We start from the raw sequence: 144,179 nt of genomic DNA, 5'->3' as shown, positions 1-144,179 counted from the left end.
AACGACAGCGCAGATTGTAACATTGAACTCCATTTGAAACGTTTGATCTCAAACAACGCCCCTAGCCTAAAATAGGTTGCTTGCACTAAATCGGTGATTGGTAGGTTTCAGATACCTTTGAAGACAAAGTTCATTGATTCCACGAGATTTATTATCATGTGGCCCCATCGCTGACCATTGGCGTATGCCCTAGTGCACTTCTCCAATGAAATATTATCAATCCACCTTACTCCATATGCGTTTGACAATCTGATGTCTTCGCAGTAGTGTTTGAAGGAAGGTTTTGTTAATGCATACCCTGCATTGACAACCTTCTTCCGCAGCGTTTTGTCTTTGATCTCCCACATGAAATTTTGAGCAATATGTCTAATGCAGTAGTCATGCGTCGAAGGAGGATCCTGCTAGCCATTATCAAACATAAGTTAGGTTGAGGAGCTATGTGCAATCAGAGGTTTTTTAGGAAAAAACTTCCTCCCCTAGCAGTCTCCCCTTCAACTAATGCAAAGACGATTGGAAAAATATTGATGTTGTTATCTTGTGTCACTTCCATGAGTAGTGTTCCATTATATTTCACGTACAACCATGTACCATCAATTTGTATAATAGGTTTACAGAAAGAAAAACCTTTTATGCATGGTTCATACGCCTAGAAGAGTCGGTGGAATATGCCATTACCACTAACATCAGTCCCGTCTGGGGTATATGTCGGTAACGTTTTCAAATTGACAATAGTTCCTGGAGCATAATGCTTAAGTGCCACCAAGTATTTTGGAAGTTCTTTGTATGACTCCTCCCAATTACCGAACACTTTTTCAACTGCCTTAGTCCTAACTATCCATGTCTTCCTGTATGATGGAATACAATTGTATTGTGTAACGATATACGAGATTATTGTACTCGCCTTTAACGACGGATTATCGCTAATGATAGACAAAATTTCATCGCATATTAATTGAGAGTTGAGTTTGTGATGGTCCTGCATCGGATTCGTGATTAAGCAAGTGTGAACTGGACCCAAAGAACCTATCTTCCAAGAATCACTTCTCTTCCGGTAAGTAGCCACATGCATTGACGCCTCCACGAAGTGGACTATGCATGAGACAATGCAACTCAAAGTGGCGAAATGGACATGCATGCGTCATTCCTAGGGGCGAAATGAACATGCATGTGTCAATACCGATGACGCCTATGTTCAACAATTTCATTGCATGCGCCAATGCAAATGACACTTTAATTAATTATTTTTGAAAAAGTGGTTATATTGATAACTATTTTAAAATAATAATTATTTTAATATTATTTTTAAAAAACTTGATTATTTTTTAAAAAATCACATAGTACTTTATTTTTATCGAAAATAGGTTTTAAGGATATTGAAATTGTAGAAGGTGCTGAATATAAAACTACTGGAGTAGTATCACTTAAGATAATATAAATGAACATTTAAAAGTTTTTAGTATATGGTTATTATAATTGTGTGAAAGATACATTTAAATATAAAGCTCAGGTGAGAATAAGTCACATATTAATGCGACCGCATTCCAAGCAGGGCAGGTAGGTTGGACCCTTTTTTTTCTTTCTAAAATGCCATACATTAATGATACTATTAATTTTTCAAAAGCTATAGTACTAAAATATTGTTGGAAGTAGTATTTTTTAATTGAGTATTGATTGCTGGGATTTAATATTCCAAAGAAATAATGATTTTTTAATGTATGGAGTACTTTTAAGATCTAGCAGAAGAATCAGTTAGATAGTGTAGGTCATACAGAATAAATTATTGCAATCTAGAATCTACATACAGCTATAATAAAAATATATATAGTATTTATCTAAAAATATTCTGATTTATTGATAAAAGTGCTTTGTATAATGTCAATAGAGGCACATGGTTTGGTCAAACATGATATTAGTTTATCATATGAGAAGCCAAAGTAGTTTTCTTTCACCAACATGTGAGATTTAAATAATAAACAACTTTGATTCCTTAAACATGTGATTAATGACTTGTTACATGGTTTATATGTACCAAATTTTTACCAGCAGTATTTTTAAAATATATAAAATCCTTCCAAATTTTACCAATAAAGAAGTATTTTTAAAATATGATATATTTCTTCCATTTTTTTATATTTGAATTTTATTTTTTAAATTTATTGAATAAATGATATATTTATATTAATTATTTAATTAATTTAAAAAATAAAAATTATTTATAAAAGAGAATGAATAGAATAGATCTTTAAAATCTTCACTACACTGGAAAACAAAGAAAAAGAAATGATTGCATGGATTGTTTGTGGATATATGCAAATGTCAATAATATAGATAAATTTAGTTTGGAGAAAATTTTCTTTAATTTTTTAAAACTATGTTGAAGATGAATACACAGTTGGACTCACTATGGCAAAAATGACTTTTAACAGCGCATCTTAGACAGCGCTTTTAAAAGAAAGCGCTGTCTAAGGTTAAAATTAAAATAAAGCGCTGAAAATGTTCCAAGAAAATAATGAAAGCGCTGTCTAAGGGGGGGGTCTTAGACAGCGCTTTTAAAAAGCGCTGTCTAAGACCCCCCCTTAGACAGCGCTTTTAGAAAGCGCTTTTAAATATAGACAGCGCTTTTGATAAAGCGCTGTCTAAAGTCTTTAAATTTTAAAAAAAAAATAAAACCAAAAGCGCTGTCTAAGGGGGGGTTTAGAAAGCGCTTTTGGAAAGCGCTGTCTAAGGCATACCTTAGAAAGCGCTTTCCACAAAAGCGCTGTCTAAGCTCTAATTAAAATAAAATTTCAGGATTGTATTTTCGTTCTCAGTACGTATTTTTGTTTTCCCTCTTCTTCACTCACCTCTCAGACACCCAAAACACATTTTTTCAGCGCAACGTTCGAAAACCCTATTCACCTCCGCCGTCACCCAAACAAGCGACCGCCGCCGTTTCCGCCACCGTTTCCGCCACCGCACTCCTCATCTCAACAATCTCAACAATCTCAACAATCTCAACCCTATTTTGTGTGTACTGTATTCCATTGTTTTACACTGTTCCTGTTTTACCTGCAATATTCCATTGTTTACTGTATGTTTTAATATCATTATATATTGTTCAGGCCAACGCCAAGGCAAAGTTTGACGAAACTGTTGAAGCACATATAAAACCGGGCATCGATTCCAAGCGAACAGAACTGGTATGTTTCAAGATACTTCTTTTTATTTTTTATTGTTTTTCTTGTGTTTGTGTGTTTTTTCTGAGCATATAAAATGCATGTACTCAGGTGGCATATAAGATGTTTTTCTTTGTCTGTACTATATATATTTATATACTCACCAATGCCTACTACAACACGTATGATTACTCTTTACAGGAAAAAATGACTCAAAAACACATGAATTTGTAAGAATATGTTACTGTTTGCTCAGAATTGTTGCATCATACTAGTAACTCTTGCACCCTTTCAAAACTTAGGGGATTTGTACCTATGTTCATGCATTATTAGAAGAGTTTGAGAGAGTAATAATAGCACCAAAAAATTCAACTAAAACAGACAAATTAATAGTTATAGTCTTAGGTTTTTGCTTGTAAATCATGATTTGTCGGTAATACACTCCAAAATATAATGGTTGTTTGTTGTTGCTCATGTGGGGGCAGGGACTAACTAGGGATTGTTCTGGGTAGAAGTAGTACTACATGTGTCAAATATTAAATGATTTATTTATAAAGATTGAAAATATATGGAAATTTAGTTAAGAGTAAAGAAGATCAGTTAGTATTTTATTTTATAATAAAATATTTTTATAAGTAAGTTGCTTATTATTGAATGGACCTTGATTGACTGCAGTTAACAAAACAAAATATAACAGTCAAAAATAATAATTATTCAATTTAGATATAATGTTTTAAATAAAATCTCTACTTTTGAATTATGTATTAAGTATTAAAGTTGGTATATTGGCGTATCGGATACGTTATTGAAGTTTATATTAACATTGGTTATGTATAGGTTTTTGAAGTTTAAAATGAATTAAAGCTTATAATTGTTAGGATATTCAAAGATACTACCTTAGCTTATAATTGTATGGATTAATTGTTTACTTTAATAAGTAGGAAAACCATGGATAAAACATGGATCTGTGCCGATCGAATGACCAAAGAGTACGAGAGTGGGGTTTTGGAATTCGTTAAGTATGTTGTTCAACACGCTGAAAACCCCAGACGAATGCATTGTCCTTGCTTGCGTTGTTGTTATATTGGTAAGGTTGACGCACATGGATTGAAATCGCATTTGCTGAGGCATGGAATTGATCAAAGTTATCGGTGCTGGATATTTCATGGTGAGAAAATTAACGAGAATGTTGAATCGAGTGGAAAAAGTAATACGAGCTATGCTTCATACGACAAAGACACGGAAAGATACGATTGTGATCGAGTTGAAGAGATTGTAGAAGCACTGGAAGAAGATCTTCATGATTGTCCTGAAATGTTTGAGAGGATGGTAAGCGATGCAGAGAAACCGTTGTACAACGGTTGCACTAAATTCTCAAGACTTTCTGCGGTATTAAAGTTGTACAACTTAAAGGCGGGCAATGGATGGTCGGATAAAAGTTTCACAGAGTTGTTGGCCCTTATGAGAGAAATGCTACCGGATGATAATGTTCTTCCTAATCGAACCTATGAGGCAAAAAAAATGTTGTGCTCTATTGGCATGAGCTATGATAAGATACATGCTTGTCCTAACGATTGCATTTTGTTTCGTAACGAATATGCAATGTTAACTGAGTGCCCTAAATGCGGTTTGTCTCGATATAAGAAAAGATTATCTCCCGCAAAAGTCTTATGGTATTTTCCGATAATTCCGAGATTTAGGCGCATGTTTCGTAGTGAAACCGATGCAAGACATCTTACTTGGCATGCAGATGAAAGAATTATTGATGGAATGTATCGGCATCCGGATGATTCACCACAGTGGTCGAAGATTGATAATGATTATCCTGAGTTTGGATCAGAAGCAAGAAACCTTCGATTGGCATTATCTACTGATGGAATGAACCCACATGGTCTTCAAAGTATCTCACATACCACATGGCCTGTGATTCTTATGATTTATAACCTACCTCTGTGGCTATGTATGAAGCGTAAGTACATGATGTTATCTATGTTAATCTCTGGGCCTAAACAACCAGGGAATGACATAGACGTATACTTGACACCTCTGATCGAAGATTTAAAGATTTTGTGGGAGAACGGTGTGGAGGTTTATGATGGATATAGGAAAGAAAGTTTCAATTTGAGGGCGATGTTGTTTGGCACAATTAATGATTTTCCAGCATACGGGAATCTATCTGGGTATAGCATTAAAGGTCAACGTGTGTGTCCTGTTTGTGAAGACGGAACCGATACGATTCGATTGGAACTTTGCCAGAAGAATGTGTTTCTCGGTCATCGTAGATTCTTACATTCTAAACATCACTACCGTGGGTGGAGAAAAGCATTCAATGGAGACACCGAACATCGTAGAGCTCCACCCGCATTGTCAGGTGAACAAGTTTTTGAAAAGGTGAAAGATGTGCGTACTGAGTTTGGCAAGCCTTTTGCACATAAGATTGTGAAAGGTGGGTGGAAGAAAAGGTCGATATTTTTTGAATTGCCATATTGGAAGTCTTTGTACGTGAGACATTTTCTCGATGTTATGCATATTGAAAAAAACGTATTTGAAAGTGTTATCGGTACATTACTCAATATAAAAGGCAAGTCTAAGGATGGCCTTAAAGCAAGGGAGGACATGTTAAAAATGGGAATGAGAACTGAATTAGCACCCGTGAAGAAAGGAAGACGAACATATCTACCACCTGCTGCTTTTACTTTATCTAGAAAGGAGAAAAAAATTTGTGTAAGTCTCTGAGTGAAGTTAAGGTTCCAGAAGGATACTCATCTGATATCAGAAGACTTGTTTCTATGAAAGACCTCAAGTTGAAGAATTTGAAGACACATGATTGCCATGTTATAATGGAACATTTTCTACCGATAGGTACACGTTCTATTTTTCCAGAAAAAGTAAGAAGTGCCATAACTAAATTGTGTTTTTTCTTTAGGTCAATTTGTAGTAAGGTGATCGATCCCGAGATCTTACCAACACTACAAAAAGAGATTGTAATTACCTTGTGTGAGCTTGAAATGTATTTTCCTCCGTCTTTTTTTGACATAATGGTTCATTTAGTTGTTCATCTTGTGAAAGAGACACAGTTGTGTGGACCAGCTTATATGAGATGGATGTACCCTGCTGAACGGTATATGAAAATATTAAAAGGGTACGTGAAATCCCGAAGTCGACCAGAGGGTTGTATTGTTGAACGATACATTGTTGAAGAAGCTGTTGAGTTTTGTACTGAATATTTGTCTAACGTTCAATCGATTGGACTCCCCAGAGCTCAGATTTTCGACAAAATGGAAGGTAAAAAATTAATTGGGAATAAAATTGTGACAATATCAAGGGATGAACGGGATCAAGTTCATTTGTATGTTCTGCACAATAATAATGAGGTTGAGCCATATGTTGAAATGCACAAGGATGTACTCCGAAGGTTAAATCCGAACAGAAATGAAAATTGGATAGTTATAGAGCACAATCAAAGTTTCATACAATGGTTGAAGGATCATATTTATTTGAAGCGCTCTTCAGATCCTTCTTCGGTAACAGAAAGGTTGAGATGTTTGGCATATGGTCCAAGTTTGCATGTGTTTTCTCATAGCGCGTATTCAATTAATGGATACACATTTTATACCAAAGAACAAGATGATAAGAGTACTATGCAAAATAGTGGTGTCACCGTGCTAGCTGAAGCAATGCATATATCAAGTATGAAGGACTTAAACCCCAAATATGCAAATTTGTCATATTTTGGAGTTATTGAGCACATTTGGGTGTTTGATTACGAGAAGTTTCAGATTCCCATCTTTGGTTGCAAGTGGGTGAATAGTAGTGGCATACGAATGGATAAGTCTGGATTTTTGCAAGTTGATCTTACTAGGGTGGGGTACAAAGATGAACCTTTTATTCTAGCATCTCAAGCTAAACAAGTGTTCTATGTGAATGACCCGAAGAGTACAAAATGGGCTATAGTGCTTTTCTCTAACAAAGTGACTGATGATAGCGGTGTCGATCAATGTGATATTGATGTTGAGAATGAGTCATGCATTAGACGGAATGAGTTGAATAGAAATGATGAAGTTGAGGATCTTATACCGGATGAGTCATATATAAGAAACGATCATAATGAGGGAATTTGGATCAATTCATCCGTACGCATTGCTAAGAAACAAGTGATTAATATTCCAACAAAGAAAAGAAAGAGATGTTAGTGACTTAGGTAAATTATCCATGGTTTCTTTATTTATTTTTTTCATTTGTTTTGATTATAAGTTATATGTGATAATGCATGATTTCATTATATTTTTGTTTTCAATTGCTTTGATTATAAGTTATATCTGATAATGCATGATTTCTTTATTTTTTTGTTTTCAATTGTTTTGATTATAAGTTATATTTGATATTTGATGGTTTCCTTGGTTTATTACAGGTTAGACATGGCTGATGACCAACATGAGGAAGTTAGTAAAGTATCCGCGGAAGAAGAAATTCGAAGAGGCATCACGGTAATGCGAAGGGTGGTCCAAGGAAGATCTCGAGGCATCATACTAGATGTCTCTTGGAACAACCAGGGACAACTTATAGAACCTAATGGGCATACCTTAACTAGTTTCATCGGTGCACTAGTAAGGAATGAAATTCCCATTACATGTGATGATTGGAGAAATAAAGAGTTGAAAGACTCCAAAGAAAAAATTGGAGTGAGATAAAGGTACAATCATTTGGCCCTTAATTATACGGTATCAATTATGTTTTTTCAATTACCGATACTAACTATCAATCTGTATGTTTTTCTTAGCGATGTTTTAACATCGAAGAAGAAAGAAGAGGGTTTTGTATGAAATTGGCCGGAAAGCTTCTTAGAGGGTTTCGGACATTTTTATCATCCAAGTTCCTTAAGGATGCGGATGGTAATTTTGTGGATGCGGAGCTTCCTAGAAAATATGAAAGTTTGATATCGGTTGAAGAATGGGAAGCTTTCAAATCCAAAAGACAAGACCCGACTTTTCAAAGAATAAGTGCTACAAATCGGGAAAGAGCATCAAGTCCCGCATATCCGTACCGAAAAGGACGTGTCGGATATGGACGCTTAGAACAATCCATGGTAAGTATTTATAAATTGCGAAAACAAATTTGTTCATCATATATTAGTTTTATCTGATCAAATTGTATGACTTAATGTGTAGCTGCAGAAGGAGGAAAGTTCAGAAACATCTCTTCCTGCACATGTTTTGTGGAAGGAAGCCCGTGTGGGCAAATCTGGAGTTCCTCAAGAAGAAGTTTTAAACGTATACCAGAAATGTGTAAGTATAACATTTTTTCATTAATTGAATAACATTTTTATACACAAATATTTGACAAGTATACGGTATTCATCTGATTTTTCAGGAGGAGCTATCTCAGTCTCTATCTCCCGATGATACTAAGACCATACTTAGTCGGGCATTAGATGTCCCTGAGTATTCTGGTCGGGTGAGGGGTAAGGGATTTGGAGTCACTCCGACCTCCCTCAGTGTTAAAAAAGGAAAGGCTCCTAGTAATCGGGAGCTTCATGCAAGATTGGAAGCCATGCAAGCTGAGCTTGATGCATTGAGGAGAGAAAGAGAGGCTAGCGCCTCAACGGTATACAGAGATGCTTCGGACAAAAATAGTATCAACTGTACCTTTCAGCCGAACATTCCAGAGGTAATTACATATAATTGTCTTAAAATGAACTATTTGCTTAAATTATGTATTTGACATATATACACATTAACGATTTCTTGTTATTATTGGTTTTAGGGCATTTCCCATTGTCAGCTGTATTTGGCGTCACCATACTATCGGATGGTTGGCAAGGGAAAAGTGCATAACGTTAGCGGAGTATTACTCCACACTAGAGAGCTCCCTGCTGGATGTTTGAAGGTATCAGTTGATATTGCAGTTGAGCCGAATGCAGCATTACCATATCCTAGCGATGATTCGGATGCAACAACGGTGCACGAAGCAGTAGGTTCGTTTGTTGCATGGCCGACAAACCTCATATGCGTAGGATATGAGGTATGCTTAAAACTTATGTTAACTTTAATGTGTATATTCAAAGTTTAAAATTTATGCTTAAAATTTTACTTACATATTTTCCTTGGTTATGTTAAATAGACTCCCACAAAATCCAAATCAAAAGAAAATGAGGTTAGCAATGCCTCCGCACAACAAAAAAAAGAGGTTAGCAACGCCTCCGCACGGGTAAAAAGTTCTGGTGCTAAGAAGACCGTAGCTAGGAAAAAACCTACCACCAAGTATAGGTCGTGCCTCAGGACATTTCTAGAGATGACCGATATACCGGCCGGAGGTGTTCGGACTATACATATGGAGGAAGGGATTTTCGGCTTTGATCACGACCAAATGATTGGTAATGAAGACTTCATGCAAGTTTTTGGTCATGAAGAAATCGGCGTCAACGTTGTCAATACATATATTAGGTAAATCCGGTCTACTTTGTTTTATTAATTAAACAACTTATGTTAATGATGTTTACTTTATGTTAATCCGGTTTACTTTATGTTTCAAAAGAGATGTTAATGATGTTTTTATATTAGGTTTTTGTATGACAAATTGATGCGCCCCAATGATTTGGACGAGTCATTCGGATTCTTAGCACCCGCGAGCGTCAACTTAGGTTTAATCTTAAGTAGACCGCATACCGTGACGGAGTATGTTCTTCGGATCCTCACGGACAATAAAGATGCGGAGAAGTTGTTTTTTATACCGTTTAATACCGGGTTAGCATTTCATTCTAAATTCATCTATTATAATTATTTTCCAAGTTACCATCTAACATTTGCCTAATCATTACAGTGGACATTGATTGTTGCTCGCAATCAATCCTATCCGAGAAATTGTGTATTATCTTGACTCGTTAGGAAATGATTGGACAACATACCCGGATATGAAGGACCTAATTGACACGTAAGTGAGAATGTTCAAAATTTTTCTTAGTTTATGTTAATTGTTCTAATTGCTTCATTTTTATTTTATTAGCGTCCTACAAGCTTTTCGGGCCCAACGAGATATCCAAACCTCAAGGAGGAGCGCCAACCGCATTACATGGATTAAAGTGGCGGTATATTTTTAATTACCACATTTTTTATTATATTAGTGATGACACTTGATAAAACTTAGGATTTATAATCCATATTTTTTTTTCATGTAGTGTCCTCAACAACGTAATCAAATAGATTGCGGGTATTTCGTGTTGAGGTTTATGCGGGATACTCTTGCTTTGGGCCGATTAGTGATTCCCACCGATGTATGTATTTCTAACTTATTAGTTATTTTTATATTTACACATATCTCATATAATTAAATAGTTGGAATTAATTCAAAATATGTTATATTATTATGTAGTACTTTTAAGATTTCAAAAAGCGCTGGAATTAATCAAATAGACAGCGCTTTTAAGATTTCAAAAAGCGCTGTCTAAACCTTTAGCAGCGGAGGTTTAGACAGCGCTTTAAAGCGCTGTCTAAGGCCAAAAAAAGCGCTGTCTAAGTTCTTGTTTGGCATAGTGACTTGAAGATTGTAAGAATAACCTTTACGGGAGAATCATATGGTTGAAAGGTACCACTTCTCTTACTGTTTATACTTCCTAATCATTTATATTATCATCCATTATCTTGATTAGTTAAATTGGGAATTCTTTTTTTAAATATCCAGAATTTTTAAAAAAAATTCAAAATTAACCATTTTTTCAAAAATATTACACAAATGGGCAAAATTTGCCCTAAATGTGTACATAGGCGCCACCCTAGTTGGCGCCTACCCTTAATGGATAGGGCAAGTCGCCACTAGGAGTGGCGCCTACACCCATTCCCAAAAATTTTTTTTTTTTTTTAACATGTTTTATTATTATTTTTTTTAATTTTTTTTTTTTTAAATATTAGATATTTGATCAATATTTTTTTTTTATAAATTATATTAATTTATATTAACACTTATATATAAATAAAATTATTACAAGATATATATATATTAATTTATATATATAATATATATATATATATATATATATATATATATATTATATATATATATATTAATTTAATTTATAAACAATTAATATTATACACATGTAAATTAATATATATAAATATTTATTTACAAGATATAAATAAAATAAAATTTATATTAACACATATATATAAATAAAATGAATATTATACACATGTAAATTTATATTAACACATATATATAAATAAAAAATTTTACAAGATATATATATATATATATATATATATATATATATATATATATATATATATATATATATATATATATATATATATATATATATTAATTTAATTTATAAGTAATTAATATTATTTGTAAATTTTTGGAAAAAAAATTAATTTATATACGTGTAAATAAATATTTATACACATGTAAATTTATATATATATATATATATATATATATATATATATATATATATATATATATATATATATATATATATATATATATATATATATATATATATATATATATATATATATATATATATATATATATATATATATATATATATATATATATATATATATATATATATATATATATATAGATATGATAGACAATATTTTTAAAGATAAAGATAAAGATATAAAGATAATAAACAGAAAATATTTTTATTTAAATAATAGACAAGACAAATATTACAAAGATATGATTAATCACATATGATGCGGTCCCTCGTACGATCCGCACGGGGGAGGTCTAGTTACTCGCCTAGACGGTTCACGTGGTGGTGGTGCTTCCCTATTACCACCCCTTGCCCTAACGCGTCCCCTTGCCGTTTGCCGTTGTGGTTGGGTCGAAGTCCCTTCAGTGCTGTAGGAAAGACGGGTCCCCTCTGCGCCCTCAAAGCTTTGTCTCGGTGGGACAAACTGACTACTGCTGGGTGCGCCCTCGAATTGTGGTCTTTGGTAGTTTAGGGTTGAATCGGGTTGGCCAAAGTGCAGTGTTTGTTGTGGTGTGTAGTAGTCCTGTTGGTAGTCCTCTTGTATACCCGTGTCGGGGCTAGGTGGAGGACTGAAAGAGCTCGGGACATTGTCGTGATGAAAGTGTTGGGATTGGTGGAAGTGGGGGGATTGATATTGTGGTAGGTGTTGGGACTGTTGATGGTGGTGGGAATGTTGAGTTTGTTGTTGGTAGTCTTCATGGTATTGGGGTTGAGTTTGTGATATGTATTGTTGATTTGGTTGGGGGGTGGACATGTGTTGTGGTGGTTGTTGTTGGTAATATGGTGGTGGTGGTTGTTGTTGGTAATAAGGTGGTGGTGGTTGTTGTTGGTAAAATGGTGGTGGTGGTTGTTGTTGGTAATAAGGTGGTGGTTGTTGTTGTTGGGAATACTGTGGTGGTTGTTGTTGTTGGGAATACTGTGGTGGTTGTTGTTGTTGGAAATATGGCTGTTGCATCCGGGGATCGTCCAAATAGAACGGGTCAGACACAATCATTTCTGGATTTGTATTTGCTCTATACCAATCCACATATTCCCTTGTCGGCTTCATTTCGTTGGGCGCCACCGGAAATTGTAGAACATAGTGGGCACGGTCTTTCCACATTTTACGAAACTCCTTAGCAAATTCCTTCCAATTTTGGGCATACCACTGGTGGCTGACTTTTTTTAGATGCCAAGGTTCCATAGACATTGGGGGGCCTGGGATTTCTTGATGCATTCCGAATTGAAGCTTGACACGGTCACTTTGGTGCATCTCCACAGTGGTGAACCGCATTATGGCCGTTTTTGCTGTCCAAACAGCTGCATCTTCGGGGTTGGGTTGATGTTCCAATCCCAAATATGGCCTCCAAATAAACTGCAAAGAAAAAAGTAAATATGTTATTTATCGAGAATGCATGATATTAATAAATCAGTTAGAAGCTGAGTGATTTAGTGGTAATACATCTTGTGCTCGGAGACGATCCAAGAGTTGACGATAAAATATAATTTTATTTTTGGGGGTAAGACTGTAATCCAGTCCAGTTGTAATGAACCTAAACAAAAAAAGATAAATAATATTAGTTACAAATATGTATAGAATAAATATACAAAATGAAATAACATCATAAATTTACCTAGTTGCGTAGGGGAAGGAGTAGACATTAGGATTTTCTGGGGCTAGCCTCGGCAATCTCCACCACCCCCATGTTTGGAGCAAGAAAGCACACCCAGAAAATGTACAGTGCTCATTTTGTGCATTTTTACACAAAGAGCTATATAGGAATGCTAATACTGCAGAACCCCAACTATATGTGCTTATTCTATCAATGTCCCCGAGCAAACTCAAGTACATAAAGTTTATGCTATTTCCCGTCCCTTCGGGAAATAGCAAGTTCCCAAACAATAGCATAATGTAAACCCGGGTTTTTATGACTTTTTCTTGTTCGGAGGATTCCTCAGTCAAAGTTATGGAGTCGTGGTACAATTGTAGGCTAGATAATTTAATACCCTGACCCCTTGCTTTGGCAGACCCCTCACCCTCGACCAGATCTACCCCCAACATTTGAACACATATTTGGTTAGGCTGTTGAACATTTCCGGTGACAGGCTTACCATCTATTCTAAGACCCAAAAGCATGTACACGTCCTCTAATGTGACGGTACATTCACCAGTTGGTAGGTGAAAAGTGTGTGTCTCAGGTCTCCAACGTTCACACAGAGCCAAAATGAATTTGACATCAATTGTGGCATTTACGACATGCATAACATGACCGAAACCCGCACGTTGTATGTAAGGTACGCACCATGGGTCTGGATAAGGCATTGGGTGTGAACGTTGACGAAATTTCTTGGGATCCTTTAAAAACAAACAATATAAACAATCATTAGATTGGACTTTTAAAAAACTAATTACAAACATATGAAAGAGGCAATGTTCAAGAAAAACTTACGAATGAGGCAATGTTTTCCCTAGTGCCTCTGTGTTCTTGGCCCATGGTAAGAAGAGACATGACTGCAATGTAGAACGAAGTGGGGTGGATGAGAAGTTTCGCCGGAGTTCTCTGAATAAAAGTGTGGGAATCTTGCAGAATAGGTGCAGGCTAGGTGGTAGTGTTGGCATGCATTGGTGCAGACTAGGTGGGAGTTGTCTTGTCTTGGGGAAGACTTGGTGGAATCTGATGATGCAAAGGTGGGACACGTGGAAGGCATGCGTGGGAATCTTGCAGAATAGGTGTAGGCTAGGTGGTAGTGTTGGCATGCATTGGTGCAGACTAGGTGGGAGTTGTCTTGTCTTGGGGAAGACTTGGTGGAATCTGATGATGCAAAGGTGGGACAAGTGGAAGGCATGCGTGGGAATCTTGCAGAATAGGTGCAGGCTAGGTGGTAGTGTTGGTATGCATTGGTGCAGACTAGGTGGGAGTTGTCTTGTCTTGGGGAAGACTTGGTGGAATCTGATGATGCAAAACTTGGACACGTGGAAGGCATGCGTGGGAATCTTGCAGAATAGGTGCAGGCTAGGTGGTAGTGTTGGCATGCATTGGTGCAGACTAGGTGGGAGTTGTCTTGTCTTGGGGAAGACTTGGTGGAATCTGATGATGCAAAACTTGGACACGTGGAAGGCATGCGTGGGAATATTGTTTAAAATAAATAATCAGGTTGTTTAAAATAAATAATTAAGCTTAAATAAAATTGAATAAATGAGGTTGTTTAAAATAATCAGGCATGCGTGGGAATATTATTTAAAATAATTAATCAGGTTGTTTAAACACATAATGGAAAAAAGAGGTAGTTTAGTATTGGAAGTGTGATATTCAGTATTGGAAGTTCAAGAAGTTTAAGTTTTTGGTGCAAGCAAAGCTAAAGCTGAGACTAAGTTCAGACTATGTGGAGAATACATTTGATGGATAGGCAGTAGACGTGTCAAAATTATTACATGCATGCAGTTCCACCTTGCCTGCAAGATTCTTGCATGCTTTACACGTGTCCAAGTTTTGCATGCGTTGCTCTTGGGGAAGGCTTGGTTTCTTGCATGCTTTACACGTGTCCAAGTTTTGCATGCGTTGCTCTTGGGGAAGGCTTGGTTGAAGACATGCATGCAAAGATGTGTCGGAATCTTGCAGTATAAATATGCACACACATTTTCACAAAGGTATTCACAATATCTTCACAGCAATCTTCACAAAACCTTCACAATATCATCACAAAACCTTCACAAAACCATCACAATATCATCACAAAACCCTCACAAAACCCTCACAAAACCTTCACAAAACCTTCACAAAACCTTCACAAAACCTTCACAATATCTTCACAAAACATGGCATCTTCATCACAATACAAAATCAAAGCTCACGTCAATGGTGAGACTTATGAATGTGATATGTCTGGCTTCCTATTTAGAAACACCGAATGCACTCGTTTTTGTCTAAATAGAGGAGCTGACTTCTCTTACCTGAAAAGGAAGATTGAGTCCAAACTAAGACAACCCGTGTCCCAAATTTTTTATCAACAACCTTTTTTTTCAGAAAACAACTCTGTCAAGTTTTATAAGTCATTGATTCAAAATGACATGGAGACACAATACATGCTTCGTAACCATGAGTACTCTGGTTACGAATACATAGTGTTGTACATTGTGTTGGAACAACCTCAACCAACTCAGAATATTCAATCACAGGTTATTGATCCTGTGATTGATGACGAACAAGATGTTGAGCACCACGTTGAAGACGATGTGGTTGATGATGCTGAAGACGTGGTTGATGACTTGGTGAACCGTCATTCTGAAGACGAAGACCAAGCTCAAATACCTATAGCGCAACGCTACTCACCGCCTGCGCACTTCACAACACTTAACTTGGGCGAGGATGAGCCCTCATCAGATATGTTCTACAACCCATATATGAGGTCTGATGAGGACTTAAAGAAGGGTGACCAATTTCGGACCAAGGAAGAGTGTCTGTTAGCAATAAAGAACTGGCACTTGAAAAATTGTGTTGACTACGATGTTATCAAATCAAATCCGGAAAGATACGTTATTGTATGCAAAAATCCGGAGTGTGGGTATAGGTTGATGGCATCGTACAAGAAGAAACATAATGCGTGGGTGATAGGGTCCATATCTCAAGCTCACATTTGCGTCAACACCAACATGGCACAGGATCATCGCAAACTTAGCCATGATATGATCTGCCATTCCATATTACCTCTAGTTGAGGCTGACCCGTCACTGAAGGTCAAAACAATTATCTCCCATTGTGTGGCTGTTTTCAAATATACACCGTCATACAGAAAGGCTTGGTTAGCGAAAACCAAGGCAATTGAACTGGTATACGGTAACTGGGAGGAATCATACAAACAACTACCACGCTACCTGGCTGCACTACGATTGTACTCACCTGGGACGGTTACTATAATGGAGACCTTGCCTGCACAATCCCCTGACGGAACTCGTCTAGAAGGTAATGGAATTTTCCATAGACTTTTCTGGGCATTCCGTCCCTGCATCATCGGGTTCACATTCTGCAAACCACTTGTTCAAGTCGATGGAACTTGGCTGTATGGGAAATACAAAGGATCGTTACTGATGGCGGTCGCACAAGATGGCAATTCTAATATTTTCCCAATAGCCTTTGCATTGGTAGAAGGAGAAACGGCTGCTGCTTGGAGTTTCTTCCTTAAGAATCTCCGAACGCACGTGACTCCACAAGCTGGCATCTGTGTGATTTCTGACAGGCACGCTTCAATAGACAGTGCATACAATAATCCAGCAAATGGTTGGCATGACCCCCCGTCTACCCATGTTTACTGCATCAGGCATATTGCTCAAAATTTTATGCGGGAGTTCAAGGATAACTTCTTGAAGCAACATTTGATAAACGCGGGGTATGCATTAAACCAACCTGGATTCCAATACTACCGCCGAGAAATAGTGTTGGCAAATTCTGATGCAGGGAGGTGGATCGATAATATCGACAGAGCGAAGTGGACTAGATCATACGACGATGGGGTGAGGTGGGGCCACATGACAACAAATCTTGTGGAATCAATGAACGGCGTGTTTAAGGGCATACGTAACCTCCCGGTAACCGCATTGGTGAGTGCGACCTATTTTCGGATGGCAACGTTGTTCGTAACAAGAGGCAGGCGCTGGAATGAAGTGTTGCAGACGAGTCAAGTATATAGTGATGCCTGCATGAAGTTTATGAGGCAGGAATCTGCCAAAGCCAGCAGCCATCGGGTTACGGAATTCGACCGCCATGGCCACACTTTTAGTGTCAAGGAAACAATTGACCACAACCAAGGGCTGCCCAGACAAGAGTATAGGGTCCTAATACCAGACTGTTGGTGCGACTGTGGTCAATTTCAGGCCTATCGTATGCCTTGTTCCCATGTCATTGCAGCGTGTTCACACAGCCACTTCGATGCATTATCGCTAGTGTCTCCAATCTACAAAGTTGCAACATTGCTCAATGTGTACGACAATCCCTTTCCGGTGGTAGCATTGGAGGCGTATTGGCCAGAGTATGACGGGGAAATTGTTTGGCACAACGAATCGATGCGGCGGAATAAAAGTGGTCGCCCAAATAGCAGGCGCATTAGAACTGAAATGGACGTCGCAGAGAAAATGCAGAGGAAGTGTAGCATATGTAGACAACTAGGGCATAATAAGAACAAATGTCCATATCGTGGATCTAGTTCCACAACTTAGTTTTCATTTTCATAAATCTGTGTACCAATGCTGTTTATCATTAAAGTTTACTTTTTATTCCAAATAGAAGATGACACTTGAACAACAAACACAAACATCTAACATTACAACACCAATTACCTGAGAAACAAAAACAAACACTAGAACAAAAACAAGTACTAAAACAAGAACAAGTACTAGAACAATAACAAATACAACAACAACATGACAGACAACCATTAAAATCTAAGAAATTACAACAGTTAACACTATATCGTCTGATCCATGCATCATTTGGATGCAATCAATGTCGCTTTAAACTTCAACCCACCAATGTATTGTTTCTCCAGTTTCAAATGAGAACCTTGTTCTAAGCCTCTGAATCCTTCTTATGACTTCACCAAGTTGGTAATCTCCCTCTAACCAAGACATCAAGGACCTTTTTAGTTGGTCCAACGAACGGATGTTCCAAAACTTCATCTCCATTGGGGGTTTCAAAGGCGAAAAAATAACATGCCCATCCCTTTTTAAGATTACTTGTTCAGGATCCGGGCGCCTTGATGATGTTCGCTGCCATGACGACGGTCTTGGAGATGCCATGAACTCAACTTGATAGAGAAAGTGATAAGAAATAGTGGTGAAGCAAATGCAAGGAAATAACACTTTATTTATAGGAAAAGATTTGGGTTGTACACCAATCTACTTAACCCTAATTAGTGTCGCACTTGATTAATTAGGGTTTCAATTAGGTCATAACTACCAAACTCTGATTATAACCGATCAATAAACCCTAATTATAATTGATAGATTAACCTTAACATGATTAACCCTAATTCTCCCAAAAATTTATAAATAATATTATTTACTTATAAATTAAATTAATATATATAAATTAATATATATATATATATATATATATATATATATATATATATATATCTTGTAAATAAATATTTATATATTAATTTACATGTGTATAATATTAATTGTTTATAAATTAAATTAATATATATATATATATATAAATTAATATATATATAAATTAATATTTATATAAATTAATATATATATATCTTGTAATAATTTTATTTATATATAAGTGTTAATATAAATTAATATAATTTATAAAAAAAAAATATTTATCAAATATCTAATATTTAAAAAAAAAAAATTAATAAAACATGTTAAAAAAAAAAAAAATTGGGAATGGGTGTAGGCGCCACTCCTAGTGGCGACTTGCCCTACCCATTAAGGGTAGGCGCCAACTAGGGTGGCGCCTATGTACACATTTAGGGCAAATTTTGCCCATTTGTATAATATTTTTGAAAAAATGGTTAATTTTGAAAAAATGATTAATTTTGAAAAAATTTTAAAAATTCTGGATATTTAAAAAAAAAATTCTTAAATTGGACCTACATTAAACATTCCTCTCATTCAAGTCAAATCTTAATCTCCCTATCATTTTTAAATAGATTTTTTTTTCTTTTATCTCTAATACTACTATTATTTCCCTCCATTCAAAAAATATTCTCTTATTTTTGTCCCTCTTCTACTCTTGGTTTGATTAATCAAATATAAATTCATATAAATTATATGATACTCAATTGATATTAAATATTATAGATAAATTATTTAATTGAGTTTTATGTATTATTAAACCGTGATGAATTGATTAAATCACTCATTTAAGTTTAATGAAAGGTCTTTATTTATATCTGTTGAATTATTTAATTGATGCTTCATTAAATCGATTAGTATATTTTAGGAATCTTAGAAAAAAGAGGATAGTTATCCGTTCATACTTACTCTTTTTTAAAATAAAAATACGATGTTGTCATTTTTAATTATTCAATAAAATGATGTTATAATTTAATTTAAATTCTTCACCTCGTACATTCCTTTTTTTATTTTATTTTAGGTTTAGACACACATATTAAAAAATAATAAATTTAGATTTATTTGTTTTACAAGAGTACAAAGATAAAGTTTTATTTAATTTTATCTTTCGTTCCTAAAACAAATCTAATTTTGAAATAAAAGCAATATTTGATCAATTGCATTAAATCAAAGTATGCACTTAGTGACCTATGTGACCATAGTTTTGTTTCATTTATAGCGTTTACTTAATATGTCTAAATATAATAGTAATAAAATATGTCATTTATTATATACAAAAAAAAATTATTTAATGAGAGAGAAAGAAAATAGTTCCGGCAAAACATGAGATATTGCCACGAGAAAGTTATATCGTTAAAAGAAGACGTTGGCACGTGATTTTCACATTGTTAAATATTTAAAATTTTAAATAAAAAAATCAGATTTTTACGTGGTAGTGGTTTTTGCATCTATCCCTATATACATATTAATGACGTGATTTCTTTGTGGTAAAATTATGCCTTGATTTTAACGTCGCTAAACAGTTAAAATTAAAAAGAAAATGAAGGTCAGGTTTTCATGTAGTGGTGGTGGTTTATGCACTTACTCCTATGTAGATATTAATGACGTGATTTTCATGTGGCAAAGTTGTGGTATGATTTTCATGTCGTTAAACATTTAAAATTCAAAAAAATACAAAAATCAGGTTTTCACATGGAGGATTTTAAAATTTGAGAAAAAGACTTTATAACGTGAAAAACACATCGCTAAACTTCTTTGAAAAAAGAAAATAAAAGAACACGGTTACTTGCTCTTTGTCAAAATTCAATTTCCACCATCTTTTTTCTCTTCCACTCTTCTCTCTTCGTCACCTTCCACCAACTTCTTTCTCTTTCTCTCTCACACATTTTTTCAAAGAAAAAGACAACAAAAACATTTCAAATCAGCAACTAAAATCAACGGTTTCAAATGGTGGTGGTGGTTTCAAATCGAACAACAACAACAACAAAAATATTTTAAATCGGAAACCCAAATTAACGGTTTCGAATGGTGATCATGTTTTCAAATCGAACTGCAACAACTTCAAAAATGTTTCAAATGACAATTCAAATCAACAATTTCAAAGGCTGGTGATGGTTTCAATTCGAACAGCAACAACAACAAAAACATTTCAAATCGACAACCTAAAGTTATAGCATTTTGAAACAACAACAATAACAACAAAAACTTGAAGGAACGTGGTGGTGGCGGTTTCTGCACATATTCTTATAAACATATTGGTGACGTGATTTTCGCATGACAAAGTCGTGACGTATTTTTCACGTGACAACTAGTTGCCTCATGCGCTCCTCCAACGTGTTTGTTCATGTCACTAATTTAGGGTTTGTGGCGTAAAAATCATGTGACTAATGAGTATTTTTTTATAAAGAGAGATGTTTGTTATAAATTCATGAAAATTAAATGTCCATGTCTGTATGTTCCAAAATGATAAAAAAAAAGTGGAATAGAGTAAATGCTAATAAACGTAAGGGAAATAGTCTCACATTCAAAGCCTTTATAAAGAGTAAAGAACATTAACTCAACAAAAGGACAAAAGAGGATATAAAGTGCCACATGGATAAATGTGGTGGTCTCAAGCATTATGCAACTTGTCTCATCCATACACCTCTCGCCGGTGTCACTACCGATGATACCGGCTCCGGCTCTGGGTTCTAGAGTGTGGGTCTAGAGGCCCTAGTGGCGACTTATAGGCGACATTATTGCTCTCATTTTGGTCAATGCATATGTTTGAATTTTTAAATTTGAAGATAAGTAACATTTCGTGAAATGTTGATGAGGAATGAAGATAGGCAATGATTGGAAACAATGCAACTTTGAGTTAAAAGGTGTTGTTTCATCAATGATCACAACCTTGTGAAACAACACATGCATGGCCTATAAATACATCATTTCAAATTCAGAAAGTTATTACAACAAAACTGAATATCCTCTTGCATGAATTCCAAACACTCTTCGTTACAAATCGAGTTTTCGTTGGTCTTGCGCAAATTTGATATAAGCTTAAATTATCCTAGGTATTCCTGCTTCCAAGTCTAAGACATAAAGAGAGTGCTTGAAATAATTTTAAGGAAAGTGACTCCATTCATGATTCAGTATTGGATCCATTCAACTTTAACGATATTTCTAACAATCTTAAAAGTAATACTATAATGGCTTCCGACGCTACAGTTACAAGCATCAAAGTTATGAACCAAGACCTCGTAAAGTTGGATCGCTTTGATGGAACCAATTTCACCAGATGGCAAAATAGGATGACATTCCTACTTACCGCTCTGAAGGTTCACTATGTCTTAGATCCTGACTTAACACCAATTCCTGAACCAACCGAGGATGACTTTGATGAACTCAAGAAGGAGCGTAAGAAACGTAAGGAGGACGAATTGCTATGCCATGGACATATTCTGAATACGCTGTTAAATTGTCTCTACGGTCTATATATGGATACTCAGTCAGCAACAAAATTTTTGAAGACGCTCGAGTTTAAATTCAAGGCTGAAGAGAAAGGTGCAAAGAAGTTTTTAATTTCTAAATACTTTAATTTTAAATTTATAGATTTCAATTCCATTCTTCCCCAGGTGCACGAATTAAAGGTTCTTGTGAATAAAATAAAAGTCGTGAAAATAGACATTCCTGAAACCTTTCAAGTTGTTGCAATCATTACAAATTTCCAACTTCGTGGAAAGGTTATAGAAAGAAATTGTTGCACAGTTCTAAGGATTTCTCTCTAGAAATACATTTGAATCGAAGAGGAATCGAAGGAAAAAGAGAAATCAAAATATGTTGGTCTTTCCAAAGCCAATGTTGTGACCAACAAAGGAAAAAGGAAACATGATGGCATGAAGAGTCATTTTGGACCTAAAAAGGAACATAAAAAGTTCAAACATTCTGGCGATCCTAAAGGTTTGAAAAGCGTTTGTTTTGTGTGTGGAAAACCCGAACGTTATGCTCGAGATTGCAGGAAAAATAAGTCAAAAATGAGATGAATGTTGTTCATGTAAATGACGACATAGTCCCTATGGTAAGAGAAATTATGGCAATCAAAGGCAAAATGCAAGGATGGTGGTATGGCACATGTGTTAGAGTGCATGTCTCTTATGACATGGCTGCTTTTAAAACCTATTTTGAGGCCAATGATGGACATGAAGTACAAATAGGAAATGAAGTACGGTCTAAAGTTGTTGGAACCGGATCCGTCGAACTAAACTTCACTTCTGGAAAGAAAGTCACTATTGTTAATGTGCTTCATGTCCCCAATATGAATAGGAATCTTGTTAGTGGGGTTTTATTGGGTAAACCGGGAATTATAACTTTATATGAATCGGGCAAACTTATATTGACCTGTAATGGTATATTTATAGGAAAAGGATATTACGTTGAGGGAACGATCAAACTATGTACTACCGACAATATTATTAATGAAATTTCTAATTATACTTACATGCTTGAGTTTGTTTCTTTATGGCATAATCGATTAGCACATACCGATATTAGTTCTATGAAGAGACTAATTAAATCTGGTTTGATCTGATGTAATATAAATGATTTCGAATAATGTGAATTATGCGTTAAATCAAAGATGATTAAGAAAATTTTCAAAAGGGTAGAAAGACATATAAATCTCCTTGATATTGTACATTCAGATTTGTGCGAATTTAATGGCATGTTAACCTAACCCGTGGGGAAAACAAATATTTCATTATATTCATCGATAATTCTTCTAGGTTCACATATGTATACCTTTTAAGACTTTCAATGCCTTTAAAATTTACAAAGCACAAGTAGAAAATAAATTAAATAGAATAATTAAAGTCTTTAGGAGTGATAGGGGTGGTGAATATTTTTCTACAGAATTTGATACATTTTGTGAAGAACATGACATTATACATGAATGCTCTGCACCTCGCACACCATAAAAAAAATGGTATAGCCGAGAGAAAGAGTCAAACATATCAAGAGATGATGAATGTCATGTTATTACATTCCAAATTTCCATTTAATTTGTGGGGTGAAGCCTTACTAACCGTTTGCCACATAATTAACAGAATTCCTTTGAAGAAAACCGGTATTTCCCCATGTGAGTTATGGAAAGGCAGAGCACCAAATATCGGTTGCTTCAGAGTGTGGGGGTGTGTAGCCTACTATAAAAATATGGATCTTAAGAGAACCAAATTAGGTCCTCGAGGTATAAAATGTGCCTTAATAGGTTATGCACCAAATAGTAAAACATATAGACTTTTAAACTTAGAGTCTAATGTAATCGTTGAATCCTGGGATGAAGAATTCTTTGAAAACCTTATTACTAACGATAAAGAATCTGAGTATCCCGCAAACAAAGAATCTCGTGATGAAGATTATTCTCGGAGTATCGAGCTACAATCCGAAAGTACCTCTCGGATCATTGAAACACAACTCGAGCCTAAGATAAGCAAAAGAGTCCGGAAAACAAAGGATCTAGGACCAAACGAAATTGATTCTCAACTTATTTCTTTTTATCTAGTTAAAGAAAACTGTGAGAATTATGTACAAAATATTACTATTATTATTATTCAAGTAGAACATTATTCTAAAACTTACAAGGAAGCAGTGGCTTCGAGAGACTCTTCCTTTTGGAAAGATGTTGTCCAAGATGAAATGGATTCAATCACGTCAAATCACACTTAGGAACTTGTTGACTTACCAAAGGGATCAAGGCCCATTGGATGCAAGTGGGTGTTTAAAAATAAGTATCATAGTGATGGTACATTAAACACATATAAGGCAAGATTAGTAGCAAAAGGATTTAGACAAAAACATGGTGTTGCTTACTTTGACACATATACACCGGTGGCAAGAACACCAACAATTAGAATATTGTTTGCCTTAGCCTCTTTGAATGAACTTACAATTCATCAAATGGATGTTAAAACAACATTCTTAAATGGAGATATCGATGAGGAAATCTACATGGAACAACCAGAAGGCTACGTGCTTCCTGGAAATGAACAAAAGGTGTGTAAACTTGTCAAATCCCTATATAGACTAAAACAAACACCAAAACAATGGCATCAAAAATTTAATTTTGTCATACTTTCAAATGGATTTACTCTCAACTTATGTGACAAGTGTTTATACACAAAGGTACAAAAAATATTGTAATATTCCTTTATCTATATGTTGATGACATGTTGATAATTAGCAACAACATGGATGGAATTTAGAGACAAAAAGGTTTTTAACTTCCACATTCAAGATGAAAGATATTAGATTAGTTGACATAATTTTAGAGATCAAGGTAAGGAGAAATAGTGGGGGTTACGAACTTAGTCAAACACATTATATTGAAAAAATTATTGATAAGTTCAAACACCTAAATTTTAAGGAAGTAACCACTCATTTTGATCATGTTGTCAAACTTCAAAAGAACAATGGAATAGTATTGACTCAATTGGGATATGCAAGTGCAATAGGGTGTCTTATGTACTTAGTGCAATGTACCAGACCAGACATATCATTTGTAGTTAGTAAAATGAGTAGATTCACTAGTAATCCAAATAAAGAACATTGGAAGGAAATCACAAGGATTTTTGGCTATCTACAAAAGACCAAAAATCTTGGCCTTCACTATGGCAGGTTTCCCGACATACTATAAGGATATACTGATGCAAGTTGGATATCCAATATTGGAGATCATAAATCCACAATTGAGTGGATATTTACACTAGCTGGAGGAGCAATTTCTTGGAAGAGCAAGAAACAAACATGCATTACTCTTTCAACCATGGAATTAGAATTCGAGGCTCTTGTTTCCGCCAGTCAAGAAGCGGAATGGTTGAGGGACCTTCTATTAGAAGTTCCATTGGCAAAAGATAATATTTCAAAGGTGTTGATAAATTATGATAGCCAAGCCACTTTAGCTAGAGCGTTCATGGAAGTGTATAAAGGAAAGTATAGACACATATGACTTAGACATTCCTTTGTGAGAAAATTGATTAAAGATGGAATCATTTTACTCACCTATATACGAACGAGCTATAATTTGGCTGATCCATTTACTAAGTCACTGGCCAGAGACTTAGTAAAAATAACCTCGAGTGGCTTTGGGGTTGAAACTCTTTGAGTAAGAGTTCCGACAGCGACGATAATCCAATCTTACGTTAACAAAACATTAACCTCGAATTTCAATGGGTAACAACAAGTCGTTGATTTGGATGTTTATCGAACATTTCGTGATAATGTTGATTTTTAAAATGAGGGTTGAGTTTTTATTTAAACACTTAATGAAGTTCAATACCAAAGATATGTGTCTCATGGAAAAGGATACAATATAAACTTTACCTATGTGAATTTTGAGATGGTGTTGTCTCAAAGTGAGAGTTGGAGTTTCTCTCATGAAAATTCATGAAACGGGAAAGCATATGGCCATAAATAAGTGATAGGAAAGAAATGTAGGTGAAGAACCCTTAAAGAATGTGTGTAAAGTAAGGCTGGTTTATTCACATAGATTAATGGTTTAAAAGCATTGCTACCTAACATTCTGAGTACACTTTGAGTTGTCTTTACTAAGGTTAAGTTTTAAATCAAAAGATACCTAATTGTACTAACATTAATTTTTAAATCGAAAAATACCTAATTGTACTAACATTCTTTGTCATTATTGGAACAAGTGAGGGATTGTTATAAATTCATGAATATTAAATGTTCATGTGTGTATGTTCCAAAATGATAAAAAAAATGGAATGGAGTAAATGTTAATAAATGCAAGGGAAATAGTCTCATTTTGGATGTTTTACTCACATTCAAAGCCTTTATAAAGAGTTAAGAACATTAACTCAACAGAAGGACAAAAGAGGATAAAGTGTCATATGGACAAAAGTGATGGTCTCAAGCATTATGCAACTTGTCTCATTCATATGCCTCTGGCCGGTGTCGCCACCGGCGACACCGGCTCCGACTCCAACTCCGGCTTCGGGACCGGGTCTGAGGACATGGGCGTAGAGGCGCTAGTGGAGGCTAGTGGCGCCTTCGACCGGTCTCATATTGCTCTCGTTTTGATCGATGCATACGTTTGAATTTTTGAATTCGAAGAGAAGCAACACTTCGTGAAATGTTGTTGCGGAATGAAGATATGCAATCTTCAAAAACAATCCAACTTTTAGTTAAAAGATGTTGTTTCATCAAGGGTCGCAACCTTATGAAACAACACATGCATGACCTATAAATATATCACTCCAAATTCAGAAAATCATCATAACAAAATCGAATATCCTCTTGCATGAATTCCAAACACTCGTCGCTATAAATCGAGTTTTCGTTGGTCTTGCACAAATTCGATATAAGACTGAATAATTTTAGATATTTCTGCTTTCAATTCTAAGATATAAAGAGAGTGCTAAAATACTTTTAAGAAAAATGACTTCATTCACGATTTAGTATTGAATCCATTCAACTTTATCGATATTTCTAACAATGTTATGTTAAAAAATATTATAGCCCAACTAAGAATTAAAGTATTATTTTCAATATAAAACTTTTATTTGTTATTCTTAACTAATACTCGTATTGTTCTTAGGTTAACATGGTCCAATAAAAATCTATGCACCGCTTGGAATGGGATGGTCAACAACATTTTATTTTTATCGAAAATAGGTTCGAGGATATTGAAATTGTAGAAGGTGGTGAATATAAAACTACTGGAGTATCCTTTGAGATAATATAAATGTACATTAAAAGCTTATTTATAGTATATGAGTATTATTATTATAAAGGTCAGGTAGGAATAAGTCAATTATTAATGGGACCATATTCCAAGCAGGGCAAGTGGGTTGGACCCATTTCTTGGTTTAGAAAATGTCACACATTAATTATAACTAGTAGTATTGAAGAAATAATTATATTTTAATGTAAGAATCACTTATAAGATCTAACAGAAGAATCACTTCGATAGTGTAGCCCATACAGAATAAATTATTCCAATCTACATGCACCTGGGGTTTTCATTAATATGTGAGGTTCAAATAGTAAACAACAACCTTGATTCCTTAAACATGTGATTAGAGATTTATTTTCTCATTTATAGTATGTTCTAGATCTTTAAAGTCTTCACATTTAAAGACTTTTCTAATCCTCAAATTGAGTTGGAGTAATCAATTTTTTTTTTCAAATTGGGGAATTTAACCTATCTTTCATTTTAGGTAGTGGAGATGTTAGCTAATATTCGAATTTGTTTTTTTATATGTATGTTTCGTCAAGTGAGGAAAATACATTAACTTCATGTATATATGCATATTTAGTATAAAATATTATAAAATAAAATAGACTATTCTACTTGTTTGAAAATCACTCTGCATTTTTTAATAAAACTTCTGCATATTTATTTGAAATATGAAAAAGTTACATCTATACGTTTTAAACTATGTTTTTATCACATATTTATACTAAATATGCATAAATGATTGTGAAAAAATTGCAAACAAAATTAAAATTGAAAGGATATAATTATAAATTCAACCAAAATATGGGAGTGAGAGATATAAAGGTGAGGGTAAATTGCGTCCATATTTATTATCCCACAAAAATTGAAAATATACTACCAAGTTATAGGCCCAATATAAATCAAGGCTTTTGTTGTAGCCCACTATGCTAATTTTGTTCCTACAATTTAAACTTGCATTTTTTTATGCTATTTGCACATATTGCACATATTGCACATCTTAAAATGTCATTCATATATTTGGAGAAGCATCTTCAAACACATTCAAAATCATATTAGACTTCTTTTTTCTGAGATTCACCTCATTTTGAACAAAATATGGTCCGAAGATGCATCTCCGTATATTAATTAGGTGTATTCGGATATGCATCTTTGAAATACCCCATGTACTCATTTATGGTGTTTTTATTCAGTAAGTTGATTTAATTAACGCCTCAGTGACTTCCGGAGATGTATATCTGGAAATGTCATGCGAGAAATTGGATAAAACACTTCTTTGCATGATTTTCTTCTTCGTGCTGGAAAAAGCCTCAATTTTTCAAAACCCATAGCAAATTTCTCTCATTCACAATCAACTTTTCAACACCAAAACATGATTCTTGTATTTCATCACATCAAAGAGAGGAAAATAATCTGAAATTGCAGGTAAAGTTCATTCATGTCATCCCTCATTCCTTGCATTAATCTAATTTTTGAGCTAAAAAATATTGAATTCGGATATGCATCTCCAAATAAAGTTTGATGTGGTCTCGATATGTATATCTGAATTGTTCTGATAGGTTGAGTTTTGAAATTTTTTTATGTTATTGGTATTATTAGATATGGTGCACCCGAATATGTTTCCCAAATTTATTGCGAGTGTGAGTGTGGATGTTAAGCCGGTTGAAATGAAGCATGATGTTAAATTGGATGAAGTGAATGTTGATGATAAACCAGGTGCTCGATAGGTCGTTGTTTAGGTAGATGTTCATGCATAATTTATGAATAAACAAGAGTTTATTGTTCGTGAACATATGCTACAATGGGTCTGCATGGAGGCTGAGAAATTAAGGTTTGGAGTTGTAATTGTAAAGTCTGACAATGGTTTGGATAGAAGATAGGAATTTGTAACAATGAGATGTGAAAGAAGTGACACGTATCGACCACGGATTAGGAAGTTGAAATGATATGACACGGGATCGAGAAAATGTGAGTGTCCGTTTAAATTGCATGGATACCATATGACGATTGAAACATGGAAAATTAATGTGATTTCTGGTATACATAATCATGCGATGACTGACAAGCTAGTCGGTCATCCCATTGTATGTCGCCTTGTTCCGGGGGAGAGCGAACTTGTTTCGAACATGACATTAAACATGATGGCGCCGAAAAACATACTCGTATATTGTAAACGAAAAACCCTCTAAATGTTTCAAATATCAAGAAGATATACAATGTGTGTGCTTGAAACAACAAGGCGATAAGAGGACAAAGATATGAGATGCAACCATCGTTGAAACTGTTGGAAGATGACGACTATGTTTCTAGGTGCAGAGTTTGTGAGGGCAAAGTCGCCGTCCAAGATATATTTTAGAGTTATCCCGATTCCATCAAGTTGTACAACACTTTTTCCACTGTGCTCATAATTGATTTAACATACAAAACAAACAAGTATAGACTTCCACTCCTATAAATTTTTTGTTCTACTTCTACGAAGATGACTTTTTCAGTCAATTTATCATTTTTGGAATATGAAAAAGAGGACAATGTTACACGGACTTGGAAATGTGAAAGACTATGTTAAAAGACCAAGAAAACATGTAAGTAATAATCACTGACCGCAACATTGCATTGATGAATTTGGTTGCAATGGTGTTTCCTATATCGTTCGCATTACTTTGTAAGTATACATAACGAAAAATGTGAGAAGTCGATTAAAACCTGCGGTAGGAATCAAACAAGTCAAACTTGAAGATGGAAAAATGGTCAAACCTGGTGTGGTGGTGGAAAATATAATGGATGCATGGAATGGTGTAATAAATTCTTCCACGAAAGAATTATATGTCAAATTTGTAATACATTTCAAGAGTGTGTGTTCGAGATATCCATATTTGTTGAAATATGTTGAAGGAACTATTTTGGATCAGGTTAAAAATAAGATTGTTTGTGCCTAGACCGATCAGGTTCGACACTTTGGGAATACAACAACTAACATAGTTGAATTTGCACATGCTAGACTGAAGATTTGATTGGGAAACAGTAAAGGTTATTTTTGTCAAGATTGGTATAACGTGAACTAAATCCTCCAAAACTAACATAATGACATGCATATGTCTTTTGGTCGGTGCATTACTATGTTAGAACACCAATTCAAAGACAACATCATTTATTCACAGTTGGTTAGCAACGTATCTCAGACGACATTGAATTTTATTTTTCACGAAGCCAGGCGAGCAAATAAGAAGGTTCAGATAGCTTAAAGTATGGTTGTACACTTAGGAATATGTACAGCCTTCCATGTGCTGCTTGTTTAATTTCAATGAATATGAAGCTTGAAAAACCGATACGTATGGATGAAGTTTGCACTCACTGGAAAAGGCTTTGCTTTTATGATGATGGTGTGATGAAGGATGATAAATCAAACATATTTATCATGATCGAGTGGGAAGTGGTCCAAGAGATATTCATGAAAGCTGATGACATCATGAAATTGCACATCAAAGAGAAATTGAGGAAGATTCCCTATCCATAAACAATGAATTTTAAACCACTGTTGGAACCAGTTAAAACAAAGGGTGACCGTAAAAAGGTCAAACCGACACAAAGTGACAACTCCATGCGACAGTCTCCTTCATATTATGAACATGTTGACTCATATTTTTCGGATTCTCTGACTCCAAAATCCCAAAAAAGTGTTTTCAAGGGTGTTCACGTTAGCAAACCATCTTATCCACCGCCATTACCAAAAATCAAACACATTCAAGTGATGCCGCTTTTTATGCACAAATACATTGAGCGGATTATAAATGTTTAAGGTGACGACAATTATGGTTTTTGAGTTGTTTCGGGTTTGCTCGATAAAGGAGAGAACGACTACCAGTTTGTTTGTTGTCATCTTATACAAGAGATTATGACGCATAAGGAATCATACACAAAGTTATACGGGAACAAACAAAAATTATGATGCAATTCTCAATGTGCTTCCCAAAAATGGAACGTCTTATAGCAAGTGCTTATGATAGGGTGTGTATTAATTTAACACGATAAGGTTTCTGAAAAATAACATTTCCACTTCAGAGTAAGCCACTGTTGGTGTAAGCCCTAGAGGCCAATACTTTTGGTACTTGTATCGAATTATTTAAAGGCATTTTCTTTATTATGGTTGATTAATAAAGTCCCTAGAATAGATAGTCCGTTTAATGTATTAAGTGTGACTTAATCATGAGAACACATTAAACATAAAGGCATTATTCTTAAAGTATCCGTAGTCGAGCTTTAATATGAAGTGGGATAACATTAAAGCATTAAGACTATTATGTTTGTAGACTGATGATCACATCTCATGGATCATGGATAAGGAGTTATCAAGTCTTAAACATAGGTATGAATATTAGGAGTAATATTTATACCGGATTGACCCGCTATGAGAATACGATATAGAAAGTTATACAAAGTGTCATAAGTTATTCTCATGGTGATATATACCACTCTTCGACCTGAAACCACTATGGATCCTAGATGTAGAGTCGAGTGCTTTGTTGCTGATCCAAATTTTGTCCGTAACTGGATAACCATAAAGACAGTTGATGGGTACTCCACAAAGCATGCTGAGGGACATGAGTGTCCTAGATGGAATTTGCCCATCCTGCGTAACAGAATAAATGTCTATGGGCCCAATATTGAACTGGACAAGGATGACACGGACTATACCTTGTGTTCAATATAGACATAAGGGTAAAGGGGTAATTATACACATAATTATTATCACATGAGGTTTTGTCAGATCACATGACATTTTCGTGACTTGGGTAGCAGTGATGTGTTGCTAGATACCGCTCACTGTTTATTATGTTAAATGCGTGATTTAATATAATTGCCAACGCCGCGAAAACCTATAGGGTCACACACAAAGGACGGATTGATGAGAGATAGAGTAACTAAGGAACACCGTAAGGTACGGTGCACTTAAGTGGGAGACGAAATATGGTAAGGTACCAAATACTTAAGTGATTTTGGGCATATTATAAGATATGGGCCAAAATACACTTAAGTGGGCTTTTTAGCTTGAAGCCCACACAAGTGGTTCTATAAATAGAACCCCTTGGGTAGAAGCATTGTCACTCCAATCCACTCAGACAGAATTCAAGTAGAGACTTGGAATTTTGTTTCCCTCTTTCTCTCACTCAAAGCCTTCATTCATAACAGCTAGCACTGCGATTGAAGGAATTTGTTCGTGTGGACTGAGTAGAGACGTTGTCATCGTTCAACGTTCGTGATCGCCCCGTGGATTTGTATCCAAGGTTTTGGTCGTTTCAAGAGATCTGCACCAAAGGTTTGAATCGCCACAAGAGGTAACGATTCTATCACTGATCATGCCCATTCGTAAGGATCACTAAATGGAGAAATTTTTAAATTCCGTTGCGCCTTGGATGGCAATTTAAAAATTTCTCCATTTAGTGATCCTTACGAATGGGCATGATCAGTGATAGAATCGTTACCTCTTGTGGCGATTCAAACCTTTGGTGCAGATCTCTGATAATGATCAAAACCTTTGATACAGATCCACGGGGCGATCACGAATGTTGAACGATGACAACGTCTCTACTCAATCCACACGAACGGATTCCTTCAATCACAGTGCTAGCTGTTATGAATGAAGGCTTTGAGTGAGAGAGATATACGAAATTCCAACTCTTCAGTTGTGTTTTCTGTCTCAGTGAGTTACAATGCTTCTACCCAAGGGGTTCTATTTATAGAACCACTTGTGTGGGCTTCAAGCCAAAAAGCCCACTTAAGTGCATTTTGGCCCATATCTCATAAAATGCCAAAATCACTTAAGTATTTGGTACCTTACCATATTTCGTATTCTACTTAAGTACACTGTACCTTACGATGTTCCTTAATTATTCTATCTCTCATCAATCTGTCCTTTGTGTGTGACCCTATAGGTTTTCGCGGCGTTGGCAATTATATTAAATCACGCATTTAACATAATAAACAGTGAGCGGTATCTAGCAACACATCACTGCTACCCAAGTCACGAAAATGTCATGTGATCTGACAAAACCTCCTGTGATAATAATTATGTATATAATTACCCCTTTGCCCTTATGTCTATATTGAACACAAGGTATAGACCGTGTCACCCTTGTCCAGTTCAATATTTGGCATATAGACATTTATCCTGTTACGTAGGATTGGCAAATTCCATCTAGGACACTCATGTCCCTCAGCATGCTTCGTGGAGTACCCATCAACTGTCTTTATGGTTATCCAGTTACGGACAACGTTGGATTAGCAATAAAGCACTCGACTCTACATCTAGGATCCATAGTGGTTTCAGGTCGAAGAGTGGTATACACTATTATCACCATGAGAATAACTTATGACACTTTGCATAAATTTCTATATAGTATTCTCATAGCGGGTCAATCCGGTATAAATATTACTCCTAATATTCATACCTATGTTTAAGACTTGATAACTCTTTATCCATGATCCATGAGATGTGATCATCAGTCTACAAACATAATAGTCTTAATGCTTTAATGTTATCCCACTTCACACTAAAGCTCGACTACGGATACTTTAAGAATAGTGTCCTTATGTTTAATGTGTCTTCATGATTAAGTCACACTTAATACATTAAACGGACTCTCTATTCCAGGGACTTTATTAATCAACCATAATAAAGAAAATGCCTTTAAATAATTCGATACAAGTACCAAAAGTATTGGCCTCTAGGGCTTACACCAACATGGGGTTGCAAAGTTTATGTGAAACGACAAATTTCAACTAAGCTTGAGCCCAAATCTGACAAATGCTTATTTGTGGGGTCTCCTAAAGAAACAAGAGGATATTATTTCTACAATCCTTCTGAGGGCAAAGTGTTTGTCGCTCGAACTTGAGTTTTCCTAGAAAGGGATTTTATTTCCAAAGGAATCAGTGGGAGGAAAGTAGAACTTGAAAAAATTCAAGAATCACAAAGTATCGATACACCTATGGAGGAATTAGAGCAGGAAACACAAGTAGTTGTGTAAGAGCAACCTACTAAAGTAGAACAAGACCAACGTAGGTCAGGCAGGATACGTCACCTACCTAAGATATATGGATATCTGATTAAGGTGATGTATTACTCATGGATCAAGATGAGCCTATGACCTACTCATGGAATCTTCGTTATGATGAAACAGTAAAACTGTATGGTTTCATCAAGAACGAAAATGAGCCTTATGTCTACAAGAAGGTTAGTGGGAGCATGATCGTATTCCTGGTATTATATGTAGATGACATATTACTCATTGGAATCGATATCCCTACCCTGCAACAAGTAAAGTCTTGGTTGGGGAAATGCTTTTCTATGAAGGACCTAGGTGAAGCAGCCTATTGTCGCACCTCGAAAAATGGGGATACGACTTCAAAGCAAAGCGTAATCGCACGCTCGCAATGATGGACTGAACAGAGTCGCCACCGAACTTTATTTATTCCTAAAAAGGAAAGGGGAAATATCGATAAAACCCAAGATAAAAGAAAGGATAAGATATGGTCGTCGCAACCAAATCAGGGTTCGGGAGTCGATTACGTAAGGGGAAGGTATTAGCACCCCTCACGTCCGTTGTACTCAACGGGAACCATTAGGTCAGTTGTGTGTGTTAATGTTAGTTTGAAATGTTAGGCTTTTCAGTTTATTAGGTGGGAAAAGAAAGAATATAAGAGAGAAGAATATTTTTGGATTTTTGACGAAGGACTAAACCTAAGTTTTTTATTAGTGGGAGATGGTTAAATACTAAGAAGACCCGGATTTTGATCCTGAATCCCTATGACATGATGTGATATGATATGATATGATATGATATGAAATGCATGATATGATATGATATGCGTGATTCTTTTTTTAATTTTTATCTGCTAGGGATATGGTGGACCCTTAACAGGAGATGCCACTAGACAGACCAATCTGTGGGGAATGCTGGTGGTCCACAGGGAAACAGACAAATGGTAAAAAACAAATTTGCTGGGGAAAACAAAACTTGCTGGAGAGTCAGACACACCGGGGAGTACTCAAAGTTAAATTTGATAAACGGTACTTGGAATACAAGGGATTTCGGTAGTAAGTTCACATATGACTTACTATATCCGAATAAAGGAAAAAATGCTACAACAGGTTCATATATGACTTGACAATATCGGCATAAAGCACAACAACAGGTTCATATATGACCTGACAATGCTGGGGAATATCAAGAAGTTCTGACAGCAAGTTCAGATATGACCTAACAAACTCAGCAAAATACAAAAAGAGTGTATCAAACAGGTTCATATATGACCTGGTAATACTGGAATGAAAGCTCATCAGCAGGTTCATATATGACTTGACAACACTGAAACAATCATAGAGAAAGACTCTTCAGAACAGGTTCATATATGACCTGACACTGGAATAAGGTTCAACAATAGGTTCATATATGACCTGAATAGTATTGAACAAACAAAGGGAAAAAACTCTTCAGAACAGGTTCATATATGACTTGACACCGGAATAAATCTCAACAACAGGTTCATATATGACCTGAATAGTATTGAACAAACAGAGAAAAAACTCTTCAGAACAGGTTCATATATGACCTGACACCGGAATAAAGCTCAACAACAGGTTCATATATGACCTGAATAGTATTGAACAAACAGAGAAAAAATCTTCAGAACAGGTTCATATATGACCTGACACTGGAATAAGGCTCAACAACAGGTTCATATATGACCTGAATAGTATTGAACAAACAGAGAAAAAAATCTTCAGTACAGGTTCATGTATGACCTGACACCGGAATAAAGCTCAACAACAGGTTCATATATGACCTGAATAGTATTGAACAAAAGGAAAAAACTTCAGAACAGGTTCATGTATGACCTGACACCGGAATAAAGCTCAACAACAGGTTCATATATGACCTGAATAGGATTGAACAAACAGAGAAAAAAATTCTTCAGTACAGGTTCATGTATGACCTGACACTGGAATAAAGCTCAACAACAGGTTCATATATGACCTGAATAGTATTGAACAAACAGAGAAAAAAATCTTCAATACAGGTTCATGTATGACCTGACACCGGAATAACGCCCAACAACAGGTTCATATATGACCTGAATAGTATTGAACGAAAGGAAAAAACTTCAGAACAGGTTCATGTATGACCTGACACCGGAATAAAGCTCAACAACAGGTTCATATATGACCTAAATAGGATTGAACAAACAGAGAGAAAAAATCTTCAGAACAGGTTCAAATATGACCTGACACTGGAATCAAGTTCAACAACAATTGGACTTGAAAATGACTGCGAAAACCGGATGTTGGTTCAAGGATACCACAGACAAACTGGAATTAGAGGTCAAAAGACATAGGATCAACGATAAAACCTAGGTCAATGCATAATGAGCACGAAGTACATTTCGGCTATGCATGATTTGAATTTCCTTTTATGCATGATATATGAATGATCATGATTATGAGAATGCTGACACTGGGCAGACTGGGAGTTTGTAAAGGCTTTTTATGGAAGCTCATGATTCCTCAACACCGAGAACTCAACCAAATATTTTATGATAGATGTTGCCAAAGGAGGATTCTATCCAGTTTGATAACCACAACTTTGCCAATGGGATCCTTTTGGAGGATTAATGAATCGTGCTAGCATAATTTTCGGGCACTCGTCTTAAACTCAATAGTTGTTGACGTATGGCAGAATTTGTTTGAGCAGTTTGAAAGCACGAAGAAAGAGGTTCTGCCCCTCTGTGGCTCATCTTGCCCCAGTTTGTTGGGTCTTTGGAAATGTTCACCTTGAAAGTAGGTTTGGAAACAACTTTCCACGAGACTACCTCGAGATGGCTTCCCCAAGTGTTTGAAACTTGCAATGGTCTGAACTTGACTAATCCAAATGTTGGAATGGTAGACTCTTGACTGACTTTCCTTGGATAGTTGGACTCATTGAGCTCTGAGGTGGCTTGCACCGATCTAAGTCTTGAAGCAAATTACTCTTGGCTAAATGAACCTTGGAGTGATTGGACTTACTGAGCTCTGAGGTGGCTTGCCCCGGTCTGATTCTTGAAGCAAATTACTCTTGGCTAGATGACCCTTAGGGTGACTAGCTCGAATTAACTGATTCTCAAAGTGATTTGCCCCTGACTAGACTTCTTTCACTCCATCAAGTCTTCCACTGTATTTGGCATTTCTTTGATGCTAAGTGTTGACTCGCAAATAAGATTGTGCATTCACAAATGGTAATCTTAATGCAATGCTTATGCAAAAAATTGAACTCAAAGTTTATTGATATGAATGGGTGAAATACAGTGAACGAATCATTGATAAGAACACAATGGTGACCAAGTCATTCACAGTATGCAAGTTGGTGCCATCAAATGATTAACAAAAATCGTTTGGAGTCAAGTTAACACAACCTTGTTATAGTATGCTTTCAAAATAAACCCTACCTCAATTAGGTCTTTTAAGGGTTGTAACGTGGTCTGGTTCACGGCTCTTGAAACAAAAGGAAATAAGGCTCAAAAGTTATTTTTACCCACCCCTTCTTCTTGATGATCTCCAATTCCTATGTTCAGTTAATTCAATACACGCATTCGACTTCCAAGAGGGTTCGAAGGTGTGATGAGGATTCAAGACGAATTTTCTTGAAATGGCAGTCACCTTATTATATTTTTTGTTTTGTTGAGGATTTTGGTGACCTCTTTTGATTGATTTTCTTTATTCCCTAATTTTTCTTGGACTGCTTCTTTGAAGCTTTCGGTCCATCGGGATGCCCTAACTTTTGCCTAAGTCATTTCGTGGTACTTGATTTAGCGGGCTTTTTTTTATTTATTCTTTAAAGGTATTGACTGCCACATTATTGGTGGATAAGGATCAACCAACACTAATTTTAGCTTTTCTTAACTTCCTCGACACTTCAACACGTGCGCGAAGGATAACATGTGGTTGAACCTAAATGGAGGGTGTACATATGGACGATTTTTTTGAAAGATCGAATGCACGATCAAACTATCTGAACATAACTACCCTGCGCCAGGTTAAGATTAAGGGTTTTAGATCCGAAATAAACACCAATTTCTAGGCTCAAAGTGGTTGACTAGGGATTAACTCCTTATCTCTCCAGTGTTTGGGGATTTGAAACAATGCCTTACATCATCGGCAAGGTTTTCTTCAAAAGCATACCGCAACAATTTCAGGTGTTTCGTTTTCATCATCCTCCTTCCAATCTTTGTTAACACAACAGTTTGATAAACAAAAGTGAATGAGAGGAGTATTTTGTTTTTGTTTTTTAACATAAATGAAAAACGAGTGAATACGAATGGATTAATTCAAAAGATGCATAAACCTTTCATTAATCTTACCAATTCAAATAAAATAACAATGCTTAAAAGCAATTAACAATCAACATGCAAGGAAACTACAAAGAAATGCTGAGACAGCCAAATGATTGCCAACTTTAGGGAATTGACTTCTTCAAACTTGAAGGTTGGGATCAATAAGCTTTTTGACATTGGCATGATGATCTTCAAATTCTTTTCCTTCAATCTCATCGTTGAACGCAACCCTTTTGGATCCAGTACTCACTTCTCCTTTTCTTTCATTGGTATGGGTCGTGACATTGGAAATCCAAGACGGTATCTCAATGCTCTTACCAGGAAATAATGATAGCTCATTAGCCACATCCCTGACATCTTCCTTGTGGTACAAAACCTTGAGGGGTTTCAAGGGTCCTTTCCCTGTCCCATTACCTGGCTCAGAAATCAAGGCATATGTACCTGAGCCTTCCTCCTTAAGTGTTGGTGACCTTATGTCAATCAATCCTTGCAGCTTGAGCGTAAAACTCTTGCATTCCTCGATGGAGTGCCCCATTGTTCCAGTATGGTAGCCGCACTTGATCTTCAGGTGATCTTCTTCAAAAACTAAGCTCTTTTTGTTAATCAGTCCCCGTACCAAGGCTTTTAGCGCTTAGCAAGAATCCAGGTCATGTCCCAGTGCTCCTTTATGGAATTCACATGTTGCACTTGGATTGTACCATGGCAGGTATGGTGACACTGGTGTGAGAGCTCGAGGGGTCACCAAAGCATTTTGGATCAGCTACGGGTAGAGCTTGCTATATGGCACCGGAATCGAGTCATTGTGATCCTTGTTCCTCTTGTTCTGATTCTGATTTTTGTTCTGAACCTGGCTTTGGTGACTTTGAGGAGCAATAGCCAAAGGATGTTGATAATGACGTCTTGAGGGAGGGCCATATACTGGTAAATGAGAAGCTTCCACATGGAATTTCCCTTGACTTGGGGTAACACCAGATGGATGTGGAGTAATAGCTCTCTTTGTTGCAGCAGTGTATATTGGGTGACCCTCTTTTCCCAACAAGACTTGCAGGGTTTCCAAGACCCATCTCATTTGGCTCTTCAATAGGTTAAGTTCCTCCTTCAGTGCTTCTTGGCTTTTCCTTAGCTCGTCCATCATATCTTGAGACATGGTTCTTTGTTCTAAACGCGTGTTAGGAATCACTTTGCTGATCATGGACAAAGGATGAATGAGTTTTTTTTTGTATTTTATCTGGAAAATGACATGCGTTATGATGAGATACGGATGCAATGAAATGTGAATGAATGCAATGCAAGCCATGCATATTTGTGGCTTTTCTTCAATACACAGGTTCAAAAGTCCAAGGTACTGATAAATTTGATTGCTTTTCCAAAACGGGGTTCTCACCGGGTATGATATAGGGCTTTGTTACAAAGGATCCCCAGAGTCATTGATTCACAAGAATGTTTGACGCTTACGGGAAATACTTTCCGGTCGTCAACTCCATCAAGGGAATCTATTCTGGGTGAGGTTCTCGTACCGACCCTTACGAAGTATTCACCTCGGGAGTCCGTACTACACAACCATCGACTGGGTTCTAGACAGGGTACTCAGAGTCATGGATTCAAAAGACTGTTTGACGCTTACGGGAAATACTTTCCGGTCGTCAACTCCATCTAGAGAATCTATTCTGAGCGAGGTTCTCGTATCGATTCTTACGAAGTATCCACCTCAGGAATCCATACTACGCAACCATCATTTCTAGTTGGCCAAAGGTTCAATGTTTTAAAAGGTCCTTAGAGTCATGGACCCCTTTGAAACATTGAAGCTTACGAGGTATACACCTCGGGCAACAATATTTGCAAAAGAATCTACTCTAAGTGAGGTTCTCGTACCGACTCTTACGAAGTATCCACCTCGGGAGTCCGTACTAATCAACCATCGTCCTATCTTATGTTTTTTCACTCTAAACTCGGGTGTAGAGTCTTTCCCACATGGTTTGCAATCAAGATCCAAGTGCCCAACATGGTGGAACCAATATATAGCAAATACCAATATAACAATAAAGATATTAAAACAATAAAGAAAAGCCACACAATTAACAAACAAAGGCACACAAACGTCCTAACTAGGTTTGACTCGCTTAGGGATTTGTCTTCCCCAGCAGAGTCGTCATCTGTCACACCTCGAAAAATGGGGATACGACTTTAAAGCGAAGCGCGATCGCACGCTCACAATGATGGACTGAACAGAGTCGCCACCAAACTTTATTTATTCCTAAAAAGGAAAGGGGAAATATCGATAAAACCCAAGACAAAATGACAATGATTATTGCTCGTCGCAACCAAATCAGGGTTCGGGAGTCGATTACGCAAGGGGAAGGTATTAGCACCCCTCACGTCCGTTGTACTCAACGGGAACCATTAGGTCAGTCGTGTGCGTTAGTGTTAGTTTGAAATGTTAGGTTTTTCAAGTTATCAAGTGGGAAAGAAAGAATAGAAGAGAGAAGAAGTGTTTTTGGATTTTTTAACGAAGGACTAAACCTAAGTTTTTTATTAGTGGGCCTGACAAGATTTATAAATCTTGCTCCTACGTATCTCAACAGAGAAATCAAGGCTTACGTAGTTCTGGGTAGAAAAATGTTTGTTTGTTGGTCGATTTTAGCGAAAGCTATACTGTATTAATCGACGAAAACATTGTTTTACCCAAAACAGATGAGGAGTGGACGCATACCACATATTGAACGGATTTATAAATCTACATTCGGAAAAGCGTCATTTATCTCTACTCAACAATCGTGGCCGAAATATTGTTTTATATCACTTAAGACAATATATCTTTTATTTATGAAAAAGGTTTTTGATTAATCGCACGGCGGCGAGAAAAGAGTTTGATTGGTTGGATATATTTTGAGTGATGGCGAGAACTTGGATGAGCGAGATATACATCTCGAATCCTAGCCTCAGGAGTGCACGGTATACACCATGTTCCATTTCCATCTTTATTGAAAGAGGTTAAGATAGGAATTAAGTATTTTTGGAATTTGATTGAGAAAGGGTTTGAAGAAACCTCAATGACAATTTTAGACGATGGCGAGAGCTAAGATAGGCGAGGCATACGTCACGAATCTTAATCTCAGGAGTGCACGGTATACACCATGTTCCACTTCCACCTTTATTGAAAAAAGTGTTAAATAAGATTTAAGTATCTTAGATTTGATTGAGAAAGGGTTTGACGAAACCACCTTGACAATTTTAAATGATGGCGAGAACTAAGATAGGCGAGGCATACGTCTCGAATCCTAGTCTCAGGAGTGCATGGTATACACCATGTTCCATTTCCACCTTTATTGAAAAAGTGTTGAATAAGAATTAGGTATTTTGAGTTTTGTTGTGAAAATGACTTGACCCTAGATCAAGTATTGATGGATGTTCAAGAGAATTTTAAATGAGTGTTTGAGAGAAAACAAAGTGGATAAGTTTGGATGATGGCGAGAGTTAGGATTGACGAGATATACATCTCGAATCCTAGTCTCAGGAGTGCGCGGTATACACCACGTTCCACTTCCATCTTATTGAAAAGGTCTTAACTATAAATTAATATTTTTTGAGTTTTTATTAGAAAAAATGGCTTGACGTTGAATCAAGCGTTTGATGAAAGTTTGAAAGAAATTAAATAGAATAGGAGGGAGAAATGAATTGATTTGTTTATTGAGAAAATACTCGACATTGGATCGAGTCATATTTTTGTATTTTTTTGAAAATGGTTGATTTTATTCTTGTGTTAGTATTTAACTAAACAATCAAACAAATAAAGAAATAAAACAGTACAAAATTATTACACATCGGGGAAGTGGGGTACATTTTGTCAAATGGGGATTCAAAATCATGAAATAATTAAATCGGGCCCAAACAACAAATAATGCAATGCATGAGTGTAAGTGCAAGAGAACCGGCTCATTGTAAGAAAGCCCAAGAGTAAGCTATGTGAGGTTGATGGCGATGCTTAAAAGCAATCGACTTACAAGGGTGTGGAAATGGGCTCGACATTGAATCGAGAAAAATGTGATTTTAATAGTTTAAAATGGTTTTGAATGGATGATGAAATTAAAAGAAAGCAAATTTGTGTTATTAAACAATAATGAAACTATGAGTATAATAAAGCATAAACATAAAAAAAATGCTAAAAGAAATAGAATGCTACATATGAGTATTGAACCCACTCCACTAAAGACTATGAAACTACCCTCTCTCCACTAGACCAACTTATGATTGTTTATAATTTAAATAACAAATTAGATATATAAACCAAAATAGATTAAAGTATGAATTAAAATAAAAATAAAAATGGGGTGGTCTATTTAATGGACGATTAATTAAAAATAAAAATAAAAAGGAGAAATCCCAAAAGGTGACCCTAGCCGCCTGGCTGTTGGGTTCAAAAGGTTAGGGATTGGGAACACAAAATAGCATTTAACCAAAACTAATACCAATAAACCATAGTTAATGACCACTTAAAAAAGTCTAAACGTTCACTTAGTGGGGTTTAAAGGTCTGCTTAAAAAAAGGACAAATAGTGAATAAACAAAAAAGAAAAGAAAAGGTGAGGACGCAGATGAACGTCCCAGACCTCAAACGACCATTCTCTCTATCTCACCATCGCTCTCCATCGCTCTCCCTATCGCTCTCAATCGCTCTCCCTCAACTCTCATCACCCTCAACGAATCTCTCTCACACTCTCAAACTCAATCAATCATTCTCTATCAAATGCTTCAGAGGGATTCAATCAAAAACTCACCTTCGGTGGCAGTAATGACGAGCTTACAAATGCCTCCCTTTGCTAGCTTTCAGGTTTTCGTGGTCTCCAAATTTTGGATCCTTTTTCGTGTTTAGGGTTTTCTCTGAGATTTTGTTCCGCCTCCCAATCGCCCCCTCCCTCACTGATTCCTTTTTCCTTTTTATATTTGCAGCTTAGGGTTCTTGATTTGGTCTTCGGTGGTCCAGAAGGGGCGTCCCTACGAACTACTTTTCGGATGCTCAGATTTGGATTGCCCTGTTTATTGTTAAATCCGAAAAAGGTAAACAGACATACAGTTTCTTCTTCGCTTTTGTCTTAATGCCAATTTGGGATTTCTTTTTGAATTTTAATTGCTTGGTAATTATTTTGTGTTACTGCAGTGAAATGTGAGGTTCCTCAAAGGTGCAAAAGCAACAGCCTGATGATTTTCGGGTTTGCTGTTAGAAATAATTTGTTGGAGCTGAAGCTTCCTTTGCTGTTGCAGAAACACCATTTTCCCACACAATAGACTTAAGATCAGTAAACTTTTTACTTCCCGAATGTCTTTGGATTGGACTGCTGTAGGTTATTTTTCCATTGTGTTGCTCACGGTTTGATTTATGCACCTTGCTTATGCTTGTAGGTTGTTTGCAGCTATAATTCCAACAAATCCAACAAATTCTCCCTGCACTTCTTCAGTTTCAAAGCCTGCTTATCTTAGCCCCAACTTCAATTGTGTTTAGTCATACTGTGCACCATTCCTGGGACCAGGACCTTCCTTTTGAAATACCCTACAAATCACGTAGGAATTTTGTGCAATGCCCTTGTCAGCTAAGTTCTTGTCTTCAAGTATGAATTCATGCATTACCTAATCAGTTCGGTCTCCCTTGGGACCTTTACCAATGTGAAACGCCAGGGTTCTAATCATCCCCACCACTTGATTCTTATGTTCAACAGCTCTAATCTCTATTGATCCTGTATTCTTACCTGCATAAGATTGCTCTGCTAGATTGACATGCTTAACCTTTATTTCTTTCCGCTGCAGGTTTTGGCATCAAAAAGTGAATCAAGTCGATCTTCCTTTCTATTGTAACTCCGACACCCTAATCCATCACAGGCTGCCGAACAAATCCCAAGCCATTTCTTCTATTGCTGAAGACTGAATGGAATTGCAAGATGTATGCTTGATGCTGCCTATTAGTGGCTTGCCGCCTGCTGCAGCTGTGTTGTTCTTGTACAGAAAAGTTCAATTGGTATGCAAACTGCTCAATTCCATTTCTGATTTTGGTTTTGATGCAATATGGCCTGATGTTCAAGTTGCTGAAATGTTTGGATGCATAAACCATGTTTGCATAAATCATGTTTACATACATGATTGTCATGATGATGTTGGCTCACAAAATGCATTTTGGTTATGTTACATGGCTAATGATTTGTATGCTTGACAGTTGATTATTTGCAGTAGAATTCTATCATTTTCCATGGGTGGTAATTGTCCTTGTGTTGCAGGTTTGAGGTTCCTGAGGACCTTTCAGGCTTGGAAACAAATCCTGTAGTTGATTTTTGCAAGGCAGATGAAGTGGATGAACCATTGTTTACATTATGTTTTTCAGTATGATTCCTGGCATTCGGTTTCTTAACATTGGATGGCTTAGGATGCACACGCGTGTTTGAACGATCAAGATTCGTTAGCAGTTTTGTTACAAGAAATTGAGGAGAATTATTGATTCCTGTGCGCTTTTCCACAGCCAATGGTTCCATACTGCTAGGAACAGCACTAGGCACGGCATCTGATTTTCAAACGAACCAAGACTAGAAGCATCAACAGACACCGGACCAAAGAACTCACCAACAGATCTGTTATCAGAACCATTATCCAAAAGAAGTTCCTCGAGAACTGCTTTAATTCTTTGCAGCTTGGGAGGAACAACAATGACATCAAAAGGAAGATTACCGTCGGCATCAACACAACTAATATGGGCACCCGCCGTTATAAGAAGCCTAACAGCATCAACAACATTAACAGACCCACCAGAAGCAGCACAGTGAAGGGCAGTGATCCTTAACAAATTTCAGCATATCTGAGTTACTATGTCTTAGGGTATTGTTTCTTGGCCTCTATAATTTGTTGTCTTTGGGATACTGGCTTAAATTATGTTGAAATTTGATGGATTGTTATGATATTTTGAATTTTCTGTTATTTCATGATGTAGCAATCTTTTATGTCGAGCTTGCAGTTACGCAAAGTGCCATGTAGATCAACAACACCGGGTGCCAAAATATTCTTAATCTGCCATGAGTCATAAGCTGCATTTACAAAGAAGATTGGTGTACTGATTTGTGCGACCATATTTTGCGGGAAAAAAACACAGCCCAGGCGAAAGTCTTGATGTGCAAGACGAAGGCAAATTCTTTGTTGAGGCATGTGTTTGAACGACTTGGCTGTAGAATTGTTCAATGTGTTGTGCTCTAGAGACCGCTTTTACATCGATAAAATGACCAGCATTTGAGACGCATTTAACTTTAGCTGCTGCAGGAAGTAAAGTTCTAAAGCGATCACATTGTAAAATAGAAGTCAATTCTCCAGCAGGACACCTAGATAGAATTGTATTTTTAGCATTTTTTATTCCTTTTGCTAGTAAATCCTCAATGACAACAACAAATATTCTTCCTCCTCTGTAGTGCAAATTGGTTGCTGAATCAACAGCTTCAACATAACTGGTAAATGATGAACCGTCACGATACCTAACCTTGATTCTGTTCCAATTGTAGAAATCTGGATTAAAACTTTTTTCATTATTAAAAGAAAAACGAAAAGGAAAGTGTTGTATCCATTTTCTTGGACGATCCTAATGGGGTGTCTCTACAGTTATCAATTCCGGCATCAAATCCCTTATCAAAGTGGTAAGCCGGTGGACTCCCATCCAACCAAACAGCTCCTTTTTGTGCTGTACTTTGAACATAAGCGATTGGCACAGCAAACCCCTCAGCTGACTTTACTAACAACAGTGTGCATATTACAAGACTTAACAAATGCTCCATATTTGCACTCTTCGTTATTTAACTGGTGGAAGGTTGAATGGAAAAAGAAGAATGAATTGTATGGTTATGGTTGTAGTTTGAACTTGATGGAGATGATTGTAAAGAATAAGAATGGTTGTAACTTGGTTTATGGAAAGGGATATTTGGTTATAAAAAATGGATATGGATTTTAGAAATAATCCGAGACTAATCAAAATATCAATTTAAAATCAAAAAGTCAACAAAACCAATTAAAATCAATCTATAATTTGTTAAAAATTACTTTGATATCAACTCTAACATTTATTTGGAAATTAAAATCAATTAGAGTTTGAATCATTAGTAAAACACAATTAAGATTAACTTGAAATTTGGAATTAGACTTGATTTGAAATTAAAATTGAAAATTTAAAAGGTCAAATAATTAAAATCCATTTTATAATCAAAAGCACCATGATCAAAAAGGCCTAGACAATGACCAATGTGTAACAAAAATATGGATTTAGGAATGGATGGTTGCCTTTGGTCATGAATGTATGCAAATGAACTTTAGGCCAAGTGCCAAAAAAATGGAAAAAATTCAGGACCAAAATCGGGGTATGACACCTATATATTAGGAATCAGAATCTATAGAGATAGATCACAAAACTGCTTAAGTCAGAGTACATACATAGACAAAGTGCTGAGACGCTTTAATATGAATGATTCCAATATGGTTATGTGTTTTGCTTAAATGGTGGCACTGTGAGCTTGAAAAGTTCAACGCAAGATGCAGTTGCTGATTCTACAACTGAGGCCGAGTATATTGCTGCCTTAAGTGCAGCAAAGGAAGCTGTTTGGATCCATAAACTTGGCATAGTCCCTAGCATTGTGGATCCCATTGGTCTCTATTATGATAACAATGGTGTTATCGCACAAGCTAAGGAGCCTAGATCTCACCAACGATCCAAACACATACTTAGGCGTTGTGCGAAAATATGTAAAGTACCTACACTTGACAATGTTGCTAACCCACTGACAAAGCCTCTTGCGCAGCAGAAGCATGATGGCCATACTAGATCAATGGGCATACGGGGTATGCTTGATTGGCTCTAGTGCTAGTGGGAGATTGTTGGTGTAAGCCCTAGAGGCCAATACTTTTGGTACTTGTATCGAATTATTTAAAGGCATTTTCTTTATTATGGTTGATTAATAAAGTCCCTAGAATAGATAGTCCGTTTAATGTATTAAGTGTGACTTAATCATGAGAACACATTAAACATAAGGGCATTATTCTTAAAGTATCCGTAGTCGAGCTTTAATGTGAAGTGGGATAACATTAAAGCATTAAGACTATTATGTTTGTAGACTGATGATCACATCTCATAGATCATGGATAAGGGGTTATCAAGTCGTAAACATAGGTATGAATATTAGGAGTAATATTTATACCGGATTGACCCGCTATGAGAATACTATATAGAAAGTTATGCAAAGTGTCATAAGTTATTCTCATGGTGATAATAGTGTATACCACTCTTCGACCTGAAACCACTATGGATCTTAGATGTAGAGTCGAGTGCTTTGTTGCTGATCCAACGTTGTCTGTAACTGGATAACCATAAAGACAGTTGATGGGTACTCCACAAAGCATGCTGAGGGACATGAGTGTCCTAGATGGAATTTGCCCATCCTGCGTAACAGGATAAATGTCTATGGGCCCAATATTGAACTGGACAAGGATGACACGGTCTATACCTTGTGTTCAATATAGACATAAGGGTAAAGGGGTAATTATACACATAATTATTATCACAAGAGGTTTTGTCAGATCACATGACATTTTCGTGACTTGGGTAGCAGTGATGTGTTGCTAGATACCGCTCACTGTTTATTATGTTAAATGCGTGATTTAATATAATTGCCAACGCCGCGAAAACCTATAGGGTCACACACAAAGGACAGATTGATGAGAGATAGAGTAACTAAGGAACACCGTAAGGTACGGTGCACTTAAGTGGGAGACGAAATATGGTAAGGTACCAAATACTTAAGTGATTTTGGGCATATTATAAGATATGGGCCAAAATACACTTAAGTGGGCTTTTTAGCTTGAAGCCCACACAAGTGGTTCTATAAATAGAACCCCTTGGGTAGAAGCATTGTCACTCCAATCCACTCAGACAGAATTCAAGTAGAGACTTGGAATTTTGTTTCCCTCTTTCTCTCACTCAAAGCCTTCATTCATAACAGCTAGCACTGCGATTGAAGGAATCTGTTCGTGTGGACTGAGTAGAGACGTTGTCATCGTCCAACGTTCGTGATCGCCCCGTGGATTTGTATCCAAGGTTTTGGTCGTTTCAAGAGATCTGCACCAAAGGTTTGAATCGCCACAAGAGGTAACGGTTCTATCACTGATCATGCCCATTCGTAAGGATCACTAAATGGAGAAATTTTTAAATTCCGCTGCGCCTTGGATGTCAATTCTCCTACAGCCACCTCAAAATCCATCAGAACGCATCATGTGTATTTGTTGGCTATCAAAAAACAACATTTTGTTCAGGTTTATTTGAAACTGGAATGACCGATACCAAAAACATCTCTAGAGTGGACGACACATTTCACAAAAGATGTTGAAAATTGGCGGGATCACTTTCTTAAAAGGATAGAAGAGTTCACCAAGTTAAGGGACATTGAAAGAGAAACAAATAAGGAAAGGTCAAAGAAGAAACTGGCAATAGATTTAGATTGTGACATATCTTTTAATGCATTTTAGTTTTAATCTAACAATGTCACTTGTTTTTGCATGTAACGCACCGCATAATGTTATAAAATTTGGTGGTAATTTTGGGACAATTGTTGTTCTTCTAATTTTTGTACTGCATAATACATTGGTTTTGTGTGGAAAGTGGGTTGGGTGGGTTTGGAGATGTATCTCTGGACACACCTTTTACTTATAAAACAATAATATATGTGACTTTACGAATGTAGATCTCTGTAAATCCCCTTATTTTTGAAAAAAATAAGGCGTATCCAGAGATGTATCTCCTGACGCACCATTAAATTATTTTTAAAAATGAAACATAAGACTATACGAATGTGCATCTCCATAAAGCCCTTGATGATATGATAGGATTTGTAAGATTCTTATTGATCTGCATCTTTTATAAATAGGGTCTCTCATTCCATTTTCTTTACACAAACCAAAATAAATATATACCCTATCTTGCATTTGTGTATTTCAATGGCGCAAAACCCCTCACTTCAATTTCGGGTCTCCGAAGACATACTTCTCATCGATTTGAAATCCAAATTGAATACTCTCTTGTGATATCCAGAAAATCGGAAAGTTATCAAGCTTAAGTATCATTTACCCTCGATTGACAACGGATGGAAGATACATGTCACCATGCTTGAACTGAAGACGGGTGATGATTTAAAGGTTATGTGGAGTATCTTTTACCGTTACTCAACAAAGGGTCTAATTGAAGTGAACGCAATAATTGCAAGATCAATTGAAGACATTCTAAGGATGTTGCATCGTCCTAAACCACCAGTTTATAATTAAATGTAATGTTAAATTTATGTTAACATTAAATTTTATCTAAGTAATGTTTATTTTGAAGTAAATTTATTTTGGTGCTCCATTATTTTGCAATTGTTCCTACTTGTTTATGGTTTGAACTAACAGCATATTCCGAAGTTAAATCTCTGGAATACTCATTGAATATTAGACTAAGGGGAGTTACGGAGATGCATCTTCGGATTAACTTTTTATGCATACTAAGATGCATCTTCGGATTAACCTTTTATGCATATGGAGATGCGTCTCCTGACTTACTTTTAGCAAATTATGGGGATCTCAATAAGTCCATCTGAGATGTGTGCAAAAAAGATGCATCTGGAAATGCATCACCGGAAGCTAGGGGAAGTTCTGACTTTTCACGTTGGTGGGGATAACCTATAAGGATGGAAAGAGTAACCCTCTTTTTTATCAAAAATAAATGGGAAATTCTCTTTCCACCCTTAAGTGTGCGCCTCACACCTCTGGAAACCCCAAAATATCCTTCATACGTCTGGAGATGCATCTCTAGATGCACCTAAAATCACATCAATCTTTGTCCTTCCCAGATACACCCCATTTTGAATCAAATATGGTTCAGAGATGCATCTTTGTAACATTTCAGGTGGGGTTTCGGAGATACATCTCCGAAATATCTCCATAAGTCATTTAAAAGGTATTGAAAGAGTGTTAATTTCAAAGAGGAGGTGTTTTGGAGATGCATCTTTGTAAACCCCCTGGATAGTTTCAGCGCAACATCATTGTCTCAATAGTGTAATTTTTTGCAGCCAAGTTATATTAAAGTAGAATCAAAGTAAAATCAAGTTATATTAAAGTAAAATTAAAGTAAAAAGTCATACATTAATTATATTAAATTCAAAAAGTCAATATCATACATAACATTTGTCTGAAAATACAAATAATAATAATAATAATAATAATAATAATAATAATAATACCTCCAAGCATAAAATATTGGGTGTGTCTAATCCTCGGCCTTTTCCTACGCCTATACTGCAAGACATTTCGTGCCTCAGAAATCACTCCTTCTACAAGGGCCAACTGAGGAATACCTTCTATAAAAAGTCATGCATTTATGTTTGATCTCCTCATCTCCATAGTACGCTGACAGACGCTGACACGTCCTCGGTGTGGTCATCCCTTGCCTCAAGTACCTCTTGGTTAGCTCACCTAGGTGCGACAGCACATGGCCAATCTTCAGTGTAGGTAGGAACAACTTCCCACCCGATGATGCGAGGGAAGTGGGAGATGATCCATCCCTAAAAATGGTTAAGATACAATACTAATAACAAATGTGACAAATGAATTATAAAAATATTAGTAATAATAAATTACCATAAGCAGCGCGCAGCTCTTTGTCATTTATTTTGTCTTCCAAAGACAAGCCTCGCCCAGCTTCGAGTACAAGTATACCAAATAAATGACTCCCCAATTGTACTCGTGAATTATCGTCAAGTCGGTGAAGTATTCAAGTCAGACCATATCGACGTAGGTTTCACTTTTGTCCATAAAAATGGACGTGCCAACCAAGTTTAATGGTACTCAACCTGCATATCATCACCTTCGACATCCACATCCCACTGTAGGTGCTATTTATAAATCTTTTCCAAAAAAAACTAAATTTAGCATGAGCACCTCTTGTGTCAACTACCTCATTAGAGACCTTAGTTGGGTTAGCCCCCAAATGAGTGATCATCATCTCGACGTCTACCTCTCGACCGATACTTATGTGGCTCAGTAATTTTCCCATGATAGAAAGATGCAGGAGGCATGAGACGTTATCCATGGTTTATGGTCATGTACGCAACAACACATAAATTGGGAAAACCAGAATAATGGATAACATTCCTCAACCAATCTGTAGTGTGTTATTCCAACTCCAATATCTTACGGCCAAGGTTTATTGATTTCAAACATGTATGCTCCTATACAAAAAATATCACCATCAGTCGCAATTCCGTTAATTTAAAACATATGTAAACATATATAAAAGTAAATAAATATACATCTCATTTCCATACATGACTAGCAGCATGGTCTGCATAGAGATGAAATAAGGAGGTGTCAAACGGGTCTCCTGGATAACTCTCTAAAGGGGCATCAGTAACAAGTTCCTTCTGGTCTATAGATGTTGCTTCATCATCTGGGGACTCGTGGCCCCGTGAAGTAAAGGCATGAGACAGACGATTATGTGAAGTAGAACCAGATGGTTGGAAAACTCGGCGTTGTGAACCATCAAACAAGGTTTCATCAACTTGTGGCCTCGTGCTCCTGGCTGCGGCGGTCCTCTCACGTCATACAAGCGCGGTTTGGGACACACTTCCGAGCCTAATTCTGCTAGGGTTGTTTTCAGTCATTGCACATGTGATAAATCAGATAAGCAAATCAAAATTACAACCAAAATTCTGCTAGGTCCAAATACGAAGATACATCTCCGAAAATAGTTCAAAATGAATTCGGAGATGCATCTCCGGACAAAGCCATGATTTTGCTGAAATGGCAGAAACGTCATTGCATGTCCATTTAAGCTATGTATTTCGACTAAACAGTACCTAATGTAACTTAAACAACTTATTTTCCCTTAAAATATCATTCAAAACACAAAAAAAAGGAATGATTTTTGAAAAACTTACCAAATCTAAGTTGTTGAAGAGAAGCTTGAATGGCGTCAGAAGGTTTGTAGTAAATGAAGTAGAATGCAATGAGAAGTTTGATTAAATGAGAAGCTTGAATGGCTGAGGAAGAGCGCCAGTTGGATTTTTTTTAGGTTTAGTAAGTTTTAAGAAAAATGAAGGAGGAAGAAAGAAGAGTCTGACACTGATTAATGTATTAACCTCGTATGGAGATGCATCTCTATATCACCCACTGAATTTTAAATTAATGATGTTTACGGAGATGCATCTTCGAAAAGACCTCATACATATAGGGAGATGCATCTCCGGATTAATTTTTGGCAAAATGAAAGTTTCTCGTCAATTTGCACTAAGAAGTGGAAAAAAGTGTGTCCAGGGATATGTGACTTTTCACAGTAGTGAAGAAGCACCCCTAAGATGGAAAGAGTAATTTCCAAAATAAATGTCGATATAAATATTAAATTTGGAACATTTCTTCCTTTTTTTTCAATGGTGATAGCTTGGCTATTAAAGTTGACATATCCAAAGCTTATGACACCTTGGACTGGTCAATTCATTATCAAAGTTATGAAAGCTTTTGGCTTCAATGATATTTTCTGAAACTGGATTAATCTTATCTTTTATTCTGCAAAACTCTCCATCAATGTCAATGTGAATCTTGAAGGCTTCTTTTCTTGCACCAGGGGTGTTAGACAAGGAGACCCCTTGTCTCCCCTACTTTTTTGCTTAGTTGAAGAAGTGCTTAGCTGAGGTATTACCAAGCTTGTCTTTGAGAATTCTCTATAACCCATGCTAGGTCCCTCTTCCTTACCTATGCCTTCTCATTTCCTTTATGTTGATGATATTATGATGTTTTGGAAAGGTACTCTTTCTAATGTGCAAACCCTCTCCAATCTCTCTGAAAGATATGCCCTTGCTTTTGGTCAGCATGTCTCACCCCAGAAATCCACTCTTTATTCTCCTTCCATCCTTAATGCTAGAATGCTTAGATTTGCTTCCTTGCTTGGCTTCAATATTGGCAGATTGCCTTTCAGCTACCTTGGGGCCCTAATTTTCAAAGGCAAGCCTAAATTCTCCACCTTGCTCCTATTGTTGATAGAGTGAAATCCAAATTATATGCTTGAAAATCCTCTCTCCTCTCTATGGCTTGTAGACTTCAGCTTGTTGAAAGTGTCCTGCATAGTATGCTTACCTATACCACACCATTTATGCTTGGCATGTTTCCCTCATTAAGGACTTGGAAAAATCCCTTAGAAACTTCATTTGGATTGGTTCTCAAGACAAAAGAAAGACGGCGATTGTCTCTTGGTTCAATGTGTGCAAGCCTTTCAATGAGGTTGGTTTTGGGATGAGATCCCTTTCAATCTATGCTTGCTTGGAGAATCATTCACAATAAGATTCCAACTTATGATAACTTGTCAATTCGTGGATGTCACCTCTCATCCATCTATAATCTCTGTTGCAATTGTGCTGAATCTTCGGATCACATCTTCCTCGCTTGTCTGTTTGCTCTGCATCTTTGGGACTGGTTGGCTAACATTATGAGATTGAATATTAATTGCGACTCTCCTATTGACATCTTGAAAACTGTCAAAAGAGGGTGGAGTCCTCAAGTTAAAGTCATCGTTTCTGCAACAGTTAATAATGTTTTCAATATTATCTGGTTGTGTAGAAATGATGTCAAATTTAATAATGTTGTTCCTTCTTGGAGACATATTGTTAATTGGATGATCTCTGATATCCATCTTTCTGGTAGCTAAACTACTAAAGTTGCTAGCAGTTCTATTCATGACTTCATCGTTACTAAAGCTTTTAATGTAGTTGTCATTAAAGTCAGCTTTGGATTGAGTATGATAGTAAAAATGTTTTGTTTGCTTTCTCTAAACCAATAAAACTTCTTTCAGGATTAGAAACAGATGGTTTCACTGTATTTCTCTATCCAGTTCTATGGATTTTATGATTTTGCATATTTTTAGAATGGATAATCATTGCACTAACAAGATCGCAATTCTTGAGTTAGCTCTACACAGTGGAATGAAATTCCTGAAGATGTTTCTTGTAATTTCATTAGGGATCGTTTCGATCTTCTTAACTATCGTTTCTCTCAGTATGAGATTTTGGCCTAATCCTCTCCTTGTTTGTCTGGTCTCTTCTTCAATATATTTCTCTTCTCTAAAAAATAAAAATAAAAAGTAAATAAATGTGTCGCCTAATTTCTTTTACTGCATGTCATTCTTTTTATATTTCTACTCTTCTTGAAAACTATAACTTTATTATTTAAAAAAATAAGTACTATAACTTGAATTTTGTCTATAATAATATTTTTAATTCAAATTTTGACACGTAAATGTCTTAAAATGGACATAATTTCTATAATTTTCTTAATGATTTAATAGTTTCATATTCGTAATTATATGCACATTTGATCATTTAAATTTTTAATCTCTTGTTTTTTTTAGCCGTTGGAGTAATTTTATTAAATTAAAAAGTTATGATTTGTTGAAGATATTTTAAACCAGTTTATTTAATTTTTTATTCAAATAAGTTTTGGTGTTACATATTTTTGTCTTAAAAGATTACTAGCTTTTATTTTAAAAAAGTTTAAATGAAAAATTAATTTAAATAGCTTTTTTATCTTTTTTTATAACTTTTTTATATAATAAAATCTTAAAAATTTATTAAATTTGAAGCTATTTTAAATAACTTTCCATAAATACTATTTTTAAAATATAAATATTGTGATTTTAAAGATATTTTAAACATCAATGACTATTTATGTTATTGAATATTAAAATTAATCATTTGATTTATAAAAAAAAATAGTTAAATTTTTTTTTACTATTTTAAAAAAATTAATAAAAAATGTTTTTAAAAATATATAAAAAATCTATTTCTTTAAAGCTAAAATAAACTGATTTTTCATGCGTGACAATCCTCAACTCGAATATAGTCAATATACCCAAATTTAAAAAATTAAAAATTAAAACTAGTAGTAATAAAATGATTATACGCATATCAAAATCTTTTAGTTCATGAAATATCATCTTAAAAGTAAGAATTTGGTTTATAATTTAGGAGAACGAGATCGAAAAATATTAAAATTTTCTAAATAAAACAGCGCAATCGCTTTCACAGCAGAGAGTTTACACCTTACAAGTACGCTAAGTCCTAAATTCCCAGCAAATGAGGACACAAACTACTTGAGAAAGAGTATGCTAGATTCTAGTTTGCACCAAAATTACAATATGGATCAACCAACACACATTTAGTATATTGGAACTACATTATTCACCTAGTTAATTGGTCTTCTAAGTTCCACATGAATGAGGTATCAAAATTGTTGTCAACAACTACATAAGGGATTGTTACTAATAGTGGGAACTCAACTCTAGCTCAAAATGCTTAAAATAAGTTGTAATAGTTCCATAATTTGACAGATTACTTACATGCTATCATTTTCCCTGTCCTGTCTAGTGTCTGCAACGGAACATGCAGGTCTACTGCTGTCGTATCACGCTTTTCTTGGAACACGCGCTTCACAAGGAGGTGTGTCATTCTTCTTCAAAATCCAAGAGGAAATCAGTCAAGTTCTCAGAATCGCCTAGAGCCTCATCCAGTGTCATGGGACCTTCTTTCTTTGGTTTTGGCTGCAAGTTTAAGGAAAGGTACGCATTGTTAAGAATGAAGTAAGAAACATGTGAAATAGTTTTATAGTTTTAGTAAAATACCTTTGATTTGCGAAGCTGGGGAGTAGTTTTCAAAACACTCCAATTACGATTAATCTTCGATTCGTCTTCTTCTTCTTCTTCATCTCCCTCTGCTTCCACCTCTTCCTCTTCCTCTCCTACTATCTCTTCAACATCAGTATCACTATCCTCTTCATCCTGCTCAACAAGTGAGAAATGAAAAGGAAAATGTTACTCACAATCAATCATTTAGGAATGGAACACGCTAGACAAGAGTAAAAGATGGTGAATCAAAGCTCACGTCATTTTCACCAATATCAACTGCTTTAGCCATAGCTTCATCGATGTCTGTCACCTGCCATATTGCAAATAATAAAGGGTATCGAACTATTACAGCATTATGAAGCTCAGGTATAAAACTAACGGTCAAGTGATCATTCTAAGTGATAATTCCACACAAAAATCTGTTGCCAGTGTTATAAAAACATGTTAAAAATTTGTATGAGGTCATAAATTGTCACATCACATGTCTATCCTTCGGTAAAAGAATACTAAGAATTGAATGATAAGTTGAATGGAAAAGAGAAAGCTTAATCTTATCATATCTTAACCTTTATTAGGGTTGATGTTAGATCCTGAAGAAAAAAGTAAGAAATCGATGCATAAACACAGATAATGCATTGAAATATGAGATCGAGTATTATTGAACTTTGGGGAAATTTTACAGAAGTTTCAGCCACATAACAATTAATGATTGGTATATGTTAGTCTGAATTATTGTCCATTAAATACACTATCCCTTCGCATCATCATTAAGCCTATCTGGATATAAGGACTTAGAAAATTGTCAAATTACTAGAACAAACACTTCCCTGTAAAACCATAATGCCGTCTGATTGCAAAATAAGCCGTTCATTTCATACCTTTATTTCCAGTGCTATGAAATTCATAATTATTACTTCCTTACCTCAACTTGTTCGGTCTTTTGCTCTTCCAGAAGCTTTTCTAGCTCCTCCCTTGAAATGATCTTTCCATGCTGATCACATAATGGAAAAGAAGTTCAACACTGGTCACATGAATAAATAACCACATATTTCATTAAAAAAATTGGACTATGCATCATGTCTGAAAATTAAAATTTCAACATACGTAAAAGGAAAAAGTAAAATCATATATTTGAAGAAAAATCATAAAGTGATATATTTATCTCAAAAATATTTTGACAAGATATGTTCCATATTTATCTAAAGATCTTAAGTATAACAATTTACACCCTTTAGTAATCAAAGTTTTAAGAAAAGCAACAAATGATAGGAAACAAATAAGCTGACTCAGAAAAAAAACCTCTTTCAGAAAAGAAAGCATATTTGGTGTTGGTTCGTGAAAATCTGGTCCCCTGTAGTCAATTACTTCGTCTGGATCTTGAATATAGTTCACAGTTGGGTATACTGGATCTCCACCCCATACTGCAGAAAGAAGGGAAATTTCTCGATTACTATTTTGGATTAATAGTATCTTGAATCTAGAGTGAGCAAGTATTTGAACGGTAGATGTCAACGCATAAAGTATAAAGTCGTATCAGTGCAAATAGTGAGTGGTTTAACAATGATACTAGGTAAAATTTAATTGCTCAGGTTTTTAGGTGCAGTGTCTAGTGGTTATTTGGCAAACAATGCTAATTAGAGCTTAATCATCAAATATACGAGATGACTTAAATAGGGAAAAAATATACAGACATGAGACACAAATATTAATGTTTAAAGTCAATACTTTGCTTTATCTGATCCTCTCTCATTCGCATTGCTAAAGGATCCCTCTGGATGCGAATATCAGTCCCCATCATTATGCGATACTCTCCGTCAGTTTGGTGGGAAAACATTTCAATTAGTTGAGCATTTTCATCTTCACCGGTTTCTTCAAAATGCTTCTGAATAGCTTCACGAGATGTATCTCCCTTCCATGCCTTTACCCATTCTGAATAGTATGCCACTGGACCAATCCTTTCCAGCTTTTCTTGCTCAGCCTCAAGCCTGCAAAAATCGATTTGTTTATTGTGCAGATTCTATTAGGTGAAGCAAAATGCTAAGGGGAGCTTTTACAATCAACATTTTCCAAGTGAATTTTTTCAGGCAAATCCGCTTATAACAAGTTCCTATAGCATTTTGTGGTAAACTTTATCAGGTAACTCCCCTTAATTTATGATGTTAATCACGTCAATTATCTTGAATGATGCATTTTATTTAGCCTTTTAAGAACATATTCATTCTTCAATCAACTATTGTTCAACCTTTCTATTGTGTTTCTTGTTTGCAGTGCTTCGTAATCAATCCCTATATGTTTTGCATTGGGATGTACTACAAAAGACACCACTTTCATTTCTATGCTTATCAGAACTATATTGTGAGCATAATAGTCAACAATACCTTTCTTCCTTATAAAGATGCCGTCTGGCTCGGTAAAGAGCAGTTTCTGTTAATGTTGGTTCTTCACCATAAATCTTTACTTGTCCAGTTTCTGCCATAGCTTTCAAGAAAACCTGAAAAAATTATAGTGAAAATCCAATACAAGATATAAGGCTTCACTCTCAACACTAGGCTTTGTGACATTATGCCAAATTGTTGTTGCTCTTAAAAGCTTTTTAGCATTAAACAAAATGTTATTAATGAAAGGACTTATGAACTGATCACATCACTTTTTACCTAATGCTTACATTTGTAAGTTTTAACTAATTCGTAGGTATAACGAACTGCAAACATTCATAAAGCACAAAATCGAAGAATTCATACACAGACAAACACACACACTCACTGTAATTACAATATTAAAAAAAAACTTTTACACGATGATTTAATGCACACTACTAACCGTTTCAGTGTCAGGTCTCCTCCTTTGCCATCTAGACCATTGTTCTTTCTCCGGCTTTCTCCAATTCCACCACAATTCCTCACTCATAAGTGTCCCCTCTATCGGCTTTTTAACTTTCGGATCAATAAACGGATGAGGAGCTCCAATTTTCTTATCAAGTTTGTACCCAGTATCCTCTTCTTCCGGCTCAGACTGATAAACAACATAATCCGACGAGAACTCCTCCAAATCTTCCTGAGGTTGTTCAACCAAAACCTCAGGACTGGTGTCATTCCCCTCAACATTGACCTCATCAGAAGAACCAGAAACCGACGTCCTATAACTCTTCCTCCTACTACCAGGATTACTCCCATAAGACGGAGACCCTAACGAGTCTCCCATCGGAGTAGGCGCCCTAGCAGCCCTAACTTGCTCGACAGTTCCTTCAGGCCAATACTCAACTTCCGGAATACTTGCCCTAGCACCCGAGGCAGGCTCAAGCTGACCGGAAGTTGAATCCATGTAACTATAATAAGGCGGCCGTTCAACCGTCACATAATCAATAACTTCATCTTTCTTTTCTTCATCTTTGTTAACTTCGTCTTTCTTTTCACACCTTATGCAACTATATGAAGGTAACTTCCTTCTTGATTTTCTCAAATCAACTCTACATTGTAAATTTCCAACACCCACCAAGTGTGTTGATGTCTACACTCAAAATTAGCTTCATATTACATTACATATAGAATAAAACATAATCAAGCAAGATAAAAAAAAGACATTTTTTTATTAATCTATATGTAAATCACGTAAATGTGTGCAAAGAATTGAAGTTTGGAAGATGGTAACCTGAAAGTGATTGAAGGACAAATTGGGAACAAGATTGGCTTGAATTGAAGACATAACGGTGTCGTTTTAAGAGAAGAGTGAAATATAGGTTTTGCAGAAGTGGTGATGAGAAATTTGAAACGTCGTCGTATTGAAGATAACGGTGGAGAGAGAGAGAGAGAGAGAGAGAGAGAGAGAGAGAGAGAGAGAGAGAGAGAGAGAGTGGCGGAACGGAGAGTGAGAAGGTTATTCAAGTCGTATGTGTTGGTGCTGCACTGCTAACACCACCCTTATCAGTTTCCATTGTTCTCGCTTTCTATTTTTTATTTTGTTTTTTAAATGTTTTTCTTTTTTTAGAATTTTTCTTTTTAAAATGCTATATTTTCAATTTCTCAACTATTTAATCAAGTTCTTTGCCTCCACACTAATGACTTATGTTCTTACATAAAAGTTTAATAAATATTAGCATGATGGAAAATTTTAAAGAAGATAATGAAAATTTATTGATAGATAGAAAGAAAGAGAGAGTTTAAAAACTATAAGAAATGAAAAAAGAAAAAGAAATAGAGAAAGGGGGAGAGGTCATTTAAAAAATATAAGAAATGGAAAAAGAAAAAGAAATAAAAAGAGAAAAAGTAAATATTGAAATGTATAATTTGTCCTTTGTTTAATTAATTTCATAAAATATTTATACAAATATCTATCATTAATTATTATTTTTTTAAGTTATGATTATATGCTTAAAGCTCTTAATTGAATTTTCTGTTTGAATTAAAAAAAAATTTCTCTCCAAATAATTGTCTTTTGTCTAGTTTTTCACTTACCATCCATTTTACTCTTCTCCTTCTCTTCCAAATTCAAAATTCGACCTCCATCATGGAGTTCTAGTTAGTGGTGGTGCGACATGAGGTTTTCTCCGTAACACTTTTTCATTTCGTTAGGGTCATATATCACAAATCGACTTTTGGCATTGCTACTCTGTTTTCCTCTCAGCATAGCAATAATTGTCACTTAGTTTTCGATTGAATTTACATATGATTTCACATCACATATCAGTTTTTGGTGACGTCATTTTATTTCTCCTTGACCATAAATTATTTTCGGATTACCGCTCTGTTTGTTCAAAACTCATATTGAGTTTTCTCGTTGGATTTTGTCTTGTGATTTTTGGATTTCTCGTGGGTATGGGTTGCTACATGTTTATGGGTCAAATTCCTCTTTTTCCTCTAATGCTCAAGCTTCAACTCGCGTTTCCAACCTATTGTTAGTGTCATCCACAAGGTTGTTGGTGTTTCTCAAGTTCTGACAAGGGTTGTGATGTTGTGTTGCTCCAGATCTTTCTGGGAGATGGAGGTAATTTGGGTATTAGTTTGTACAACGGTCGTTGTACTACACTCTAATTCAATTCTTCCTCCTTCACGTTGGAAAGAGGGGTTGTCATCTTATCTTGTTTATTATTAATGTTTGATTCTAGACAGTTACGTTCGAAATGGCTTACATAATTGTTATTCTGGCAGAAAGGTTATCGTACATGGATCAAATTTTGTGTTAGCAGTCGATCTATTTGTCAGCTTTTAAACTTTAGTTGAGACTCTCTGACTATTACTCTTCATTTTTTTTCAACTTAGTTTTGCGTCTTTCTTGGGTTGTGCTCGTGCTCAGTGTTTGTTTCTTAGGGTTAGTTAGGGTTGGAGTTCATTTGTGTTGTTTTGTCCTTGTATTATCCATTTGATTTATTACACTTTTGGTTGGACTAAGTAGGTCAATTCTAATTCCCCCGGTCTTTATATTTACCCCATTCTTATTTAATTCAATTTCCGCTTGCTAAAAAAAATGGATTATGTACCTTAAAAAGTCAAAATTATAGTATGTTTGATACAATATTAATCTTTTATTTCTAGTGTCATGATTAAAAGTGATATGTTAGTTTGGCTTAAGTTTTTTATGGTTAAAAATTTTAAAATTTGATTATGACTTATTATTATCGGTTATAGATTCAATTTGTATGAGTTTCGCATTTTAAAGATTTGGTATGATATGTTATCTTATTTAAAAATCCATTTCAGAAGAACGTAGTTTAATAAGTAATTTAACTTATATTTAAATAGATTAACGAATTAATCAATGAGATTAAACTTTATTTTAATATTTATGTGACATTTTAGAGAATCTTAATATGTATAAAATAAGGTTAAATCTTTTTTATCTTTATAGATATATTAAATTTTGTTTTTATTTTTTTTAAACAATTAATAAGTTTAGGCTCCAAAATATTTTTTTAATAACTCTTGGTCCTTGTGCTAACTGAATAATAAAAATTTGCATGATACTCTCACGTGTATTTTAATGACATGACATATATTACTTAGTTTTTAATATGTTTTTAGTTTCTATAAATATTCTAAATGTCATTTTTAGTCCTTAAAAAATCAATAAGTTTCGGTCGATACATTTTTGACTCGGTTTCGATCCTTATTGTTAACTAAGTCTAACTAAAATTAATGTGGCATTGCCGCATGTTGCTTATCTAATTCTAGTGTGATGAACCTATTAGTATGACCATCAATATTATTGGATCATGAAACAATTTTCTAAGAGTGTTTTTTTATATAAATGGTGATATGTGGAAAATTTGTCTTAATTCTCATTTTCTTTCTACCAAACTTCATTTTATAGTTAGCATCAATAATCACTTCATCTACAACACCCATGGATATCTCATCAAATATATCATTCATTCTATAAATCAGTTCTTCTTCATTATCATTAAAATGGACATCTCTAATAGAATTATTATTGATATCTTCATTCATTTCATAATTGAATTGATCAAAAGAATTAATACATTTGCCTTTACTACCTTACGCTCAATCTTTACTCGTCACACTTTTAAACTTGCTCGGTAAAACCTTTATATCTAAGACATGTAATTTAAGCACCATATATATTTTAACATCACATTTGTGTAAATCGGCACACTAAGACAACTTGGTAGCATCTTTATCACCCTTAAATTATTTAATATCATAATCTAAAGATGAATTGTTATGCGTACACCATAGATTATAGTAGTCATCAAAATTATGTGTTTTTTACAATCATACCAACTTCTAAGTTGTGTCACTCCGTTATAGTTTTTCTTTCAACCATATTTTATCATCATCACACCGTCTCTTTTAAACATAGTCATGATATACAACTCAATATTGATTGTCGCTCAAGTCAATATTGTTTGTTATGGTCAATTAAGACTTATTTATCGTAGTTTAACTCAAATTCGTTTTTCTTTGTTTAATAAGTATATGGTATTATTTATTTTTAGTATTCTATCTTATTTAATTTAGGTATTTTTAATTATTTAAACTTTATTTTAGTTATTATATTCTATTATTTTAATTTTGGTTTGAATTAACTTAACTTATTTTATTGTAATTCTTTAATCTGGTCAAAATATTCTTAAGTGAAGGTTGAAATAAAGTGTAGAATTATTTTATATTATTATATGTATTATCGATATTGTTGTATTAAATTTATAATGGATTTTTAAAATATTTATTTTATTAAGTTGTGAATATATGATTATGTGTTACATATTTATGAAATTTAAGTTTATATTATTAATTTATTTGATAAACCGTTCGACTGTATATTTAATCGGTTAAATAATTAAACCTTAAACTAAAAGTTTCAGCAGTTCGATCTCCGATCTGATTTTTGAAACGTTGCTTCATACATTAACTTAACTTATTATACAAAACAATATTTGATAAAAGATACTAGTGTAAATAAATCTAACTTTTTTTAAAATAAAGTATAAAAACACAATAACTACATTTAAAATACGAAATATATATATATATATATATATATATATATATATATATATATATATATATATATATATATATATATATATATATATATATATATATATATATATATATATATATATATATATATATATATATATATATATATATATATATGAATGCATACAATATACATATACATACAATTAAGAATAAGTTTCATATTAAACCCTGAAATTTGAAAAAACTAACAAAAATCTACCCCACACATCTTTAAATATACTAATAATAGAGTTAATATTATCACACCGATAACAATTGTCATAACTAGTATTTAGTATATCTTTTTATTATATTTTATAGGAATCATTTATATTTTATAGGAATCATTTATTTTTTAATTAATTTTTAGTCAAATAATGCTTATAAATGGATTTAGTACATGTTCTATAACAATTATGATTAATCCAAGAAATCAATAGTTTTTATTCATTATTTTCTATTATTTGATATATTTGACGAAAGATGTAAAATACATATTAAAATACATATCAAAGTCAAAGGTAGCTAAGAAGGAAGAACAAAGTAATTTTGGAAAATTCTGAATCCCAAAATAATGTTATGAGAGCCCAACTTACGCTAGGCTCAACCAAAAAATAATGCATTTATGTGGAAATTTAGAGTTGGTTTTAGCTTTAGTTAACTGAATATACATCAATCACGGTTAGAAATGGATGTTGGTGTAAGTCCTAGAGACCGATCGTTTTCTTATAACTTGGTACTTGTCGATTTTAATAAGGTATTTTTTAATTATGTTTATTTTTTCAAAGTAATAAAGTCCCTAAAATAGCTAGTCCGTTTAATGAAACATTAAGTGAGACTTAATTGTGAGACCCTATTAAACATTAGGACATTATTCTTAAAGTATTTGTAGTTAAGATTTATTGTAAAATGATATAACATTAAAGTATTGAGACTATTATATGGATAAACTAGTGATCACATTTTGTGGGTCATAGATAAAGAGTTATAAAGTCTTCATATTGGTATAAACATTAAGAGTAATATTTATTGTCGATTGACCCGCCATGAAAATACTATATAGAATGTTAAACAAGTGTTATAAGTTATTCTCATAGTGATAGTGATGCATATTATCCTTCGACCTGAAACCACTATGGACCTAGATGTGAAGTCGAGTACTTTATTTTTATTCATCCTACATAATAGGATAAAAATATAAGCGTTCAATATTGAACAGGACAAGGGTGACATAATTTATGCCTTGTGTTCAATATAGACATGAGGTCAAAAGAATAATTGTACACATAAACATTATCATGGAAAAATTTCATCAGATTACAGAATAATTTTCGTGACTTGTGTAGTAGTGATGTGTTGATAGATATTATTTAATATTTATCATAATAAATGTGTGATTTAGTATATTTGACAACGTCACGAGAACCTAAAGAGTCACACATATAACGAGAGATTGATGAGATATAAAGTGAATAAGTGAATTGTATTCAATTGTGCGATATTGTATTTCATTAGTGTTAAATAGAGAAACGCAACACATCATGATGTATGTGTACTTAAGTGAAATGTGGAACACCATAATGTATGTTGTACTTAAGTAGAATACGTAACAACATATGGTATGATGTACTTAAGTAGAATATAAAAAAGCGTAACGTATGGTGCACTTATGTGAAATATAACATATTGTAAGGTACAACGTGCTTAAGTGGGCATTTCATCTTATAACTCATGCAAGCAATTCTCTGAATAAAACATTTGTGCTAAAGTATTTGGGTTTGACCAAATTAAGTTTGTAAAACCCTGACCTCAGTTTCTCTCCCTCTCAAGATCTTCATCCATATCAACTTGCATTGATATTAATGATACTTTATTTGTATGGACTGAGAAAATATGTTGTGATTTGTGTAGTGCTCGTGGTCGCTCTCTGAATTTTGTATAAATGGTTAATAGTCACAAGATGTAACCCTTTTATCACTAATCATGTTCATTTGTAAATATCAACTTAAAGGGGGGGATTTATGTGTATTTTAATCATGTTTTTCCTTCAATGGATTCATTTGTATTACTATTTAAGAAAATGTCACGAGTGAAACAAACTCATCATATCTTAGATAGAAGAATACCATTATAGATAGAAAAATACAAGAAAGCAAATAAAAGGAGTATCAATTCTGAAGTTGGAATTTCCCTCGGTCTTTGTTTATACGTAATATCTTTACTATTTTATTTGTCTTTCTTATTTGAGCAATTAGTAGCAAAACATCCAATTGTTAGGGACGAATAATTGATTTTGAAAATAATCTTATACCCTTAAATTAATTTTTCCTTTTGGAATTATTATTATTAATATATTATTTATCTAGTATACATTTACAATGTTTTTTATTGATGGATCATCAATCAAAATGATTTATGAATTACTTTATGAAATAAGAATGTAATTAGTAAACTTTTTGAAGTAGATATTCAAGCTTAGCCGTGGACCCTTGAAATTTAAATATATTTGTCAACTTTAAATACTTAAGCTTAAATTTTAATTTGGCAAGGGATAGACGGGTTTGTTTAAGTTGTTAAATGTTTAATTACAAAAGGATTGAGATTAGATAGATTTAGAATTGGTAACAACATAAGATGATAAATTTGACAAGGTCAAATAAGGATTAAAATGGAAATCAAAGATGGTTTCATCCCTAACATCTATTCAATATTATTAATTTTACAAACTTAAGAGAAGTTTTGATAAATTTGTTTAAATGTTCAAAAAATTCAAAAACTTGAGAGAAGTCATTTCACACTTAAAGGATCTATGTTATTATCAAACTTGATTACAACAACCATTAAGGCTCTTTAGGCCTATATTTCACTGTCTTAAACCTATAAAAACTTTCTTGTCTCATACTAGAGGATTTCTTTGAATATTACACATAGATGTTTGTTTACATCATCTTAATTAGAGAATTATATTCAATAAATCTCAAATTACAAGTGAATAAATTTCGTAAGAAATTGTAATGATTGTTTGTTTGCTAATATGATAATAGAATGCATAGCACAATAGAGATTTTGGATGTTGTAAATTTTTTTCACAAAAGTCTTCTTCTTCAACATTAAAATTCTTCCTTTTCTAAAGGTCTTGAATATTTTATTTTACAAATCATTAAAATGTTGAGAAAATAGTTGTTATGAAATGTATTATTCTAGTATTTAAACCATTATAATAATTTAACTATTAAAATATATTCTTTATGATTTAAATAAATAATGACTCACCGCGATAGATCATTCATCATTTGAGCGAAAATGAACAATTTGAATAGGGTGTGTATGATAATGTATGATAGAGTACATATGATCATATTTGACTTAAATTCTAAATGATCAACCTTGTTGACTTTGACACATATGATCACATCATGCATTTGAGGGGGTTGATGATCATATTTTAAATTAGGTGTATATGATTATAACTCATTTTATAGATGGAATCAAACGCATCATACGAATTACATGGTCATACATTATTCTATACATGGAATCAAACGCATCATACAAATTACGTTCATTATTCCCAATTTAAGAATACACATAAATAATAATAATAATAATAATAATAATAATAATAATAATAATAATAATAATAATAATAATAATAATAATAATAATAATAATAATAAGTTGATATAGAAAATACACATAACCGGTTTTGTCGTTGTTCTAGTTATTAGGTCCTAGAGTCACCACTTGTGAATGTATGGAGCATCTTTCTCTTTCTCTTTTCTCCTCTCATTTTCATGCCTCCATTTCTTCAACCAATCTTCAAACTAAATAACCTCCAAATAAATAAATAAATAAATATTCATGTAATGGCATTCATGAAACTCGGATCAAAACCTGAAGCTTTTCGTCGTGAAGGCCAAACATGGTCAGCATTCATAACATATCTTATACATCACATATCACATCAACATTATGTCTGTTTTTTTTGTTCATGTTCTTATACCAAATATAACCTTGAATCTCATTTGACATTAATCTTGTTTTGCTTTAAGGGTTTGTACAACAGGACTTCCAAGTGATGTTACCATTGAAGTTGGTGAAATTTCTTTTCTCCTCCATAAGGTACTTTTATTGCATATACATTTTTTCTTTCAAAAACATTTTTTTTTTATTAAATCATGATTTTGGTGCAGTTTCCATTGCTTTCTAGAAGTGGACTAGTAAAGAAACTGATTGCAGAATCAACAAATGATGATTGTGTTCTACAGCTTCATGATGTTCCTGGTGGAGCAAAAACTTTTGAGCTAATAACAAAGTTTTGCTATGGTGTGAAACTAGAAATCACATCATTGAATGTAGTTAGTCTAAGATGTGCGGCTGAGTATCTCCAAATGACCGAAAGCTACGGCGAAGATAATCTTATTGGACACACAGAATCCTTTCTCAATGAGGTTTTTAGCAATTGGCCCGATTCGATTAAGGCTCTCGAAACATGCGAGGAAGTGCAAAACTTTGCAGAAGACCTCCATATCGTTGAGAGATGCATAGATTCCTTGGCGATGAAGGCGTGTTCGGATCCTGAATCGCTTAACTGGCCGCAATCGGGTTGTAATCAACAAGATCAAAATGAGGTTTTGAATGAAGTTTCTTTCGAGAGTAAGCCGCAAAACGTTGGTGATAATTGGTGGTACTATGATGTGTCTTATTTGAGTTTACCATTGTATAAAAGATTGATTTTGGCTATTGAATCAAATGGAATGAAATCTGAAACTGTTGCTGCATCTCTTATATATTATCTCAGAAGGTTTCTTCCATTAATGAATAGACAATCAAGTTTCAAAGATACAAACCATGCAACAATTCCTACAACTACAGAAGCTGATCAAAGAGGTTTACTAGAAGAGATTGTCGAGTTGATTCCGAATAAGAGAGGTGTCACATCTTCTAAGCATCTTCTTCGGTTACTTCGCACTGCGATGATATTGCATGCTAGTCCATCATGTAAAGAGAATTTAGAGAAAAGAGTTGGAGCTCAACTAGACCAAGCTTCACTTGTGGATCTACTAATTCCGAATATGGGATACTCCGTCGAGACGCTATATGATATAGATTGTATTCAGAGGATTCTTGATCATTTTATGTCTATTTACCAGCCCGCTTCGTTGGCGGCTTCTCCTTGTATAACTGAAGTTAGTGCATTGATATCTGGCGCTGATACGTTGACACCGATCACAATGGTCGCTTCCTTGATAGATGGATATCTCGCCGAAGTCGCTTCGGATACTAATCTGAACTTATCTAAATTTCAGGCACTTGCTGTGGCAGTTCCTGATTATTCTAGGCCTCTTGATGATGGTATATACCATGCAATAGATGTATACCTTAAGGTTGGATAATTTTGCATTGGCTTCTTTTAAGCAGATCGATAATCGATAATCAATAATCGATAAGCTCTGATACTATATTATAACTGATTCTTATAAAACCGACAGGCACATACATGGCTTAGAGACTCAGAAAGGGAGCAACTATGCAGACTCATGAATTGCCAAAAGCTATCATTGGAAGCAAGTTCACATGCAGCACAAAATGAAAGATTACCTCTAAGAGTAATTGTTCAAGTCCTTTTTTTCGAGCAGCTTAGACTTCGAACATCGATATCCAGTTGGTTTTTTGTTTCTGAAAACCTCGAAAACTCGCAAAATCCTAGTTTACCCAAGAGTTGTCAAGAGGATTCTGCGGGGAGAACTGAAAATGTGAAGGAACGGCTTTTAGAGTTGGAGAAGGAATGTTCGTGCATTCGAAAAGAGCTTCAGAAGTTAAATAAAACAAAGAAAGGTTGGAGCATTTTTCCGAAAAAGTTCGGATTTAGAAGAAAGACTGAGTATTCAAATTCTAAAGAATCAGATAATGTAAATACATCATCCTCTATGAATGAAAATCCAAATCATGAAAGTAGTTGAAGCAAGTGGAGATAAATATGTTTCTTGTACTATAAGTTATGTTTTCAAATTGGAGCCTTTAATGACGATAACTTCAGTCGACTGTAAACCGTTAGATTAAGCGAGATAAATTCTTATGTTTTTTCATTTCCTAAAGGGGTTGTAATTTTTTGAATTGTTGATAGAATGAGAATTGTGCACTATCTAGTTAAGGCTCATAGTTATAGCTCATAAGGATTGTCACTCGTTTTAGTTGGTGGCATTCTTGATTTCTCATATGTTTTGTTCATCAACAAAATGACAAGTTTTTCATTCCTTAGCATTCTATATATCTTTATCTCAATAATTTGATGTAGTTTCTTGTTTGAAGAATAACGGTTTCACTAATGGCCAAGGGTCATGTTTGTTAAACATTCATTTCTTAAGGATATAATATACATGCATTCATTCACACTTCCATAGAGGAAAAGATTTTATTAATAATCTATGTAGTGGTGTATATTGGTCAACCAATTATAATCTGTGTCTACATAATCAGAGAACTTCAATAGAAAAAATCAAAATGAGTTATTTATCATGAGAAATGACATGATTGAGTCCTTGAAGATTACTTAGGAAAAAATTAAAAGAAAAAAGATAGCAAAGAAAATTTTACATCTGTGTTTTTTCTTTTGAAAAACTACATCATCATGTTCTCTGCATTAAAATATGGGAGTATCTACTACGGTACATTGACAATTTGAAGGATTGCAATATAATCTTTTCTTGTGATTAGTTCTAAATGTTTTTTTTAATTACTAGATTAATGATTTTTTTTTGTGAATCAACAGTTTGTAAACTTCTATACTTTAAGAGAAAAAAATTCAAAATATATATATATATATATATATATATATATATATATATATATATATATATATATATATATATATATATATATATATATATATTTCCATTATTTGTAATCATTATAATAACTTTTTATATTATTGTTTCATTTAGGCCGGTCAAATGGTTCGACAAAATCAATCCAATACAAAATGTCTAATCCATAATACTCTCATTTTAGATCGACGAAGAAGTGGACTTTCACCTTGAGGTAGCACACTGGAGTCAAGCCACGAGCTCATTTCAAATTGTCAAATCTAATCGAACAATCTCCCACTCACACTATTAAAAACTTGCATTGACGTACCTAAGAGTTTTTACAAGAACTTTTATCAATACACTATCAATCTTCATGAGAAATATTTTTTTATTCTCACGAAATTCCACACCGAATTCTTCGGATCCATTCCATTGCATCACTGCAATTGTTCTTATCGATCGATCAGAATATCACACATTTTGTCAACCAACAATGGTAACTTCCAAATCAACTAGATTGACCAATGATGGCAACAACGGTCATGCGGTCAAAGTCGTAGTATCAGTCCTCACCTCGATTCATGAGGTTCCTCTTCCCATTGGGGTGTGGTCCAGTTCTAGTAACATCTCTGACCCCTTCAACTCCCCTGACTCTAGTTCCTCCATCAGTCGGTCGGGGAACCTTCCAGGTCCTACCATCCTTCAAACTTTTTCAAAAATTACTCAAAGGTCAAACTTCTAAACAACCACAACCGATGACAAAAAAACACCTGGGCCAAAAATGTTCTAGTGCCTTCAACAGGTTCAAGCCACACTAGGGATGCATGGAGTGAACGAACTCATAACAAGCATTTACAACTTGGTGCAACGCCATAATGCACGCCTTCTAAATGAGAGACACTTGAGTGTAGAAGAAAATCAACAAAAAGCTCTATCGCGAATTTGTCGTAAAATTGATCCCCTTGAAAATCCCTTTGATTCCTCCCTCCCAAACCTTCACGATTCCAAAAAACCTCAGCATCTTTTATGTTATGACAAAATTGGACTATAACCTAATTTTGCCACAACTTATAGTATTTATATGGGCTCATTTTTCAAAATTATGGATTTTTGCCCAAATAAATTCAATTCTCTCTCCTTCTACCCTCAATTTTACATTAATTACGTGATTTACCCCTCTATTTTATTTAATCAATTAAATTATTATTATAACTAAATAAATATTTAAATTAAATAAATATTCAATTAAATAATTATTTAATCACAATTTTTTATATCCTATTATTTTATTTTATTATCGAGAAATTAAGTAATAAATTAAATAATACTACTATTTACTTGCTCTTACAACTCTTAACCTCAATAAATAATAATTTATCAACTTACTCCTACACTTTGAAAATACCACAATTCTCATATAAAGGGCAGATCACGCAACAATTAAATAAAACTTTGGCAAAATTACTCCAGGGGTCCTTTAGGATATTTAATTGTAACAGGTTGGTCTTTTATGTTTTTTCCGCTACATGTCAATCCTTTAAGTTTCCTAACTTCTACAACATTGGTCTTTTTTAATTATTATATTTCAAAAATGCACATCTGTCATTAACGATGCATATGTGGCCGTTACATTGTTGAGATGACATATATTTGAATATTATTTGAGATAATTGAGAAAAAAACTCTTTCTTCTTCATCAAATCCCTAGAATATATTTATCAGTACCCAACGAGTTCTTCTACTTTCTCCAACAATGGCTTCATACAATATAAATTTGTCAAAAAAATTTACGTCGCCCTAACTATAATTTCTTGATTTTGAGTGCAAGTCATGGTGAAATCAAACCAAGGTGTGCTTGCGGAGCAAAGGCAGCGATACGAACAGTGAGGTACACTACTTCGACGTTTCGACATTTACATAGTTCGACACTTCCTTGCTTCTGTCGAACAACCTGTTTCGACACAAGAAATTACAATTCAACAATTCCAATTTTTCAATCATACTTTCACCATGACCTTCCCCACATAATTTTTTCATGATTGTAATCTTACTTTATGATTTCATTTTTTTTTCTTATCATTTTCTATGTACACAAAACGGGAATATTGGACTTTATTTGGTCATAATGTGTAACAGTTGTACTCCTTGAAATTAACATGGTAAACTTTTTTTTTCTTTCTAAATTTAACAACTTGTTATATACAATATTTTATGAATTAGACATTGAAAAGTTCCTTTTAAAAGAAGTGAATCTAACATATCTCTAGTAGAAAAATTCAAAAACCATTGAAATTAATAAAGTTGCATGCATGCACTATAAGTTTGACTAAAATAAGTTGGAATTTGAATTTTACCGATTTGAACTTTTGTGTTTATGTTTCGCTTATATTATTTTAAAAGGAGTAAAAGTAGGAACCAAATAATTATTTACATGATATTAGTTTATAAAACAACCATTCTATAAATAAAAGTGGTGGCATTAATATCTATAGTGGTAAATTCATGATCATCAAGCTATGGATAAGTTTAACGTCAATAAAACCAGAGTCGTCGCCGCACTTTTATTGTTTCCAAAGAAAATGGGAAAAGTACGAACAAAACCCAAAAATAAGAAGTTTTCAATCAAAACTAATAAAATGCCAAAGATTATATGTAAGGGGGTTGGTTACACAGAGGGAAGGTGCTAGCATCCAAAATGTCTTAGGTACTCCTAGGGAATCCTTTTTTATGTGTGCACATGTTTTTAGTATAAATGATATTTGATAAAATAAAGTGTGGGGATGAGAAAAGAATTCATTAATTATATTTTTCGTGTTTGACAAGACCTTCGGTCTTATGCCTACGTACCAACATAAAAATGAGGGATCAAAGCTCCGCAGTTCGTAGTAAAAATTTCAAATAAGTTGGTGAATTGCTTTTAACAAAATTTTAATAAGAAAATGGCACAAAAGGCCAAAAATTTGAATGGAGTTGTTAGTTCTTTTTGTCTTTTGAAATTTAAGTCAATATGGTTAAGTTTATTTACAAGTTTGATTTAAGAAAAGGTTTAAAAACTCAATGGCATAAGGCCAAAGTTTCTAATTGTTAAAACATGTCTAAGTTAGAAAACAAGCAAAGATTTTTGAAAAGAGGGATGAGTTTTTTTGAAATTTAAGAAGTGGGAGGAGATGAAGAGACTACCCTAAGCAAAAATTAAAAGTTAAGATTTAAAAAGATCTGACCAATGGGATGCAATCCAACAGACAAGAATATCATATAAAAACTCGTTTTCCTTTGGAATTTAATCAAGCAATAATCAATAAGCAACGAGTAATATCCAGACATTATGAAGATCAAGGTATCAAATAAAGATAGTAACATCCAAGCAAGCACTCCAATAGCTAGCGTCTTCAAATGTATTTCAATGTATCAGATGAAATATTATTTGATCAACTCAGAACAAAACATCAGACATAGACAATAATAATCAAAATAAGCCATTAAGCACAAAGACAAAGTAACAGATGAATCAAGGGAACTTAAAGGTCTTGCATCAGATGAAGACATAATTCAAGATAGCTCAGTCTCAAAATATTGACATTGGTCAAGTCCTTTAGCACAGAGAATGTTGCCTAATTCTAAGTCTAGAATTCAGATCAAGTCTCAACAGTCCACCAAATGTTTTTTAGGGTTTTTGTTGTTATTAGATGTTTTAAGGTCCTAAGACCATAAACAAAACCAAAAGCAAGCATACAAAATATACAATCACAAGATATGACTCAAATGAGCAAAGTGAAAATGGCTTGGAACATAAACAAGTTATATGAAATGTAAAATGACAATTAATGATAAGTGACTGAAACTTAAATTGCATAAAGTAAATGACTTGAAATTAAAGCAACATTAATAAGAGTTAGTCAAATGTTAGTGGTTAATTTTAATTGATTAAGTCATTCTTTGGAGAATACTCAATCATTCATTCACAAGTATGAATCCTTAAACGAAGACATCTTCCATGAGATGGGCTCCAACTTGGATAATTCAACAAGTATGCCACCAGCTCCCATGAAAGGAAAAAAGGTCAAGTCTCCATATAATATCATGAAGAATGAGAGACTTACAATCTCACTTACTAGAATGATATGCCTTGAGGATCAAATTTAGCTCTATGTTAAGCAATCGTAATTGGACTTATGTAGAAGTCACAACTACCTGAGGCCGGACAATAAAAATATAGGTGTTAATGCATGTTAGAGATTTGGTACAAAAAGCCAAACACTTAAAACATACCACACACTAAAAGAAAATGGGAGGGACTTATCTCAGTCATACTCGTATTGATTCATCTGACACAAGGTCATTGATGAATCAATTAGCATTTAGACATTAGAGATTTCATTGGTCAAATGAGGGAATGAGGAAGAATAGGGATGAAGATGAAGAGGGAATGGGAAATAGAAACACAAATTGATCATGAGAGGAATTTCATTTGATCAAAACCATCCATTCATTTTGGGAGATGAAATGTACATTTCATCAATCCCCTAAATCCAATAGTTTTGATCCAACAAAAGTCAAATCAACCATGACCAATACCCAAACAGAAAGTCAAACATCACAAGACCATAAAAATGGATCAACAATATTTGCAAACATTTAATCAATTAAAAATCACATTAAAAATGAATTAAAATACATTTTAATTTGGACAAAACCTCAAATTCCTTCAAAACACCTAATAAATGGTCAAGGGATTTATCCTATGTCAAACAAGGTCAAAGGACCTTAGACAAAAAAAATCACAATTTTTAGAAAGTCAGAAGTATTTTTAAAGAATTAAAAATATGTACAAAACCATTTAATTCATGAAAAATACCAAAATTAACCCAAAAAATAATTTTAATTCAAAATATGGAAGAGAAAAATATTTAAAGATTTTTGGTGAAAGTCCCATATTTTTTGGATTAAAATGGATTTATTATGAATTAAACAAAATAAGGCAATTAAATGAAAAATCAAAAAATACAAAAAAAAAAATAAGGGTCATCAGATCTCCCTCATTAATTGAGGTGGCAGATCTGATGGCCAAGCGCGCACGTTCCACAATGGACTTGAGTCAATGAGCCACACCAAGGATAATCAGAACCAATGGCCAAGATTAAAACAATTTGAAAGGATCAGATGGTTTGGAAGGTGTCAACGCACCACCGGAGCCCTAGCTCCGGTCATCTCCTCCGGTGGATCTCACCGGACTGGTCCATCACAAACCACCACAAAAATGAAAAGTGAGGACATGGTTTTAAAGATAAAATGCTCAGGAGCACGAATCTGACCTCCATTTTATCCAATTCTAAGTATATTGAAAGATACATGGATTTGAAAATTGAGGTTCATGATCTGAGTTGCTTCGATTTGACCTCAAAGCAACTCAATCTTGTTTCCTACATTGGTAGGACTTCAGCAAACCAAAAATCAATCAAAATAGTTGAGAAATGAGGGAGAATCGAAGAAGAAAAATTTCTGAATTTTCACCTTCGGGTAGCTTCAATTCAACTTGATCTTGATTTGAATCTGTTTGGTTCTTCCTCCTCTTGCTTGTAGTGACCAATTGAGATGAAAAAGGCAATGAATCCTTAGAGTTTGAACTTCAAAACAGAAGGTCAAATTCAAACTCGATTTCTAAGAAATCCTCAAGGTATTCTATGGTGTTAGGTTTTGAGATCTCTTGGCAAATCTTGGGCAAAGTGTGTGTGTTATTTTTGAAGCAAAATACTTGTTTATATAGGCAATTGAATTCATTTTTGCGTCCTTTGAAAATTTGCCAAAATTAGTAACAATGGTGCATGGATGCATGAGCAATGATTTGGGCACAAAAAATGATGTAATCTCACTCCAATTCGTGTACAATGGACCCTGAAATGATAACATGTAAGCATGCAAAAGGAAATGGACAATTGAATTCAAATATTGCCAAAACAAACCTATGAAAGGAACCATGAGCAAGTCCCTCAATCTTGGTCCAAATGAGATGATCTTAGAATTTTTGGAAAGGTGACATCAAGGGGAATAACTTTCATGTTGAAAACGTTTCCATTTGGAGCTTGGATCATGATGAATTTTGAGGTGGAAGTTTGAGAAATCAAACATATTTGAAATTTTTTTAAGTACCAAGTCAAATGACCATTTCCTCCACCTTGAATAACTTTTGCCATGAGCTTCAAATGGAAAAAGTTCCTTAATCAAAGTTGTATCTATTTCATATCTCTTAAATCAACTTTGAACTCATTTGGATTTGGCATGAGAGAGTTATGCATTTTAGAAGTTGAGTAAAATTGCTTGTTCAATGGTAATGACCCAAAATGATCTATAATGTTTCCTCTTGGCACATGCCTTTGCAAGTTGAATTTGATATTTCTCAAAGAACTAAAGTTGTAGAGGACATCTTAAAATTGATCATAAAACTTTAATGACCTTCATCTCATAAAAATTGAGCAAGTTATGGTCCTTGGAAGTTGACCTCCTAACTAGGGCACAAACAAAATGACCTATAATCTTTCACCATAAAAAATGACTTTCCAAGCAAAACTAGATCTTGCTGTCAACATGAAAGTTGTTTGGAATGTCGTAAAGAGTAAATTTCATCTTGGAATCATTTTAATATGACAAAAATTGTAGGAGATAGGGTCTAGGGAACCCTAGTTTTGACCAGTTGACTTTCTCTAGTCAACCACCTTGAACCAACTTGCAAACTTAAAGTTATTTTGATCTTTGGGACTCATGGAGGATCATATATCTATAAGATGATGTAATATGAGATATCCTTGGAAATATTTGATTAATTGTTGAAGAAACTTGCTGAGGAAGCCACACAAGGTACCTAGATGAATTAGGGTTTCCAAGGAAAACAAGCTTTAAACTCTTGATGAATTCTTGATCAAAATGATAAATGAAGATCATGAGGATCCATTTATGATGTTTAGAACCAATGTGAATCATCTCTTGATTGATCTCTTTGCATTTAGGGTCTCAAATCCTAGATGTGAGCTTGATATGCATATGTGGAAGCACAGACTACCTACAAAAGAAACAAAGTTATACATTGACATATTTTTGGTATTTTGGTTAGTAAACAAAGAAAAACAAAGTATGGTACAATCAAAAGTGTTTGGTGACCTCTCCCAATGCAAACCCAATAAATGAGGAGTAAGGAGAATGCCAAAGTGTGATCCCAAAGGCAATGCAAATGATGAGATAGCATGAGGGTCAAAATTGAGGTCTTACAATATCCAAAATAAAACATCTAGTCTAGTGCTCAGGTGTTGGGTTTTTCATGTAAAGGATATGGGTTTAACTCCCATCTATGCCAATTTTTAAGTATTTGCATTCTTATTTAAAAAAATTAAAAATTTAAAATAAAAATAAGTATTTTTAAAAAAATCCACTTAAAACACGTCAACAAATAAAATGACATTTGGACTTTCATGTCAACAAATATAAAGATTTTGTATTGCTGGAAGATATAGTATATTTAACCCAATTTTTTTCCTTAAGGCTAGGATCTGTTTAGCAAACTAAGTTGTAAATTTTGGAAAATTTAATATGGCAATGACAAGAATATATTGAGAATTAAGAAGATTGAAAATATGTTGTAGCATGTGTATGAATTTTAGCTTTGTTTATATTGATGGATTATGAAAACTTATTTTTGAGAAATTATGAAAACTTACAATAAATTAAAATTGAAGTTGTGGAATTGAATTTAGTGATTAGGAGAAACACAATCTTGGAGTGAGAAAATACAATTTCTCATAATTCAAAAAACCGAAAAATACAGGAAGAATTTATACTAAATTAATTTGAATGGTTAGAGATTGAACATTATTCTCTGACGTCCAAATCACTTTATTTTGGTTGAATTATTAAGAAATATTTTTTAATAAAATAATTTCTATTCTGATACAAAATAATTTCCATTTTGTTCCTATCCTACCCTCCACTTTGAAGGAATAGAGTTGCAACAACATACATGGTGATGATTTTGAGGGCCACATAGTCGTTTTCTTCTCCATTTCTTTTCGTTTCTATCGGTTTCTCCCACCACGATCCAACAAGATCTCACCACTACATTCTTCATCTCCTCAATACCTCCATTTCTAGGGTTCCTTTCTTTCAGATGATTCCTTCCACATGCTAAACGATTCAGGGTTCTGCAATGGTTTTTGCCCCAATTCGCTGAACCATTGCGGGGTTGGTTGATTCATTTCTCTTTCCCTTTATTCAAGTTTCATTCTTTCCATTCTTTCTCCAAAAACCCTATTTCAATTTTTGGCCTTGTATAGAAACTGTTGTAGTTGTAGACTATATTGTGTTTTGTTTTTGGCTTTTTTGGAAGATGAAGAGATTGAAAAACGAATATCCTAATTCTAGGAAGTTTAGGTTGTCTCATTTTTTGTTTGGGGTTGGGGTTTTGTACTTGATTTTTCTATCATGTAATTTTACAAAGTTTCTGAAGATTGTATCAACGTTAAGTGGGGATGATGAGGCTGACATTAGGTTAGATGGGATAGCTGTTGGGATTTCTGAAGATGCGGATTTGACCAAACCTTTTGTTAGTGCTGTTTATAAAGATGCATTTCATAGGAAGTTGGAGGATAATAGGGACTTATATGCTCCCTTGAGGCCAAAAGAGGAACCAAAGAAGGAGGAAGATCATGGACGTGCGAAGGATATTCCACATGGATATGGTAGGATTACTGGAGACGTCATGATGAGAATGAACGGAACAAGTGATTTGTCTGTGCTTGAGAAAATGGCAGATGAGGCATGGACATTGGGGTTGAAGGCGTGGAAAGAAATAGAGATGGTTGATGACAAGGAGTTTGGAGAAAGCTCTATTGTTGAGGGAGGAAAGATTGAGTCTTGCCCTTCCTGGATATCGATGAGTGGGGAAGAGTTGTTGAAAGGGGACGGGCTGATGTTTCTTCCATGTGGGCTTGCAGCAGGTTCTTCAATCACTGTAGTGGGGACACCTCATTATGCTCATAAGGAATATTCTGCTCAGCTTGCAAAGTTGAGGCAGGGTGATGGATTGGTTTCGGTTTCACAGTTCATGTTTGAATTACAAGGGCTGAAGTCAGTGGAAGGAGAAGACCCTCCGAAGATTCTGCACTTGAATCCTCGACTAAAAGGGGATTGGAGCAAACGTCCAGTTATTGAGCATAATACTTGTTATCGAATGCACTGGGGATCATCTCAAAGATGTGACGGCCAGCCATCTGCAGATGATGACGAAATGCTTGGTATGATTTTATCACATTTTCTTTTGTTTTTTTTCTTTCATTTTTCAAGGTTGCTAGTTTTAGGGGAAAGGTGGTGAGGAGTAGTCTTTTCACTAAATTAGTTAATGTAGAATGGAAAGTAAACAAAAAGTAAAAATATTTAATGATCTTGGAAATAATGGAATAAGAACAAAAAGGAAGAAGACGACAAATGAGCATATGAAAATAAGGAGTGATGTATTGCTTATATGGTCTACAGAAGACAACATTGTCCATTTTTTACCGTATGCTATTAACATGAACACATCAGAAGTAATGCTTACTCTTGTCTTATAGATTATTTTTGTTGATATATAGTATCAAGCCTGATACATGATCATCACATAAACATTTCAGAGGCATCAGGTTACATTACATTGATATGAATCCATGGGATGTTAAAACTTTGTTAGCATATTTTTGGCAGGCTTTGTCTATCCATTGCAACCATGTATTATCAGTTTGTAGAATATCTTGAGAAAGTATATGACTAAAGTAACAAGTATGATGAGTTAATGCAGCTCATATAGTTTTACAGTATGAATATTATCATATTTTGTTGTTAATTAATAGTGCTGAAACAAGCAGACTGAATTATGATGTATTTAGTAGGATAATTCAGGATTATAGTTTCATATAGAATCAAATTTGATCTTACCTCTTAAAAAATGATAATGGAGTACCATAAATTGTAAACTTTAACCTAAATTTTGGCATATTTTTTTTAGTCTTCATGTAATAAATAAAATATTAAGAAATATTTTGATCGAACTTTGCAGTTGATGGGTTTAGACGGTGTGAAAAATGGATGCGTAGTGACATTGTTGACTCAAAAGGATCCAAGACAACATCATGGTTCAAGCGGTTTATAGGGCGTGAGCAGAAACCAGAAGTGACCTGGCCTTTTCCGTTTGCTGAGGGTAGAATGTTTGTCCTTACATTGCGTGCTGGTGTTGATGGATACCATGTTAATGTTGGTGGCCGCCATATGACTTCATTTCCATACCGGACAGTAAGTTAATTGAGATATGAGAGATGTTTTTGTCTCACGTTTCTTCTGAATAGTTGAATTAATATTTTGTATGTTTCGTGTATTCTTGACAATCATTTTTCACGGGGATAGGTTTTCTATTGTTGCTTTTATTTTACCATATTGTTATTGAAAGAAATTTGTGCTGATGAGCCACACTCTTAATATCATTTTTAAAACTTGATTGCAATCAATTAATGGAGTAAGCATGAGGGGATTTTCAGGAAGGAGTTAATAAGAAACAAAGTTAAAGATTAATTATCAATAACTAACGTGTAGTCCAATCCCCAGGTAATCAACATAATATATAGTTAATATAGCCAGCTAATATTAATAGTATTCTGATAGGTCTGTTATTGTCAGTTAAGAAGTTGGTTAATTAGTTAGTAGATCTGTTAAGAGGTAGTAAGGCTAAATACCTCAATGAAAGCACCAATTGTTAGGGTTTAAGCACATGAGGAGAGCCCAACCTAAAAGACTAATCCATTAGGTGGGAGAATCTCATGACTTACTTACTACATTGAGCACTTTTATTACTCAATGTGAGGTTCCTAACATTCCTACGCTCTTTAAAAGCCAACGTCCACGATGACTTACACTCTACGAGCACTGACTCGATGGTAGCCTTTTCATTTTTTGCGGCTTCACTTACCTATCAGTATTCGATGGAGCACACCTTAATTAATCCATCCTGTAGGTTCCCTTTCCGTGGCCAACTCTCAATGAAAGCACTAATTGTTCTGACTTAAGCAGAGAGCCCAATTCAAAATACTAGTCCATTAGGCGGGAGAAAACCTCATGGTTTGAATGTCACATTGATCACTTTTATCTACTCAATGTGTGTCTCCTATCATTACTGATAGGTCTATTATTGTTAGGTAAGTTGTTAGTTAGAAATAGTTCGTTAAGTAGTTAATAGGTAGTTAGTGTGTCTGTTTAGAGGTAGTTAGGCTAAATGAGGTATGCAACCTATAAATTGAGAGGGGTATTAGAGAAGGGATCATCTTGTCATTTGAGAGAAATAGGGCCTTTCGGCCTTCTAAGGGGGAGGCAGACCCTCAAAGTGTTGCCATTGTTTGTAATCAAAGGGGACTCTTCCCCATTTTCAGTAATAATATACCAGTTGCTTCTATCACATTCTAACAGACTCCAAAAACATGTAACTTTTATGTTGGTGAGTTCCTCTTGAATTTTATTGGGTTTTTATGGATGGAGAATTTTAGTTTACAGTGGTGCACTCTCATAACCATTTTATAATAAATAGTGACAGTGATATCTCCTGTACCACGTGTCGAAGGGCTACATTTGGCTTAAACTCCAACAAGATTTAGATCTAATTACCATTTTAATATTCATGCTTCTGCATTTACATTTTTCTCCATCTGATTTTTTTCCCACTTTATCAGGGTTTTACACTTGAAGATGCTACAGGATTGGCAGTTAAAGGAGACCTTGATGTTCATTCAGTTTTTGCTACCTCTCTCCCTACTTCACACCCAAGTTTCTCACCTCAAAGAGTACTGGAAATGTCAGAGACCTGGAAAGCCAGTGCTCTACCTGAAGACACAATTAAACTTTTTATTGGGGTTCTCTCTGCTTCAAATCACTTTGCAGAACGAATGGCAGTTCGTAAAACATGGATGCAAGCAGCTGAAATCAAGTCATCAGATGTAGTAGTACGGTTCTTTGTTGCATTGGTAAGGCTGCTGTCTTTATTTTTATCTGCCATAGGAACATACTATTCTAGAGAAACATGTCCTTTACTTTAGTCCGGGTTGAAGAAATGTGAACTGCTGTAAGAACTTCGTGGAGAAGAAAAAGGCAACCTTCCTGGGGTTGTATTGTGGAAGTTTTGTTTTGGGGGTAAAACTGGGGTTAAATCCCAAAGGGACGCTGTCAAAAATTTATTTGAACTTTACGGGTGGCCTTTTGTGATACTTAATTTGTGGCGAAGAAATTACTGCAAATGTAATCTGAAGTTGGTGGTTGTTTCAACTAGCAGATTCTTAAGGTTTTGAGAGATAGGATCGGGTTTATAATTTCATTAGCTGGATAGATGTGTGAGATTGTTAAATTGAGAAGTCGGTGTAACAAAAGAGAACAGCAGCTTTTGATGATTCAAGTAATGACAAAAAATGTTAATGATGATTCATTGGTTTGTTGAAATAAAATACAAGACTATAGGACCAGGGCTCCATAAGGCATTGCATGCATTTAGCTCCGTAAAACAGCCTGTCCAAATATGATCAGACACTGGCAATGGAACCTGCTGAGTTTGGTGTAAAATTAATCAAACTATGTGAGGTTATAAACTTGAAAGCAAGACTAGTTATAACCTAGTTATTTTGTCTTAAGTGAAACATAGGCTTGAGATGTCAGCATCTGTCTTCTCTTTCTTTCCCCCTTGTCTTCAGTCTTGAAGGGGCCAAATCTAATGAGTCCAAAGTCCAAACAAATTGGATCGTTTGGTTTAAGGGAACCTGTTTCTGCAAACTACTTTCTGTGTTAGAAATCCTCCTGGATTGGTTTTCAACCACAACCTTTTCTTTGACAGAGTGATATGATAAAGCAAATATGTGTATATATCGAGTTTTATTCTATGATATAGTTTTTGTTTAAATGCCTGTTAAATTTAATGCAATTTGTATGTATTTTCATTTTTTTCAATATCATCAGTATTATATTATCATTATTATTATTATTATTATTATTGTTATTCATAATATATGCCTGATTTTTCTGCATCATATCTATTTTAAACATCAACAATGAAGAATCCAAGGAAGGAAGTAAATGCAGTGCTGAGGAAGGAGGCTGCTTACTTTGGTGATATTGTCATTTTGCCCTTTATGGACCGCTATGAGCTTGTTGTGCTTAAAACCATTGCTATCTGTGAGTTTGGGGTAAGTTCATTTTTTAACTTTCAGTTAATTTTTCTGTTTCTTCTATTTGTTCTGGTAAGGGGTTTAGGTGACTTGCATATGTCCAGCTAATGTCGGTCAACCTGCTCAAAATGTTTGATTCTTGCGGTTAAGTCAATTTTCTTTCATGCAGACTAAGAATGTGACTGCTGCATATATCATGAAATGTGATGATGACACCTTTATAAGAGTGGACACTGTCCTGAAGGAAATTGAAGCTGTACCCCCGGAAAAGTCCCTCTATATGGGTAATCTCAATCTCTTGCACCGGCCTCTGAGAAATGGCAAATGGGCAGTTACTTATGAGGTACAGTAACTGTCTCGCAATTAGTTGAACTAGTAGTAGGTAATGCTTGAAATATGCAGCAAGAATAAATGTGTATATGATTAATGAACTCATCAGGAGTAATATGTCTTTAAACACACACAACAACAACTATTAGATTATGACTCCAAGTCGCATTTAATGGTTTGAGTTTGATCTATAGCTTTTCTTGGTCTTAATGTTTATTTAATTGGTGCAGGAGTGGCCTGAATCAGTATATCCCCCTTATGCTAACGGTCCTGCATACGTAGTATCCAAAGATATTGTTGATTTCATCCTATCTCAGCAAATGGATAGAAAGCTGAGGGTTCGTTCCTCTCTACATATTTTATAGCTTGTCCCATTTCCAGTTTGTGTTATCTAACATTTGTTTCTGGTTGCAGCTCTTTAAAATGGAGGATGTAAGCATGGGAATGTGGGTCGAGCGATTCAACAATACGATTAGCAGCGTTCAGTACTCGCACAGCTGGAAGTTTTGTCAGTACGGATGCATGGAGGGCTACTTCACTGCACATTACCAATCACCAAGGCAGATGGTTTGTCTATGGGACAAATTATCGAGGGGTCGGGCGCGCTGCTGCAACTTCAGATGATGATATCAATATGTGCAACGCTGCTACTCCAACTTTGATTTACCATTCTCTTAATATTGTTGTGCTTATCTTAGTTCACATAGGTGTTAGTATTTGGAGAAAATTACAGTAATGACAAAATGTATCACATTCAATTTGAATGACAATAGAATTTAGCATATCAATTGAAACAGAAATTTGTAGTTATGATTAGCAAAGGTGCAAAAACAAACGATTTCATTTCTAGTGAAAGCGTTTTCTTTCTTTTATGATGAGGCTGCATTATTGTTTTTAAAATTGAGCAAATACACACAGCTTAATCTCTAAAATGTGAAGATTGTTTTAACTTAATAAGTTAATACTCTACATTATCAATGCTATGGAATTATCCTTAAAGTTGCAAAATGCTAATTAGGTTTATCCCTAGGTTAGTATTTGTAGATACAGTAATTACATTAAGTTGCTAATGGGCTTGTTTTAAAAAATGATTTCTTAAAAAAATTTAAATATTATTTTAGGTATTTTATTATAATTTTTTTAATAGTAAAATTTTAAAAAAAATCTCTCAAATCTCAAATTATTTTTTATAAAAGTTATTTTTAAAATATATATTTTGAAATAATTATGTGATTTGGACGATGTTTTACTGGATATTAAAATTAATTTTTTATTTATAAAAATCTATTTTCTAAAAATATAAAAATCTATTTCTTTTTAAAAGAAAACAATTCTGATAGTGACAAAAGTTATTTGAGCTATATTTTCTCCTAAGTATGATTTGGGCTTTTGAAAACCCATATTGCCATTGTTAATAAAGAAAAAAATCAATTAACCATTACTTTTTCGATCCCATGGGTGAAGAATCACCTTATGGAAACTCGAATATTATCAAATTTTGAAATTGCATATTCGAACGCACTTTAATTATACACCAGTATCTTATATGTGAGTCATTCACTCAAATTTTGCCAAAAAAATTATCTGGAAATACATCTCCGTATTTTTTATGGGGTGAGTCTCTGTAAGTGTATTTCTAAACTAATTTCTGAAAACGGTTATGAAATGATTTTTTTTTGTACAATTCAATGGATATTTTGGAAGTGCATATCAGGAAAAATTCTCGGAACATAAAACATCGATCCTAGGTAAAGTCGATATTTTTTAGGCCAATTTATATTTTAGACCATTTATATTAAGGATATCATAACACCATATCATTAATGTAATTCAAGGATATCCTATATAAATTCAAACAATAATATAAATTTATATATTAATCAATTAATTAAAAACGTTATCATGATACATAATTTATTTATAAAATATTGATAACACAGTTATTACTGAAATACAAATAAAAATGAACTATTGTGCATATCTAACCTCCTGATTTCTCCTCTACATCCTGTATTGCAAAAAAATCATGTGACTCGGCTAAGATGGTTTGCACAGTGGCCATATTTGACTTGCCTTCCTCAAAGTCTCCTCTTTCTAGGGTATCTCTCGCAAGCGTCACAATAAGTCGACAAACTGGTAACTTGTTATGGACATGGTCATCTCTACCATGCTCTTTTTCCAATAACTATTGATGAATTGGTCTAGGTGGTGCTCCCGCATCATTTTGTGTCATATAAGGATGTGACACATTATATAAATATTGGATAAAGCAAAATACAACAACCCCTTCAACATATCGCTGACTTTTGAAATCATAGTTATTACGAAAGTCCACTTATATATAATCACCTTAACATTGATACGGAGATGCACTTCCCGATTAAATTTTGAACAAATAAATATGACTGACCTACGAAGTTTTGATATGTGTGTATTCTAATGGATCCAGAGAATTTGAAGGACATTTTTTATTTTTTACTAGGATGCGCTAATACCCCATGAAATGTACAAAGTAGTCCCAGATCAATTTTACTAGAATTTGTATTAAGTTTTCTATCAAAAATAAATAATCTTATTTTAGATCTAACTTAATCTTACAAATTTTGATTTATAAGATAAGAATCTCGTCTGTTTCTAATGCATGTTTCATTATGTTTCATTATGCGATAAAAATTAATTTTGATTGAATTGATTTGGTAAAAATAAATTAAAAATTAAATAATTTAGATACATTGATATATTAATGTAATGAAGTTGAACAATAAAATAAAATACATTTTGAGATCAAATATAAGAATTAAAACTAAATGTAACTAAAAAATTAGTTTATAAGATAAGAATTGTGATATGTCTGTTAATATCAATTAGTTTATTTAGTTTGTTATAAGAAAATGAAAAGAATATCTAGTTTGTATTCTTGGAGTGATAATCTCTTGTACTCTTATGTGAACAAAACTTGTAATGTGAATGTGAATAAGAGTAGGGAACATTCAACACCCATGCTCTTGTTTATCTTAGACTACAACAACAAAATTCAGCAAAGAATCTAAGTTGAAAATTTGAACAACTCTTAGTTATTGTTCATTAAATTAAACAAAGTTCTTTTTACCAAACTTCATTAAACTCCTTTTTAGAATAAGTTTTTTAAAATCAATAAATCAAATCACATGGTAACCGTGTTAGGGGTCTCTCTAACTTTATTACCCTACCAAAAGTCCTTTCATTTTCTCATAATAGGTGGCACATGCAATAGCTCTTGATTAACGGTAAACATTTTTGTTTCAAATTTTGAGTGGTGCAAACATTAAGCATAGTATTCTTATTATCCTATATGTGGTGGGTCCATTAACATTTTCATCTTTTGTTCTATTCAACTGTCGGCAACACTTTCACAACCACCTGTCCCACGTGCCACCTCACACGTGTTTGCTCAAAATATCATATATTCTCGATTTAGGATATCTACGTCGACATTAAAAGTTGGTGTGTGTGACAACACTACTTCAAATAACACAACAAAGAAGATATGTTTTATTTTATGGTATTTATGCGAAACTACAACAATACCCTTTCGGACAAGTGATTAATAACTAGATCGTTTTAATGAATCCTATTAATTTATCATTTCTATTTATTTAAATGGATACAAATGGAGCAAAGCTAGACTTTTTCACCCTTTTCTGAAACTTAAATTCTAAAATACCTAAATTAAAAAAATATATTTAATTGTCATTTCTTTAAACAAGCTCAATCATTAATTAGGCGAAAGTATAAAGCGAAATTTTGAAAGAGAGAATTCGAGTTTTTAAATGGTGGAAGAATCGAAGATATTAAATAAATAAAAAAGTAAAAAAATAAAATAATATTAGTGATTTTCTTCATTCATTAGCTGAGATCTAAGGTTTAAAAAAACTTAAGATCATTCAATGTCCCTTTATCAGATACGGTAGCTTAAAATTTTATTTTTAAAATATGACAGTTAAAAAATTTTGTTTCAAAAACAAAATAAAAGAGTAAAAATGCCATAAAGTTGATCTCAATATTTTAATTTTTAATAATAATTGAAGCGATATGAATTTGAGAGATATTATAGATAACAATTAAGCACATATTTATTAAAATTTTATATCATTTTAATACATAAGTTGGTAGAGAGATTATTATCATTATTATTTTTTGAAATTTTGATATTTAACTTTGTAATCAATTAGTTCATATTGAAGTTTCAAGGTTAAATTTGATTAGTAAGTTTTATACCTTAAAGTTAAAGTTAAAAGCTTACAGCTTTCGATAAATAGTAGTTTCAATTGTTCTATTATTAATACCTTCTCCAAAGTTATTTGTATTTTTTCTTCTTCTTCATTTTTATCATTTGAAAATATGACCGTTGAGAATGTAATTCGTTGTATTAATGCAACAATTTTGACATAGTCAGTTGTTGTCGAAATGCATATAATGTCGCATTGAAGTAGTTGTCGAAATGTTAAAAGAAGTGTGTATTCAACATATTTATTAGACTTAATTTTTGTGTGCTTTAAGTTTAGTTAGTTAGTTTGTTAGAGATTGTTTAGGGGGCAAGCAAACTCAGTCTATAAATATGAAGATACCCTATTATTGATTGTAACACAACATAGAAGTGCAGTTGCACAATTGAATAAAAATCAGTTTTAAGAGCAGAGAAAACTTATGCATAAACAAATTCTTCTTCTTCCTTCTCACGTTAAAACCTTAAAATTTTCTTCCCCAAATTCAGTTTTATTTTCTTCTTTCATTATCATTGTGCAACGAAATCTTGCAACCAACATGTGGTTGATTCTCTAGAGTAAAGAGTGAAGAACAAAAAGAGTAATAAATCAAAAAGATTGATTCTTGTTCATCAAGATTAGTTCGTAATTCATCAGGCTTTTGGTGAAATTTTTTAGTAGGAATATGGCGAATATTCAACATCTCGTATCTAGAGCACTGATTGTGATTCTTGAGAAGCATAACATGACGAATCATCTGAACATGCATTTTCCAGCGAGTCTCTAAGTTCTGAAGAATCAGAATCACGAGAATTGGTGTAAGTAGATAAAGATTATTTTTTGCTATCAAGATCTTTGGGATCTTGTAAAAGAGGAAGTGACACCGCTTCCAAAAAATACAATGGATGAAGAAAAGGTTGCCCACAAAGAATTGAAGAAGAAAGATTATAAAGCTCCCTTTATGATTCATCAATGCGTTAATGCATATAATTTAGAAAATGCCAGTGATGTTGAATCAACAAAATAAGTATGGAAAATTATGGAGAAATCATTTAGAGGCTTGAGAAGGTGAAAGAGGTGAGGTTACAAGCTTACAAAAGAACGTATGAATTGCTTCAAATGGAAGAAATTGAAAGCATACCTGATTTTTTCACTAGGGTTACGAAACTGGTGAATCAAATCAAGTTATATGGAGAAGTGTTGACATCGAGATCAGTTGTTGCAAAGATCTTGAGGTCATTGGCTCAAAAGCTCGACCACGTGGTAGTAGCCATAAAAGAGTCGAAAGATTTGTCAACGTTGACAAAGGAAGAGCTTCAAGGGACGCTTGAATCTTTCTAACAAAGAATGGTTGAAAGAGCTACAAGCAAGTCGAAGAGTGATGTGGCTTTGCAGGCGTAATCAGCAAGAGAAAAGAAAGGCAAAGGGAAGTGGTTTGACAATAAAGGTAGAATAGGCTACAACAATCCGATTGGTAGAGGAAACCAACAAGAAGGAAATGTGTTGAACCAGAGAAGACCCTCATACCAAAGTAACCAAAGATGTGGTGCTGCTGGTAGAGGAAGAGGATGTGGTTGAAAACCTGATAAAAGTCACATTCATTGTTTCAATTGTCAAAGTATGGTCACTACTCTAGTGATTCTCTTGAAAAACATAAGAATCAAGATAATTATGTAAAGTTTGCAAAGCATGAAAAAGAAGATTTTTTGTTGATGGTCACAACAAGAGATGGAGAAAGATTCCATGACCAATGGTACTTGGACTCAGGATGCTCATCACACATGACTGGCAGGAAAGATTGGTTTATTAACATAAAACCTTCAATGAAGAACATGATAAAATTTATAAATGACAACACTCTAGCAGCTGAAGGTATTGGCGATGTTCTGATTATGAAGAAAGATGGCAAGAGGTCAGTAATTTCCAATGTATTGTACATACCAAGCATGAAAAGTAATTTGCTTAGCATAAGGTAGTTGGTCGATAAGAACAACAAAGTGTCAATCAAAGACAAGATGATGAGAGTTCTCGACTCAGTTGGAAGGTTAATCTTGAAGGCTCCAATGTCTCATAATAGAATCTTCAAGATTGAACTTAATATGATGAAGCACAAGTTCCTTGCAACTACAGCTAGCAGGAATGAACTGATATGACATTATAGACTTGGCCATCTCAATTTCAAAGACATCAGAGATCTGAAAAAGAGAAATATGGTTTCAAGGTTACATTCCAAATGAAGTGTGTGAGGAATGTGTGCAGGCGAAGCAACGCAAGAGCAACTTCAACAAGGATGCATGAAGCAAGTCGAAGGAAATTCTTGAAGTCATATACTCTAATATGTGTGGTCCTTTCCAGATGGATTCGATTGGAGGCAATAGATACTTTGTCACATTCATAGATGACTTCAGTAAAAAACTATGGACTTACCTGATCAAGAAGAAAAGTTAAGTGATCGAGGTATGTACCAAGTTTAAATCTATGGTAGAAATATAAAGTGGTAGAAAGCTCAAGATTATGAGGACTGACAGTGGTGGAGAATATGTGTCAAATGACTTCAACATATTATGTGAGAAAGAAGGGATTGTGCATGAGGTGGTGCCACCATGTATTCCACAACAGAATGGAACTGCAGAAAGGAAGAACATAACCATCATGAATATGGTGGTAAGTATGAAAGGCAAGAATTTACCTAAAGAATTATGGGGAGAAGTTGCGCCGACTAAAACATACATCATGAACAGATGTTCAAAGAAAAGGCTAGAAGGAATCACGCCAAAAGATTGTTGGGTTGGTGTCAAGCCTAGCTTGAATCGTCTGAAGGTATTTGGATCTATAGCATATAGACATGTGCCTAATCAGTTAAAAAAAACTTGATAAGTCGAGTCAAATGATTCTAATAGGATACCATTTGATTGGAGCATACAAGTTATTCGATCCAGTGAACAAGCAAGTAGTGATCAGCAAGAACGTGATCATAGATGAGCTTAAGGAATGGAATTGGACTAAAAATGTAAAGAAGGATTCAATGAAAATCCTATGTGAAGAACCATCCAGTGAAGTCGGAAAAGAATTTCGACATGAAGAAGTCAGAGGCTAGGCAAGCACAAGAAGACCTCAAAGAACAAGACACATGTTTGTAAGGTTGTAAGAATGTGTGATTACATCAGATGATATGGTCGATGATGAAGGTGAGTTGATACACTATGTTTTCTATGAAGATGTCGAACCAATCAATACAACAGAGGCATTGAAGGATACGAAGTGGATGAAAGCAATGAATGAGGAACTGAAGTCCATCGAAGTCAACAATACATGGTTACTTGTAGAATTGCCTCAAGGCAAGAACGCAGTTGATGTGAAATGGGTATACAAGGTGAAGTTGAATCCCAAAGGGGAAGTAACTCGACACAAGTCAAGACTTGTGGAAAAAGGTTTCTTCAGAAGGAAGGACTCGACTTAGATGAAGTTTGTGCACTTGTTCCTAGGATTGAAACAATCAGGTTGGTTGTTAGTCTAGCAAACATGAACAACTTGCTGGAAGCACTTTCACAACCACCTGCCCCACGTGCCACCTCACATGTGTTTGCTCAAAATATCATATATTCTCGTTTTGGATATCTACGTCGACATTAAAAGTTGGTGTGTGTGACAACACTACTTCAAATAACACAACAAAGAAGGAATTGTGCATGAGGTGGTTCGACCATGCATTCCACAACAGAATGGAATTGCAGAAAGGAAGAACATAACCATCATGAATATGGTGGTAAGTATGTTGAAAGGCAGACATTTACCCAAATAATTGTGGGGAGAAGTGAAGGAGAATAGCGATCCAAAACGCAGCGGAATTTAAAATTTTCTCCTTTAGTGATCCTTACGAATGGGCATGATCAGTGATAGAATCGTTACCTCTTGTGACGATTGAAACCTTTGATGCAGATCTACGGAGCGATCACAAACGTTGAACGATGACAACGCCTCTACTCAGTCCACACGAACGGATTCCTTCAATCTCAGTGCTAGCTGCTACGAATGAAGGCTTTGAGTGAGTGAGTGAGTGAGAGAGAGAGAGAGAGAGAGAGAGAGAGAGAGAGAGAGAGAGAGAGAGAGAGAGAAACGAAATTGCAAAAACTACACAAAATGCTTCTGCACAATGGTTCTATTTATAGAACCACTTGTGTGGGCCGCAAGTTAAAAAGCCCACTTAAGTGTATGTGGCCCATATCTTATAATATGCCAAAATCACTTAAGCGCATGGTACCTTACCATATTTCGTATTCTACTTAAGTACACCGTACCTTACGATATTCTACAATTCACTTAAGTGCCCCGTACCTTACGGTGTTCCTTAGTTACTCTATCTCTCATCAATTCATCCTTTTGTGCGTGATCCTGTAGGTTTTCGCGGCATTGGCAATTATATTAAATCACGTATTTAACATAACAAACAGTGAGCGGTATCTAGCAACACATCACTGCTACCCAAGACACGAAAATGTCATGTGATCTGACAAATCCTTTTGTGATAAAACTTATGTGTACAATTTCCCTTTTGCCCTTATGTCTATATTGAACACAAGGCATAGACCGTGTCATCTTTGTCCAGTTCAATATTGGGCCCATAGACATATATCCTTTTACGCAGGATGGGAAAATTCCATCTAGGTCACTCATGTCCCTTAGTATGCTTCGTGGAGTACCCATCAACTGTCTTTATGGTTATCCAGTTACGGACAATGTTTGATCAGCAATAAGGCACTCGACTCTATATCTAGGGTCCATAGTGGTTTCAGGTCTAAGGGTGGTATACACCATTATCACCATGAGAATAACTTATGATATTTTGCATAACATTCTATATAGTATTCTCATAGCGGGTCAATCCAGTACAAATATTACTCTTAATATTCATACCTATGTTTAAGACTTGATAACTCCTTATCCATGATCCATGAGATGTGATCATCAGTCTATATACATAATAGTCTTAATGCTTTAATGTTATCCCACTTTAAAATAAAGCTCGACTACAGATACTTTAAGAATAGTGTCCTTATGTTTAATATGATCTCACGATTAAGTCACACTTGATACATTAAACGGACTAGCTATTCTAGGGACTTTACTAAATAAACATAATAAAGAAAAAGCCTTTTATTATTAATAAATAATTCGATACAAGTACCAAAATTATTTCCCTATAGGGCTTACACCAACAAGAAGTTGCGTCGACTAAAACATACATCATGAACAGATGTTCAAAGAAAAGGCTAGAAGGAATCACGCCAGAAGATTGTTGGGTTGGTGTCAAGCCTAGCTTGAATCATCTAAATGTATTTATATCTATAACACGTAGACATGTGCCTGATCAGTTGAAAAGAAAACTTGATGATAAGTCGAGTCAAATAATTCTAATAGGATATCATTCGACTGGAGAATACAAGTAATTTGATCCAGTGAACAAGCAAGTAATGATCAGTAGGGACGTGATCATGGATGAGCTTAAGGAATGGAATTAGACTAAAAATATAAAGAAGGATTCAATGAAAATCCTATGTGAAGAACCAGCAAGTGAAGTCAAAAAAGAATTTCGACATGAAGAAGTCAGAGGCCAGGCAAGCACAAGAAGACCTCAAAGAACAAGGCACATGTCTGCAAGGTTGTAAGAATGTGTGATTACATCAGATGATGTGGTCGATGATGAAGGTGATCTGGTACACTATGCTTTCTATGAAGATGTTGAACCAGTCAATACAACATAGGCATTGAAGGATACAAAGTGGATGAAAGCAATGAATGAGGAACTGAAGTCCATCAAAGTCAACAACACATGGTTACTTGTAGAATTACCTCAAAGCAAGAAGGAAGTTGATGTGAAGTGGGTATACAAGGTGAAGTTGAATCCCAAAGGGGAAGTAACTCAAAAAAATTCAAGACTTGTGGAAAAAGGTTTCTTCAGAAGGAAGGACTCGACTTCGATGAAGTTTTTGCACTTCTTGTTAGGATTGAAACAATCAGGTTGGTTGTTAGTATAACAAACATGAACAACTGGCACATATGTCAGATGGGTGTGAAATGTGCATTTCTGAATGACCCCTTAGATGAAGAAGTTTATGTTGCACAACCAGGCGGGTTTATGAATCAAGGCAAAGAAAGCAAGGTATACAGATTGCATAAAGCCCTGTATGGACTTAAGCAAGCTTCAGGAGCTTGGAATAAGAAGATAGATAACTTTCTAAGAGAGAAGGAATTTGTGAAGTTAACAACTGAGCATATAGTATATGTAAGAAGAAGCAATAGTGAATTGCTTATATTATGTCTCTATGTCGATGACCTGTTGTTAACAGGAATTGTAAGAAGGAGATCGAAGATTTCAAACATGATTTAATTGAGGAGTTTGAAATGTCAGACTTAGGAAATATCTCATACTTCCTTAGCATCAAATTCTACAAGAGTAGTAGAGGCTTGATGATACACCAAAGAAGATATGCAGGTGAAGTAATCAAGAGATTTGAGATGCAAGATTGCAACCCAACTTCACTACAGCTGAGCTCAGATTTCAATTGTCAAAAGACACAAATGAAGATGATGTTGATCCAACGCAGTACAGAAGACTCATTGGATCACTTTGATACCTTTGTCACATATGGCTTGATCTAACATACAATGTAGGTATGATCATTAGATTCATGCAGAAGCCAAATGTATCACACCTAGCAGCGACAAATAGGATACTAAGGTATCTGAAAGGAACTATTGACTATGGCATTTTTTTCCTGCAACTGATGATGGAAAAGAATACAAGCTAGTGGGTTACACCGACTCAAGTTGGTGTAGTGACGTTAAAGATAGAAAATCAACAGTTGACTATGTGTTTATGCTAGGTGGGGCACCAGTTCCTTGGAGTTCAAGAAAGAAACCAGTAGTAGCACTGTCGTCGTGTGAAGCAGAGTATATAACTACTTCTTTTTGTGCATGTCAAGCAATATGTATGGTGAACTTGGTCGAAGAGATTACAACGAAGAATTATGGAGCAATCACCATTAAGATCGACAATATGTATTCTATCAATTTGGTGAAGAATCCAATAACAAATGGAAGAAGCAAACACATCGAAATTAGGTTCCATTATCTTCGAGACCAAGTAGTAAAAGCAAAGTTGAACTTGGAACACTGTAGAACTGAGAATCAGATTGCAGACATCATTACGAAAGGATTGCATGTCGAAGTGTTCAAGAAATTAAGGGCTATGATGAATGTAGATAGCTTAGACATAATGAATTAGGTGGTGTGTTAAGAATGTAATTCACTGTGTCAATGCAACAATTTCGACATAGGCAGTTGTTATTAAAATGCATAGTGTGTCGTTTTGAAATAGCTGTCAAAATGTTGAAAGAAGTGTGTCTTCGACATATTCGTTGGACTTAGTTTTTTTTTGTGATTTAAGTTGAGCTAGTTTGTTAGAGATTTCTTAGGGTGCAATAAATCCCAATCTATAAATAGGAAGGTGCCTTATTATTGATTGTAGCACAACATAGAAGTGCAATTGCACAGTTGAATAAAACTCAGTTTTAAGAGCAGAGAAAAACTCTGCATAAAAAAAATTCTTCTTCTTCCTTCTCGCGTTAAAGCCCTAAACTTTTCTTCCCCAAAATACATTTTCTTTTCTTCTATAATTATCATTGTGCAGCGAAATTTTGTAACTAAGGTGTGGTTGATTCACTCGAGTGAAGAATAAGAAGAATAATTAATTAGAAAGACTAATTCTTGTTAATCAAGATTAGTTCGGAATTCATCAAGCTTTTGGTAAAACTCTTGAGCAGGAATTTGGAGAATTTCCAACAATGACATCTAATACTTTAGAATCGACTAGGTCGACATATGCTTTCAACTATAAGCCTTAGTTAGTGAGGTTGGATTTCACTACTTCCTCTTCATACTCCTTGGAAACAATTATAAAGTTTAGTTGAAGTGAGTAGAATAATGTTTCAAACATTTTGACCTCATTTGTGAATGGATTTTTATCAACTTCCACAAACTCTTCTTCGTCACCTTCCTAGAACACGAGTCTTTGGTGGATTGTAGAAGATACACATTTACTAATATGAATATATTATCTATTTAGAATTACATAAAAAATCTTCCTATTTAAAACAAAGAAGGTTGAACTTACCTCTTTTCGATCCACCACAACATCGATTGTTGGAGCTCTAAGTACATTGGATATTACACCCATTAAGCTAGTTTTTATGTTTTCTGGGATCAAGACATCCAAGTTTTTATCCAAATATTTTTAAGGTCGGAAGTGACATAATATTTAAGACATCCCCAATACCGATAAAGAATTATATAAACATATTACCATTTATTTAAGCCTTGATGAACACTGGTTTTAAATAGGTCACACAATATCTTCAACGAAAGACATTTCCTTTAAGTAATTCGTCATATTCTGGGAGGTCTGTCATTTTTTAAATCATCAAGGGGCTTTAAGTAATTCGTCATATCCTGGGAGGTATGTCATTTTCTAAATCATCAAGGGTTGGACTCATTGATCGAGGAATTCTAAAGGGATTAAGGATTTTAAATAGCAACATAACAATTTACTAGGCTTTAAGTAATTCGTCATATCTTGGGAGGTATGTAGTTTTTTAAATCATCAATGGGCTTTAAGTAATTCATCATATCATGGGAGGTCTGTCATTTTTTAAATCATCAAGGGTTGGACTCATTGTAACGATCAATCTATCAAATAAAAATGTTTGTATGTTTGTTGACATGGTTATGGATTAACTGATGTAGATTTATGTTGCCAAACTTACTTCCACATATTCTTCCATTTCCTACTAATTTAAAAACCCAATTGTTTTGGAAAATGATATTGTGGCCATTAATTTCCATAGTTGGAAAATGATATCTATTAATAGTCATCTCAACAATCTCTTATCGACAAACTTAAATGTTCCATTCTTGATAGCTTTTTCAATTGTTTTCTTGAAGACAATGAAGTTAGTCGTGGAGTACTCATATGAGTTATATCACTTGCAAGATCTTTTGCCTTTGATTTCCTTTATTCAAGAATAAATAATTCCTCAAGGAAATATACAAATATTTTTTCTTTTGAAGATTACAATTTCCAACACACACGCACACCATTTGAAATATTATCATCAATTACTTATGTGTCAGTGATGGAGACAATATGTGAGTATCTTCTTGGGCTATCATAACTCTTTTTTTTTTATATAAATTGTTCAATGTGTATTCCCTTTGAAAGAAATCGTTCAAATTAGGAAAAACTGATCTCACCAACACGTCTCTTAAGAGATTATACATATTAATAATCACTCATGTATATTATGCATCAGGAAATTGGACCGGACACGTTTGTTGGTTGAAAACATGTGATGTCACATGCTAGTACACATGTATGATTTAAGTAGCAAGTAATAAAATAATAAGGATGTCAAACTCACAGAGAGTGAAAAATAACTTAGGTTGATTTTGTAAATACTATCTTTTGTAAATGAGCAAGAGAAATATTAAAAATAGTTTATTAGTGTCACAAGTTCAATTTGGTATAAAATAACGCCAAGAACAATTTAAGAAAGCAAGTGAGTTCAATAATAGAGAACATGTTGGGCAATGATTCAGGAATATAACTTATCAGTTGTGTGTGCATGATGTGTTATATCGTTCCATGAGAGATCATAAAATGATTTTATGGTGTATTTCTACAACATCAAAAACATATACATTAAAGCAAGGGGACAAATCTCTAAGGCTCACTTATAACTTCAATGCATGTCTGTTTTTCTTCTTCTAAATATACTCTACGATTGTAGCTCTTTATCTCTAAAATAACTAATCTTGTGAATATATTTATCCTACTATTTTTAACCACTTTTATCATGAAATTCACTTGTTGTTGGATCTCTTACAACAACAAGCTTATATCTTTTCCTAAGTTGATAAGTCAAAGAAGTAGACATATAACAGTTTAACAGATGACAAAACAAAATACTAACAACACATTATTAAACATAAAAGACTACTTTATATTAACTTCACATTGCTCAACATAAAAGGTTTTAGCTCATGTTGAACTTAGTATATACAACAATACTAGTTCCTAAGCTAAACATTCTCAAATACATGATGAAAAAAAAATAATAACCTAAGAGTAACCTCTTCGTCTTCTTGCAATGGTTATTCACCAAGAGACTACTTCTGTCATGCTAGAACTGGTAGTATACACTTATAATGATGATAGGGACAATCTCTACCTTATTCAACTCACTTCTTTCATTGGTTTTCTCTGAGTGTTTCTATCTTCAAAAATGTTGAACCCTTTTCATTTCCTCAAAGATATCCTTTTATAGTCACTTCTACTTGTGTTTTCACATTCTCTTGGGTCATGGGCTTATGGATATTTGTGCATTCCGGTCCAAGGAAAATAACAATATTCCCTTTAATTCTTTCATTTCGCACCATTTCAGAACCAAATACAATCATCATGTGGGGGACAAAGTGTAGCGTGGCAGGCTGGTGGTGCAAGAGTTCAGGTGGTGTTGTCCTTTATAGCAAGCAAAAGAGCATGAAATTATAGTGGGTGTACATGGTGCAAAGTTTTATCCTCCAGTGCCTTACTCTTAGCCATTTGCATAGTTAATTGAAATATCCTTCAATCTGCATATTGTTGTCATGTGTGCCCTAGGAATGTGAATGATGTTTCTCTATGATTTCAACTGTATCCAACTCTGTACTTTTAGTTAGGTTAAAAATATTGTTCCAGACTATCGTGTCAAACGTCATTAGAAGTTAACTCTACACAAGCAACAAATACATAAAAACTAACAAAAAAGAGCACTTATTGTGCTCTGTATAAACTACTATAAAACAACAAAGTGAAATCAATTAATCTACTGAATAATTAAATAAAAAGATCAATTTAAGTATTAGATTTTATAATAACTCATAATTTGTGAGTTATCAATGTTTCGTCCTTCTTTTGAGAACATTTCTTTGAAGTGTACAACCGATTCATCCACTTCAAGACATGGTTTTACTAAAATCTACCATAAAAACACCTTTTTTTGCTTGTCGAAGTTTGTATTGAGTTTGATGGGAGCGAAGAATACCACATAAATATTGTTGATGTCAAAGATAACGAAAACATCTGAAATTTATTGAATTCCTTCTATTTTTCCTATCATATTACATAATAAATCCTCCGAGGTGATCTATACTATATTTTCCACTTTTCTTGAAATGGTAGTAAAACTAGGAGTTTAATAACTTTTGGAATGAGGCAAGAGTATATTTACCACTATGGATAATGCTTCCTATACATAGGCATATTCATTGGTTTAATTTGTATCTCAAAATACCCCATGATTGTATCGTCTATGAGGTTAGGGGTTTCAAAAAATATTGAAATTGAGAAAATGGTGGAGAATTCATATTGTTTCTCTAAAGAATTCATTTGAAATTTGATCAACTTATTTCACAATTAAATATTTGTGTCGTGGTGATTTTTCCATATAAAAAAAAAGTTGACTCCGTGCAACTTGAACGAGAGTTTGTGATAGAAGTTATACATATAATCTACAAGTAACAAATAAATTTCAAATTCATTTCCATATTAGAATTAATTAATACAAGTGATCATAAGTATATCCAACTTTGTGTCAACTTCGTGAGCTGGAGTATGATGCTTTGAATGATTTTTTCTCTTTCTCCAAAGCATAGAATAAAAAATTAAAGCATAACACGTTACTACTAATTAGTATAGTATACTATACTACTATTAATTAAGCCAAAACAACACAACTTTCTAATATTACCAAAAGAAACTAAAAGACAAAATATTAAATATGTAACCGTTAAAATTAACCCCATTTTTAAAATCGAAACGTCCAAAAGACAAAACTTGCTATTTTGAAGTGGTAAGTTATATTGATCAAGTTATAATTAAACCTTCCATTATTATCCCAATGAAACAATCTTTAATTAAATATCCAACAAAACTTTATAGCTTACGTCCTTGCAAATATAGAGAGGGTTAAGATAATAAAAAAATGGATAATGTTAACATACGATCCAAATAAATAGAAGGGTAATAAGGGTATTACAAAAATAAATAACATGACATATACTATGTTATGCCATGTGCTATGTTTCTTATAAGCTATAACATGGAGAAAGTTGTCTTTTTCAAACATCTCTCTCTCCTCACTTTCTCTCTCCTCTGCATCACCGTTATCCATCAACCCCTTCTCAAAAACAAACACTCTCCCTACTCGTTCCTCCCACGCATCACATCACATTCACATTCTTCAAACTTTAACTCCCTTCTCAAAAAGAAAAAACTCAAACTTGCTTTAATTGAATATAACAAATCCAAGAAACAAAGATACCCCACATACAACAACGATCACTTTACCTTATTTAATCACCACCATTCATACATCTTTCCATTTCTCATCTTGGGTCATCACTCATTCCCATTTACTTCACACACACACAATCAAAAACCAACCTTTTCATATCTCTCCTATTTCTAACTGTTTCTATTAGTTAATTCCAATTTCAACGTTACCCTTTTCAATGAATGCACTATAGGTAGTTGAAAGTGATAACCTTTTTTTGTTGGTTGTGAATTGTTTAGATGGATTTCTCTTCGTTCATAACATCTCTTGGTACTTCCTTTTTGGTGTTTTTGGTTTTGATGATTTTGTTTGCTTTTTTACAAAGTAAACCTGGAAACAATGTGGTGTACTATCCTAATCGGATTATTAGGGGTTTGGATCCATTTGAAACTGGATATAAGTCAAGAAACCCTTTCTCTTGGATTATAGAAGCTTATTCTTCTTCTGAACAAGATGTTATTGATATCTCTGGTGTTGATGCTGCTGTCTACTTTGTCTTTCTCAGCACTGGTTTGTTCTTCATGCTTTTCTCTCTGTGTTCATGTCTTTGATTACCTTATTCTGGTTGTTGTTTGGATGTGTTTGGTTCTAGGATAAAGCAATTGATTTTGAATGAATTTGATTATGACTGATTGTGAGTTGAATGAAAAAACATTTATGGTTTAGTAGATTCAACTCTTAATTTGCTGATACAAGTCAATTTTTTGAAGCAAAAGCTCCAAATTCTAACTTCAATTTAGAATCAATTATGGAGTCAAAATCACTTCATTTGATTCAACTCTTATCATATGAGAGACAAATTGAGTATTCAGTTTCTAATTATTACTTTTCATGTTCATTTCCAGTATTCAGTATCTTAATAGTAGCCGGCATTATTCTGCTACCGGTTCTTCTACCCGTTGCTATAACTGATGGTGGTGGAAAGAAACAAACAGTTAGCAAAGGGACTTTCAATGAACTTGACGAGTTATCGATGGGAAACATCACGGTAAGATCAGTAGTTCTTACCATTTTCATATAATATAGTATTATTATGGTAATTTTTAGTTGTGATTAAGTTTATTCTTCTATGTGTAGGCAAGCAGTGCAAGGTTGTGGGCGTTTTTTATCGCCTGTTATTGGATTTCACTTGTTTCATTATTCCTCTTATGGAAGGCTTATAGACACGTTTCGTTTCTGCGATCTGAAGCTTTCAAGTCTCCTGATGTGAAGCCTGAACAGTTTGCGATTGTCGTGAGAGACATCCCTCCTGTTCCTGAGGGTCAGACTAGGAAGGAACAGGTTGACTCTTATTTTAAAACCATATATCCTGAAGCATTTTACAGGTCTATGATTATAACAGACAATAAAGAGGTGGACAAGATTTGGGAGGAGCTGGAAGGGTATAAGAAGAAGCTTGCTCGTGCCGAAGCAGTATATGCAGCTTCAAAAACAACTGCTAAACCAGAAGGTGCTAGACCGACCAACAAGACTGGCTGCCTTGGAATTATCGGTAAAAAAGTGGACAGCATAGAGTATTGCAATGAAAAGATTAATGAATTGGTTGCGAAATTGGAAACTGAGCAAAAGGTGACTCTCAAAGAAAAGCAACAAAATGCTGCTATCATTTTTTTCTCAAACAGGGTGGTTGCAGCATCTGCGTCTCAGAGTTTACATGCGCAAACGGTTGATAGATGGTCGGTTTTCGATGCTCCTGAACCCTGTCAACTACTATGGCCTAATTTGAAAATCAAGTATTTTCAAAGAGAACTGAGGCAGTACTTGGTGTATTTCATTGTTGCACTCGCCATATTCTTTTACATGATTCCCATCACGTTTATATCTGCATTTACGACTCTGAAGAATTTGGTGAAGCTTCTCCCATTCCTAAAATCAGTTGTGAATATCCCCGCTTTGAAGACAGTGCTTGAAGCTTATCTCCCTCAAATTGCACTCATAGTTTTCTTGGCTATGTTACCAAAGTTGCTTATGTTTCTGTCTAGATTAGAGGGCATTCCAACCGAAAGCCATGTCGTCAGGGCTGCTTCTGGAAAATATTTTTATTTTACGGTGTTGAACGTTTTCATTGGAGTTACTTTAGGAGGAACCTTGTTCAAAACATTCAAGCAAGTTCAGGATAAACCGAAAGATGTTGTGCGCTTGCTAGCTGAAAGTCTTCCAGGCAACGCTACTTTTTTCTTGACCTACGTCGCACTGAAGTAAGATATCATCCTGACCTCAATTAGTTTTTGTTTATAGTTATTGTCGATGTTTATGTTAAAGCTTCTTAACCGCTTTTCTACTAGACGCATGAATAAGAAAATATTTCATCATTGAAAAAAAGATTGACACAGCACAAATAAACTGATTTTTCTTACTTTTTTGTGTTAGATTTTTTATCGGCTACGGCCTTGAGCTGTCCCGGTTAATTCCTCTTATTATCTACCACTTGAAGAAAAAATTTCTCTGTAAGACTGAAGCTGAGTTGAAACAAGCTTGGGCTCCCGGAGATCTTACTTATGCAACAAGAATTCCCAGTGACATGCTGATTGTCACAATTGTTTTCTGTTATTCTGTTATTGCTCCTCTTATCATCCCATTTGGTGCTCTCTATTTCGGCCTCGGATGGCTCGTATTGCGAAATCAAGTAAAGTACCTTAAATTATGTTCTCTTATGAAACCTTGTTTTTTCCTTAAAGATTGTCATTCTAATCTCTAATGTACATTTTTGTAATATCTTGGTATCAACAGGCACTCAAAGTATATGTACCAGCATATGAAAGTTATGGAAGAATGTGGCCTCACATAAACAACCGTATAATAGCAGCTTTGATATTGTACCAGATAACCATGTTTGGATACTTTGGGGTGCAGAAATTCTACTATGCACCATTATTGCTTCCTCTTCCAATAATGTCGATATTATTCGGCTTCGTCTGCGCAAAGAGATTTTATCCGTCTTTTCAAAATCAGTCACTTGAGGTTGCAGCAGTTTCAGCGCTTAAGGGAGTTCCAAACATGGAATTGATGTTCAGGGCTTTCATTCCACCAAGCTTGAGTTCTGAGAAAATCGACGATGATCAGTTTGAAGATTTCGAAGATGCACGGTCTCAAGTTTCAAGATCAACATCATTTGTTTGATGTGGTTTTAGTTGTAGCAGTCTTGTGTAGTATATGTTGATAACAAGTTTTAGGAATCAGGGAGTGTTTGTGAATGTGATTATGCAAGTTGAGGTTTGTTGGTTTGAAAATACTACTATTATACACTGTTTGTTCCACTTGTAATAGCCGTGAATTGGTGTGTTATTGAAGGAAACATTTATCATCAATAGTGTTACAGTTCATAGAAGATTGTTAGCTATCAACTTCATAGCAAGGATGGTCTTTTCTTTAACTCATTTCCACAATTCCATTCATACTCCACATCTATACCACACCTTTTCACAAATGAAATGCGCAGTAGGATGTGTTGAAATTGAAATAACAACAAAACTTTCAAATTTTTTGCAAAATTTATTTTAAGTCTTGTGTAAATGTTTTTATGATATCAATTTCATATTAACTATTTGATCTATGACTAAATAGGTCTCGGTTATTTCAAATGATTAGCATCTAGGTGAGCAAATGACAAGTTAAGTCAGATTTTGTACGCTCAACATTAGATGGGACCTATTTTTAAACCTGAATATGTCCTTTAATCTGATATAATCGGATATAATCGATGGAATATAGCTTTAATAAAGACATGGTGATACAATGAGAGAATTTCTTAATGTATCATATATATTATTAGTGCATCAATTAAATATACTAAAATATCATCATATTTTGGAGATGCATCTTCATACACATTCTGAGTACATATAACTTTAAGATAACGCTAAAAAATTCCAGAGATGCATCTTCAAACGTATTTCGGAGATGTATCTCCGAAAGGTATTGGAGTTTAAATCGTACTAGAACCGTTCTCTTTCCTCATTTCTAAAAAAAAATTATAAAAGATTCAAACTAATTTTTTTTCCATCAATCAAATTCAAAGGTTCTTCAATCAACATCAAGTATATCCAGACATATAAGTCCAACTTGAATCTTTTATTTTCTCTATGAACAGAATCTATAATCAAATTAGTATTAACGAGGCCTTGTGTTCAAAGGTGCTTCACATAGACACGACATAGTCCTAAGATATAGTGAAATCTAACTTGGTAAACGAAATGTCTGCCCTGATTTAGTCTGTTCTACAAAAGCTCGCAATAAAATTGGATGAGACCGGCGAACATTTAAATTTAAAAATGTAAAAATTTTAAGTTAATGTCTGCACCGGATATGATGCAGAAGATGAAGACTCAAAACTTTGATATGTGACGTAAAAAAAAGTGAGGGTAAAATAAACTTATTCGGAAGGTCGGACCTATTTTGCCACCGTCATTGAGATCATGTGTCAACACAAGTTGAATAAGACAGAAATATTTTGTTTCTTCTGTTTTGTCCGGCATCATCTAACTGTACATGATGTATCATTAACCTTATGTCACTTTCTTTCTATGTGGTTAGGTCCAAAGTGTTCATCTACGGCAACCAACCTATTCAGGTACCCGAGTCACGAGTGGTACCTGAGGCACCAGTGCGACCTCCAACTGATGATGCTTCTGAGTCAGTGCCAAATCCGACTGCTGAGGTTGCTGAGCTTGAACCACCTCGGACATTTGGAGAAGACCCTATAGAGTTGTCACTACTGTCACTGTACCCGGATCATATTTCCAGACATATCTGGGACGGAGAGGTAACATTAGTTGAATTCATTCTTTTTAATTTATGTTTATTATTATATTATAATTTTCTGACACTGATTTATTTTTCTGCATGACTGTGATCCGCTGAAGTTTATTAACCACAAGCGAAAGATTACTAGCTTGCCTCAGCCTAATGACGGGTGGTTTCAGGCAACTTTGTCCCTATCTAAGATAAATAACTTGTGCACGATCGGTTGTATTACGGTCAATCATGGGATGCTTAATGCATTCGTGGAGAGATGGCACACCGAGACCTCGTCATTTTATCTCCCGCTTAGGAGATGATTATCACACTTGACGATGTGTCGTGTTTGATGTATCTTCCGATCAAGGGAAAATTTCTAGATCATGAGATGATTAGAAAAAGATGAGGTACTAGAGTTGATGGTAGACTATCTAGGACTTGACCTAGAAGCAGCCGTGAAGGAGTTGGAAAAAACCATAGGGACTCATGATAAGTTTGAATTTCTAAAAAAGATATATACATATGAGTTCCTTAGGGTAGAGCAGGCTATAGGTGATGACGAGCAAGTGGACTACATAGAGCGTATGCTATGAGAGGATACCTGATATATTTGGTTAGTACTACGATTTTTATGGACAAGAATGCCACTTAAACATATATTGTCTACCTACGGTACTTCGAGGACTTCGATTGAATCCATGAGTACAAATGGGGAGCCACTTGTTTGGTTTACTTGTACTCAAAGTTATCATAGGAATATATGTGGAAGACGAAGTAGGTCACATGCAGCATCACACTACTGACGATAATATTTATTGGTCTTGTAATGTTTTTGTGTCATTTTCATTACATTTTTGGAACGTCCTTACTGATGATTCGTTTGTTCCAACACTTTTCAGACTTGGATCCTTCAGGACTTCCCGCGCATCTCCGGCTAGGTGTGTGTACCGACTTACACTGAGGATATGCCGTGTGCATCTGCATTTTCCCGGCTCAGAGGAAACCAGGCGATATAGTCGTTTATAGTGTATCTTGGTCGCTTGGTTGCCGAGGATATGCAATTCAACAACTATGTCTATCACCGTGAGACGCGACCATTTGACGACCTAGTGTTATACCTTGGATAGTTGGCTTACGGCTCACGTCTCACATTTCCTCATTTGTCTGAGCGCATCATGCGGCAGTTCAGATATACTCAGACTATTCTCAGACACCCTGTTGTCTTTGTTTCTCTTGTTATGACACGTAGAGATATGGATTTCATGTTTGATGATTATCTTAGTCATCTGGTATCGGAGGAAGCACGGAGTATCATAGCTGAGAGCGACTGGAGCTACGTCGACAGACACATCAGGTGGTTCTTCAGGGTGTCACATTTGTATATGATGCAGGTTGCTTTAGGAGATCCATCGATGTCAGCTCATCAGGAGATACTAGAGGAGGAGGAGGGATAATTAGATCATGCTCATGATGTTTTGCCTAGATATGGTCGCATAGTGGAGATTGCACGGGTAAGCATTGACAGAGGTATCTTCCCTTATGGATTTGAGGTGAGACAGGTCCTATATGCTATTATGACAAAGGCACGAAAGACACTGATGTACAGCAGGACGGAGGTAGTGGACGCCAAGGAGCACGAGGAGGCAGAGGAGTTATAGTCTAACATACACATTAGTATATAGTAGTTGTACTTTGGATCCATCATGGATTATATTTTATTTTCACTTCATTCTACTTTATCGTATATTTTGACTTTATTTATGTCATTTTTGGACCATCTTAATTTATATATGTCGTTTTTTGCATATCAAATGTATGATTTAAATCTCATGACATATAAAACAAACATAATCTAGAATTCTAAACCGTTATGATAGGGTATGAAGATGCATCTACATCAACTCTAAATGGAGATGCATCTCCGGAATAATAAACATGTAAAATATCTTTCAGATTAAAATGCATGGTGTATGTTTAAAATATTTCGAAAAATCATCTCCGTATCAATTAACGTTTTGATTTAAAACAATGTACGTCCGAAATACGTCCGAAATTGGATCTTCAAAATCTAAGTGGCAATTTCGATTTTCCGTAATATTTTTCTATCCTATAGAATACCATAAAAAATTCTCTTCAAAGATTAGACCGTGTTGGTCCCAAAACAAACCAACAAATAAAAATTCTGAAGTTTCCACTGGACCGAATTTTGTACATCCCTGGGCACTTGCGCCAAAGGTTACCTTTGTTTTACAAATTAAAGAAGAAAAAAAGTCTTTCCACTGTACATGCAAGAATATTCCAACAGGTAACAATTGAAAGAATATTTATACAACTATCAATTTACATAATCAACAATCCGTTTAACACATAAATTTATTAAACATGAGCTGCCAGGTTTGGAGACATGAAGACAATCCCGTTCCTACGTGAAAATTGAGTTATCTTGAAAAAAAAATTCTAGATTGAGAAAATGGCATTCGTATTGGAACAGAGTTTTTGAAGATACAAACTTGAAAAACAAGGCACTTAAATTAGCTTTAGGAGCTCTGTCATCACCATCATCATGTGGAACTGCTATCTAATTCAATGATAAAGATATCATCTATATAAATATGTCAACTTAATCGCGATATAACCGATAAACTATTGGAATAGCACAACATATAACTTAACAGCAACAAATAAACATTGTAAAGAGAAACAAAATTCCATTAGTAAATAAATATGATCACTACATTTTGGTAAATATTTATTTATTCAGAATACACAAGATCCTGCCGAGTCGATTGTTACACAATGAAATTCCTCCCATATTCCATCAAGATTAACGTTAAGACATACCGATAGACAAATGTTACGACTACAAAACTTTCAGCTAAGCTTTATTGCAGTTAAATTCAGCTGGAATACTAAAAACCAGATGACTATTGTGTTGCTTTAGCTTGTTATAAGATATCATAAGATGCTCATCTAGCAAACTATCCACAAGCAATTTCACCAAGTGTAAATTACATGCCTGTTTTTGCTCCAACTGTGGAATCATGTGGCCTCACAGAGCTGAGGTTATATAACATCCTGTTATTAGTAACCCTTTCAACCAAAAAAGGAGCTTCGTGATATCATCATCAGCATTTGCGTCTGATCATACCTTTAACAGGATTCATCAGAATTCTCCAAATCAGCCTCTACCACTACCAAGCAATAGATGGTTCTGAATGAAGTTCAACTCGGAGAAAAAATAACACTGTAACCACATCGTCGGAACAAGGGCATGAAGACAATTAGTACAAAATCTTCTAATCCCTGCACACAAACCGCAAATCATCGAATAGAATCTTATACATCTTCTCATTCATGTAAACATCTCTCTTCTTACATTCATCAAGCAATTCAAAAGCATCATCAACCCTCCCTTCGCGACACAATCCTTCCAAAACAGTCTTATAAGTAAGATGATCCGGTGACCTAGAATTACTCAACATATCAAACATAACCTCAACAGCATCCTCAAATCTCCTCTCCAAAGCAAGACTACAAACAATAATCACATAAGTACTAGTACTAGGAACCAAACACTTAACTCTCATTTCCTTATAAAATCCAAACCCCTGTTCCACCCTCCCTTTCTCACACAAACCCTTAGCAATATAACTATAACTATAACCATTAGGCTCACAATCATACAAGCCCATTTCGCGAAAAACCCTAATAGCTTCGTCGAGTTCCAAACACTTAGAATAAGCTTTAATAATCATATTCAAGACAAAAGTATCAGGTATAACACCAGAAGTCTTCATCTGCTTGGTTAAAGACCGAACAGAATGCAGATAAACATAACAAACGTTTAATTTATTGAATCTTCGAAGAAGCGAGTTGAAGAGTAAAGTATAGGTTTCGAGATTAGGTTTACAGTCTTGTGAGTTTAACATTTTGTTGTAGACGTCGAATGCGCGGTTGAAAAGGAACTTGCGGGAACAGCAGAAGCGGATGATGGAATTGTAGAGAGGGAGAGTGGGGTCGCAGGCGCCGGCGATGACTTCTTCGACTAGGGTTTCGGCTTGTTGGTAGCGGCGAGAGGCGGTGAGGTGTTTGATGATGGTGAGGTAGGTGAGGTGGGTGTGTTTGTAGGAGCGTTGTTGGGAGGTCCAACGGAAAATGTCGAGGGCGAGGTCGGGGTCGGATTGGGAGGTTAAGGCGTTGTTGACGTCGGAAGGGGTGAAACCGGGTTTGAGATGGTTGACCCATGTTTCGAATTGTTTTTCGAGGGGGGTTTTGGATGGGGATTGGAATGTTGGAATGGTGGTGGTGGAGAAGAGATAGGTGGAATGAAGAATGGGTAGAGTGAGAAAGCGTTTTTTGGTGATGATGGCCATGGCCATCGCCATGTTTGATTGATTTTTGATATGAATGAAAGGCTCGGAGCAGAATCTCCGAAACCCTTTCTCAGCTAACACTGCCCCTTTCATTATCATAATTCTTTCATTATTATATTTTATTTTTTTATTTTTATTTTCTACTACTTTAATTATTTATATTTAAAATTAAATTAAACTAAATTAAAGACTTTAAAAAGTATAACAAAGTTTGAATGAATCGATTAGACTCGTATTTATATCCATATGTGTTTGTCAAAAAAAAATTAAGTTAAAATGTTTTGCCTCTATATGTTTTGTGTTGGGGAGATTATGTATTGATGTACATATAGGAATCTAAAACTTAAAAATATGGGTAAGCTCGAGTGTGTTATAGTAAATATTACATCCAATTTAAGGTTGGTATACTAATTTGATTATGGCAGCTCAACCTCGAGTAACAATTTTGACGGTTCAGATAGAGAGTTAGAAGCTGAAATAACTATTATAGTTGTTAAGGTTGTTATTGTTAGATAGGGGAACAATACTGATAAATGGTTAAGGCAACTGTTACAACAGTTAAAAACATGATATGGAACAACATTGATTAATCGATATAAAAGTAGTAACAACCAGAGAGTTAGAGAGTTGGAGTTGATTGAGAGATTGTGATATAATTGGGAAGAAGAAGATATGAAGTGGGTAGGCAAACATTAAAATATATTTAGGCTTGACTGAGTCCGCAATTGGTAGAGTTACATACAATATACATTTCTCCAATACAATTTTGGACATAGATAATTCTGTTGGGCCCAAATAAAGGTAACTCATGAGAAAGCAACAAAGTACACGTAAATTAACGCAGGGCGAGTGTAACACCTTAAAACCCTCATTCGAAATCATATGAAATAGGTCAATTATAAACAACTATTTCATATAGGATTGCACACAAACTATACATTCAACATGCTCTATAACACTTATTAAAATAAAATATTTAGTTTAAAACACATGTCATCACATGCTCGCCTTTACTTAGGCTCATCGCAACAAAATTAATCATTAAAAACAACCACCCAATCAAATAAGTTCAAATATAACTTTTATTTAGCATTAAACACAACAGGGCAATATGCCTTTAACATCAAAACAACTAAAAACCAGGAGTTGTAACATTTAATCTTTCAACAATAACGCAAAATAAAACATAACATGATGTTTTCTCGCCAAGTGTTACTGATCAGAACAACAATAGTCTAAAAGCACATAAAATTGGGAAAGAATAATAGCATTAACGCCATCCTACAGCTCTAAAGCAACTATTCATCTACTTGTTTGTCTATACCCCAAGAAAGTGCACATAACACCAAAACAATACAAAGAGGTGAGAATAAATTCAAAATATATAATAGTGCAAAAGAATGCAAGTTGGCTAAAGGCAAAACATCATCGTTAATACATTTTAATCACATAAATCAATACAACAATTACTCAACAACGCCCAAAACAACTCATGTGCAACACATTTATGCAATGCAATGCAACAACAACTCAACTCATGCATGTGATACCAACTCAACAAAAGGTTTTTCATACGAACCAGGTCCCAACATCTGAGCCCCGAGCCCTAACATCTGAGCTTAGGACAAGTCACTAGTCCTAACATCTGAACTTTTAACTCACATTTTTCATAACAACGACAACATATGATACAATATAATGCGCAACCACAACAACTCAAGAACAGATTTACAGTTCCACATCTAATTGTAAATAACAACATCAAAGTAATTCCCACAATTGGACTACTTACCACAATCTCAGTCTATGATCATCATCAACACAATGCAACCCATTAGATTAATCAAACAAATCAATTAATCATCTAATATTTATCAAATCACATCAAACAACAGGCAAACATCGACCACTCGACAAACTACACCAAAAATCCAACTTAGTAGGTCAAAACACACCCACTGACACGATGACGGGTAGCCCATCACTTGGGTGACGCTCACTATCACCCTTTTCCCTTAATTGTCACCCATGTGACGATCAACAAGGATCAACGCTTGCCTGAAGACCATGACGGTCTCCCCTAGGGGTGTACGTGGACCATTTTGGTTTGGGTTTTGTCAAACTCAATATCCAATTCATATAGGACACTCTGATTTGGGTTAGGTAAAATAATCACCCGTTACACCAATTGGTCGGTTTGGCAAACCCATTAATTCCCGGGTTGGGTTGGATAGTGAATTACCTAAATAAATTTTCTTTTTGTATTAATATTAAATGACAAAATGTTGAGTCATCATATTTTTTCATAAAAATTACTCAACATTTATATTTTCTTAAAAAAATTAGATAAATTATTTTTACTATCTTTTAGCATCATAAAATAATAAATGATATTGTCATACCCCAAAATTTGCCCATTTATATTTCAAGACATTTTTCAAGGCATTCCGACTCATTTTCATGACACTGATCTTACGGGAACAAAGGCCCAGCTCGCGAATGACCCAAACTGACCTATTCGCTACACGCTCGCCTAGTGATAACATGAAAGTGGTTTATTTGAAAGCACAAGTAAAAATGGAGGAGAAGAGGTGCAAAAAGGAGAGAAAACGAACCGAATAGCAAAGCCCAGCCCAAAGCGCAAGCCACAAATGCTGTGCTTGTGACGGACGTCACGGAGGGCGTGACGAGCGTCACGCAAAGCAGCCTTGTGACGGACGTCACACATGGTGTGACAAGCGTCACACCACTACCCTACTTTTTGGGCGCACGTAACGCCTCAGAGACTTGAAGAGACGTTGAGGAGTGTCATACGGTGAACTGGACTTTTTTGTGGTTTTAATCGCAATGTCGCGGTTAGCAAGAGTCGCCACCGACTTTTCTTTTATCCAATAAGGAAAGGTGGAAAAGAACAGGAAAGACCTTAATTTAGATTTTGGGTTCGGGAGGTACATTATACAAAGGGAAGGTGTTAGCACCCTTTGTATCCATGGTTATCCATGGGCTCTTAATTGCTCGATCACTTATATTATTTTTGTCTAAAAAAGTGTTTGTGAATTGTTTGGAAAATTATTTTGAAATGATTCTTGTATGAATGTATACAAAGTGGTTATCCCGTTTTAGTTTTGAAAATTGTTTAGAAAAATATAACTCGGTAATGATTCTAGTATGAATGTATACCAAGTGGTGATTTTCTAAAGGCATTTTGAAAGGTGTGGGGTGCAAAAAAATGTTTTAAGTTGTGAGCCAGCAATTAAGAGTTATACCGACCCAAGGTCTTTACGGGCATTTCCTATCCTTATGAGGGTAAAACTGTCCTTATTATTGAGAAATAAGTAGTTTTATCCTTTGGATGTAAAAGGGTCATCGTAGGGTCATCGATTGGTCATTGAAGGCAACAGTTATGAGGATACCTTAGCATTCGAAGGGACTATCATCATTTAACCGTAGGCAACATCGGAGGGTCATCGAGGGACAAAGTTGTATATTCGAAGGCAACATCCGAGGGACTATAATTTATTTTATGATGATTTAACCGAAGGGTCTTTGCTAAGGGTATCCCCACGTTCGCGGGACATGACCGTAATATCGTAATCGTAAGGCAACAAAGAGAGGTCCAAGATCACTTATTCAAAGGCAAAGTTTTACAATTAATTATATAATTAGGATGAAACTCCACATTAAAATTATTAAAAATAATATATTAAAAAAATTAATACATTAGAAATTAATACATTAAAAAATTATTTTAGGGTGAAACTCCACAAGGGTATCCCACAAATAAAGTGGAATACCTAGCCAATAACCTTTTCCTGGGATATGTGAACCTTTACGAAACTCAAAAACAAGAAACATGTCAGAACACCAAATCAGGGTGCAATCGAAGATTACACCGGAGAAATATCACAACAATAAATAGGATAGGATAAATAATGCATGGCTATGATAAAAACATAAAAAAAACAGACTAGAAGAATCAGGTACTGTCTCGTTCGCCTCTGCCTCGCCTAGCGAAGGCCACGGATTTTGAATTTGAAAACAGCCCCATGTTAGGAACTTTGAATTTTATGGCATTTTATCACAGGAATAACATGGTCAAACATTCAGGGTATTCAGGCATATTTAAATTCCCATACGAAAGCAAATTATATATCAACATTTAATCATGATGCATTATATATGTAGATATGGCCAATTGAAAGTATAAACAATAGAGATACGCAAACCTGTTTGCCAATTCAAGGTTGAAGGGATTGACCACTTGTAGTATCGGAATAAGTTAGGCAGCGGGAATTGGACGGCGATGGCTTCGGTGCAGATGGGCTGCCTTCAGGGTTTCTTTACTCTGAATTCTCCGGGTAGGCAGGGTTCCTATGCCAAAGTTTCTATCCGTCCTTCTCTGTTCTCTCTCTTTCTTTTTCCTCAAGGTTTTGTTCCAAGGAAACCTCAGAGTGTTTTGCTTCTCTTCCTTCTTTCTCCAGTAAATCTCCCAGTGTAAACTCCAAGTCTAACTCCCCTACTGAAACTTCAGTATTTATAGACTAATTTCGTGGGTAATGGGCTTGGAATAAGGGAGACCCAAGTCCAAAATAATTTGTTATATTTTATTTATTTATTTATTTTAATTATTTAATTAATTAATTAATTAATTAATTAATTAAAAAAAAATTCTCTTTTTTTTTTTTTTTTTTTTTTTTTTTTTTTTTTTTTTTTTTTTTAGGAAAAATGATGGGTAATTTTTGGGGTATGACAGCTGCCCCTGTTCAATATTCTTGAACCGAGAGAGTTAGGATGGCGTGTATGCCATTCGTGGTCTGGAGGTGGAAGATTATTGAACACTAGAATGCCCCAAAAATTTGCACTTGAGAATCGACAGTTGGTCTTGATGGAGATGGGCTTAAAGATGTCATCCGGGAGGTTTGATGACGAAAGCTTCAGATCGCGCCGTATATTAGGCCAATTTGAAGACATGGGTGCCACACTGGGTCGTACGTTAGACCGTATAATGAGTCATCCATTAGGCTGCCGACTTCGCTGGGGAGTCGGAGTGTGTCATATGCTGTTGAGGATAAAGGGTCAGAATGGACCATACGCTAGATCGTATCTGAGTTGCAGAATGAGCCGTACGTTAGGCTGAATCTGATGACGAAAGGGGTAGTCGTACGTTAGACTACACTTCAGAAATGTACCGTATGTTAGGTAGCATCTGAGGGGATGGACATCCGAACGGGTCGTACGTTAGACCGTCGCAGAATGAGTCGTCTGTTAGGCCGCATCTGATGATGAAAGCGGTAGTCGTACGCCAGACTACACTTCAGAAATGTACCGTACGTTAGGTAGCATCTGAGGGTTGTAAGATCCAAACGGGTCGTACGTTAGACCGCGTTGGGGTTGTTGAAGTTCAGAATGGATCGTACGTTAGATCGTATCCGAGTTGTAGAATGAGCCGTCCGTTAGGCTGCATCTGAAAAAGAAAGTAGTCGTACGCTAGACTACACCCCTGAATGTACCGTACGCTAGGCAGTATCTGAGGATTTGAAGGTCCAAATGGGTCGTACGTTAGACCGCATTGGAGTTGCTGAAGAAGTCATATGTTGGGCTGAATCAGAATGAACCGTACGTTAGGCTGTATCTGATAACCTGTATATGTTGTACTTGCAATAAATGTCTGGGATGGGCTTAAAGATGCCATCGTTAGGAGGATATCGAAGTGTTGTCATAATGAATGTTCCCATGAACTGTATTTGAAATATGTATCTGAATCTTGAATGTGATTGATAAAGGTGTCTGTCTGAATGAACCTTCTACTTTGACTATATCAGGAGGATAATTAACCTGCAAAGAAAAAGTTAGCTTCATGCTATGTCATGATGCATGAGATGTTTCGTGTTATGCTAAAATAAATGTGAATGTTGTATGCATGCGTATGCTGTGAAAGGATGTAATGAATGAGTTATGCGTATGAGAAGTTCTGCTTGGGGACTCTACTGGGGAAAATAAATCCCCATCTACTGATTTGAGACATTTTTGTCGATGACCCTTTCTCGGCTGGGGATGCTTGATTTCTGTCTGATGGTGGAAATATTCAACAGAGCCTGGCTGGGGATGGATGAGATGATCAATCTGTCTGGTGACGCCGACCTCTGTTGGGGAGTAACTGGCTGTGCCTGGGGATACTGCCATTTTCTGAGGAAAAAAAAGGCTTGCTGGGGAAGAGAATTGGTAGCGGATTCATTGGAAGCATGATTAGACCTTTTCCTTGATCCTGAAGTCGGGTAGTAATTGCTATTGCTATTCTATGCATGTATTTTTGGTAAACATCAGTCATATTCAGATGCACATATTAATTCAAATTAAATCAATGGACATTTACGCAACCAAAACAGAAAAGTAAAAACAAAAGCATCTTTTTTTTGAAAGAGGGTTGTATTGATTTTGAAAGGAGGCCTATAAACAGGCAATTTGTGTACAAGGAGACAGAAATCCTAGTAAGAGGAAATTGTCGAAAACAAAGAGAAAGCTATGTGGAAGAAGTCCTATTGATTTTAAGCCTACTACTGTCATTATGTCTTCGAGCATCTCATCCCTTGCTGTCGGATAGAAGTGATTGGCTTGGTCAGTCCCTCGAACTTGGATGAAAGTTGACTGAGAACGGGACATAGTCATACGCTTTAATCCCTAATTTTTGCCTGGACCGCCTTTTCAGGTTTTCAGTCCACCAGGATACCCTTTTTTGCCCAAGCCGCCTTTTCAGGTTTTCGACTTGCCGGTGTACATTTTTTTTTATATATCCCTAATTTTTGCCCGAACCCTTTTGGTTCGCCGGGATGCCCTTACTTTTGCCTAGATACGTCGATCTAGCGGGTCTCTTTTATGCGTAGTATTTTTTAACTATGTCCGCGTTCACGGGATGTGGGAAGTCTTCACCATCCATAGTAGCGAGTATCATGGCTTCACCAGAGAATACCTTCTTAACCACAAATGGCCCTTCGTATGTGGGAGTCCATTTGCCTCTGGGATCACCTTGTGGTAGAATGATACGCTTGATCACCAAGTCGCCAAGTTGGTACACCTGTCTCTTAACTCTTTTGTTAAATGCCTGGGTCATGCATTTCTGATATATCTGCCCATGACAAACAGCCGCAAGTCTCTTCTCATCAATCAGATTTATCTGATCGAGTCGAGTCTGAATCCATTCATCTTCATCTAAGCCCGCCTCTTTCATGATTCTTAGAGAGGGAATCTGAACTTCCACTAGTAAGATGGCTTCCATTCCATAGACTAAAGAGAACGGAGTTTCCCCTGTCGTAGTGCGCACTGAAGTGCGATAACCATAAAGAGCAAAGGGTAACATCTCATGCCAGTCTTTGTATGTTACTGTCATATTCTTGATATTGTTAGCAGTCTCCACGGCGCCGTTCGTCTTTGGCCGGTACGGAGAAGAGTTATGGTGTTTTATTTTGAACTGCATGCAGAGTTCAGTTTAGTACCATTGTCAGTGATAACTCTTTCAGGAGACATCAGGTTTCTCGAATGTATATTTGATAAGATCCATCTTAGAAATCAATAAAGTGGTATGATTCAACATATACTGTCTTAGTCGGCGAGCAGCCCAAGCCAAAGCGCAGCAAGCTTTCTCGAGCTGTGAGTATCTTGTTTCACAGTCGGTACCTTTTGCTAAGGCAGTGTATGACATGCTCTTTTCGACCAGACTCGTAATGTTGCCCCAGCACACCCTATTGAATTTTCTAACACGGTCAAATACATAGTTAGAGGTCTTCCTTCAACTGGTAGCATCAGAATTGGAGGTTCCTGGAGATATTTCTTGATTTTGTTATTCATCATTCCATACCATCTCTTGATTTTTCCTTTTTAGTAATTTGAAGATGGATTTGCAGGTAGCAGTCAAGTGTGGAATGAATCGGGCAATGTAACTCAAGTGTCCCAAGAAACCTCTGACTTCTTTCTTGTCTATTTCAGTACCCAGATTTACAATTTCAATTGATTCCTCATGCGGCTGTATGGTCTTTTCTTCTTGTAGTAACAGTCTGGCAAGTTCTCCAGGGACTTCACAATCTTCCTCACTTCCATCCTCGGCTTGGTAGATCGGATTTTCAAAGTCATAATGAACAGTAGCAGAGTCATTACCAACAGGATCCAGAGTGGATATGGATCGGCAAATTGTTACGTGAGTGTGTGCAAGAAACATAGCTTGTTTGAAAAATGACAGGAAAGATAAAGAGCGCAATATTTGAATGCAAAAAGTCCATTGATCTATTGAATATGAATATGCTTATGAAAATGACAAACCCCTAACAAATTAGCCATTGTGCCTCGGGCATAGACACAATGCTTTAAGAAGTTTGATTGTAAAAGAAAATTAAAATTTGCAATTCTAGAATAAACAATAACAATTACTCCTGACTAAAGGAAATCGGGATAATGTCTTCAGTCTTCCAATTGTTGAGTCCGTCACCAATTGTTGGGAAAATCCAGCTATCCAAGTCGCAATCACTATCAGCATCTTCCATAGCATTAATCTGATTTTTGACTATCTTTCCAGAGTTAAACCCCAGGCCAGCTTTATCAGACTTGTACGGTACATTGATCAGTTGACCCCAACCAGCACGATCACCATTTTCAATCGCGGCTTGAGCATCTTTCAGAGAGATCATGACAGGGGGAGCACGAACAACCTTGGGCACAAGGGGAGTTGGCTTAAGGACAGGACTGGGTGGAGGAACCACTTCAAATGACTGAGAAGGAGTCTCAAAGAATTCACCATCCATCTCGACGTATTTGAAGGCTTGCACACTGTCGCATCACGCGAAAAACCGGCGGGAAAAGAAGAACAACAGAGCCGCCACCGTGCGTTATTTATCCCAAAAGAGGGAAAGGAAACGCTCAGAGTAAACCTGGAAAGAACATGGTCCCGCGACCAAAGAGAATGGGTTCGGGAGTCGGTTATGCGAAGGGAAGGTATTAGCACCCCTACGCATCCGTCGTACTCGACGGGATCCACGCACAATAGGAAGGAAAATGGTTGCTAAACACTACTCACACTCACACACACACTGGCTGAAAGAGACACAAGAAACTGACTGAAACTGACTCGGCAGGATATCGCATCCTGGGCCTACTTAGTCTATCAGGCATAGACATCAGAGTCGAAGTAGTTCGGACTGGGGAAACAACACATGCTCGCTAGGATATCGCATCCTATGCATACGTATCTTCTCGGACGAGAGAAGAATCAGAGCATTCGTAGCTCGGCTGACACGCACACAAACAAACACAAACAAAGGCAAACGTGGAGCCTGAATGCCAATCACTGGACTTACATCAGCATCCGAACCAAACACACGCACACTGGAACCCAAATGCCACTCGATGGTCTTACATCGACTTCCAAGCACACAACAACATAACAAGTTAATAGGGAGTCGGGGACTCGAGCCTATAACTGTCAAGCACACACTCAAACAAACAGACAACAAATTGCTAAGGAGTCAGGCACTCGAGCCTAGCAACTGTCAAACAACACACACAAAAAAGAAAAAGGGCGCCCGGAGAGATCAGCTCAATCTCCTGCCTACATACTTCATCTGGTATGAAGATCAGGGCGATGTAGTTCCCCTACAGAGGGATAAAGGACTAGCCTAACCAGATAACAGAGGGAGACACAACTAGGGAGACTATGACTCGAGCCTAGATGTTATCATGCAAAATCATCCCTAAGTTAAGGTTTCTAGCTAACTGGCACAGGGAGCCAGCCTATCCTAGTCATGACTTTGCACAGGAAGCAAGCCACACACACACTTAACTTGCACAGGAAGCAAGCCAAGCAAAACCTAACTTGCACAGGAAGCAAGTCTAAACTAACCCTAACTTGCACAGGAAGCAAGTCAAACAATCCTAACTTGCACAGGAAGCAAGTCAAACAATCCTACAAGCACAGATAGCACACACTACACACAAGCAAGGGGCTCAAACAAGGCTAGGTTTTAGTCGAGGGGTCATATCAACCTCAACAAACAAACCTCTGGAACTGGGTGAATGTGCTCTTAACCTTGCCATTGAGGGGCTAAGGTGAAGCAGATGAAAGGTGAGTGAAGATAAGACTTCACAGCTCTTATCCCTGGCCTGGGAGAGCTCAAGACAAGAATGTGTGGGTTCAGAAAGTGGGAACCCTTCTACACATTTGATACTGACTCAACTGTACAATTGTACAAGATCTTGGGTTTGTATCTGCAATGCATCAACACAGTGGTGTGAGCAAAGCAGATGACACACTGAATAGCAGGGGATAGGTTGCTTATCCCTTGGGTTCTGCCAATTGCCTCTTCACTTAGGAGGTCTTTGACTCTATGCAAGGACAAAATTAAACATCCACAAACATTGCCTCTTAAGGAGGACTTCAGACAGTTGCCTGGCCAAGTAACAGACCAGGTCTTCCAGACTACATGAAGATTAGAAATATACCTCAATGCAAATTGCTTATACAAGCAAAGCAAAGCAAAAAGTTCACAAGGAACTAAGCAACTAAAAGCACCTGAAACAGTCAAGCAGATGTTAGTATGCAACTTCAAACAAAGCAAGAAGAAACAGAGGTCAACAGTTAATTAGAGGCCAAATGGATGTGCAAGGCACAAGGCTTAAGGCATGTGAGCCAAGCCACCTACAAAACAAACAATTTAGACAATGATTTTTAAGCAAGCTCAATCAAAAGAATTGGTCTCAATGGCCATTTGATGGTCAACCTGAAAACACAAGCTCAAAGGTGAGTAACAGGACCTCTAGGACAAGCCTAGGGTCAAAAAATGAATGGGAAAGTCAAAACAGCAAAGGGCAAGCATCCAAAATCATGTTCAAACCATTAAGAAACACAACCAATTGGGTTCACATTCATATCAATCATCATCATCATTTCATGAACCATTTAGGTCAAAGTATAGCAAACAGAAGCTCATAGGAGTCAACAGCAAGACTTAACTCAAAAGCAATCTTAAACATTTCCAAAAATCATCAAATAAATCATGATAAACCACAACCCATAGCATGGTAAGCATGTCAAATTTCATCTCATTTGGACAAGTGGAAGGCAGTCAATGAAAATCAGAAAGTCAAAGCCATTTTGAACATGCTCAATGAAGTCAACCAAACATGCATAAACTTAGAAAAATCATAAATCAGAGATGGTGTATGATAAATGAATGGGACTAAAACCATGGCAAAGCTTAGGATGTCTAGTTATCTCATGTCAAATTTCATGTCCATCTAATAAAGTATGAGAATTTCACAAATGAAATGGGAACATGTGTCACACAAAGTCAACATTTGACTAGCCAGGGGAGAAAATCTCAAACAATTAGGAAATGTCACAAATAATTCCAAGAAAATTCACATGTAAACTAGACATACAAGAGTAGGTTCATGCAAAAAATCAGATCAATTGGAGGTCAAGAAGCATGGTAATGAAAATCATGAAGTTGGACATCAATGGTGTGACACAAATTGTCACACCCTAATTCAAAAATTCATATCTCACAAACCAGCAATGATAAATTCACAAACTCTACACCAAAATCACCATGAGTGTGTCTAGTTTAAGCACAAAAAATTTGGGAGCCATTGGATAAAGTATCACCATTTCACAAATGTTTTGGCAAAGTGTACAAAAATTGGTCACGTGTCACAAACCCTAACACCAATTAAAATCCATTGATCACAAAATTCTGGAAAAATAATGATAAAAAAGTAGAGACCATGAGGAACGCAATGCAAAAAATCCCATTCAAATTGGATTAAAATTGAAGCACTTATGATTTTTGTAAGATGGATGAATCAAAGTGAAATAATTGGAAAAAGAAATAACTTGTTTCAATGTGTCACATGCCACGAATGGCATTTTTGTAAATAATCCATCCACTAATCAAAACGACCGTGTTTTGGTCCAGGAAATGAAATGAGCTGATTGGCTGTGAGGGATTTGGGAATAGTAAAGCCCTGCACACGTGAAAATGAAGCAGAAAAATCTGGGCAGCTAGGGTTTTGGCACTGTAGCATTCATCATCATTCAAATCATGAAGAACACAATCACCCAGAAAACATGGATGCGCATACCCTCGTGGCCGTTGAACAACACTCATGCACAATATAACATCCATTTTTGTTAAAACATTATATGTATCATGAATCGAGCCAAAGAAGTTTTGTCATCAGAACTTCAAAACAACATAACTTTAAAAATATCTAACCATTTTCAAAACCACAAATATTGTCAAGCTCAGCATAGAAAGATCTTTTGAAAGCATGTGTTGGTTTAGCAAAAAGAAGAAGTCGAATCCTTACCAGTTCTGAAGAACAGTTGGGATTCAGTTGCTATTTTGTGTGCTTAGCTTGAAACAGTTGTGTTAGAACCCTCCCAATGATGAATGATGCAGATGCTTTGGCTCAGGAATGTGGGAAAATGCTTCAATCATGGACTGTCATGGATGGAGGGTGAAGAAAAACAGTCATGGAAAATGACCCTCCAGTTGGGGAATGCTGATAAAAACCAGTTCAAAATGTTGTATAGATGTAGTATTAAGCAAGGCCGGGTTCAGTTCTTTGAGAGTTTTTGACTGCTCTTTGAGAAATGGCCAAGAATGAGAATTTTTAGAGCATGAGTTTTCTGTGGTTTTTGGCTGCTACTGCTGATTTCTTTTGACAGAAAATGGGGTTTTAATTTGCTGTTTGATGTTGCTTGGATGAAGAAAACCAATAAAGCTTGCTAGGGTTACTTGAGGTTTTGGAGCATTTTTTGAGAAAATGGCCAAGAATGAAGCCTTTTTGTGAATGAGATGAACCAAAACTTTTTTTTGCTGATATCTTGTGTCTGCTTCCAGTGTTTCACATGACAGAAAATGGTGCACAAAATCTGCTGTTGAGAGGTACAAAGCATGGTTCATGAAAGTATGGATAGATATGGTGAAAGTGTACTTGCTTTCCAAACTTCAAGCAAACTAGCATGGGCTACATGTACTACATAGAATGGGCTTGCAAACATGACCAAAACCAAATTTCTGAGCTATTTTGATTGTCCAAATGGAAAAAAAATGATTATATCAAAAAGTCAACCCTTGGTCAAACTTGAATTTAAATGAGACAAGTCAAAAAATGCCATTTTGATTGGTGAAGTTTTGGTACATGAAAGTTACATTTTTGGAAAGAGGGGATCAAATGTGACTTGTAGGAAAAAACCCCACCCAAATTGGCCAAATGGTTTGAGAGATATGGCCTTTTGAAGTTCCAAAATTTCTGAAATCGATTCGATCATAACTTGCCAACCATACATGGGAATTGAGTGTTCTTGGACTTTTTGGAAATGGGAGAACAAGATATTCAACTTTCATGTTGGGCAAAAATTCATTTGAAGCTTGTATCATGATGTAAGTTTGAGGATCAAGACTTTCCATTTTTGGTAAGTTTCAGTTACAGGTCCAGTTTCCATTTTTGGAAATTTCTGATCTGGCTTCAAATTCTTCCATGATGGTGTTTGACATGATATATGAGGCCTATTTGGACATGAATGAGACCTCTCAAACCAAATCCAACCATCAAAACCATAAAATCAACTACAGTTGACCAAGTTTGACTTTTAGGGTTTCTGACTGATTGTGCATTGACTGATGACTTCTGAACATTCAATCCTTGACCAAAACACTTCAAATGGGTCCCCAAGTCATGTGAACATGTTGGACCAACCCTAGGGCCTTGATTCCTTGAGAAACACCCTTGCTTGCTTGATTGATTGATCTCCTGACCAGTTTGACCTAATTTCTTGATTGGCTTGCACTTGAGGCAAAAGAGGCAATGCAATGCTATGCAATGGACCATGATATGCTATGACCTAATATGAAAATGTATGTACAATGATGGGTGCAAATTTGAGGTGCTACAGCTGCCCCTATTCAATCAGCTGGGAACCCGAATGGATGAGAGCAACGGCTGTCAGACTTTCAGGGTAAACAGGGATTGAATACCAAAGAACCGTAGAATTTGCACAATACAGGGATCCAACAATGGAAACGTCCACTGGGATTTGATTTTTATTACTGGGTATATATTTTGGTTTTTGTTTTCAAAGGGTACGGCCACATCCAGACATCGCAACGACGATGAATGGGAAAAGAAATCACAACTAGATGCCAACGGACAACTAGGAAAAACTCAACGTTTACCAAGACCAACGGAGAGGTAACCAGACATTAATGAATGACTGGAAGGGATACAACCATACGTCAACGGACGAAATGGGAAAAACTCGACGTTTACCAAGACCAACGGAGAGGTAAATCCACGTGGGGACAAGTACAACTAGACGTCATAGGACGAATAGGAAAAACTCGACGTTTATCGACACCAACGGAGAGGAGGAAACTCTACTGGGGAGAGTGAACACAACCAAATCATCAACGGATGATTGGGAAAAACTCGACGTTTACCAAGACCAACGGAGAGGAGAATACTTCTTCGATTTGAAAATCGGAAATTGGCCTGAACGCCATGAGCACATCGACCTGATCGTCGGAAACTCCTTCGGTCTGAATACCGGAAAATTGGCCTGAGTGCCACGAGTACATCGACCTGATCGTCGGAAACTCCTTCGGTCTGAATACCGGAAAATTGGCCTGAGTGCCACGAGTGCATCGACCTGATCGTCGGAAACTCCTTCGGTCTGAATACCGGAAAGACATAAGTACATCGACCTGATCGTCGGAAACTTCTTCGGTCTGAATACCGGAAAAACATAAGTACATCGACCTGATCGTCGGAAACTTCTTCGGTCTGAATACCGGAAAAACATAAGTACATCGACCTGATCGTCGGAAACTTCTTCGGTCTGAATACCGGAAAAACATAAGTACATCGACCTGATCGTCGGAAACTCCTTCGGTCTGAATACCGGAAAAACATAAGTACATCGACCTGATCGTCGGAAACTTCTTCGGTCTGAATACCGGAAAATTGGCCTGAGTGCCATGAGTGCATCGACCTGATCGTCGGAAACTCCTTCGGTCTGAATACCGGAAAAAACATAAGTACATCGACCTGATCGTCGGAAACTTCTTCGGTCTGAATACCGGAAAATTGGCCTGAGTGCCATGAGTGCATCGACCTGATCGTCGGAAACTCCTTCGGTCTGAATACCGGAAAAAACATGAGACATATTATCTATAGCCGTCAAAACGTAGATAATACACTCGCATGGAAGATTATCCATAACCGGGTTGTAGGTTGTTAAATGAATAATCGACCGAAAAGAAAGGCATCTGGGTACCAGACTAGGTATGCAAAAGATGACCAATCAAAAGAGGATAAAGTTGCTTATTCGGAGCAAGTATCCAAAAAGAAGGGGAAGACCCAATGGGGACAATACTGCTTGATCAAGGCGAGTATCCAGAGGAGAAAGAATGTCAATATCACGAACCGGATACTGATAACTGCAAAGAGGGGATTACATCTACCGGTTAGTAGGCAGAAAACCACGGAAAAGTAACCAGTCATCGATAGGATGAGCACAAAGGGTTAACTCCAACAAGGGGATGAAAGTGGGATTTTACAACTACCAGCTAGTAGGTAGAAAACCACAAAGATAGGACTTACAACTACCGGGTTGTAGGTAGAGGCCAACAAACGATCTGCTGAGAGACAGAGTGAGAAAAAAGGATTTACAACTACCGGGTAGTGGGTAGAAGACCGTAAAGAGAGGACTTACAGCTACCGGTTCGTAGGTAGAGGCCAACAAACAGAATGAACCACAAAGGTTACCTCTGCTAGGGGGTGAAAGTGGGATTTTACAACTACCGGCTTCTAGGTAGAAAACCACGACGATAGGACTTACAACTACCGGTTTGTAGGTAGATGCCCACAAATTCCGCTGAGGATAAGATGAATGAGTGCCAGTTGGTGAGCGACTATTCATTTATGCCCCAGGGAAGTACAGGAGACAGCCAACTGGAAGTCAATTTAGGATTGATCCAAAAGGCATACTGAAACAAGACTCATCCTAATGAGGAAAGAACTCAATAGGGAAAACCCATCCCGTGTAGGGAGGGAACGGAAACAACCGTCATCCACGAGGATGTATCTCAGTGGGGAAATGGCAGGAAAGGATAGACACTTTCTGCTTAAGGGGTTGGCTCTACATGGAGAGATCGGACACACCCATATCTGCTAGGGGAGAATCTACCGGAGAGATCTGTATCACCAAATAGCAGGAGGCAACAATCAACAGATACCCGGCGACAGCTGCAACATGAGTATCCAAATGCTATGATTATGCATGTATGCATTCTACCTAAAACGTATGATGAATGCTGACAAACAGACATGCTCAAACCACAGGTCCGGGAATCAACCGTCCGGAGAGAAAACCAAAGCCACCAAAGAGCAAAGAAAATCCACTGGGGACTGGGATATCAGGGAACACTTATCCTGCAGGGGAGGAAGAGCCACGAGAGGCTTCTGGAGGAATCGTCGGTCACAACCAGAGAACAGAGTTCAACATACAGGCGTACGCGCCACAACAACTCGTGATGAAAATCAGAGATACCGAGAAGCAACCAGATTTCTGATGAGAAATACAAAAGCATTGACAAAGCTCCTCGTGCAAACAACTCCGCTGAGGGATCTATCTGAGGGAATGCTATAGTACTGGGATATTGATCTACCAAATACTGAATCTTCAAAGAAAAACACCCACGTTGGGGGAGAGAGGAAGACTACTCTGCTGGAGAGGCGAAAGTTGCAGTCTTCAATAAACACTCTGCTAGGGGAGCTGCCCCACAATAATGTCCGAAACAGCAAACTTGCTGGGGATGCCCCACGATAGGGCTCAAACAGCACTCTACTGGGGATGCCCCACAATAAGTGCTAACGGGGATTTGGAGGAAGAATCTGTACTGCCGGGAACATGAAGATGAACAACTTCAAACAACACTGCGTCGTGCAAATTCACTGAGGAGAGACCATACGAGGTTCTGCAGGACAAAGATACAGTCATGCTCGAGATACGAACAATTGTCTTACCTGTTGGTAATCATACCACCCCCGGGAGAGCACCGTGGGTCTCCTAAGTATTCTTCCATCTTTGTGAATGTTCACTTTGTTTAAGAAAAAAAAAATTTTTTTGAAAAATTTGTTTATTTTGAAAAACAATGATACTTTATCAATTAAAACATGCAAAACGTTTGTTGAGTTGAAACAAATAAGAGTGCAAATAATTGGATAAAAGCTCAAATTGATGTGATGGAATGGTAGTCTGCAAAGGGAGAGACTCCATAGATCTGTGCAAGTTTGAAATCGGTGATGTATATTGGAGAGGGCTACATTGAACGTAATGACCTTTCCTCTACCATTCTGAATTTTCGATGTATTCAAAGCTTCAGTCAACGATGAATCGAGAATCCCTGACGGATGACAGATACAGAGCACAGTCTTGTCAAGATGCAGTTACTTGCCAAATCCCTAATTTTTGCCTAGATTGCCCCAGTGTGAGGTGATCAATCTAGCGGGATGCAAATCCCTTTTTTTTTCAATGTCTCTAACTTTTGCCTGGATCGCCCTTTCGGGTTTTCAATCCACCGAGACGCTCCTTTTTGCCTAAGTCGCCCTTTGGGGTGTTCGACTTAGCGAGCTTTTACTTTTTTTTGTTTTGTTTTAGGCGAAGTATTTCTTGACTGCGTCTGGAATTCACAGGACGAGTGAACTTCTTCATCCATTGTAGTAAGTGTTAAAGCATCGCCTGAAAAGGCTCTCTTGACAACGTTCGGACGTTTGTAGCTTGTGAAGTCCACTTGCCCCTGGAATCGGGTGCGAAAGACAAGACTTTCCTGAGCACGAGGTCGCCTTCTTGGAACACACGAGGATTGACCTTCTTGTCGAATACTTTCATCACTCTCTGCTGATATAACTGACCATGACACATGGCAGTTGATCTTTTCTTTTCGATCGAATTCAGCATCAGCCAACTTGGGACTTTGAGGGTGCTATTTTTTTTCTTTCTTTGTTTCTTTTTCTTTTGATTTGGATTTCTTTTGATTTGGTTTTGCACCCTCCTCTTTCTTTTTTCTTTTTTTTTTTTCTTTTTTTTTTGATGCCCCAGTTGGCTGTTCTGCTGATTCTCGAGATGCAGCTGAGTGATCTTCCTTTCTTGCTCAAGAAGTCGGGAAATCTCGTCAGGAATCCCTTCAACATCATCTTCTTCCGCTTCGAATACAGGGAATTCAAAATTGGGAGATGACGTCCGATCATTATGTTCAATGGGTTTGAGAAACAACCTGCATAATGATTTTGAGTATAAAAAGCACTTTGAAAATCAATACAATCGTTATGCAGATGAAAAGATTGCTTTTATTCTTGTTTTTTAGGGTTTTTTGTGATCACCAATTTCATGCAAAAAGCGAAAAGGGAAAATAAATGGAAAAACAAATGTTTAACATGAATTATTTGAATGAAAATATCATTGCACAAAATGTTGCCAACAATGTCATCACTTCTCCTTTTGGCATGGGAGAAGGGTTTTTAAACAAAGTGATTGTTACTCTGACTTATGAACAACTGTAGGAAAGCCCACAGTGACCCAATTGTGATAGATCCCACCGAGGATGACAACTGTCAGTATCCTTTGCATCAGCAGCTTCTGTTTTCTGAACAACCCTTCTGAAGAAAAAGTCGGCGCCAGCCCAGGACTTGCTATCTTCAAGCTTGATTATCACGGGGACCCAAGTCCTCAAAGCTCAGAATTCCTGATCTGACAAGGTCTTGAACCTTTATCTTCAACTGAAAGCAACTATCCACATCATGACCAGGAGCACCCGAATGATACACACAATGCTGATCGGGCCTATACCACCACCGAGGGTTGTCGGGTTTAGCCGGCGGGTCTCTGGGAGTAATCAAGTTCCGCTCTAACAGAGAGGGATACAATTCGGCGTAGGACATGGGATTGGATCAAAAATGATCTTCTTCCTCTCATTACTTGTACCGGCTTGATTATCATAGGGAGGCTGGTAAGCCTGCTGTTGCGGACGATGTTGTTGATGTTGATACCGCTGAGTTGGCCTTCCCTGTTGTTGTTGGGTTGAGTTGCTGGAATAGTCACAGCAGCAGCCTGACGATACTGTCCTCTGTTCACACTCCTCCGACGGTGCACAACATTTGTTTCACTTTCTCCCCTTTTGGGTGCCCCAGAGGATGGCTTATTAGAACCGGAAGAACTTGAAGAGCCAGGATGGCGAACCGGAGTGCGGGTTGCTCTGATATTAACAGTCTCTGCAGCAAGAGGCTGTTCACTGATTCTGATCCCCTTCAATTCATCACCCACGGCATAACATCGACGAGAATAGTGACAGCAGCATTCTCATGAACGGGTGCATCCACTGGTGAAGCACGGTGGACTGGTGGAATCACGGCTTCCAGTCTCTGGGCTAAGGCACGCAGCTCCTCTTGCCCCTGAACAACTCCTTGCATCATTGTCATGAACTGGGCCATGTTTGCCCTCATCTCAGCCAACTCTGCTTGAACCTGATCCATAATCCTCTGATGATTGAGTCTGGTTGAGTACCGATGCGGTCTTCGATCAGCTATCCTGTCTCAGTCAGGAACCAAAGTGAGAAGTCGTGTCCCCAAACATGTCTGCAATGCAAGGATGATATGTGCATGATATGCATGATGCGGATGCTATTTTATCATGAATGATCCTGAAAAGGATATGCGTATGCGAGTTAACTTTTTTTTTTCATGCATTACTATTTTTTTTGGAAAATAAACATGCTATGATGCAAATGATGGAGCCAAGACTGGCAGGTTGTGCATCTTAGAACACCGGATCGGAGCTTCGGCTTGAACACGGAGTCACAAACATCTGTAACCCAAAGTCAACTGGTCAACTGGCATCTGAACCCATGTCTGGAGAACTGAGTCACCATCTGAGCGAGTACCCTCAAATTTAGCCCAGGGATCCGAAATAAACGGAACCCTCTGATCAATACCAGGGTCAAACCTCCGGCGTCCAGAAATATAACTCGTAGTCACCATCAGTACCAGGAGTCGCCAACTGTACCTGTTAAAAAGATCAACCCCGCCCCGCTCACGGGTGTCATCTAGGCCAGGGTAAGGTCGAGAGAAACGCAGCATAAATAACCTTTCGCAGAATATCATCCTGTGCACACCCGATGTATGCACCGATAATATCCCACCAGGGTCTGAACTGCTCGTGATATCAATGTTCCGCTAAGTGGCGCAATACCACCCGCTTCCCATGAATCACTCTATTCCTAGGTATCCTAGATTTCACTCATGGCCTGGGTATTGGGCCTTTTACCTCATGTAACTCCCACCCCAACAGAGAGAAACAGACAACCAGCCAGATGAACAGATGAATATGAATGCAAACATTAATGCAAACAATAAATGCAAACAATAAATGAAATAAACAAATAATGAATGCAATAAATAAACACATCACGAAGCAACCAAAACCCTAATCCTAGAGAGCGCTAGGAGAGACTCGCTCAGGGAAGATGGACCAGCACAGGTCAACTTCTCTTCATCCCCAGCAGAGTCGCCAGCTGTCGCATCACGCGAAAAACCGGCGGGAAAAGAAGAACAACAGAGCCGCCACCGTGCGTTATTTATCCCAAAAGAGGGAAAGGAAACGCTCAGAGTAAACCTGGAAAGAACATGGTCCCGCGACCAAAGAGAATGGGTTCGGGAGTCGGTTATGCGAAGGGAAGGTATTAGCACCCCTACGCATCCGTCGTACTCAACGGGATCCACGCACAATAGGAAGGAAAATGGTTGCTAAACACTGCTCACACTCACACACACACTGGCTGAAAGAGACACAAGAAACTGACTGAAACTGACTCGGCAGGATATCGCATCCTGGGCCTACTTAGTCTATCAGGCATAGACATCAGAGTCGAAGTAGTTCGGACTGGGGAAACAACACATGCTCGCTAGGATATCGCATCCTATGCATACGTATCTTCTCGGACGAGAGAAGAATCAGAGCATTCGTAGCTCGGCTGACACGCACACAAACAAACACAAACAAAGGCAAACGTGGAGCCTGAATGCCAATCACTGGACTTACATCAGCATCCGAACCAAACACACGCACACTGGAACCCAAATGCCACTCGATGGTCTTACATCGACTTCCAAGCACACAACAACATAACAAGTTAATAGGGAGTCGGGGACTCGAGCCTATAACTGTCAAGCACACACTCAAACAAACAGACAACAAATTGCTAAGGAGTCAGGCACTCGAGCCTAGCAACTGTCAAACAACACACACAAAAAGAAAAAGGGCGCCCGGAGAGATCAGCTCAATCTCCTGCCTACATACTTCATCTGGTATGAAGATCAGGGCGATGTAGTTCCCCTACAGAGGGATAAAGGACTAGCCTAACCAGATAACAGAGGGAGACACAACTAGGGAGACTACGACTCGAGCCTAGATGTTATCATGCAAAATCATCCCTAAGTTAAGGTTTCTAGCTAACTGGCACAGGGAGCCAGCCTATCCTAGTCATGACTTGCACAGGAAGCAAGCCACACACACACTTAACTTGCACAGGAAGCAAGCCAAGCAAAACCTAACTTGCACAGGAAGCAAGTCTAAACTAACCCTAACTTGCACAGGAAGCAAGTCAAACAATCCTAACTTGCACAGGAAGCAAGTCAAACAATCCTACAAGCACAGATAGCACACACTACACACAAGCAAGGGGCTCAAACAAGGCTAGGTTTTAGTCGAGGGGTCATATCAACCTCAACAAACAAACCTCTGGAACTGGGTGAATGTGCTCTTAACCTTGCCATTGAGGGGCTAAGGTGAAGCAGATGAAAGGTGAGTGAAGATAAGACTTCACAGCTCTTATCCCTGGCCTGGGAGAGCTCAAGACAAGAATGTGTGGGTTCAGAAAGTGGGAACCCTTCTACACATTTGATACTGACTCAACTGTACAATTGTACAAGATCTTGGGTTTGTATCTGCAATGCATCAACACAGTGGTGTGAGCAAAGCAGATGACACACTGAATAGCAGGGGATAGGTTGCTTATCCCTTGGGTTCTGCCAATTGCCTCTTCACTTAGGAGGTCTTTGACTCTATGCAAGGACAAAATTAAACATCCACAAACATTGCCTCTTAAGGAGGACTTCAGACAGTTGCCTGGCCAAGTAACAGACCAGGTCTTCCAGACTACATGAAGATTAGAAATATACCTCAATGCAAATTGCTTATACAAGCAAAGCAAAGCAAAAAGTTCACAAGGAACTAAGCAACTAAAAGCACCTGAAACAGTCAAGCAGATGTTAGTATGCAACTTCAAACAAAGCAAGAAGAAACAGAGGTCAACAGTTAATTAGAGGCCAAATGGATGTGCAAGGCACAAGGCTTAAGGCATGTGAGCCAAGCCACCTACAAAACAAACAATTTAGACAATGATTTTTAAGCAAGCTCAATCAAAAGAATTGGTCTCAATGGCCATTTGATGGTCAACCTGAAAACACAAGCTCAAAGGTGAGTAACAGGACCTCTAGGACAAGCCTAGGGTCAAAAAATGAATGGGAAAGTCAAAACAGCAAAGGGCAAGCATCCAAAATCATGTTCAAACCATTAAGAAACACAACCAATTGGGTTCACATTCATATCAATCATCATCATCATTTCATGAACCATTTAGGTCAAAGTATAGCAAACAGAAGCTCATAGGAGTCAACAGCAAGACTTAACTCAAAAGCAATCTTAAACATTTCCAAAAATCATCAAATAAATCATGATAAACCACAACCCATAGCATGGTAAGCATGTCAAATTTCATCTCATTTGGACAAGTGGAAGGCAGTCAATGAAAATCAGAAAGTCAAAGCCATTTTGAACATGCTCAATGAAGTCAACCAAACATGCATAAACTTAGAAAAATCATAAATCAGAGATGGTGTATGATAAATGAATGGGACTAAAACCATGGCAAAGCTTAGGATGTCTAGTTATCTCATGTCAAATTTCATGTCCATCTAATAAAGTATGAGAATTTCACAAATGAAATGGGAACATGTGTCACACAAAGTCAACATTTGACTAGCCAGGGGAGAAAATCTCAAACAATTAGGAAATATCACAAATAATTCCAAGAAAATTCACATGTAAACTAGACATACAAGAGTAGGTTCATGCAAAAAATCAGATCAATTGGAGGTCAAGAAGCATGGTAATGAAAATCATGAAGTTGGACATCAATGGTGTGACACAAATTGTCACACCCTAATTCAAAAATTCATATCTCACAAACCAGCAATGATAAATTCACAAACTCTACACCAAAATCACCATGAGTGTGTCTAGTTTAATCACAAAAAATTTGGGAGCCATTGGATAAAGTATCACCATTTCACAAATGTTTTGGCAAAGTGTACAAAAATTGGTCACGTGTCACAAACCCTAACACCAATTAAAATCCATTGATCACAAAATTCTGGAAAAATAATGATAAAAAAGTAGAGACCATGAGGAACGCAATGCAAAAAATCCCATTCAAATTGGATTAAAATTGAAGCACTTATGATTTTTGTAAGATGGATGAATCAAAGTGAAATAATTGGAAAAAGAAATAACTTGTTTCAATGTGTCACATGCCACGAATGGCATTTTTGTAAATAATCCATCCACTAATCAAAACGACCGTGTTTTGGTCCAGGAAATGAAATGAGCTGATTGGCTGTGAGGGATTTGGGAATAGTAAAGCCCTGCACACGTGAAAATGAAGCAGAAAAATCTGGGCAGCTAGGGTTTTGGCACTGTAGCATTCATCATCATTCAAATCATGAAGAACACAATCACCCAGAAAACATGGATGCGCATACCCTCGTGGCCGTTGAACAACACTCATGCACAATATAACATCCATTTTTGTTAAAACATTGTATGTATCATGAATCGAGCCAAAGAAGTTTTGTCATCAGAACTTCAAAACAACATAACTTTAAAAATATCTAACCATTTTCAAAACCACAAATATTGTCAAGCTCAGCATAGAAAGATCTTTTGAAAGCATGTGTTGGTTTAGCAAAAAGAAGAAGTCGAATCCTTACCAGTTCTGAAGAACAGTTGGGATTCAGTTGCTATTTTGTGTGCTTAGCTTGAAACAGTTGTGTTAGAACCCTCCCAATGATGAATGATGCAGATGCTTTGGCTCAGGAATGTGGGAAAATGCTCCAATCATGGACTGTCATGGATGGAGGGTGAAGAAAAACAGTCATGGAAAATGACCCTCCAGTTGGGGAATGCTGATAAAAACCAGTTCAAAATGTTGTATAGATGTAGTATTAAGCAAGGTCGGGTTCAGTTCTTTGAGAGTTTTTGACTGCTCTTTGAGAAATGGCCAAGAATGAGAATTTTTAGAGCATGAGTTTTCTGTGGTTTTTGGCTGCTACTGCTGATTTCTTTTGACAGAAAATGGGGTTTTAATTTGCTGTTTGATGTTGCTTGGATGAAGAAAACCAATAAAGCTTGCTAGGGTTACTTGAGGTTTTGGAGCATTTTTTGAGAAAATGGCCAAGAATGAAGCCTTTTTGTGAATGAGATGAACCAAAACTTTTTTTTGCTGATATCTTGTGTCTGCTTCCAGTGTTTCACATGACAGAAAATGGTGCACAAAATCTGCTGTTGAGAGGTACAAAGCATGGTTCATGAAAGTATGGATAGATATGGTGAAAGTGTACTTGCTTTCCAAACTTCAAGCAAACTAGCATGGGCTACATGTACTACATAGAATGGGCTTGCAAACATGACCAAAACCAAATTTCTGAGCTATTTTGATTGTCCAAATGGAAAAAAAATGATTATATCAAAAAGTCAACCCTTGGTCAAACTTGAATTTAAATGAGACAAGTCAAAAAATGCCATTTTGATTGGTGAAGTTTTGGTACATGAAAGTTACATTTTTGGAAAGAGGGGATCAAATGTGACTTGTAGGAAAAAACCCCACCCAAATTGGCCAAATGGTTTGAGAGATATGGCCTTTTGAAGTTCCAAAATTTCTGAAATCGATTCGATCATAACTTGCCAACCATACATGGGAATTGAGTGTTCTTGGACTTTTTGGAAATGGGAGAACAAGATCTTCAACTTTCATGTTGGGCAAAAATTCATTTGAAGCTTGTATCATGATGTAAGTTTGAGGATCAAGACTTTCCATTTTTGGTAAGTTTCAGTTACAGGTCCAGTTTCCATTTTTGGAAATTTCTGATCTGGCTTCAAATTCTTCCATGATGGTGTTTGACATGATATATGAGGCCTATTTGGACATGAATGAGACCTCTCAAACCAAATCCAACCATCAAAACCATAAAATCAACTACAGTTGACCAAGTTTGACTTTTAGGGTTTCTGACTGATTATGCATTGATTGATGACTTCTGAACATTCAATCCTTGACCAAAACACTTCAAATGGGTCCCCAAGTCATGTGAACATGTTGGACCAACCCTAGGGCCTTGATTCCTTGAGAAACACCCTTGCTTGCTTGATTGACTGATCTCCTGACCAGTTTGACCTAATTTCTTGATTGGCTTGCACTTCAGGCAAAAGAGGCAATGCAATGCTATGCAATGGACCATGATATGCTATGACCTAATATGAAAATGTATGTACAATGATGGGTGCAAATTTGAGGTGCTACACACACTACTGACAATATACTCTTCTTCTCCACATAGAGTGACAACCATGCCTGCTATTGGATACTTCAGCTTTTGATGAAGCGACGAAGCTACCGCACCTGCCCCATGGATCCAAGGGCGCCCCCACAAGCAGGAGTAGGCGGGACGAATGTCCATCACGTGAAAGGTAGTGTTGAAGACTTGAGGTCCTATCTTGATAGGGAGAACCACTTCACCATAGACAACACTCTTCGCACCATCGTAAGCACGCACCACAACATCACTAGGTTTCAGTTCAATGCCTTTGTAGTCAAATTTATCGAGTACAGCTTTCGGGAGCACATTCAAGGAAGAGCCGTTGTCGATCAACACGTGAGCCAGGGTGATCCCCTCACACTCGATGGAGATATGCAGAGCTTTATTGTGATTCTTTCCTGCTGGCGTCAGGTCAGCATCGGAAAAGCCTAGGCCATTGTCAACAGTCAAATTAGCAACATAATGTTTGAATTGATCGACGGATGTTTCTTGAGGCACATGAGCGGTCTTCAAGAATTTCATCAATGCATTGGCATGGGATTCAGAGGATAACAACAAGGACAACATTGAGATTTTAGACGGAGTATGCCCCAATTGTTCCACTACATCAAAATCGCTCTTACGGATGATTTTCAACATCTCTTCCATTTCCTGTTTGGCAACATCTTCAGAAGTAACTTCGACCGATGTCTCTGACTGAGGAGGATTGACTGGTCTTTTTCCTCGAATTTCGGGAGCGGGAGGTGAGATTTCTGGGGAGTAGATCCTTCCACTTCGAGTAACTTTACTAGTCCCCACAATATCATTAGGATTAGCAGAACTACCAACTTGCTTTATGCCATGGATGTAAACGTCGCCTCCATAGTTCCACGGAATAGCTTTGCTGGAGGAATATGGCACGGGGCCAGGTGCGGTAATAATCAGGGGAGCCACTTTGGGCTCAGCGGTAATCTTCACAGGCACTCTAGTAACGGTAATCTTCACTGGAGCTTTGGACCTAGCAATCACAGATACCTCTTCAATAGAGTTGTCCACCTTAGGAACCCTTTCAGATAGAATTGTACGATCATCCATCAGCCGTTGAATGCCGTTCTTCAACTTCAAACAATCATTGGGTCGGAGTACACAGAGATCGCAATCTTCAGCACAACCTGGAAATAAACCAGCTTGCAATAAATTCTTCTTAACGATCAGGAGAGGAGATGCTAAATCAGCAACGTCAGTAACGTGAGAATTGTCGTCCACAACATTAACATTCTGGTCATGATTAGGCATAGGTGCTGTGATGACATTGGGGGTCGCCGGAGGATCAAATTCAATTTCTCCAGCGTCGATCATATCCTGAATCTTGTTCTTCAACAACCAGCAATCATTCGTATCATGCCCGGGGCTATCAGAGTGATAGGCACACCTGGCGTTGGGATTATAACGAGGAGAAGTAGTGTTGGGATTTGCAGGAGGGCCTCTGAGGGTAATCAAATTGGCCTTTAACATACTCTGCAGTGCTTGGGTTAAAGTCATATTGATCTTGGTAAACTGTCTTCTCGACCTGTGTTGGAAGTTCTGAGATGGCGGTGCAGCAATTGTAACTGCCTCAATAGTATGGTCACGATTCTTCTTGTTATGCTTCCTCTCACTGTACACAGCATTTGATTCATTCTTTCCCTGATAGGACTTTTTGGTGCTTGCAGAAGTAGCTGCCTGTATCTTTCCACTTCGAATGCCGCTTTCAACCCGTTCACCTGTCAAGATAAGTTCAGTGAAACCTGACGAGGAACTTCCCAGTAGATGGCTGTAGAATGGGCCAGTCAGTGTACCCATGAACATGTCCACTAACTCTCGATCAGTCATAGGGGGTTTGACTCTGCCAGCCAAATCTCTCCACTTTTGAGCATATTCTTTGAAACTTTCTTTAGAGCCCATAGTCATATTTTGTAGCTGTAGCCGAGTAGGCGCTAACTCAGAATTATACTGGTAGTGCTTGTAGAAAGCTGTTGCTAAATCAGTCCATGTGCGGATGTTAGAGCTCTCAAGCTGATAATACCACTCTAACTGTGTGCCAGACAGACTCTCTTGGAAGAAATGGATCCACAGTTTCTTATCAGTAGTGTGCGGCTGAATCTTTCTCACATAAGCCCTTAGATGCATCTGAGGACAAGAGGCACCATCATACTTAGTGAAAATGGGAACCTTGAATTTGCGGGGAATGACCACATCAGAGACCAGACCCAAGTTTTCGAAATCCAGACCGGGCACTTTCTGCCCCTCCATAGCTAGCATACGTTCTTCCAGCAACTTGTACTTATCATCCTTCGGAGAGTACTGTTCATGTTCATAATCTTCATCGTCGTCCTCAGAATTGACGAGATTAGGATTCTCATCTTCCGAATCATTCTCGGTCTCTTCTTCTGAATCCTTCGGAATTCTAATCTTGACTCCTGTAACCTGTCCCTTAAGCCTTCTCCCCGGGTTGATGTAACCCACAGGTTTCTGGTCCTTCTTCTTCTCCATCAAAAGAGCTTTCAGTTCTTCCTGCCCCTTAGATAAGCTCAGCATCATTTCCTGGAATTGAGCATTCTGGGCCTGGAGATCTTTGACAGTTTGTTCGAGAGCCATTGTTCAATCTGTTTGAATCTGCTGGAATCTGTTTGATTGGAAAATCGTGAGAACACTGATCCTTTAGAATACCTGTTATGCGATGCAATGCAATGTATGAAATGTTTTCAAGGACTTTCGGGATTTAACTTTGCATAAACTAACAAAAAGAGCTTTTTTTTTCTCTTTTGTTTTTGCTTTTGTTTTTGTTTTTTTCTGTTTTTTTTTTAGCAGAGTTAAATCCCTAAATCCTTGAAATGGTTAGTACAATGCCATGATGTTATGATGTTATGTTGTTATGATGTCATGTTGTTAGATAAATAACAAGCACAAGCAAGTCACACAACAATCATTCCTAGGTTTTAAGGCTTGCGTGAGTTCCATAGGTAAATACCCTCCCCACTGAAGTTTGGTTGGTTCAACCTGTCTTAGAATAGTAACCGGGTTCTAGAAGGATCTCAAATCATTGACCTTTCCTTAAGTCCACTTCAGTGCAACACCAAGTGGTTGACCGAAGCTTCCCTAAAGTCCAATCTCAAAGAGTGTAGTATCGAGTCTCAACCAACTCCAGTCGGAACCGAAGCCAGTTATCTCACTACTTTCTAATGGCCAGGATGAGTCAATTAGGGTTCTAAAGGTCTGGTTAATGCTTTTATGACACCACGCGAATGCCAAATATTTCCTCAACTAACATGAGGAACATCAGGACATCCAAAGTGCCACATTAACCGTAGCCATCATTTTGACCATTCCAGTATACGCCGGACAGTCGCGATGATCTCTTGCTACTTACCTAAGGTACACTAGATCCGGGTGTAGGATCTTTCACTCAAGCATAACATACCCAAGCAATCCCTTAAAAATAAATCAGACAAATTGAATAAGTGATCTTGTTTTTAAGGTAACCTCTCTTTTTAAGGTCCCCAGCAGAGTCGCCAGTTCTGTCATACGGTGAACTGGACTTTTTTGTGGTTTTAATCGCAATGTCGCGGTTAGCAAGAGTCGCCACCGACTTTTCTTTTATCCAATAAGGAAAGGTGGAAAAGAACAGGAAAGACCTTAATTTAGATTTTAGGTTCGGGAGGTACATTATACAAAGGGAAGGTGTTAGCACCCTTTGTATCCATGGTTATCCATGGGCTCTTAATTGCTCGATCACTTATATTATTTTTGTCTAAAAAAGTGTTTCTGAATTGTTTGGAAAATTATTTTGAAAAGAGAATTTAACTTTGTAATGATTCTTGTATGAATGTATACAAAGTGGTTATCCCGTTTTAGTTTTGAAAATTGTTTAGAAAAATATAACTCGGTAATGATTCTAGTATGAATGTATACCAAGTGGTGATTTTCTAAAGGCATTTTGAAAGGTGTGGGGTGCAAAAAAATGTTTTAAGTTGTGAGCCAGCAATTAAGAGTTATACCGACCCAAGGTCTTTACGGGCATTTCCTATCCTTATGAGGGTAAAACTGTCCTTATTATTGAGAAATAAGTAGTTTTATCCTTTGGATGTAAAAGGGTCATCGTAGGGTCATCGATTGGTCATTGAAGGCAACAGTTATGAGGATACCTTAGCATTCGAAGGGACTATCATCATTTAACCGTAGGCAACATCGGAGGGTCATCGAGGGACAAAGTTGTATATTCGAAGGCAACATCCGAGGGACTATAATTTATTTTATGATGATTTAACCGAAGGGTCTTTGCTAAGGGTATCCCCACGTTCGCGGGACATGACCGTAATATCGTAATCGTAAGGCAACAAAGAGAGGTCCAAGATCACTTATTCAAAGGCAAAGTTTTACAATTAATTATATAATTAGGATGAAACTCCACATTAAAATTATTAAAAATAATATATTAAAAAATTAATACATTAGAAATTAATACATTAAAAAATTACTTTAGGGTGAAACTCCACAAGGGTATCCCACAAATAAAGTGGAATACCTAGCCAATAACCTTTTCCTGGGATATGTGAACCTTTACGAAACTCAAAAACAAGAAACATGTTAGAACACCAAATCAGGGTGCAATCGAAGATTACACCGGAGAAATATCACAACAATAAATAGGATAGGATAAATAATGCATGGCTATGATAAAAACATAAAAAAAACAGACTAGAAGAATCAGGTACTGTCTCGTTCGCCTCTGCCTCGCCTAGCGAAGGCCACGGATTTTGAATTTGAAAACAGCCCCATGTTAGGAACTTTGAATTTTATGGCATTTTATCACAGGAATAACATGGTCAAACATTCAGGGTATTCAGGCATATTTAAATTCCCATACGAAAGCAAATTATATATCAACATTTAATCATGATGCATTATATATGTAGATATGGCCAATTGAAAGTATAAACAATAGAGATACGCAAACCTGTTTGCCAATTCAAGGTTGAAGGGATTGACCACTTGTAGTATCGGAATAAGTTAGGCAGCGGGAATTGGACGGCGATGGCTTCGGTGCAGATGGGCTGCCTTCAGGGTTTCTTTACTCTGAATTCTCCGGGTAGGCAGGGTTCCTATGCCAAAGTTTCTATCCGTCCTTCTCTGTTCTCTCTCTTTCTTTTTCCTCAAGGTTTTGTTCCAAGGAAACCTCAGAGTGTTTTGCTTCTCTTCCTTCTTTCTCCAGTAAATCTCCCAGTGTAAACTCCAAGTCTAACTCCCCCTACTGAAACTTCAGTATTTATAGACTAATTTCGTGGGTAATGGGCTTGGAATGAGGGAGACCCAAGTCCAAAATAATTTGTTATATTTTATTTATTTATTTATTTTAATTATTTAATTAATTAATTAATTAATTAATTAAAAAAAAAATTTCTCTTTTTTTTTCTCTTTTTTTTTTTTTTTTTTTTTTTTTTTTTTTAGGAAAAATGATGGGTAATTTTTGGGGTATGACAAGGAGTATTGGGCCCTATATCCACGCCATGAAATTAGCCACGTTGAAGAGCTCTTGGCAGCAAGTAGTTACTTAATGGTACCAATATAAATAGCCACGAAGAAAACCTAGAACAGGGGGGCTTTTTCCACATTTTTCCTTTGCCGTTTTCACTTTTGCATATTTTCTTTTCCAGCAGCTTAGGCATTGTTTTTCCTACGAGTTCTACACTATTTTCCTTGCAATTTCCTATTTCTTTTTCAGCATTTAGTTAGTTATATTCACACAATAGTTTCTACAAAGGAAACTATTGTGCACCTTTTTATCGGATCCAACCTTACGTTAGGATCTAGTTTATTTTCTTCGTTTTAATTTGTTGTTTAGTTGACGAATCCAAGGACAAATCCTGCCGGCTTGTGGCGGAGTGTTCAGGACTACTGTTTAACTTATTCCGAGTAACCCTAAAGGAAACCCGGAAGGAAAAGCCTACGGCAGCAAGGTCACTTCCGCTCAATTCGATCCGATCGGCCAATTCGAGGTTGCAATTCAATTGCCAACAGGTTTGCGTTACTATCACCGCTTTATGTTCCTAATGCACATGTGATATCATAATTGAATTCATAAATATATTTGAGGTTTTGCATGTGGACTTAAGTATGCCTGGATACCTTGAATTGTTGTAATGGAGGCCGCTGTTTCGCTCTGTTTTGATCTTTACCCATCCGACTTGTTTTATTATAACCAGGCTTTGTTTACCTGATACTATTACTGCTTTGGTGCAACTCTTGATTGCACCCTGATTTGGTATTCTAATCCGTTTGCTGAATTTTGTAAAGGTTCACCTGTCCCAGGAAAGGATTGCTGTCTAGGTCTTCCACTTTATTTGTGGGATACCCTTGTGGAGATTCGCCCTAAATTACTTGATTAATTTTAATGTGTTAATTTTAATGTATTAATTTTAATGTATTAATTTTAATGTGGAGATTCATCCTAATTACCTAATTAACTTTAAAATATGGCCTTTAAATATGTGATCTTGGACCTCTCTTGTGCCTTACGATATTACGGTATTACGGTCATGTCCCGCGAATGTAGGGATACACTTAGCAAAGACCCTTCGATTAAATCATCATAAAATAAATCATGGTCCCTCGGATGTTGCCTTCGAAAATACGATTTTGTCCCTCGATGACCCTTCGGTGTAGCCTACGGTTAAATGATGATCGTCCCTTCGAATGCTAAGGTATCCTTACAAATGTTGCCTTCAATGACCAATCGATGACCCTACGATGACCCTTTAACATCCAAAGGGTAAAATTACTTACTTCTCAATAGTAAGGACAGTTTTACCCTCATAAGGATAGGAAACGTTCATAACGACCTTAGGAAGGTATAACTCTCAATTGCTGGATCATAACCTAAAACATTTTCCACCCCTCACACTTTACACTTTACAAATCCTAGAAAATCACCACTTGGTATACATTCATACTAGAATCATTACCGAGTTATATTTTTCTAAACCATTTTCAAAATCAAATGAGATAAATACTTTGTATACATTCATACGAGAATCATTACAAAGTTAAACTCTCTTTCAAACATTTTTTTAGCAATTCACCGACACTTTTCAGACAAAAATATAAGTGATCCAGTAATTAAGAGCCCATGGATAACCATGGATACAAAGGGTGCTAACACCTTCCCTTTGTATAATGTACCTCCCGAACCCAAAATCTATTGAGGTCTTTCCTGTTCTTTTCCACCTTTCCTTATTGGATAAAAGAAAAGTCGGTGGCGACTCTTGCTATCCGCGACATTGCGATAAAAAGCAAAATATCCCAAGTCAGTTCACCGTATGACAGAACTGGCGACTCTGCTGGGGACGCTTTAAAAAGAGAGGTTACCTTAAAAAACAAGATCACTTATTTAAAATTGTCTGATTTACTTTTAAGGGATTGCTTGGGTATTCTTGAGTGAAAGATCCTACACCCGGATCTAGTGTACCTTAGGTAAGTAGCAATAGATCATCGCGACTATCCGGCGTATACTGGAATGGTTAAAATGATGGCTACGGTTAATGTGACACTTTGGTTGTCCTGATGTTCCTCATGTTACTTGAGGAAAATTTTGGCTTCCGCGTGGTGTCATTAAAGCGTTAACCAGACCTTTAGAACCCTAATTGACTCATCCTGGCCATTAGAAAGTAGTGAGCTAACTGACTTCGGTTCCGACTGGGGCTTGGTTGAGACTCGATACTACACTCCTTGAGATTGGATTTTAGGGAAGCTTCGGTCAACCACTTGGTGTTGCACTGAAGTGGACTTAAAGGAAGGTCAATGATTGGAGATCCTTCTAGAACCCGGTTACTATTCTAGGACAGGTTGAACCAACCAAACTTCAGTGGGGAGGGTACTTACCTACGGAACTCATGCAAGCCTTAAAACCTAGGAATGATGGTTGTGTGACTTGTTTGTGCTTGTTGTTTACTTAACATCATAACATCGTAACATCGTAACATCATAACATCATAACATCATGGCATTGTACTAACTATTTCGAGGACTTAGGGATTTAACTTTGCTCTGTTTTGTAAATAAAAAATAAAAAAAAAAAGAAAAAAAAACAGTTAAATTCCAAAAGTCCTTGAAAACATTTCATACATTGCATAGCATAACATAACATTGCATGACAGGTGTTCCAAAGGACCATATTCTCACGGTCTGCCTCTTAAACAGAAAAATGGATCTCGAACAAACTGTCAAAGATCTCCAGACTCAAAATGCTCAGTTCAAGGAGATGATGCTAAGCCTATCCAAGGGGCAGGAGGAACTGAAGGCTCT

General features: G+C 36.0%; 5 protein-coding genes, 1 long non-coding RNA gene and 1 pseudogene across 6 annotated transcripts; 4 read left to right on the top strand and 3 right to left on the bottom strand.

Annotated features, from left to right (window-relative positions):
• Window positions 1-45,762: 45,762 nt before the first annotated feature.
• On the bottom strand, window positions 45,763-46,602 carry LOC127115870 (pectin acetylesterase 8-like; annotated as a pseudogene).
• A 9,244-nt stretch (window positions 46,603-55,846) lies between these two features.
• Window positions 55,847-60,282, bottom strand: LOC127079979 (protein PLASTID TRANSCRIPTIONALLY ACTIVE 12, chloroplastic). The gene is made up of 9 exons (XM_051020329.1): window positions 60,141-60,282; window positions 59,313-59,999; window positions 58,871-58,983; window positions 58,218-58,477; window positions 57,792-57,913; window positions 57,415-57,483; window positions 56,749-56,802; window positions 56,490-56,645; window positions 55,847-56,408 (listed from the first exon to the last, which is right to left on the bottom strand). The coding sequence occupies exons 1-9, from the start codon at window positions 60,192-60,194 to the stop codon at window positions 56,313-56,315; spliced, it is 1,611 nt and encodes a 536-aa protein (XP_050876286.1). The 5' UTR covers window positions 60,195-60,282; the 3' UTR covers window positions 55,847-56,312.
• Window positions 60,141-60,388, top strand: LOC127079989 (uncharacterized). Its single transcript, XR_007788000.1, has 2 exons — window positions 60,141-60,282; window positions 60,323-60,388. It is a non-coding gene; the product is annotated as an uncharacterized LOC127079989 (long non-coding RNA).
• Window positions 60,389-67,836: 7,448 nt separating this feature from the next.
• On the top strand, window positions 67,837-69,933 carry LOC127115869 (BTB/POZ domain-containing protein At5g03250). The gene is made up of 4 exons (XM_051047297.1): window positions 67,837-67,895; window positions 68,023-68,092; window positions 68,164-69,357; window positions 69,463-69,933. The coding sequence occupies exons 1-4, from the start codon at window positions 67,837-67,839 to the stop codon at window positions 69,931-69,933; spliced, it is 1,794 nt and encodes a 597-aa protein (XP_050903254.1).
• An 8,684-nt stretch (window positions 69,934-78,617) lies between these two features.
• On the top strand, window positions 78,618-85,192 carry LOC127079971 (hydroxyproline O-galactosyltransferase GALT2). Its single transcript, XM_051020321.1, has 7 exons — window positions 78,618-80,057; window positions 80,855-81,087; window positions 82,512-82,802; window positions 83,880-84,008; window positions 84,160-84,333; window positions 84,551-84,658; window positions 84,735-85,192. Exons 1-7 carry the CDS (start codon window positions 79,151-79,153, stop codon window positions 84,942-84,944), a joined length of 2,052 nt encoding a protein of 683 aa, XP_050876278.1. The 5' UTR covers window positions 78,618-79,150; the 3' UTR covers window positions 84,945-85,192.
• Window positions 85,193-100,781: 15,589 nt separating this feature from the next.
• On the top strand, window positions 100,782-104,323 carry LOC127079961 (CSC1-like protein ERD4). Its single transcript, XM_051020311.1, has 5 exons — window positions 100,782-101,505; window positions 101,841-101,983; window positions 102,073-103,193; window positions 103,366-103,621; window positions 103,726-104,323. Exons 1-5 carry the CDS (start codon window positions 101,235-101,237, stop codon window positions 104,113-104,115), a joined length of 2,181 nt encoding a protein of 726 aa, XP_050876268.1. The 5' UTR covers window positions 100,782-101,234; the 3' UTR covers window positions 104,116-104,323.
• Window positions 104,324-108,414: 4,091 nt separating this feature from the next.
• LOC127079956 (pentatricopeptide repeat-containing protein At3g25210, mitochondrial) lies at window positions 108,415-110,202 on the bottom strand. Its single transcript, XM_051020306.1, has one exon. The coding sequence runs from the start codon at window positions 110,196-110,198 to the stop codon at window positions 109,029-109,031; it is 1,170 nt and encodes a 389-aa protein (XP_050876263.1). The 5' UTR covers window positions 110,199-110,202; the 3' UTR covers window positions 108,415-109,028.
• Between the last annotated feature and the right edge of the window lie 33,977 nt (window positions 110,203-144,179).

The sequence above is a fragment of the Lathyrus oleraceus genome, chromosome 1 (assembly GCF_024323335.1).
Source record: "Lathyrus oleraceus cultivar Zhongwan6 chromosome 1, CAAS_Psat_ZW6_1.0, whole genome shotgun sequence".
NCBI classification, from domain to species: Eukaryota; Viridiplantae; Streptophyta; class Magnoliopsida; order Fabales; family Fabaceae; genus Lathyrus; species Lathyrus oleraceus.
This window is presented reverse-complemented; position numbering and strand designations above follow the sequence as displayed.

Excerpts from the sequence above, each read along its gene's own strand:
- LOC127079979 (XM_051020329.1), bottom strand. The coding sequence starts at position 60,194 with ATGTCTTCAATTCAAGCCAATCTTGTTCCCAATTTGTCCTTCAATCAC. Across the intron at positions 60,000-60,140 it reads TGTCCTTCAATCACTTTCAG|ACATCAACACACTTGGTGGG; the intron begins GTTACCATCTTC and ends TTTTGAGTGTAG. Across the intron at positions 57,914-58,217 it reads AGAGGATCAGATAAAGCAAA|TATGGGGTGGAGATCCAGTA; the intron begins GTATTGACTTTA and ends TTCTTTCTGCAG.
- LOC127115869 (XM_051047297.1), top strand. The coding sequence starts at position 67,837 with ATGGCATTCATGAAACTCGGATCAAAACCTGAAGCTTTTCGTCGTGAA. Across the intron at positions 68,093-68,163 it reads TTTCTTTTCTCCTCCATAAG|TTTCCATTGCTTTCTAGAAG; the intron begins GTACTTTTATTG and ends ATTTTGGTGCAG. Across the intron at positions 69,358-69,462 it reads CAATAGATGTATACCTTAAG|GCACATACATGGCTTAGAGA; the intron begins GTTGGATAATTT and ends TAAAACCGACAG.
- LOC127079971 (XM_051020321.1), top strand. The coding sequence starts at position 79,151 with ATGAAGAGATTGAAAAACGAATATCCTAATTCTAGGAAGTTTAGGTTG. Across the intron at positions 80,058-80,854 it reads AGATGATGACGAAATGCTTG|TTGATGGGTTTAGACGGTGT; the intron begins GTATGATTTTAT and ends CGAACTTTGCAG. Across the intron at positions 84,334-84,550 it reads AATGGGCAGTTACTTATGAG|GAGTGGCCTGAATCAGTATA; the intron begins GTACAGTAACTG and ends TAATTGGTGCAG.
- LOC127079961 (XM_051020311.1), top strand. The coding sequence starts at position 101,235 with ATGGATTTCTCTTCGTTCATAACATCTCTTGGTACTTCCTTTTTGGTG. Across the intron at positions 101,984-102,072 it reads TATCGATGGGAAACATCACG|GCAAGCAGTGCAAGGTTGTG; the intron begins GTAAGATCAGTA and ends TTCTATGTGTAG. Across the intron at positions 103,622-103,725 it reads GGCTCGTATTGCGAAATCAA|GCACTCAAAGTATATGTACC; the intron begins GTAAAGTACCTT and ends TGGTATCAACAG.
- LOC127079956 (XM_051020306.1), bottom strand. The coding sequence starts at position 110,198 with ATGAAAGGGGCAGTGTTAGCTGAGAAAGGGTTTCGGAGATTCTGCTCC.